Genomic DNA, 122168 nt, shown 5'->3' with positions numbered 1-122168 from the left:
AATGATTTTTTTTTTTTTTAGTTGAACTAAGGTTACTGATGGTACTGTCCAGTCCCTTTCGAAAGCACTCAACACTAGCCCGCATTCAGCAAAGGCTAGTGAGGCACCATGACACGAGTGTTCAGCACACAGACTCCAGAAACTGCCTCTGTTCATATCCAGCAGTGCCACTTCTTAGCTTGTGTGACTTACTTTGCTTACATGTAAAATGGGGCTAGTAGTTGTACCTACTTCATACAGGGCTTTTGGGAGACCTTAAAGTGAGTTAATACGTGTGAAGTGATGGGAACACTCCCTGGCATGTTACATATGCCATATATACATTGGCTATTATCTATTAAGCATGCATTTTGTACTAAGTGAGTGGTTTCTTAGCCTTTGGCCTAGTAGGAAAGAAAGATTTTAATTAATCTCACAAGCAAATGTAAAGTTGTAAAAGTGACATGCCAAAGAGTGACCCAGTCAAGGGGCTCAGGGAAAGTTTACCTGAGAAAGGGAAGAGTTATTCAGGTGGAAAAGGGAGGAACGGCATGTGCAAAGGCCCTGTGATGGGTGATGGGAGGGAGCACAGGGATTATAAGGAACTGCAAGAGGGCCAGTAGCCCCAAAGCACAGAGAACAAGGGATTGAGATAAGATTGGAATGTTGAGTAGCGGAAGGGGCATATGAGACTTTGCATGCCATGCATATGATTTTGTCTGTATTCCAAGAGCAGAGGCCGCTACTCAAAGGTCTTAAGAAGATTGGTGGTTATAATGTGGAGAGGGTTGTAATGTGGAAAGAGGGAAGAGGAGACGCAGGGAGATCAGTGAGCAGGCCATTGCAACATTCTAGGTAAGAGAGGATACGTGGAGAGAGGAGAGAGGTAGAAGTAATAGTGGAAATAGGAATAGGTATCAAAATTAATTGAACCTGGTAATTGATGGGAAGAAGAGGGCGGTGGCACTCATGCCCACTGGATTTCCGGCTTGTACTATGCAATGGAAGGTGATGTGATGCCCTTGCAGTGTTTCCCAAGTAAGAGGAACTGGAGGCCACCTGGTTTGCTAGAATGCACAGGTACACAGGGGCTTCAGCTTGTATTTCTTGAGCTGCGGATGGTGTCTGTGGGTTTCAATATATTATTCTCTGTAACTTTTTGCATATCAAGAATATTCACGTCCAGGGGCGCCTGGGTGGCACAGCGGTTAAGCGTCTGCCTTCGGCTCAGGGCGTGATCCCAGCGTTCTGGGTTCGAGCCCCACATCAGGCTCCTCTGCTATGAGCCTGCTTCTTCCTCTCCCACTCCCCTTGCTGTGTTCCCTCTCTCGCTGGCTGTCTCTATCTCTGTCAAATAAATAAATAAAATATTTTAAAAAAAAGAATATTCACGTCCAATGGACAAATTCTGAAATTAAAGAGGAAAACTGGGTGTCAGGCTTACTCTGCCCCTTCCTGCTGTATGATCTGGAAGAAGTAACGTAACCTTTTGGATCTGTGAAATGGGAGACCGCCCCACCGCTGGGTGATCTGAGCACAAATGGGAGCCGCTCAGTGCAAGCATCTTGTGCTGGGAGACGGTCACCGGTGTCTTTGAAGCATGCGTGTTCGTGTAGGGACGACACCTGCTGGCGTCTCCCCACCCACTCACCCATCCCACAGGGCACATGAGTGAGAAGACCCACTGCCAAGGGAGAAGCAGGCAGGCTGTGACCCGATGCCCTTTCCTCCTGAGCAAAGCTGATGGACCCGAGAGGGGTCAAACCTTGGCCTCCTCAGTGCTGAGGAAGAATGGAGGTGAATACCACATCTGGAGAGCTGAGTGCCCCCCCCATTAGTAACGGGGCAAACTTGATTGCCTTTTTCCTGACTTGCCACACCACACTCCTTCCAAGTAATAAAGAGATCATTTGACGGGCTCCTGAACGGCTTAGTTAAGGTCCAACTTGATTTCAGCTGGGAATCTGCTTGAGGATTCTCCTTCTCCCCCTGCACCGCCCCCCCCCCAGCTTGTGCACGTACACACACTCTCACTCTGTCTAAAATAAATAAATAAGTAACAAAATCTTGAAAAGAAGGAAAGAGATCACTTGCAGAAAAGCAGCTGAGATTTACTGCTCTTTCCTCTGCAGTCCTCAGGGCAGAAATGCCGTCATCATAAAACAATCCTCTTACCTCCCCACAGCCCTTCCCCTTTGCTCACTAGGCTCTAGCCTTCTTGTTCCTTGGACACACCTTGATTTGTGAGTCTCAGGACCTTGGTATTTGCTGCCACTTCCATCCGGGCCACTCTACCCCCAGCTGTTCCTTCCCCTTCCTCTCGTAGTTCAGATGTCACTTCGGAGAGGCGTTCCCGGATGACCCCATCTAAGGTAGTTTGCACAGATGCTCGTTGTGATGGGACCCTGTTTGATGATCATCAGAGCTCCTCGATACCTGAAATGACCTGTTGGCGCTGTCTGTCCCCACCCCCACTAGAATGATGGTCCACAAGAGCAAGGTCTTGTCCGTCTTGTTTGTTGCTTAAAATTGTGCCTCCCGGGGGCGCCTGGGTAGCGCAGTCGTTAACTCAGGGCGTGATCCCAGCGTTCCGGGATCGAGTCCCACATCGGGCTCCTCCGCTGGGAGCCTGCTTCTTCCTCTCCCTCTCCCCTGCTGTGTTCCCTCTCTCGCTGGCTGTCTCTCTGTCACATAAATAAATAAAATCTTTAAAAAAAAAAAAATTGTGCCTCCCGCCATAGTAGGTGCTCAAGTATTTGTAAAGCGGATGAAGCAGTAACTACGCATGTGACACGTCCTGTGACCTATAGCAAGTGACTGTGTGTGAAAGGTGCTTTATAATTTACCTCACCCGCTCTTCCAGTGTTAGCCATACTGGCCCCCATGTGTGCCTTTGGTCCAATCAAACCAGCCATGTCACTGTATCCTGCAGAATCATTGTCCTAGGCCTGTCCCCCACCTGGAATTCCCTCTTTGTCCCTCTCTGTCTTCAAGGCGGTACTCTTGTTAATTAGTTCATCCGACTACATTACTTTTGGGGCTCCCTTCTCCCCGGGCATTCCAAGTACAACATGGGTCTATGATAATGGCCGTAAGAAAAGTATGAGCCAAATGCTGTCATGGAGCTGAAATCTCGGAGGAGGAAGGGACGTGGTTCCTGGCTTAGGTAGGACACTTGGTAGGCAAGGGAGGATTCGAGCTGAACCGTGGAGGATTGGAGAGGATTAAAGATTGCAAGGAAGCCTTCTCCAACTTGATCTCTCTGCTTACTGATAATGTTATCTTGGGAAGGTTTATTTGAGGCTTCTATGTCTCAGTCTCCTCATCTACGAGATGAGGATAAGAGCCTTAGCCAGGGTTGGCGTATGGGTACGAGACCTGTAGAGTCACACCGGCGCTTAGAAGTGTGGCCCCTCCCTTGGTATAATGCTCTGTTGTCACCATATGAAGTTCTTAATAGTTTTTGAACAAGGAGCCCTGCAAAATGTGTTCTGACTGCTTCAAAGGGTTACTGAAAAGTCCTAGGAAGTTAATACATGAACATTTTTCAGAACAGTGAGGGCCTGGCATATATGAGGGTTTAGTAGGTGTTACCTGTCATTATCGGTGTTGGTGTTCTCGGAACTCCCGTAACGGTACAGCTCACAGCGCACCTCAGGTTAGCATTTGAGCAACCCACAAACATTTTTTTTAAGATTTTTATTTATTTGAGAGAGAATGAGAGCGAGAGAGGTCACAGAAGGAGAGGGAGAAGCAGACTCCCCACTGAGCAGGGAGCCCGATGCGGGGCTGGATCCCAGGACCCTGAGATCATGACCCGAGCTGAAGGCAGATGATTAACTGATTGAACCACCTAGGCGCCCTAAAACCATACTTTAAAGATTAAATTTGGGGGGCACCTGAGCGGCTCAGTTGGTTAAGCATCTGACCCTTGATTTTGGCTCAGGTCTTGATCTCAGGGTCGTGAGCCCTGTGTTGGGCTACATGCTGGGTGTGGAGCTTGCTTGGGATTCTCTCCTCCTTCCTCTGCCCCTCCCCACCCACCACCACCCTCCCCCACTCACGCGCACATGTGCGGGTGTGCTCTCTCTCTCTCTAAAAAAAATTAAAGAATAAAAATTATAAAGGTGAAATTTTTCAGTGCTTGAAAAAGCTGAGCACATAGTGAATCCTTAATTATGGATTACTTCCTCTGGAGGGGAAGATGGTATCCTAGGAAGGGGCAGTCACAGAGGGCTTCCTGGAGAAGATAATTCACCCCTACAAGTCGTATGATTGGATGGGAGAAAGGCTTCTGATTATACAGTCTAGCAACAGTCAAGACATTAGGTGGCCCTATTAGAAGAATGCTAAATCAAAGGAATTGATGGGAACTAGTGGCTGATAGATACAGAAGAGAGGAAAGCTGGAAGGTGAGGCCTCGGTCTCCAGCTTGAGGAGAGTGGGTCATGTTAAGAACAAGTTCAGGTACGGAAGCTGAGTTGGTGCCGCAAGGTGGGGTAGAGCGGGGGGGGGGGGGGTCGTGAATCCAGTTTTTAAAACATTTAATTTTTAAGGGCATAAGGAGACATCCGAGGGAAACTAGGCACTCTTGATTGGGACTTTGGGGAAACGCTGGTGCTTCCAGAGTAAGAAGTTAGAAGGTGAACAACAACAACAAAAAAGAAGTCAGAGGTCAACAGATCGGAAACACTCCTTGAGATCCTAAGAGTAAATTATGTCTTGAAGGACGTTGTATAAAGACAAAAGCAAAAGATTTGGGGAATGGAAGTGGGGTTCCAAACTGGTAGGCAGTAAAGTAAGAGGGGGAAGAGAAGGAACACCAGAGGTAGGAAAAGAAATGGGTGACTGTTTATAGTTGTAGGAGTCTGAATAATGTTCCCCCAAGGATGTCCACCTGCTAATCCCCGGCCCCTGAGAATATGTTACTTTATGTGGCAAAAGGGACCCTGCAGAGGTGATTAAATCAAACATTTGAGATGGGGAGATTTTCCTGGGTTATCTGGGCGGACCCAACGTAATCACAACAGTATAAGAGGGAGGCAGGAGGATGAGTCAGGGAAGGTGAAGCGATGACAGTAGAGGCCAGAGTGATGGGCCAGCAGCCAGAGAATGTGGGCAGCCTCGAGAAGCTGCAAGAGGCAAGGAGCAGCTTCTGCCCTACGGCATCTAGAAGAAACATGTGCTTCTTCCAGAATCATGAGAGGATAATTCGTGTAGCTTTAAGGCCCTGCTTACAGTAATGTGTTAGAGCAGCAAAAGGAAACGAATGCAAGAATAACAAATAGAAACAACCCAAGTCTCTACCGATAATAGATGAGTTAGACAAGTCATGATACATTGGTATGGTGACTTCTAATGGTAGTTAGCCATTAAAAATTAAGCTAGAAGATCATCTCATCCCATAGAAAATGTTCCCAATAGATTGCCAAGTACAGACAGCAAGTTATAATATTATAGGTATTAAAAATTCATCAAGCTGTACACTTAAGATGCATGCATTTTATGCACTTGTCTGTAGGTATGATATACATCAATAAGAACGTTTTGCACATTGAATACAGAAGTCCTGTTTTGTTCAAAGAAGAGAAGCATATCCTGTAGATATGTTATATCTGAGAAGTTATATCTGTATATCCCTGAATAGGAAAAAGACTGGGAGTGTATAAACCAAATGTTAATAACGGATGTCTCTGGACGGTAGTACTAGAGATGATTTTTATATTCTTTTTAGATTCTTCTCTGTGTATTCCAGTTTTTCTTCAGTGAACAGATGTTACTTTTTTGATCAGAAAAAAAATCTCGAAAATTAGTTTTTAAAAATCAAGGGAAAGGGGTAGGGAGAAAGTTTTGTTTTGTTTTTGTTTTAGAGAGCATGCGCGCACGCGGGCGGGGTGGGGGGGATGGGGTTAGGGCAGGGGGGAGAGAGAGAGTCCTAAGCAAAGCTCCGCACCCAGCATAGCCCAGTGTGCAGCCCAGCGCCGCACGATCTCACAACCCTGAGATCATGACCTGAGCAGAAATCAAGAGTCGGACGCTTAACCAGCTGAGCCACCCAGGTGTGCCCAGGTGATGATTTTTTTGTATTCTATGCCCCCCACCCCCAAAGCAGAAACAGACTCAGTACTGGGGACATGGAAGGAAGAAGGAGAAGGAGAAAGGCATGAAATATAGAGATAAAAGTTTCGTGAACCTTGAGTCAGGAGGGCCTGTGAGCAAAGTGTGGAAAGTGGAGCAGATTATTTAATCAGCCTTCCCCCTGCCGTGTTTGTGGGCACACCAGACACCCTCAGCCACTTTCTCCTTTCATTTCTTCAGTCCTCCTTTGTTCCCTTCCTTTGTTCTTTTTTTGATTACCAAAGTAATACGTGGTCCTCGCTGGGGAAATTTTGAAACGCATCAAGAGATAAGAAGCAAAAATCACCTGTAATCCCAAATTATATCCACGATGAAATTACTGGCATATTTTTCCATTTCAGTTGGGAACCAAAACATTACTATGTTAACATTTTTCCCCCACCTAAAAATGTACTTCTAGGGTTTTTAAATTGGTTTGACTTTTTATCAGTTTGCATTAAAAAATAGTATAAACTCAATGTATCTGAACTGGCTCTGAATGGGTTTTGACACGGGTAGTGTAATGCAGAGGTGACTGAGGCCTTTTAACTCTGACTTAAGCTGTTAAAATGCCAAGAGAATAAGCGAAAAACTGAAGAGCACGGAAGTATGCCCACCAACCCCAGAGCTCACCGAGGCTTTTCTTCCTGGCCAGGTGTTACAGGGAATCCTGTGTTCTGGGCCCAAACTCTTCTAATCTTCCTGTTCTTCTTTCCTTTATTTGAGTACATGCTCAATCTTGATGATCTGCTTGGTTGTTTGGGGGAAAACCCAGCTCTTCTCTTCCTGTGTGTCTCCTTTATTCTCACACGATTGCCACACACAGACTTCTGACTCCAGATGTGGGTCGCACCCCGCCCCCGCCCCCGGCAGCGCTCTGACACCAGCTGGCTGTCCTACAGTTTCACTCAATTCCGATACTCTACTTGCAGACAGCGTCAGATCCCACGGGGTGAGGGTTCAATCCCATGAGACTGTCCCCACCCCATTTCAGATGCCAGCTGCAAGTGGTAGGTCCCCAGTCCCCCTCGACTTCTCCTTGGCTACGAATCAGAGGTCCCCACAGCCCCCTCCTGGGGTTCAGTTACTTTGCCAGAGCAGCTCACAGAAGTCAGGGAAAGGCATTCATTAGCCAGTTTAGCAAAGGATATGGTCAAGGATACAGGTGAAGCAGTACGTAGGGCGAGGTCACGGAGGGCCCCGAGTGCAGGAGCTTCTGTCCCCGTGGTTCATGGATGTGTTCGCCCACCTGGAAGTTCCCCAGACCCCCTACTATTGGGATGTCTATAGAGGTTTCCTCATGGGTGGTGTGATCATTTCCAGCCCCTCTCCCCTCTAGAGAAGGGAGGCGGGTAGGGCTGAAAACTCTAAGCTGCTTGGGATGGCTTGGTCTTTCTTTTCTCTTTTTTTTAAAGATTTTATTTATTTATTTGACAGAAAGAGACAGCCAGCGAGAGAGGGAACACAGGCAGGGGGAGTGGGAGAGGGAGAAGCAGGCTCCCAGCGGGGGAGCCTGATGTGGGGCTCGATCCCAGAACGCCGGGATCACGCCCTGAGCCAAAGGCAGACGCTTAACGACTGCGCCACCCAGGCGCCCCTGGCTTGGTCTTTCTGATGAGCAGCTTCCATCCAGGAGCCCATCCACAGGCACCTCATTAGAACAAAAGACTCTCCTAGTGCTCCTATCACTTAGGAATTGACAAGGGTTTTAGGAGCTCTGTGCCAAGAACCAGGGGCAGAGACCAATATATATCTTTTTCTATTATCCCGCATTTGTACATTTTGTATGCACACATCTATCTTTTTCCCCTATTGGACCATAACCCGGGGTTTCTCACACTTGGCACTATTGATACTTTGAGCCAAATACTTTGTCGGGGGAGGGGGGGAGGGGAGCTGTCCAGTGCGTTGCAGGATATTTTAGTAGCACGCCTGGCTTCTACCCACTAGATGCCAGTAGCACTCCCTTCTTGAGTCATGACAATCACCAATACCTCCACACCTGGCTTGATGTCCCCTGATGGCAAAAATTGCCCCCCTACCCCCTGCAGTTCAGAAACTCTGCCACAGCTCCCTGCTGCGGTCAGAGGCCGTGTCTTGTAAATTCCTGTACTCCCTAAAATCTCAGCGCTTTTATTGTCCAGACAGCGTCCTCGCCTCATGAAAATAACAGCCAATATTTATAAAGCCCTTACTATTTTTCTTGTCCTAAGCTTTTCACCTACGTTAACTCATTTAATCCTCATGACAACCCTAGGAGAGAAGTACTATTATCACACCCTTTCTACAGTCAAGAGATGAAGGCTCCAAGGAGTGTCTGGGTCGCTCAGTCAGTTAAGTGTTGGACTCTTGATTTCCGCTCAGGTCATGATCTCAGGGTCCTGAAATTGAGCCCCACATCAGGCTCCGAGCTGAGCATGGAGTCTGCTTAGGATTCTCTCTCTCCCTTTCCTTCTGCCCCTCCCCCCACTTGTGCTCTCTCTCTCTCTCAAATAAATCTAAAAAAAAAAAAAAGAAAAACTAAGGCTCCGAGAGGTCACCCAGGGAAGTGACATCTGGAATTTGAACCCTAACCCAGGCAGTCCAGTGAAGATTCTAGGTTCTCAACCATTTTTCTATCTACTGCTTTTATAAACACACAAAACCAACTCATTAAAAAAAAAAAAAAAAGCCGGACGTTATCTGTCTGCCTACAGAATTTGCATAGGCAAACACATGATAAAAATAACATTTCCTGTTCTGACTTTTTCACAAAACATGATACAGCAAAGCATTTTGCCATGTTGCTAAAATCTTCTAAGTTGTTTGAATGGCTGCATCCTAACCAGTCCCTTCTTATGGGCATTTTGGTTGTTCATATTTTATTTGAAATGTCGTGATCAATTTTTTGAAGCATCCTTTACGTGCAATAAAGTGCACCCAGTCCAAGGGTACAGTCTGATACGTTTTGACGAGTGTATAAACCCGTGCTCCCACCAAAACAATCACGATACAGAACGTTTTTTTTTAAGATTTTATTTTTAAGTAATCTGTACACCCCACGTGGGGCTCGAACTCACCACCCTGAGATCGAGAGTCCTGTGCTCGGCTGACGAGCCAGCCAGGCGCCCCAAGATACAGAACATTTTCATCACCTGTGTTCCTCTCCCTGTGGTGTGTCAAAGCTGGCCAGGACCCGAGGAGCCGCTTGGGAGAGCCAAGTTATGTGCATGCCTTCTCAAAACCACGGGATTCGTGACATCACGTAAGTAGCTCAAAACTGGCCGTGGTGGAAGTGTTTCCACCGAAGAAACCCGTCACGTGCCACAAATCAGGGTTTGCTTTTTTCTCTTCTGAGAACCAGTTTGCCAGTGCCACCGCTCCCCTTTGCAGTCAACCTTCCGTCCTGCAGCCATGGTCTTTCTCACATTTTTATTTTGTGGTTTTTTTAGAACTCTATATAAATAAAATCATGCAGCACGTTCTGTCCTGTGGCTGGCTTCTTATCTCAGCATATTTTTGAGATTTGTCAGTGTTGCACGTATCCATAGTTTATTCCTTTCCGTTGTATTCCATTGTACGGATACACATCCCAGCCGGAGCCTGCACTGTGGTCAACACAGCAAGGAACAGGTGACGTAGGGTAAACAGGTTTAGGATTGGCTAGTTGAACAACTTCAGTGGACCCTGGGTCATAGGGACTATCTCTAATTGTCGCTACCTGGCCTTGGAGTGATGAGGGCAGAGGAATAGTGACCCTTGTGGGAGCAAGGTGAGGCAGGTAGTTGAGGTAAGGGCTTTGGATTGGTGGGTTTGTGGATAAAAGGGGCACTGAAGGGGGAAGAGTTTACTATCTCTAAGAATTGGCTAGCCTGAGAGGGGCAGTCTCTCCAGAATCAGCAGGTCCCAAGGTGTCAAAGCATCAGGAAAGACAAAGTTAAAAAAACAAAACAAAACATGATTAATACACCTTTTTTAAAAAATATTTTTTATTTGTTTATTTGACAGAAAGAGACAGCCCGTGAGAGAGGGAACACAAGCAGGGGGAGTGGAAGAGGAAGAAGCAGGCTCCCAGTGGAAAAGCCCGACATGGGGCTCGATCCCAGAATGCTGGGAGACGCTGAAGGCAGATGCCACCGCCACCCAGGTGCCCCATGATTAATACACCTTCTTGAAAGGTTAATCTAGAAAAACTCTGAACTCTGAATGCTTAACATAGCTTAGCCAAAGCATTGCATTGTACTTTGAAAAGCAAGGAATTAGGTAAAGACAACATAATACCCAACAGTGAGACCTCCTAGCCCCCTTGTCGCCTTGGCCCTAAGATTCTCCCCGCCAAGCCAATACCCTACAACCAGTAGATCGGAGGATTTTTCTTTGGGAAAACTGACAAGCCAGGGAGAAAACGCCCACGGATACTGTATTTGTTTCCTGGAGCTGCTATAGAAAATTCCCAAGAACTCGGAGGCTTAAAACAAGAGAAATGTGTTCTTTCACAGTCATGGAGGCAAGAAATTTGAAAGCAAAGTAGCAGCAGAGCCATGTTCCCTCCGGAGGCTTGAGGGAATGTTCCTGTCCTTGTCCCTCCGGCCTCGGTAGCTCCAGCTCTTTCTGAGCTTGTAGGTACGTCTTCACATAACCCTCTCCTCTCCGGGTCTCTTATAGAGACTTGTCATTGGATTTAGGGCCCACCCAGATAATCCAGGATGGTCTTGTCTCAAAATCCTCAACTTATTTACAATTGCAAAAATTGTTTTGCCAAATAAGGTCGTATTGTCAGGTTGTGGGCATTAGAATGTAGACATTTCTTTCTGGGGGCCCCCATTCAAGCCCCTACAGACACCAAGAGCTTTGAGATCAGCTCACTACGGGAATGCTCACCAACTGAGGAGCCCTGTCTCATGAACACAGAACTTTCAGACAATTTTAGTGCCTCCGTCTTAATTAGGAATGGACTGTCAGGGATCATTAGGTAATTGAAGAAACTCTCTAACATGAAAGACAAAAACCGCACAAAGAAACAAGATAAGAGGAAACTGGAGCATACAGTAATGGCACAGAGAACAGAACAAAACAAAATCTAAACTTAAAAAAAAAAAAAGATAGTGGCGCCTGGGTGGATCACTAGGTGAAGTATCTGCCTTTGGCTCAGGTCGTGATCTCTGGGTCCTGGGATTGAGTCCCTCATCAGGCTCCCTGCTCAGCGGGGGAGTCTGCTTCTCCCTCTCCTGCCCTTCCCCCAGCTAGTGCTCTCTCTCCCTCAAATAAATAAATTAAATCTTAAAAAGATAAATATTCTGAGATAAGGAGATGTTGCATCCATGAAACAAGAACAGAAGGTTATTTGAAAAGAACATTAGGGAATAAAACAGATCTAAAAATATGAAAACCAATAACTTCAAAGTGTTGGCAGATAAAATTGAGGAAATAACCTAAAAAAAAAAAAGTCGGGAAATAGGCATGAGGGGTGCCTCGGTGGCTCAATCAAGTTAAGCATACCATTCTTGTTCTCAGCTCAGGTCTTGATCTCAGGGTCGTGGGTTCAAGGCCCAAGTTGGGCTCCACGCTGGGTGTGGAGTCTACTTAAAAGAAAAAAAAAAAAAAGAATGAAAGAAAAAAGAAAATAGGCATGAAAGGATTTTGAAAAGCTAGAGGTAACCCAGGAGGGCTAATATGCAACTCCGAAGAGTTACAGAGAACAATGGAGGGGAAGCATGGAAGGAATAATTCAAGAAATCATTGCAGAACTGAATGGCCTAGATCTCCAGAATGAGAGGCCCACCGAGTGCCCAACATAATGGATGAAAAAGAAATGATGACATTTCAGATCGGTGAGTAAATAGAGGAAGGTCACCAAAACCTCCCAGAGATAAAAACCAGGTCACGTTCAAAGGCACACCCATCACAATGGCGGCGTGCTTCCCCTCAGCCGTGCTGCAAGACAGCGGAGGGCACTTCCACATTATTTATGAGCTGTACTTTTACAAATTAGTCACATTCTGAATTCAGGAAAGTAAGCACATTTTCAGACATGTGGAATCTTAAAAACTTTGCTTCCTACCCATGGACGCTTTCTCAGGTAACGTCTTGGAGGATACGGTACACCAGAATGAGAGAGAAAACACTCAAGAAACAGGAAGACATGTGATCCTGGAAACCGAATATTCAACACAGGTGAGACATGAAGAGAATCCCCAAGACGATGAAGAGACATCCCAGGGTGACAGATGGCTTGGTAGCAGGCCTAGAGAGTAATCAATTAAGATTGGGACAGGAGGACAGAAGGCCCTGGAAAGGATGTCTCCAAGAAACCAGATGAAACGAACAGAAGAAAAATTTATACTTTAGTGATGGTGGAGGATGAATTCCTTACAGGGCCACGGAACACCGAGCAAATAAAAATGAATTTGTTTTTATTAATCATTAACTCCGGGGAAGTTAAAAACAAACAAACAAACAAACAAACCTGAGAAAGAAAGCTTAATCATAGTAGACCAAATAGCTTGGCTGTGAATAATGTTTATGGCAGCATAGTTGTGGAAACTATATGGATATCCACCAACGCCAGCGCATGGGCTCTCCTCCTTGGGGACTGCCTGCCAGCCCGCAGGAGCTCTCTTTGTCCCAGGTATCCCGGGGTTTCTTTTGGTTAAATAGGAATTGAGTTCGTTAAATCCAATTAGCAAATGAATACATTCACAAATTCAATTGTTGAATCAAAATGGCTATCAGGAAATTGGGTCTAAGCAAAAGGCTGTGGGGACAAAAGTATATACACACTTTTTTTTTTTTTTAACTAAACACTTAGAAAGATTGTCTGAAGCTTTAAATGTATGTGCTGCTAACTCATTTGAGAACTGGCGTTTTTTTTTTAAGTAACCTCTCTGCCCAGCGTGGGGCTTGAACTCACCACCTCCCCCCATCCAGCGTCTTCTGCTCTACCCACCGAGCCAGCCAGGCACCCCTAATGACTGACCTTTTGATTCATTCAAACAACACATCACTGTTTATACCCAACGTTCATCCAGTTATAGGAAAGGGGTGTGGGTGAATTTGCATTCAGCATATGTCAGACTGACCCGAACCCATTATATTGCAGTGTTTTTCTAGTTCTGTTTTTATTTGTCCACTAGACTGTGAGCGATTGGAGGGCAGCCTCTTGTACTTTCCTCTGTAAGGTTCTGGCGCCTGACGCAGACCTTGGCCTGCTCGCTCTCTCTTTTAAAGCTGAGGTTTCCTGGGTCGCCACAGAAAGCACAGTTTGGGACGGGGACCGTTCATATGCAGAATGCTCAATTCCTCACCCAGCGCTGTCCACGTGGGTCTGCCCCGCGCTGAGGTCGGTGTTTTATTTTTTTATTTTTTATTTTTTAAAGATTTTATTTATTTATTCGATAGAGATAGAGACAGCCAGCGAGAGAGGGAACACAAGCAGGGGGAGTGGGAGAGGAAGAAGCAGGCTCACAGTGGAGGAGCCTGATGTGGGGCTCGATCCCAGAACGCCGGGATCACGCCCTGAGCCGAAGGCAGATGCTCAACCGCTGTGCCACCCAGGCGCCCCTGAGGTCGGTGTTTTAATGACCATCTCTTCCGCCCTCCCAGTTTGCCAAAAAGCATCTGAGTTCCAGCGAGTGCCTTGCTCAAGGTCATAGAAGTCAGCGTTGAAGCCTCTAGTGGAACCGGGGTCTCCTGACACCCAGGGATGCACGTGAAGCATTAATTAATTAATTAATTAACTAATTAAAATAGATTGATTTTTATTTTTTGTTGTTTTATGTCATTTTTTTTTAATGGTGATTGACACACCAGGCTGCATTAGTTTCTGGTGTAACAAGTCTAGTGATCCCACACGTCTATCTGTTAGGCTGTGCTGGCCACGAGGGCGGCTAGCATGTGGCCCCACACCATGCTACTACGGTGCCGCTGACCGTGTTCCCCGTGCTGTGCCTTGCAGTCCGTGGGTGACTTACTGCCTACCGGGCAGCCTGTATCTCCCACTCCCCTTCACCCATTTTGCCCATCGCTCCAGTGATGCATTTTTCCCCCATATATTACTTATCTGAGAGGTGGGGGAAGGGCAAGGGAAAGAGAGAATCCCAAGCAGACTCCGCCCCCAGCACGGAGCCCCACGGGGGACTCAACCTCACGACCCTGAGATCATGACCTGAGCTGAGATCTCGAGTCAGAGGCTAGCCCACTGAGCCACCCGGGCGCCCTCCAGTGAGGCGCTTTTAAAAATTTAATCGTGGTTAAAAAAATGACCATCTTAGCCATTTTCAAGAATGGTAGTGTTAAATATATCCACACGGTCGTGCAACAGCTCTTCAGAACTTTTTTTCCCCCTCAGAACTTTTTAGTCTTGCCATACTGAAACTCCATGTGGGCTAAGCAACAACTCCCCTTGTTCTGCTTGCCCAGCCCTTGGCAACTGCCATTCCACTTTCTGTGCCTAGATTCCTGCTGTAAATGGAATCATAGTGTGTGTGTGTGTGTGTGTGTGTGTGTGTGTGTGTGTGTGTGTGTGTATTTTTGGTGTGATTGGCCTATTGCAGTCGGCATAATGTCCTCAAGGCTCATCTGTGTTGTAGCCTGTATCAGAATTTCCTTCCTTGTTAAAGCTGAATAATATTCCATTGCTATGTCTACACCCCATTTTGTTTATCTACTCACCCACCAGACAGACACTTGGGCTGCTTTCCGGGTTTGGCTGTTGTGAATAATGCTGCCCTGAATGAGCGTGGGTGTGCACATGTCTCTTTCAATTCTTTCGGGTATATACCCAAAAGTGGGATTCCAGTAATGCATATTAATTACTTGGTTAATTAATTAATTATCCCATGTTGAGTTATTTTTACTAGGGCAAGTGTGTATACATCCTGTAACTTACTTCCCTTGCCAGTGTGACTGACCGGTGAGGTGTCTTCCTCTCCGTGGACATGGGCCGCCCCCCAGGGCCTAGTCACAGTGTGCCACCACAGGTGGGGCAAATCCCCTTCCTTCTGGGCGGGGGCAGGGGGGGTGCACAACCGCAGGGTTGGGACCACCGAGCGGCTTTCCTCCTGCAGCCGCTTGAGCTCCCGCTCCCAGCTTTCCCCCCACTTCTCTCTCTCTCTCTCTCTCTCTCTCTCTCTCTCTCTCTCTCTCGGCAAAGTAGTCAGGATACCTGGCCTCCTCGGACGGAGGGCTGCCAGTCCCCTAAGCACCGCTCAGAAACCTTGTGACACTCGTCTCCCTCGTAGGAGGTCCCTCCTGGAGACTCCGGGAAGATGTGTGGCTGAGGATGTCGACTGTGCCAGAATTCTTCCTCCGCCTCCCTCAGCAGTTCTGTGGCCTTCACTACATCCTTTCCATTCTTCTGTTCTTCACCCTGGACTCGCATCAAACAAGCGAAGCCCCGGTGTTTGTCCCTGTGGACGCAATCTGACTCCAGGGGGCGGCACAGAGCTCGCCGGTAAAGCCGCAGCACCTTATGCGGGCGGGTTAGGTAGGGACCTGGGTGCAGAACACCATGACCGCCTGCCTCCGCCAGTAGCCGCAGGGACTCCCAGTAAATGCATTTAAAAAAAATTCTCCACCCAGGGACATCCGGGTGGCTCAGTCGGTTAAGCGTCTGCCTTGGTTGGGCTCAGGTCAGAATCCCAGAGTCGGGGGATCGGGTCCCACATGGCACTCCTTGCTCGGCTGGGAGCCTGCTTCTCCCTCTGCCTGCTGTTCCCCCTGCTTGTGTTCTCTCTCTCTCTCTCTGACATAATAAATAAATAAAATATTTTTAAAAATTCTCCACCCAAAAATGATTTGAGGACACTGCCTACTGCCTTCCTAAGTATCACCAAAAAAAAAAAAAAGTTCTGAATCATGAATGAATGAATAAATGAATGAACGAACAGAGGAGCCAGAATGGAAAGGGGAGCCAATAGAGTGACCTACCATAAGTTTGATGGAATAAAGCTTTTCATCCTTACCCTGTGGAAGTAGCTGCAAATAATTAACCTAAGAGCCGTCAGAGCTGGACTGGAGTGGCCAAAGCTTGTTGCCTACACATTCCCAAAGTTATATTGAAACAGAGTAAGCTCTTCACATATGAAAGGGTCACAAAGGAGGGATATGATACTCATAATACTAGGTCCATATGGGTGTGGGTGCACAAACTCAGATATTCTGGGCCTGTCACTCCACCTCCCTGAAGGATGGAGGCAGACTGGGGACTGTGGTATAATAAGCTGGTCATAAGTCAATACTGAGCCCTGGACAACTTCCAGATCTTCTGATTATTCAAGATAAGATGGAAATCTCGATTTTTATCTAAAATGTTGTGATATTTATTTATTTTTAAAGATTTTATTTATTTGAGAGAGAGAGAGAGCATGGGGGGGAGGAGCAAAGGGAGAGGGAGCAGACTCCCCGCTGAGCAGGAAGCCCGATGTGGGGCTCGATCCCAGGACCCCAAGATCAGGACCTGAGCCGAAGGCAGACGCCCAACCTACTGAGCCACCCAGGCGCTCCAAATGTTGTGGTTTTTAAAAACTGGCATTTACATTTTCAAAAAGGTTTAAAAAGCATTATGTCGGTCAAAGAGAAAATACAAGTTTGCAGCCTCGTGTGTGTAGCACGGTAGAGCACGTATGGTAGTCAGTGACCTCCAGGGAAGAATTGCGTCTGGTTTGTTGAACCAGAGCTGGGAAGGGGGTTGTGGTGATGGGGCCGCAATCACCTGCAGAGCCTCTACCCTCCCTGGGGTAACTGGGGTAATAGTTAATATGTTGCCCTTCTGTACCTGGATAATAGTATGTTTCAGGCAGAGAAGAAATGGCCCCAAATGAACCATGAAGTCCCCCATCGTAGTGTATCAGTGCTGGTCACATCGGGGAGGTGAACCCCAGGTTTTGCATCCATCCCGAGGTTTTGGGGTGCCTATGTCGCAGAAGCATCGTAGGAATCAAACGTCACAGATTTGGAAAGGTGTTGCAATTTTCCCTAAATGTAACGCAGGTGCCAAGTGGGATCATCGTTTTGCCATGAACAGCTCAGAGGAGTGTCATGTTTTTGAACGGGGGGAGTGTCTACAAAAGCTGATTTAAGGAGATGCCGGGCCCAGGTTCTGACTGGAAGAAATCAAGAGGGCGGGGTGTCTGAGTGGTTCTGCTCTGGTGGGTTTGAGGAGGCCGAGTGCTGATCTGTTCTGGAAGTGGCGCTGGGGAGTTGGAATGGGGTTGGGAAATATACATGGCCATAAATGGTGCGACCCTGCTCCAAACCACCGAGCTCATCCCTGGGCTTCAGGAACCTCATGCTGGAAATTTCGACCGAAATAAACTTCTGACCTTTCCATCAGTTCGCTTGGGTAAGTCAGGGTTTTATGGACTATTTCATATTCCCACTTAGACGGGGATTTGAACCATTACTTCTATTACTTAAGAAAGCGGCACAGCATATTATGACAACTAATGATATCATACCAGTTTTCCTATAGCGCTATAGACCTTTCACCTGTATTCTTCTCATTTTGTTCCCTGGTGCCTCTAGGAGGATTATTATTCTCAGTGCACAGATGCAGAAACTCATGGTTTCCTACTGTCCTTTACTTAACCTCTCACCCTTAACCTTTACCTACCTTTCTTTTTTTTTTTTTTTTTTAAGTAATCTCTATGGCCAACGTGGGGCTCAAACTCATGACTCCGAGATTAAGAGCCACACATTTCACGGGCAGAGCCAGCCAGGCGCCCCAATGTGGAATCTTTAATGTGGCCTGAGTCCCTCCCTAGTCTGGCCCCAGCCTGCCTCTCCAGATTTCTCTTCCACGACTTTTCCCAAGAATTCTCTTTGTTCCAGCTATTCTGGATTTCCTCTGGTTCTTTAAATAGGTCAGGTTCTTTTCGGCCACAGGCCCATTGCACATGCTATTTCTTCTGCCTAGAACATCTTTCCCTCTCCTCTTTGCCTGGCTGGCGACTGCTCATCTTCCAGGCCTCCGTTCAACATCATTTTTCATGGGAGCCTTTCCTGACTATCCAGGTGACGTCGGATTCCCTAGTAATGGCGTCTTATACCACCCGGCCCTTCCTATTCCAAGGACTCATCACACTTGGAAGTACTCCTTCAGTATTTCTTTTTCTTTTGAGCAGGGAGCCCGATGCGAGGCTCGATCTCAGGACCCTGGGATCATGGCCTGAGCTGAAGGCAGATGCTTAACTGGCTGAGCTACCCAGGCGGCCCTCATTCCCTATTTCTTGTTCTTCTAGATGGTAAGCTCTATGAGGCAGAGACCAAATCTGCCTTATTAGATTCTGTAGCCTCAGTGCCTAGTACAATATTCTTTTGTCCTGAAAGCTTTTGTAACCACTGCCCGATGTCTGGATTCCACAGCCATGGGAATAATGCATCAAAATCATGCCTCGATTACTGCCCTTCAGCCCAGTTCCGTCAGGCTTTTCTGACAGGCTTCTTCTTGACTATTTCACTAATGTTTCAGGGTCTTTCATCAATCCTTTGACTGGTGATCAAAACGCACACCTCCCTTGGGGCGCCTGGCGTGGTTCAGTTGGTTGAGCGTCTGGCTCTCGATCTCAGCTCAGGTCTTGATCCCAGCATCATGGGTTCAAGCCCCACGTTGGGCTGCGTGCTGGGTGTGGAGCCTACTTAAAAAAAAAAAAAAAAAAAAAAAAAAAAAGCACACCTCCCACATCACACAGCAGGTTGTGAGGTTAGAACACAGTGCCACTGTATCATTTGACAATTACTAGAAAAGGGTGGTGCTGGGACGCCTGAGTGGCTCAGTTTGTTGGGCGTCTGCCTTCCACTCAGGTCGTGAATCCGCTGTCCTGGGATCGAGTCCCGCATTGGGCTCCTTGCTCAGCGGGGAGCCTGCTTCTTCCTCTCCCCCTGCTTGTGCTCACTCTCTATTTCTCTCTCTCTCTCTCTGACAAATAAATAAACAAGATCTTGAAGAAAGGAAGGGCTGGCGCTGTTCTCACCTCTTGTGTTGTTTCCGTGCTGCTCGCCTACCAAGGGGAACCTCTGTGCACCACCGTATTGGGGGTGGTGCGGTGTGGATCACGGGTGACAGGGGCATTTGAAGGTGCCGGACTATTCCTCTCTCAGGTGTCACCTCGGTTTGGCGCACACGTGGGTCATTTACAGATGGACGGCACCTGCGTTTGTCGGAAGCGGCGAGGCATAGGCGCCCCGCGGGCGGAAGCGAGGCCGTTGCTCGCGCTCACGCGGCAGGTGCTCGGCAGGCAAGCCGGGCCGGCGGGAGAACCTCGCGGCCTCGGCGCAACAAGCGCAGCGCGCTGACGTCCCCACGCTTGCCATCTGTGAGAAGGGGCACTTCTCCTTCTCCTCGCCGCCCCGCAGGCCCGCTGCATCCGTCCTCAGCAAAGCCTCCGTGAAATCCATCGCCGGGGAGCCTCCTGCGTCCAGGTCGTGGTGAGAACCCCTCCAAATCCGTCACCGAACACCCAGGCGGCGGCGCGTAGGGCTGCAGGCGTTAGTCCCAGAGGGAGTGCCGTTCACACCGCCAGGGCGGGAAGAACACCGAGCGAACTCAGACACGAACCACTTACGCTAACTGAGCCAGGAGCCCCGAGCCGCGCTCCGCACATGCGCGCTCCGCGAACCGGGCAGTTCACGTCACGCAGCCGGGCTGGAAACACGCGGGACTCAGCGAATGTAAACGAGGAAGAAACGCTTCTCGAGGGTCGCATTTGCCGACGGCCTATTTGTTCTCCAGTCATCTTGTCAGGACTGAGAGCATGACTTCAGGGGTCGCAGGTCGGAGCCCAGCACACGTAGCTTCCTACGGCAAAGACTGAAAACGGGCGGCATCTGTTGCAAAGGGGAACAAGCCAAAGGGGCACAACCCATCTTCATGACCAAAAAATAATTAAATGCATAGAGTGTAAAAACATAGCTGGAGGGCTATTTCCCAAACTCATCTGTAATCAGGATTGTCTTCGGGAGGCAGGTTTATAAGAGATAGTCACTTTTTTCCCTTCAAAATTTAAGAAATGAGTATTACATTTTTTTTTAATTTTTAAATTTTCACTTTTTATTTTTTCAAAAGATTTATTTATTTATTTATTTATTTATTTATTTATTTATTTATTTATTTATTTGACAGAGGGAGACAGCCAGCGAGAGAGGGAACACAAGCAGGGGGAGTGGGAGAGGGAGAAGCAGGCTCCTAGCGGAGGAGCCTGATGTGGGGCTTGATCCCAGAGCCGAAGACAGACGTTAACGACTGTGCCACCCAGGTGCCCTTAATTTTTAAATTTTTAAAAAGTTTTTTTTTTATTCATTTGAGAGAGAAAACAAGTGGGGGGGGAGGGGCAGAGGGAGAGGGAGAAGCAGACTCCCTGCTGAGCAGAGAGGCCCGACACAGGGTTCGATCCCAGAACCCTGGGATCATGACCTGAGCTGAAGGCAGGCTCTTGACCAACTGAGCCACCCAGGCGCCCCTGTATTACATTTGTAAACAGATTACAATTTTAAGTGGTCAGGGGTTAGTGATACAATGTTCTTAGACGGAGAGCAATGTTACAATGAGGCTGGTAAAGAACACATATTATGTAACTATTTTCTACTATAAACAAAAAATACACTTGCATACACTTGATGTGGAACAGGGTGGTCCAACAAACTTTCTTCAATGATGGAATATGATGTGTACCTGGTGTTACCCAATACAGTGGCCACTAGCCATATGTGGCTAACGAACACTTGAAATGGGGAAATTAATTTTTAATTTATTTGAATTTAAACTTAAATAGCTACATATGGTTAGAGGCTACTGTACTTAGACACACAGCTCTAGAACCTTCCATTTGCTGGGAAGAAGAGTGTCAGCAGGGGCAGGGAGAGCAGACCAGATCTGGTAGCCATGTTGTCTCACATAAGTCATGTACTGTTTTGTTGTCTATACAGAGCTCTTCTGTATATTCTATTACTGTTCGAGGAAGGAAGTGAGAAACCCTGAATGGCCAAAGTAATCCTGAGAAAGAACAGCAAAGCTGGAGGTACCATACTCCTTGATTTCAAACTATATTACAAAGCTATGATAATTAAAATAATATGGTATTGGCATAAAAACAGACACATAGATCAATGAAACAAAATAGAGAGCCGAGAAATAAACCCATTTATATGTGGTCAATTAATTTATGACAAAGGAGTTAAGATTATACAACAGGGAAAGGAGGTTCAATAAACCGTGTTGGGAAAATGGTAAGCCACATGCAAAAGAATGAAACTTGACCACTATCTTTCACCATACACCAAAATTAACTCAAAGTGGATTAAAGACTTGAATATAACACCTGAAACCAGGGGCGCCTGGGTGGCGCAGTCGTTAAGCGTCTGCCTTTGGCTCAGGGCGTGATCCCAGAGCTCTGGGATCGAGCCCCACGTCAGGCTCCTCTGCTGAGAGCCTGCTTCTTCCTCTCTCACTCCCCCTGCTTGTGTTCCCTCTCTCCCTGCTGTCTCTCTCTCTGTCAAATAAATAAATAAAATCTTAAAAAAAAAATAACACCTGAAACCATAAAACTCCTAGAAGAAAACATAGTTGGCATAGGTCCTGACAATGTTTTTTTAACCTGACACCAAAAGCAAAAGCAACAAAAGCAAAAATAAGTTAAGTGGGACTACATCGTATTAAAAGCTTCTGTATAGCAAAGGAAAACAACAAAACAAAAAGGCAAACTTTACTGAATGGGAGAAAACATTTGCAAATCATGTATTGATAAGGGGCTAATATCCAAAATATATAGAGAACTCATACAACTCAATAGCAAAAAACACCCCACAAATAATCCAATTAAAAATGGACATAAGATCTGAATAGACATTTTTTCAAAGATATGAAGACCGACAGGCACATGAAACGATGTTCATCATTAACCATCAGTGAAACACATATCAAAACCACAATGAGCTTTCATTTTACACCTGTCAGATTGGCTAGTATCAAAAAGACAAGAAACAACAAGTGTTGGCGAGGATGTGGAGAAAACTGAGCCCTTGTGTGCTGTTGGTGAGATTGTAGACTGGCAGCCACTATGGAAAACAGCATGGAGGTTCTTCAAAAAATTAGAAATAAAACTACCATATGATCTAGCAATTCCTCTTTTGGGTATTTATCTGAAGAAAATGAAAATACTAACTCAAGATATATGCACCCCCATGTTCATTGCAGCATTATTTACAATAACCAAGATATGGAAACAGCCTGTGTCCATCAATGGCTGGATGAATAAAGAAATTGTAGCATACACACACACACACACACACACACACACACACACACACACTAGAATATTACTCAGCCATAAAAAAGAATGAAATCTTGCCATGGATGGACCTCAAGGGCACTATGCTAAGTGAAATACATCAGACTGAGAAAGACAAATACTGAGTGATTTCTCTTAACTGTGAAATCTTAAAAAAATAACAACAAAAAACCCAAGCTCATTGATATAGAGAACAAATTGGCGGTTGCTGGAAACCCCAAAGGGTGGAGAAGGGTGTAGAAAAAAAGAAAAAGAACCAAGTGAGAGAAGGTACTTCTTTACACTCTTCAAGGCTGCGGCATTGACTTCATCCTACCACGCCCTTTTACGTTCCCCTGACTTTCAAGTGCTCTATTCCTAGAAGAGGGAACTGACCTATTAAGAAACAATTGGGGGGTGCCTGGGTGGCACAGCGGTTAAGCGTCTGCCTTCGGCTCAGGGCGTGGTCCCGGCGTGATGGGATCGAGCCCCACATCAGGCTCCTCTGCTATGAGCCTGCTTCTTCCTCTCCCACTCCCCTTACTTGTGTTCCCTCTCTCGCTGGCTGTCTCTATCTCTGTCGAATAAATAAATAAAATCTTAAAAAAAAAAAAAAAAAGAAACAACAATTGGGGCACCCGGGTGGCTCAGTCGGTTAAGCATCCAACTCTTTGTTTCGACTCAGGCCCTGATCTCAGGGTCCTGAGATTGAACGTGCATCAGGCTCTGCACTCAGCATGGAGTCTGCTTGAGAAATTCTCTCCCTCTCCCTCTCCCTCTGCCCCTCCCACTCGTGCTTTCTCTAAAATCAGTCTTACGGGGCGCCTGGGTGGCTCAGCTGGTTAAGCGTCTGCCTTCGGCTGAGGTCCTGGGATGGATCCCCAGGGAGCCTGCTTCTCCCTCTCCCTCTCTCAAATCAATAAATAAAATCTTTAAAAAAAAATCTTGAAAAAGAAAGCAACAATCATCTCATCCATCCTCATTCATGTCAACTATTTTAAATGTTTTATACTTTTTCTTATAAACTGTTTCTCCATCTCCCCTTCATTATCTTGCATTCTGTGTTCTTGAGACTTCTATTAAATCATTAGCCATTCAATATTTAGTTTTCTTCTTCTCCTTAACTTCTTAGACTTCTAAATAGTAGAGATAACACTGATAATATCCATAAGATTAGTATATATAATGCAAAGTATATGATCAGATGATAGAGTGGGGTGAAATTGCAGTATAATGTAACACACCTGCACAATTTGTCAAATTAATGATAAAGGTTAAAGTTGGTTGGGGGCGGAGGGGGAGGCAGGTGACTCAGAGGACTCTGCTGGTACGGCCAAACTATGGCAAGATTTAATTTTTTTTCTTTTCTCAAGATTTATTTTTTCTTCCTGGTAGTCATCTTAATTGGTATACAGCATGTCTGCCGTCAGCTGCCAGCCACTTCCCTGGGAAAGCATCGATGAATAGCAAGCTGTTTCTCCTCTGTTGCTAATTCTAGCCCAGTGTCGGAACCAGAAGGTCAATGGTGAAAGCTACAGCTGCCGGATGCCAGCAACAGAGGGGCAACCAGACCTTTTTACAAAGTGCCACTAACAGCCCAGTCGATTCTCCTTCCTCTGACCCTGCCATTGATCACACTTGCCGTCGCATGTACGAGTGGACCAACCAATCCTCTGATTTGGTTTCTGAGGGAAAGCAGTTGTTTGGCCTCATGTTTTATTAATGTGGGGGTCTCCCATCTCTTGTGCTTGTGTTTGAAACCAAACACCTTGACCAGTCTGCGTCTACTGGGGGCGGTACAAGAAGGTACGGTCCACCTTGGGTGAGTTTTTGTATTATCACAAAAGAGAAGACAGTCTTATGAAAAATTAAACGACAACAATGCTGAGAGCCTAAAACCATGTAGTAAGAGCCTGAAACTTAATGTAGTAAGAGGAGATTCACTTCTCACCAAGTAAGTTCTTATTCAGTCAAAAACGATGCTGTAAGTAGAGATTCGGTGCTGTAAATAGACGATCAAAAGCTTGTTTTTTTATTTTCTGCCTTGCTAAGAAAAATAATCACTTACCCTACACATGTGGCTCCAAGTCTTTCTGATAACATTCTAGGACCTGTTTGGGTAATAGAACTGAAAGAACTCTTTTAAAGCTACAGAACTCCTCTCATACCCTCTAACTTGCATACTACAGAGATACTTTCTTTACAAAAAATTTCAAGGGAGTTCCTTGCATCCTGAAACCCATCCTTAAAAACTGGAAGTTTAAGAATTCACCCACCACCATGTACTATTCCAAAAAGCTTTACTGCTTCCCATTAATTAAAAATAATAGTATCAACCCATTCATCCCCCTCCCTTTTTTTTTTGCAAATACTTTTTTTTTTAAAGTAAGCTCTACGAGGAGCTTGAGACCCTGAGATCAAGAGTCACATGCTCTACTGACTGAATCAGACAGGTGCCCCACATTTCTCTTCTTTTCCAACTTTCTGATTTCTACTAAGTCTTAGGGTTAAAAGAAAATCATTCAATATACTTAAAAGTGTTGCTTGGATCCAGTCTGACTGCATGATCTTCTAACTGTGGAGACGTGACAATTAGTAAGAAGAGCATGGGTTTTAGAGGCCAGTGAGCTCGGGCTGACCACGGATTCTAAATTATTCGTTGTAGAACTACTTTATTTTTTTGAGCCTGCTTCTCACCAGTAAAATGAGTATATTACCCGATAGGGAGCTACTTAGAAGACAAACAATAAAGTAAAACATCTGACACTGAAAAGGCTGAATTAAGACCTTCAGAGACTCAAATCATCAGGACTCCAGTGCCAGAGTCAGTCAAGATATTAGTAGAAAACAGAGAACACACTTGAACCTCGGTAACTTGAAGAAGCTTTAATAAACAGACTGTTTACAAAGACATGGGCAAAGTTCAAGGGAACCAACAAGGAATAATGGAGTAATCCAGAGCTAGTAAGGGAATAGTTCTTTCTATCCCTAGATTTGAAGGGGCAAAGTGAAGGAGCTAGAAGCTTGAAAGGGCTGCTTAATAGGAGCCATGGTCTTTGGTAGAGGGACACAGACAAGCCCTGTGACCTGGGGATGAGGAAGCCTGGGAAATAAGGTGTCACTAATTGGATCAACACAGCCTAATGTCAGAGGGCAAAGGAGCCTGTTAATGCAGTCCATATGGGCCAACCCCTCCTGGTGCACAGAACAGGACGGAGAGCAGCTCTGGAGGGGACACAGAAGATCTCCTGCACCACTTCTGTCCCAGCAAAATTCAAACTACTAAACTGTTAAACACAAAACTTGCATGTATGCTGAAACTGAAATACCTTCTCTTTAGAACTTCTAATTATAAACTTCTGAGTGTTTTTTTTTTTTTTTTAATTTTAAATAGGCTCCACCCCCAACACGGGGCTTCAACTCACGACCTCGAGATCAAGAGTCACACGATATACTGACTGAGCCAGCCAGGTGCCCTTGCGTTCTTTAATAAAGCAGATTTCTTTTCTCAGACTTTCTGGTGTCCCTGCCTTGCTGGTGCCTTAACACATGCCTGGATGGCCTCCAACGCAGCCGTCAGTGTGGCCCCTGGACAGGAAAGCCTCAATAAATGGAAACTGGTAAGTCTCAAGTTAACTCCCAAATGCTAACTCGAATGATCTCTGAGATTTCTGAGCATCCAGAACGAATTTAGAAGGAATCTTGGGATTTTTCTGTTTAGGTATTATTCATTAAGGAATTCAGAAACTGGGGCGCCTGGGTGGCTCAGTCAGTTAAGCATCTGCCTTCAGCTCAGGTCATGATCTCAGGGTCCTGGGATCGAGCCCCGCATCGGGCTCCCTGCTCAGTGGGAAGCCTGCTACTCCCTCTCCCACTCCCCCTGCCTGTGCTCTCTCCCTCTGTCAAATAAATAAATAAAATGTTTAAAAAAAAAAAAAAGGAATTCAGAAACTGGATTTTCTTAGACTCAAAAAATCCTATGGTCGTAAAACTTCTTATAATCCTAATGAATGACAGGAAAATTTATAGTTTCTTGTGAAAGAGAATAAAAGAAATCAGGACATCAATTTCACATTGACATTTTTATTAACGCCAACTGTTTTTTAATTATTATTTTTTTAAAACAATAGCACAAAAATGTTTCAAGGAAGCAGTCTCACAATCTGATGACCTTCTGAAATACAGTTAAGCCACACCAAATATGAAATTCCTGTTAATAACACAAAACAAATATTTTTAAAAAGGAAAAATAAAAAGAAGAGGAAAAAGAAAGAAAAGGAAGAAAGGTAGGGGCAGAGGAAAGCAATGAGGTGTAGAGTTAAAACTCACTGGATCGGGTAGGTGAGGCTTGTTAGTAGGATACACTGTTAAAGCAAAGAGTGGCACACACAGGCTTACGGTCTTTGCTGTTCTACCCAGTCACCACTAATACACGGCCCCCGCAGTGGCGGCCACTGACTTCTTCCATGTCCACGGGGAACTGGGAGAAGCCAGTGCTGATACTGTCACGAAGAGGTTTAACTGTTGGCCTGTCGGACAACTACGACCATTTTGTTGTTTGTTTTTTTTTAAGAGAGTAACTCCTTCAGGACGGCCTGGCTGAAAACCCTTCCATTTCTATGTCTCACCTATATGCATCTCAGGGCTCTTAAAAGTTATCTTAAAAAAGAAAGAAAAAATAATGTATATCAGTTTCTCTTATTTAATGTGGCTATAAACGATGTTTCCTTATTATTTCTTTATCTCTAAGAAGGACACCGGGGGTGGGGGCTAGGGGCGGAAGTAAGAGGAAGAAAAAACCCAGACCAGGATAGATTTGGGTTTTTTTAACCTTTTTTTTTTCTTTTGGCCAGGGGGGGGGGGTCACACGGAAGGGATGGCATGGAGGAAAATTATGATCCTTGGTTCAGATTGAGTTATGCAGGAAAATATATCCTCCTGATCAGTCCCCATGCCAAAAAAAAAAAAAAAAAACCAAACCAAAAAAAAAAAAAAACAAAAAAAAAAACCAAACCAAAACAAAACACCCCAACAAACCCAAAAAACCAAAAAACACTTGGAATTATGCACAGATCTATGTTATACCAGCTATCAGCCTTTCACGTTTAACCATTCCCAGCAATGGACACTACCCTTGGCTTGTAGGCTGCTTGCAGAACCCACTTCACAAAAAATCTTCTTCACCCAGAAGCCTCTAGTTTTCTTTTGGTAGGTTATAAAAACAGAACATCTGTCATTAACAGGAGAGTGTTAAATACTTTTAACCACTTGACAAGGCTTCAGGAAGTTTCACAGTTTCGTTATGCTCTATTTTATTACTATCATATTTACATTTTTATTTTTTATTTTTATTTTTATTTTTTTGCTGAATTGCTGATTTTCCTTTTTCAATAGAATTTAATTCTGGAGTGTGAGCAGGAACCAGTTAACTACATTCATTGTCCAACCCCCACTGGTTTGAAAGAAGACTCCAAATTCTCGGCATGTGAATCAGCTGTTCGGTAGCCCCACCTTATCCCCCCCCCCCCCCCCCGCAGCCAAGCAGCAGAACGGCAGTGCGCTCAGGGCTCACGCGGTAGGTGGGGAGGCCTTTCGCTGAAGGAGGTACTGGTGAATGCTCTCAGCATCTCGCTTTAGCCAAGCAGCATTCAGCAGGATATTTTCACAACACTGCTGGATGGTGCGCTCAGCTGAAGGAGCCGGATGACTCTCGAAGAAAGCCTGGTATCAACACAGAATGTAGGATCATTACTAGTGATAGTAAGAAGGTAATAATATCCCAGGTCATGAAAAAATACCCACTGTTCTGTAAAGGATTCAAAAGCTTCAATCATGAAAATTTACCACTGCCACTCCCAGGCTAAGAGAAAACAAGCAGCTCCTTGAACTTACATGTAGGAATTCTTCTCCAAATATATGCTTAAAATCGAATCGCAAGTTAATAAAGAGAACCTATGGCCTTTCTTTCAGATTCATCATCTAGTGGTTAGTGTACGCTTTGGAATTAGGCTTGGGACTCAAATCTAGGCTTGGTCATGTATTAGCCTATGACTTTTAGTTAAATTAACTCTTCTGTTTTCTCATTTATGAGAAAATATTTACTCCAGAAGATTAAAGAGAAATCCATATAAACTTTTAACATAATAGTTGGCAGGCAGAGTCCTTAAGGACTCAAAACACATTTGGCTGCTTCTAATACAGATTAATTTGAGAAGGATGATAAAACCACAACGTTTCGATTACTGCTCCACAGACTCACATTTTTCATGCAACAAGACTATTTCTGAGTTTATTATAATTTATCACAAAGCTTATTGACTAAAGATGCAATAAACTATTTTTTTTTAAAGATTGTATTTATTTATTCGACAGGATAGAGACAGCCAGCTAGAGAGGGAACACAAGCAGGGGGAGTGGGAGAGGAAGAAGCAGGCCCACAGCAGAGGAGCCCGATGTGGGGCTCGATCCCACAACGCCGGGATCACGCCCTGAGCCGAAGGCAGACGCTTAACCGCTGAGCCACCCAGGCGCCCCTGCAATAAACTATTTTCTAATGAAGTATACCAAGTTTCACAGAAAACAAAGCAACTCTTGGAGCACCTGGGTGGCTCAGTCGATTAAGCATTCGACTCTTGATTTCAGCTCAGGTCACAATTTCAGGGTCCTGAGATCAAGCCCCTCATCAGGCTGCAGGCTCGGTGGGGAGTCTGCTTGAGATTCTCTCTCCCCCTCTGCCCCTCCCCCACTCTCTCTCACTCTCACTCACTCTGTCTCTCTCTGAAATAAATAAGATCTTTTTAAAAAATGAAAACAAAGCACCTCTTAAGTACCAACCAGCAAAAGGATGGGGGTCTTTACTTTGAACTAGTCATCACAGGTGTAAAAGAGAGAATGACTAATTCAACAGATTAAGTCTAGAACTTTTAGAAATCAATAACCTTATTTTGTTTACATAGATGACAATGGCTCCTGCTCCAAAGCTCCTTAGGGCCTGAGTAAGATACAGGACTTCCCCTCATTCCATCTCAACAAATACCACTACCATTTACATATAAGAAACCTGGGAATTATCCTCAACTCTTCCTTCTTCCTCTGCCAGGTTCACAACACAGAGAAGCCACTCAGTAAATGTTTGTTGAACTAAAGATTAACAAAATCAAGCCCCCTGAATTTCATTCCTCCATCTCTCCCAAGCTACTTTATCAGCCTTGCTTGGAGAGTTAGCGTCCCAACATCTTCTCTTCCCCATTCCATATTATTCTCCACACTGCAGCCAGACGGAAGCTTTTATCAAACAAATCACATCAACTCACTCTGTTTAGAAGCAATTCAAGGGCTTTCCATTCTTGGGAAAATCTTCATACAGCCTACGAGGTCCTCCAGTCTGGCCTCTACCGATCTTACCAGCCTCAGCTCCACCACTCGCCGCCCCTCCCCTCCAAACCCAGCACGTGTACTTCTCCTTCGGGACACTTACACCCTTTACGACAAGGGACGGTCTGCACAATATACAACGTAAACTAATGAAGGCACAGATCAAGTCTTCCACTGTTTCCTCAAGACCTGAAATCTTAAACTCTTATTCCTAACAATGGTTTGTGGAATGAATGAAACAACACTATACCTCTCAGAACTTCCAAATTTACACCTCATGACTCCACTGCTTTCAAGAAGATGAAGGTGGAAATGACATTTCGAAAGTACTTCACAATTAAGTGCAATGGAAGGCTTCAAGTTAAGATTTTCCTAATCAGTGCAGATTCCTCCTCAAATGCTGAACTTGACCACTTAACTGATTATTATGCTCTGTAAAGGCTAAGAGGAGAGTCCCTACATAGCCATCTTGTCTCCCTGTGCATATGACAGACCTATGAAGGTTATTAGAAAGGAAAAAAAGAACCATTATCAAGGACCTACTACTCCATTCCAGTCCCACTATGTTTCTCTAAATAATAGTCTTATTCCATTTTATGGAGGATGAGATATAGAGAGCTCATGGGGGTTAAAAACTTGCTTGAAGTCACATAGCTCAACAGGGCAGGGCATGGATTTCTACTCAGATTGACTGATTCCAAGTTCCACATTCTTTCAACCATATTTCAGTGCCCTCAAAGATGATTCCAACCCCAAATTCTTCAAAGCATTAAAGACACAACCCAAGTTGTCTTTTTCTAAGCAAAAACGAGGATAAATACAGCATTATCCCAACACTGTATGATCACAATTTGGCTCATTAGTGTTTTTACTTACTAGCTTGAAAAGTAAAAAGTAAACAGCACTTTGCTTACCTTCACCTCTCCAGCCATTTTATCAACTGCAAATCCCTCAACTGATAGCTGAAAAAACAACAGTTTAAACAGTAAATGCAACTAAAAGAGGCTAGGAACAAAATTCCATTTATCCTATAAATGAATCATTCTATTCTCTCCCAACTGCAGAATATTCTAGAGGGTGCAGGATGTGTGATGGACAAGCCCTTTAATAAAGCTAGTAACTATTAAAGGAACTCTTTCTTCTTTTTTTAAGAAACTCTTATTAAAGCACAAAGACCATAGTCTATAGGCCTAGTGAACCATGGATGTCTCCAAATAACACCCATCATTAACAAGGTACTCAAAATAAAAATCTTCACATACCTTTATTAGTCTGGATATTAAGAATCCTCCCTGGTATCGATTATAAAGTTCTTCCCAGTTGTCTTTTATAAACTTCCAAGCAGCCTTCCTTCCATGCTTGCTGCCTCCAGCCACCCCACCAATTACTGATACAGTGTCCTGTGGACGTACCTCTTCCTAAAAATAGAAAGAGAACTAAAAATCTACGCTTTTGATTTTTAGTTGGTACTCGAGTAATCACACTGAAGACCCTCACTCCATGTTTTAGGAATAACTGGCACCAGAAGCTTCCAGCAAAGAGGAGAATGTTTAACCTAAAGAGGAGCCAAACTGAGAATGAGGCACTGAGACGGGTAGGAACAGGGTGCTCAACAGGTATTTGCTCGGGTTCCTACACGGTAAAGAAAGGAAGAGACAGAAGGTAGGTACAGGGATAAGTAGGCTTTCCAGTTTATTTCTGCTTCCAACTACTCTGATTCTCACCAGCAGAGGGAGATGTACAGGTCAGTAGCAAAAGCCCACTCCATTTCCCCCAGACTAAGAGGAAGCCTTAGTTCAGGGGTAAAGCAGATCAAGACGATACTGAGTCAGAGAATCCCGCCACAGATCAGTGGGTTACAGCTCCCTCTACATGCAGTTTTCGTTGGAACTTACTGAAAGTGCAAACGTGAGGACTTTCTGAATCAATTCAGGTGAAAGAGTAGCCCCAAGGACCCTTTCAATTCGGTTTTTCTCTTCCTGCATATCTGCTTGTTTGTGAAGCTACAGTGAAAAACAAAGACAGAGATAGTTAACCTTCCCCTAGAAGTTATGCATATGCTTGTGTGAGCCTCTCCCCCAAACGAGTCTCGCTGGCTGAGATTGCAGGGCACGAAGTTAACAAACGATGATACTTTTCAAGATGTTCAGGCACTACATTTATCACATGCCATCATGGTAAGTCACTAGTGTAAGTGTGTACTGTGTGAATGGCTTGTCATCAGTTCTGAGGGGTATGATGTCTGACTAACGTTCTATGTTAGATGAACAAACCAATCATCGCTAATACCATTGAAGGTCATCAGTTTAATTTCTAATAGTAAAAAATAAATGCTAACATTAATTCATGAGTCTCTGATCACTGGGATTCTGTATTATCACATTTTTCTTTTTTTTTTTTTTTAAGGTTCTATTTATTTATTTGACAGAGATAGAGAGAGCCAGCGAGAGAGGGAACACAAGCAGGGGGAGTGGGAGAGGAAGAAGCAGGCTCATAGCGGAGAAGCCTGATATGGGGCTCGATCCCATTACGCCGGGATCACACCCTGAGCTGAAGGCAGACGCTTAACCGCTGTGCCACCCAGGCGCCCCTCACATTTTTCAACTGAAAAATCAGCACATGCTGAATGCAGAAAATCAGGAAAAGAGAGAAGTATAAAGAGAAAATTAAATTATTGGGGTGCCTGGGTGGCTCAATCAGTCGGGCTCTCTGCTCAGTGGGAAGTCCGCTTCTCCCTCTCCCTCTGCCCCTCGCCCCCACTCATGTTCTTTCTCTCTCTCAAATAAATGAATAAAATCTTAAGGGAAAAGAAAGAGAAAAAATTAAGTTATTATGGTATGTACATTTTCAAATTGGAAATAAGATCATCTTATACCTGTTTTTTTGTGACCTTTGAAAAATTTTTAAATTACAGGTAAGTTTTATTGTCTTTATACTTTTGTAGTCTCTAAATCTTCCATAGTGAATATACCAAGTCTTTTTTTAATCGTCAGAAGCAAAACATTATTATACATTTAAAAAGTGAGAATTACATGCTTCATTCCCCCTTCTGATTACCCCCCCTTTCTTTATCCCTTTCTTTCCCTACCGATCTTTCTAGTTCTTATGTTCCATAGATGAGAGAAACCATATGATAATTTTCTTTCTCTGCTTGACTTATTTCACTTAGCAGTATCTCCTCCAGTGCCGTCCATGTTGCAGCAAATGTTGAGAAATCGTTCTTTTTGATAGCTGAGTAATATTCCATTGTATATATGGACCACAACTTCTTAATCCAGTCATCTGTTGAAGGGCATCTCAGCTCCTTCCATGATTTAGCTATTGTGGACAATGCTGCTATGAACATTGGGGTGCATATGGCCCTTCTCTTCACTACATCTGTATCTTTGGGGTAAATACCCAGTAGTGCAATGGCTGGATCATAGGGTAGCTCAATTTTTAACTTCTTAAGGGACCTCCACACTGTTTTCCAGAGTGGTTGTACCAACTTGCATTCCCACCAACAACGTAGGAGGGATCCCCTTTCTCCACATCCTCTCCAGCAATTGTTGTTTCTTGCCTTGTCAATTTTTGCCATTTTAACTGGCGTAAGGTGGTATCTTAGTGTGGTTTTGATTTGAATTTCCCTGATGGCTAATGATTTTGAACATTTTTTCATGTATCTGTTAGCCATTTGTATGTCATCATTGGAAAAGTGTCTGTTCATATCTTCTGCCCATTTTACGATTTGTTTATTTGTTTCTTGCGTATTGAGTCTGAGAAGTTCTTTGTAGATCTTGGAGACTATGGACTCTGAGAAACAAACTGAGGGCTTCAGAGGGGAAGGGTTGGGGGAATGGGATAGGCTGGTGATGGGTAGTAAGGAGGGCACGTACTGCATGGTGCACTGGGTGTTATACGCAACTAAAGAATCATCGAACTTTACATCAAAAACCACGGATGTACTGTATGGTGACTAACATAATAAAAAAATACTAAAAAAAAAGTGAGAATTACAAAGTTATATGAGATACCTCTCCAAGTCAACTTAATCTATAGTCTCTGTTGATCTTCTCTCCCACTGAAGATTCTACACTGACCAGAGTCTGCAGACCCCAGCACAGGTCCCAGTTTCCTCTTCCTTTCCTTTGGACCCTTTTGAGCAGCAGTGGGGTAAAATAAATAGGAAGTCAGGAGACCTGGGTTCTAGTCCCAATTTTGCCTCTAACTAGCTGTGTGATTTTGACTAAGTCCTTAACCTCTCCGGATCTCAGTTTCCCCATCTGTAAAATAAGCGGGGTGGAAAGATAATTTCTAAGGTCCTTTTCAGCTCAAATACCCAAGGTCTGAACGCTGGCTTTCAGGAAGCATTGTTTTCCCCAAGGAGAACCTGTTACACTAGTCCACTGGATGGCACCATAACACCACATTCTAAATACACTTTGGACTAAAAGTTTTTTTTTTTTTAATCCTGCCTCATTATTCCCAAATTACCAACAGAAAACAATCTTCCTCATCTCCCATCAACTGGTTCCTTGAAGAAACCTAATTTGGCCTTCATAAGAGCTCTCCCTATAGTAAAGCAGAATTACATTCAGCTCCCTTGCGTTAAAAGATGCAAACACTTATTAACTATACATACTAGTACTAGTGTATGCCAGGACATGAAAATGTCAAGGTTACCTGTCATGAGAATTCCAGAACCCCTATTTTGTTCTATACTTTTATGGAAAAGACAAAACCCACAAATACCTGATTTCATATGCAAAGAAATACATGATTTATAATGCACAGGTTCACAGAATATTAAGAATAAGAAAGGACCTCAATGTCATTTAATTGAAGGGTAAACCCAAAGTATAATTTTGTATTATTAGAAAGGAAACTCTTGTACAAGATCAGTAGTTAAAGTGGCACATTTTGAGTTTTTTTTTTTTTTTTAAATATTTTATTTATTTATTCGACAGAGATAGAGACAGCCAGCGAGAGAGGGAACACAAGCAGGAGGAGTGGGAGAGGAAGAAGCAGGCTCCCAGCGGAGGAGCCTGATGTGGGGCTCGATCCCAGATCGCCGGGATCACGCCCTGAGCCGAAGGCAGACGCTTAACTGCTATGCCACCCAGGCGCCCCACATTTTGAGTTTCTTAATTAAAGTATAAACTTTTTCAACATATTCTAATCATTTAAACAGGATTTGTTGAAAACTAATACTAGAAATTAGATTTGCAACGCTGATCCACTTGAGATCAGAAAAGTGATCTTAATCCACTAAAGATGGAAGTAATAAAGCACATCCCACTCCTGTTCTGTTTGTTCCCCCCTAAGTGAGGGTCTTTAAATGAATGGGCTTTATAGGTCTGACAGGTAACTTGGGTATTTAGGCACATTCTGCACATTTTATTTGATGCTAATAGATTCAGCTCCCTCCATCTCTGATGCAACTAGAATAGTCAAGTTGTTTCTTAGATTGATAACTACAAGGACAGGGACTGGAGACAGCACTTGTTTCACAGTATTAGTATCAGAGTTTAATTATACGCCAACCACCCTGGGAAAACTACAGGCAGGTCAATTAATTTCCTGTCCATTCATAAAAGGTACTGGCATAGCTCAAACCCTGGAGACACCTGATCATCTATCCCTTAAGCCCAGACACAAACCTCTTCTTTAAAATGGGAAGTACCCTAGTAAATTTACACTGAAGGGAAAAATTTTAAGAACTTGACATGTTAATAATCAAAACGAACATTTCAATTTTTAGATTTAAGTTGCATAAACTTATGAATAAAAAAAAGTGAAGAAATCAGATGACTTTGGGGATTGTATTGGTAGTATACACCAACAGACATTATATATTTCTTCCATGGTTTATTTTCTTTTTGAGAGAAAAAAGAGACATGTGTGCACGTGCATGTGGCGGGGGGGGGGGTGGTGCTGAGGGAGAGTGAGAATCCCTGCTGAGTGCAGAGCCCAACGTGGAGCTCCATCTAATGACCTAAGATCACGACGTGAGCTGAAATCAAGGGTCGACCCACCCAGGTGCTCCTCCCATAGTTTCTTAGTATTTGCCTGTCTCCAATATGCGTATCTGCATATATTTCTTTTGCGAGCAGACTTTTAACCACCTAAAGCTCATAATCTCTGTGTCAACCCAAGTTCAACAGCAGAAAATGGGAGCCCTTTCCAAATTTACTCACCTTTAGCATAATGTCTAAGGTGGTGCCATCACCATGCTTCAAAACAGTCAGATAGACCTACAAGAGAGTACAGGGACAAAACAGCAGGCATCTTTGATTAAACACACCTTGTTCCAAATAGTCCAATGTTAGAAAAGACATAAAGCGAGTGAAAAAACTTATAAATCGCTGTGTGTGGATGCTACATACAAATTGTGGCAAAGAGCTTAGAGGCCACGACTGAAAACCAGCTAGGCAGACAGCACGTAGTAAGGGCAGCGCACACTGGCTGTCTCAGGGAAATGTGCACTGCCGATGACCTTTCAGCACCAGAGTGTGGTCTGAGGAACTTTAAACAAAGGAGAAGCTGGCTAAAACCCACCTAAATGGCACCTATCAAATCAGAGTCAGGCATGATTTGTGGGTCAGTACTTAGGTCATTTTTGGTCACCATTACATACACTCCACACTCTGCACAGAATGATGCGGTCATTTAGAAATCAAGGTTATTTATCGTGAAAACCTACAGGACTCCTCAGATCAGCGGAGAGAATCTGCTTCCCTTCTACGTGGTCCTTAAACCGACGACGGGCTTCTTCTAACGTTGCCTTATGTCCTGCTTTTCCTAGTTTGCCCAGAACCAAGCCCCTCAGGAGTGCATCTAGATGACCTGATTAAGAAGGAAGAGAGACACGAAACTGCTTAAAAATCCTGTTTTCACAAATATGCCCCCTGGCTATCTTGTAATTGTGTTATACTTTGTCTACCAGCTTGAACAAACACAATCAATTACCTTAGTACTCGAGCGAACACCTGATTTACATTATTCACATCGTAAGAGTAAAATGAAGTGCTAAACAGACCAAATAGCAAATGAATTTGCCCACTTTGTCTACAAATGCCAAAGATGTGAATTTATTAAATGTTCACTCCACCTAGGTAATTACACTGCTAAGGATTGTATGTGAAAGGAACAGGCTTAGATCATGCAGATTTGACCCAAGATTCAGAGAAAGGTCAATAAACTGAAATCTTACATTTAAAAAGATCAACCTCCAATGGATCTATTCACTCCAAAGATGTGCAAATACGCAATAAGCACAGAAAGAGATGTTCAACATCGGTCATTAGGGAAATGCAAATCAAAACCACAGTGAGCTGCCACCCTACACCCACAAGCATGACTGAAAAAGACAGTAACAAGCACTGTCAAGGACGTGGAGAAATTAGAACCCTCATACATTGCTGGTGGGAGTGTAAAATGTTGAGGCCACTTTGAAAAACAACCTGGCGATTAGGAAGTTAACCTGGCGATTAGAGGTTAAACACAGAGTTACCATATGATCCAGCAATGCCACTCTTAGGTATACACCCAAGAGAAATGAACGTTATGTCCACACAAAAACTTGTGTATACATGTTCACAGCAGTATTCACAACTGTTTTCAAGTAGAAACCATCCAAACACCCATCAAGTGATGAATATACAAAATGCGGTACGCCCACACAACAGAATGTTCTTCAGCTGTCAAAGGAGTGCAGTACTGATGTGCAAGGCAACATGGATGTACCCTGGAAACATTCTGCTAAGTGAAAAACGCGGGACACGAAAGGCTACATGGGGTACGAGTCCACTGATACGAAATGCCCCGAGTAGGCAAATCCATAGAGACAGAGAGCAGATTAGTGGTTGCCAGGGACGGGGGTGGTCAGCGAATGGGGAGTGACTGCCAAAGGATATGGAGTTTCTTTTAAGGCTAAAGAAATTGTTCTGGAATTAGATAGTGGTGATAATTGTGCGACCTTGGGAACAAGCTAAAAAAGACGGAGCTGTATACTTTAAAAAGGTCCATTTTATGATACACTGGTTATATCTCAAAAACAAAAAAAAAAAGTTAACACCAGCAATGATGGATTGCAATACCAAAATGGACAGGTAAGTCATGGTATAGTCAGACAATGAATACTACTAAGCAATAAAAAGGAATGAACACACTGGGTGTATCTTAAGCATTATACTGAGCAAGAGAAGCCAGATATAAGAGCAGAATATATATTAGGATTCTAATTAGATAAAGTTCTAGAAGAGGTAATGTTAATCTAGGGTCAAAGAAGGCAGAACAGTGTTTGCCTGCAGGGGACGGGCAGGGGGCAGCTGAGTGGCAGGGACTGACCGAGAAGGGGCCCCGAGGCAACCTCCTTCGCTGTATCAAATGTCGCTGAACTGTAACAATTAATTTGTAAACCTTGCTACATTTAAATCATAACTTGGCAAAAAGTAAGTTTAAGAAAACCACAGGAGATCAACAGATAACACGAGAGGACGTTAGTGCAGAACCAATTTATAATTCCGGCTCTGGTACTGACTTGCTATGTGGTGCAAGGCAACATTTTGTTATTTTGCTGTTTGACTCTTCCATCTATAAAACTAGGAAGCTGAAGACACTCTCCCTATTTCAGAAAGCTGGGTTTGAGCCCAAGAAGTATTACATATTACCACCATGAAAAAGAAGGACGGCATCCACCGATGTGCCTGTATCTGTCTCCACATACCCTCTCTCCTGTCTTGTTTCTGGGATCTGTGCTCCTATCGCCAACTCCTCCACTGGTCCCCGACTCCTCTCCATCACTCAGCCCTCGCTCCGGCAATTACTCCCCTCTTTCACATCCCGAATTTTTCTATTACCACTCCACCATTGTCATTGGCACAAAAGCATGTTATAAAATCTCCCACTTTATTAAAAAAAAATGCCTCCACTGACCCATCTCTCTCCAGACTACCTTTTTTTTTTTTTTTTTTTAAAGTAAAACTCCTTTAAAAAGTTGTCTGAATGTACTGTCTCCTTTTCCCCCACTCCCAGTCCGGAGAACCCAAAACTGGTCTCCAGCGCGCCACAAAATGTGCCAATGTAATGATCGATTCTCCTTTGTCTTGCCTGACTCAGAGCAGCATTTGTCATGGTGGGTCGCTCTCCTTCTGGTTGCTTCTTAACACATCTGGGACACCTCATCCCTCCTGACTGGCCAGCCAGTCTCCCCAGCCGATTTCTCCTCTTCCATCCAATCTCCAAATCCTAGCCTCGCCTACGACCGAGTCCTCAGACCTTTTTTCTTTCCACCTACATTCAGGCCGCACGTGATCTCATCTAGTCTCATGGCTATAAATACCATCTGCACACTGACTGGATTTATTCAGCCCAGACCTCTAGGCACGATACTCTCCACCAGGCTGTCTAAAAGGACCTCACATTTCCTGTGTCCCAAACCCAACTCCAGATTGCCTCTGCCCCAGGCTGCTTCTATGGCAGTCTTCCCCATTCCTGGAGATGGCAACTTCGCTCCTCCGGTCTTCAGGCCAGAATGTGGGGGCTCCTCTTACTCCACGCAGCCAATCCACCACCAAACAGGTTCACTTCTACCTTCAAAACACCCACAGAATTTACCACCTCCGAGTGCGAGCTGCAACCAGCGCCTTGCGCGGACTACTGAAACAGCTTAGTAATTTGTCTCCCGGCTCCTTTCCCTGGCCCCCCGACTCCAGTCTGGTTTTCACACAGCTGAGTACATCCAGTCATGTTCTGCTTCAACTCTCAACGCTGCCACTTTCCGTACCACTAACTGTGAAAGTCCAAAATGCTGTACTAGCTCCCACAGGTCCTACAGGAGCTGAGCTGCTTCCCACCCGGTCTCCCTCACGTACTCCGTCCTGACTGTTACTACAACAGGCCGAGCACGCTCTGCCGCAGGCCTTCTGCACCGGCTGCTCCCTGTCCGGACCATTTCCCTCTCGATAGCCTCTCAGCTCCCCGTCATACCACCTCATCACTGGCGACGACTGCGCTGACAACTCTCGATGAGCTACCGGCCCCTTCCTCTCTGTCTACCTCACCTAACTGCATTTTTCTTCATGATACCCGCTGCTACCTAAAATATCATATATTTAATGGTGTGCTGTGTCTCCCATGAGAACGTTAAGCCGCACAGGGCAATGCTTTCTTCACCGCTGTACCACCAGCTCCCAGAATAGTACCTGGTATTTACTAGGTGCATAAATATTTGTTGAATCAATGAAGGGAAAACACAGAGCGCTAGGTAATTGTTACTGCTGTTCTTATTGCAAAAGACCCCCTCCCAGATCAAGACTGCTCGGGAGGAAATACCACCTTTAGTTATTTGCAGATGGTAGAAAGTAATTATATATATAGCCTTCAGATCACCATGCCCAACATTTACAGTACAGCAAAAAGAGTAAACATACGATTACAGAAATAATCAGAGGAGAGAACACATGGAGAAAGTAAGTAACTTCCTTAATTCAGGTCCTGTCGCTCAGTATCTTTACAAGTTGTACATATAAGGTGCCTAGTATTTAGGGTAATAATCAATAAATTAACCCAAAATTCCCTTTAGCTTTTCTTGACTATAGATGGGCCTTTGGAACTCTGTAAAAGATTTCTATTTCCACCATTTGCTTTGCTTACAAATCATATTTAGCAGTGAATACACATATTCACCACTGTTTTTATGTTGTGATCCATGTAATTTCACCAGTAAACTTAAAAGCCCTAAGATTTAATTTCTGGCGAGCTGAATACACAGTAACATCCAGCAGGTAACAGAGATGCTACCGATACCGTTAACCACAGCTGCGTACAAAAGGATCAATTTCTCATTCAGTACATCCATTACCTTCTCCAGGTTTGGGGTCCCAGCCCAGTCTCTCCCCTATAGGTGAAAAGACATCTTTCACAAACTCCTGGATTTCCTCATAGAAGTCTGTGTGGGACAAGAGAGTTGAGAGAATCCCCAGGTTACAGCTCAGGTCGCTCCATACAGTATAATTGGGCTCATTCACAAAAGCCTCCATGACTTTTAGAACCTCTACAGTGCTAATGATTCCAGCTCGAGCCTGGGATAGGAAAAAACATAAATTAATCTAGTTTTCAAACAAAAACGAAAGCAAAAAAATACAAGCATGCATTTTCAGCATTATCTACTGCTAGTTAGTCGTATCTCTGGTTTAAAGCAAACGAGACTATATAAAATTCAGGAGATTATTAGAATAAAAATCCTATCATGACAACATTCCTTATTTACTTTTTTGCTATTTATAAAAGAGCCATGTAAAAAAGCACACTTTGGTGACAGGCGGTTGCTACACTTGTGGTGAGCACAGCATAACGTATGGACTTGTGGAATCAGTATGTTGTACACCTGAAACTAACATAACATGGTGTGTCAACCATGCCTCAATGGGAAAGAAAGAAAGAAAGAAAGGAAGAAAAAAGCAAACAAGAAAGAAAACTGTTAACTTCCTATTTCTACCCAGTGTCTGGAGCCTTGGCTTTGTTTTTACTTTAAAAATTCTCATACTTTCAGAAAAGATGCAAAAATAGTTAGGGCTTTGGTTTTTGACAGAGGCTCTTTCAAAACTGGACCTGCAAACTGTGTCAACTTCAGCCTGTCCTTTACTCATTTCTAAAGGAAGGCAAACTGGAAGGCACTACAAATTCAGAGTCCTTTCAGAATTAACTAACAGAGCTAGGAAAAAGAACTTCTGTTACAGCAGCCAACTGCACAAACACACCACTCTCCTGGGACAGGTCTCTCTCAGCAATGAGATCAGCAGATGTGAGGTTTTGTGCATCAATGCTAATCTGTGTTTATACAAAGGAGGAATCCAAAACCCGTTACTGCAGAGGGGAGGGAAAATTTCAAGTCCAATTGAAAGGAACACTAGGAGGAATCTGACAATTTTATCACAGACATCTGGAAATTATCTAACCTATGTCGGAGTCATAAAGATACTACTACTAATTGCTGATTTAAACCCTTTCTGGAACAAAGCCAAATATAATATAATTCTAAAGCTAATGGGCTATTATTATTTGAGTAGCAATGGAATGTTAAAAAATTCTAGATGTTTCCAGCAAAGTACAATCACTATTTTAGAAAATATAAATCACTCTGAATTAATTATTTAAAAAAAACACATCAGTAGAGAAATTTCTTCAAGGCTCATACCTATTCCTACTGAAAAGAATTTCTGCCTTACAAAGGATAGTTTTAGTTGTAAAACCTGGCTTAGGAGTAGTGAGATGGGAGTTGCTTCTGGTAAATTAGATAGGTTCAATCTTGTCCTGTTAATTAATAATTAGTCATTTGCTCTAGTCCCAAAAGGTGTTCAACCTTCAGGAAGAACCATATTCTTCTAATTATGTTTCAGTCGGACACTCCAGGAAAAACAAAATCCTTTAATCAACAAAATCCATCATACTACTTGAGAGAGGCTCACCAAGGAGAAGAGGTCATTCTGTAATCCAAGTCGATCCACAGGGGGCAGAGAAAGGTCACGAATGCCTGGTAATAAACTTTCCAGCATGGCTGAGCTGTACTGAGTCCGATAAAATCCAACTGTTCCCAGGTTTAACTGAAAAGACACCCAATAGGCATTATTAATTAAACAGTTGCCTTTTTTTTTTTTTTTTTAAAGCAATCGAGCCCCACGTTGGGCTCCAAACTGAGGCTGATGGTAGGGAGAGAGGGAGTCACATGGGCCAGTTTCTATCTGCTCACAGTGGACAGTTTTAAGTTTACAGGAAATATTTACTATATGTAAGAGCGCGTGGACAGTGGAATCTCTGAGGAGGACTAAGCCTTTACATTCATCTATTCAGCTAGAGTCTCAACAGACTAACAATGCTCGGGTCCTAGATTTTAAAGAATTTCGTGGACTTACAAAGGCAATTTCACGTGATTTGTGGAGTGAGGTAATCATGGACTGTCATTACCTCTACAGGCTATTTACCAACGGGCAAAAATAGTTTCGGTAATATTTATATACAAAATGCCTTAAAGGTAAAATAATAGCATAAGATACAAGTATTTTACTATTTATATGCAACTATTTTTTAAGAATCACCTTACAATAATATAACTGCTGTTTTATTGATTCCCTTTACCTTTTACTGCAGGAATAATACCTTTATTTACTCAATTACAAACACTGCGTACATATGTTTTTCTTTTATAAGAAAAATTTCATATAGCTACATAATCTTCCAGATGTAATTTCAAATGGTAATACAGTATTCCACTAAGTACATTTTATAAATGTGTATTAAAGCAAAGGGGGCAATGGTTCTTTTTAGAAAAGCACAGAAGTCTGAGACATCGTATAATTCCTATTAGGAAACTACAACTGGGAAAAAAGTGTAGTAGATACTTTCATCGTGAGTGGTACAGAGTACAGGATAATGAAAAATCACCTGAACCAACTGTTATTTTTTGTGAATTGGTTTTCCAACACCAGTTATAGGAATTTCACATTTCAGTGACACACACTTATTATTATATGTCTGATAGCACTTGATTATAGCTGTACATTTACAATGACAACACATCATTGAAGTTAACATCTCATTACAATGACAGAGCAGTTTGAAGTTGCAAGACTGCAAATCTTTTGGTTAATGTGACTTTACACATAATCTACTATTTTTTTCCCCTTTGATCCTATCCTTTAATATCTGCTTATCTATCACTTCCTTAACTGACATAATGGAAGATATCTAGACCATATTATTTGAAAATTGGTGCTATATTTCACACAGGAAAATTTAGTAATGCTTTTGCCTTTGCAAGTCCTAGTCTAAACTAGAGCAGAATTTAGAGCTAGGCATAATGTGCATAAAGGGAGTGAGAGAAATCAATTAATTTAGGCCAGATAAAAAAGGCCAGGCCATTTCTAGACTCACCTTTACCCACTGGTCTGGTTTGACATTTTTCAAAACCACGTTCATCTCTGGCTTGTCCATCAGAATTTTCAGTTTGGCATGGTTGGGATCTTCGCTAGTAGAGATTGTGATAGGAACCATCCACTGGGGACAGTCTTCTCCTTAAGCAAGAGAAGAACAAATAGGAAACTTGAAAAATAATTTGTCACTGGAAGAAACAGAGGGTAAGGTGGAAAGAGAGGACAGGTGTCCTGCAGATGAGCCTGAGTCTAACTGTTAAGTCAACAGCTCATTTTCAATGGCGAATAAATTCTTCCATAACCTGAATAATACTAGTACAAAGGAAGAGAGGATTTATTAACAAAATTACAATAGCCTAAAAAAAGAGAACAGCTTATTCAGTTGTAGTATCACAAATATAGTGATTTTAATTTGTCATTTTCCCTTTACAGAGCAATAGAGACAGTAATGATTTTACTGTTGAAAGAAACTTCAAGTAGGTGAAAGCTCTCATGTAGCATTTAAAAACATTCTCAGGTGCAGTCCTCAACAGGTATATATACTGCTGAAACGCTGAAGGGTTGATTTTATTTCTACGATAGACATGATACTCCCTGGAGGTGATGGATTCCATCACTAAAAAGTTATAGCTAAAAGTCAAAACTTTTGTAAGGCAGATAACATACTGTCTTTTAGGTATCAGATAGCAAAACAGACTTTGAATTAAGACATCAAACAGAAGAGAGAGTCATTGCCCAATGCACTAATGTAACTATTAATAAGTTATATAGCTTTATGCTATTAGGCTAAACCACAAATTAGAATTTTCCCCTAATGTTGGGATAGTTCAGGTTTTAATACTGCCTATATTGGTCACAGAGTATTTGAAAAAACTGCAAAACCTGTCAGTCCTACCATGCAGACTGGTATGAGGCAGCAAACAGAAACTGTAACATTTTGGGATTTATTTTGGATAATAAACCTGTCATCTGACTTGTCAGACAGTTATTTAAAGAGTAATTCTAAATGCTAAGGAAGGTTAAAGATGGAAGGCTGTACCTCTAACCCTAGTAGAGTGTACCATGTTTTAGAGGGTTTTTGCAAAGCATGAAAAGGTATTGGTGATTCTAATATACATCTCCCCTTATTAAGAATTATTGTTTTGGGGTGCCTGTGTGGCTCGGTAGGTGAAGCGTCTGCCTTTGCTCGGGTCATGATCCTGGAATCCCGGGTTCGAGTCCCACATCAGGTTTCCTGATCAGCGGAGAGCCCACTTCTCCCTCTGCCCCTCACCCTGCTCGTGCTCTCTCTCTCTCTCAAATAAATAAATAAAATCTTAAAAAAAAAAGAATTATCGTTTTAAAGGAGGTGAGAAAGGTGCAGAGAAACACTTTTAATTTCCTGAGCAAAAGAATCAATGACCTGTAGAAATATTTGAAAACCAGAGTTGAGTGGTGGTTAAAAGTATAAACTCATGGAATCCAACTATTTTGTTTGAATTCCTATTCTTTATCTCATTAGATAGGTGACCTTGGGCAACTTAACTAACCCAGCTACGCCTTAGCTCCCTCATTTGTAAAAAAGAAATGATACTATCTACCTAATGGGGTTGTTGAGATTGCAAAATAAGGATCAGTTATACTGCTTAGCATGGTAACTGGCACATAATAATGCTAAATAATCACTGGGCTTTATTTATTTACTTGTTTACTTACTTAGGATGCCCAAGAATTAAAGAAAAAAAAATTTGCTACCCACACAAATGTGCACCAAGGCTTCTTTAAGGAATGAAGGCTAGAGACAATACTGCTTGGGTATTCCTACCCCAATTCATCCCTTATAGCTTCCAATAAGACACAGAGACATGGAATTTAAAAAATCAAAGAAGTCAAAACACTATAAATATCTCATGAATCTCCTTTTTTGATTTCCTGATTTCATTTGTATTTTATTACTGTTTGCTTGTTTTTATTTAATTCTGTTAAAAATATTTAAAAATGGATAATTATTTCCTATGAATTGGAACACTACTCATATGGTAACCAAATTCATTTATCAGCTCCCACTTATAGCCACTTGCTCACCAACGTATGGTCCACTGGCACAGAACTTCCTTTGGGACAACCTCAATAATCTGTCATCTTCTACCTAAAGAAGGAAAACAAAAGCTAATAGCATTGACACTTTTTTTTTTTTGCAGGGGGCAACACTTCTGTGACAAAGTAGAAGGTGAAACCAGTACAGCCAGATGTCTCATGAGAACCCAAGTGCAACCGTGACGAAGAAGATACTACAGAATGGGAGGAAAGGCACCACTTCTCATTGAGGCCTCAAAATAACAATACTTTACATAAAAGGCCATGTTCTATGTAACGAAGGGATATATATGCAGAGAAGAATTTTAAAGTATTTCCATTTTCACAAGGAGACATAACAATAAATAATACTATGCAAGCTGTTTTAATCTTTATAGAGGGAGGTTATGTCTTCAGACTCTTCCACTTCTAAAAAGTGGCAGCCTTAGATTAGCATGTTAGGGATTCACGTTTTTAGAGTGACCAATAAACATGAAAAGGACCAATAAACATGAAAGAGGCACACACCTTGCTTCAAAGGCTGAGCTTTGCAATGAAACACAAAAAAAGTGGTGGGGGGAAAACAGCCAGAAGAAACAAAGGCAAGTACATATTTAAAAAAATACTTCAATAGTATGCATCACTTGTTTTACTTATCATTTGTGAATAGGTGCTGGGACATTTTAAATAATGTGAGATACAACAGATTTAGCACCACCCACATCAAATGTAAAATTAGGCCATGACCTTTACGGATAAACTGACTACACAAGACAGAACTGAAAAGCAATGACCACTTTGATGCCACAAAGAACTTGCTAATGAACTTAAACGCTGCATCACTGATTAAATTGTGTCGGAGAGATTTCCTAAAAAAAGTTGAAAGGTGACCTTTAAATTGATTCAGAAATAAAGCAAAAAATGTTTACATTCAGGGAATATAAAGTGAGAAATAAATCCTAACCAAGGTATTATATGCTGTAGTGCTCTCCTATTTTTAAAGGAATTAAGAGTCATAAATAGGCTTATTTTTATTATACTGTAAAATGGAGGATGAGTTTGGCTGTGTTTGTGGACAAAAAACAACAAAGCAAAGAAAGTAAGACCTTGAAAGTAGCTTGATGGAAAAGTTAATTTAGTCTCTAACACTGAGAGGAAGTCAGGTATTAGTATTTTGATACCTTAAAAGTGTGTTCTGCTTGAAGAAAAAAATATGGCCTAAGAGTCTGCTTTACATGTAATCACTACATAGCTTAATAGCTTTGAAGTGTTGATAGTTTTTGAGGGAATGAAATCCCCGGGGGGTGAAAAGAACAATCATCTTTGTAGCATGTCATTATTCTTAAAACAGATAAAATGAAAACTACTTGTTAGTCAATATGGTATGTGAATGTCAAGTTTGATCAGGCATCTCGTATTAACAGATTAGTCCAAAGTGGAGGAAGAAGAGTAGAAACAAACAAGTGGTCATAATGGCGTAATAGTAGGTCACTAAACTTCTAGGTATCTTTTCCCACCAATGGGACATGATTGATTGCATTCCCTAAACTGCCTTTTCAAATGCTCAATCTGAGAGGTCTTCAAATGCGTATACTTTATTATAAAATATAATCATGTTTAAGGGTAAGATGTGGCTCCACAAGGCTACCCTGCAAGCACTGTTAACACATCATGTGAACTGGGTGCATTCTGAGAGTAAGGGCTAGTTTAAGTGTCACCTAGAATTCTTACAGTACAAAAAACCAAATTTACTAACTTAAGAATGCTACATTGAGAAAATCTTTGCAAAACATATTTAGTTTTATCGACAGTGAAGAACCACAAGAGCAGACATATACAAAGAGCTATGAATCTTCCTCCCTAAAAATGAACATTAATTAATTCTCTGTGCAGATCAAAAAACCATGGCAAAGAAATATAAGAGAACAAGTTCACAATTTCATATAATTAAACTAAGTTAAGATTAACTTTCTGGTAGGCATTGAAGGTTGATGTATAACTTAGTCCTGTTGGGGGGACAGCTCATTTTGAAGTACACCTCTCTGAATTCGGGTAACAGTTCAACTAATAATAGTGCAATTCTAATCAAAATCACACTGCCACCCAAACAACATTAATACTAATTTTAGGAACACCTGGCTGACTCAGTAGGTAGAGCATATAACTCTTGGTCTCAGGGTTGTGGGTTCAAGCCCCATGTTGAGTGGAGACATTACTTAAGAATAAAATCTTAAAAAAAAAACCCAACTAATTTTAAAGAATATTATAAATCGGTATAGAATTTTAACAAATACTATTTCTGCCTCTATTGAAGTGATCACATGGTTCTTCACCTATATTGTTAATGCAGTGATTATGAATCAATATACTGATTGTTTTTTTTTAACTGTTAAACCAACTTTGCATTCCTGGAATAAACCTCACTTGTTCATTTCAGAATTATATCGAGGGGCGCCTGGCTGGCTCAGTCAGAAGAGCAAGCAACTCTTGATCTCAGGGTCATGAGTTCAAGCCCTACATGGGGTACAGAGATTACTTAAATAAATAAATAAATAATAAACTTAAAAAATATATATATCAACAAGTTTATAGAGTTTTCCTTGGGGACAGTAAAAGTTTTCTGCTGTAAGTATATATGATTTAGTGATGTGGGGGGCAAACCATTTAGTATAGAGATAAAAAATCACTGAGAAAACAATGTAAGGGCTGATTTAAATGTTACCTAGAATACTTAAAGTACAGAAAAGCACATTTGTAACACTGACTGAATTTCATTTAATACAGTAGCAGGGGAATTGGGGCACTTTTTATAGGGTTACCTGCTCTGCTTCCACGTAAATGAGGGGGAATCCCATTTGCTTGGTCCAGGTATTCATCACCGCTGCTATAGGTTTACCACTGGCATTTTCTAAACTTTCCCAGAGATCCTCTAGAAGATAAAAACAATGAAAATCTATAATGTTTACATTTTTGTTTTCCTAAACAAACCAGGTATTTTATGTAACTCCTGACACTACGTAGCTAACCAATTCTTTGGTTCTTTTAGGTTCAGGAGATAAGCAGGGAGTCAAATTAATGTCCCCTCGCCCCCCCGTTAAATAAACTCTGTTACAAAAACTGGTGTTACAGTCTAAGTTGTCCTTAATTGTTCCAATTTACTAAAAAATCACAAATTACAGGGGTGCCTGGGTGGCTCAGTCAGTGGAGCATGCGACTCTTGATCTCGGGGTCGTGAGGTCGAGCCCCAAGTTGGGCCTAGAGTTAACTTAAAAAAAAAAGTCACAAATTATAATAAAAGATAAACAGGTGAGTTCAAATAAGAAGAAACAGAAACAAACAAATAGAAACATCTTCAAGATCACCCCTAAACAATCGTCCACAAACTTAAAACCATTATACCCATTCAATTAACAGAGGTTAAAAAATAATGCTTTGAGGTTGAAGTAAAACTCACACGGTCAAACAACACTGGTGGGTGAGTAAACAAAAGAGCACTACTATGTGATACACACTAGAATGGGGACATGAACAGAGAAAAGCCCTTCAAGAAAAATAAAGGCTTCACAAGAGTTGGCTTTTGGTCTGCATCTTGAAGAGAGTCGTTCAGTAGGCTGACAAAGGGAAAAGGGCAATCCAGGTAGACTGAATAAATGGTCTATGTACAAAGAAGAACGTTTAAGAAAAGACAGAAAATATCAGTAACAGCAGACGTTCAATAAGCTGAAGACAGAGGCCCGGGTGTGGGAGCACTAGGCAATGAGGCTGGGACAGCGGGACAGCAGGCCAGGGCTGAGCCGCTAAGACTCTGGACGGCTCTACTGCGCAGGGCAGTGAAGTATCTTGAGTGTTTTTATTCAGTAGGCGATGCAGTCAGGGATTTGCTTTAGAAAGATAACCCTGGCTAGACTCAGAGTGAGAGAGAAAACCGGAGAGAGTGGGGCAAGCAAGAAGTACTAAGCTGGGAGGCAACTGCAGAGTTCAGGAGAGAGATCGTGAAGGCATGAATTAAGGCAAGGGGAGCAAGGAGAGACAGAGGATCAAAACCATGGGTGGTGACTACACTGTGTTTGAACTGCCAATTGTCTTTCATAACATAAAGCAAACCAAGAAAAGGTATGTGGTAGGCATCACTGTTCAAAGGGTGGCCTATAAACGCGTGGCACTGGCTTCACCTGGGAGCTTGTGAGGCAGGTCCTCAGGTCCCACCCCAGACCTAGTGATTTAGAAACATTTTCACAGACCCTGGGTCACTGCATGTACATTACAGTGTAAGAACTATAAGGTTCTTTCCTGCATGCTAGAGACTCAGAAAACTTGCAGGAGCACATTTTTCTGTGGCTCTGCTTTAAGGAACAGAATGCCTCTCTCTCTTTTATAAACTAAATGGAGGGGGCTGGAAGGGAGAGTGTCAGGGTCACATCATGTCCTGAACAGAGAGGCAGATATACTGTACTTTTAATTCACAGGTCACAAACCTCAGGAAAAGCCCAGGGCCAGGCCTCTTTGAACTTCTGTCATTCTATTAGATACCAGTGACATTACACAAATTTTAGACTATTTCTGTTCACTGAAGAACTCAAAACTCCAACTCTGGCTCTTTTTCACCTTCAGTCAACTCTTACACCTTCATTCTTTCTTCTGACTCCCGTACACAATACATTATAGACCACTATACACTAAAAATCTTAAAACTTCACCGAACACACTGAACTAGTTCCGCAAGTTCCCTAAAAAAATGATTAATTTGCAGCAATTTTAATGGCCAATGGTCAATTTAGGGCAATAAAACCAATGAGTCACCAAAAAGAACACGTTCTGGTAAGGAAAACCCAACCCCTCGGACTCTGGAGCGGCAGGACCCTGAGCTGCGGAGAGCAGAGCGCCGGAGGGGACGAGAAGGATAACAGGTTCTGATTCATGCTGATCGTGACTTAACACATGGCACCAAATAGGTCAACTTTATTTCCTATCACATGGAAGGTTAAGCATTTAGAAAAAAAGTAAATGTCCCGCTCTGGATAGAGTGCCAACACCTTCTCTTCACTGCTATCTCAAGCTATTAAAGATTACCTGTGGCAGCATTCTTCTGTTGGAACTTGGTTAAATACATGTTCATTCCTTTCTTAAAGTCCTGAGAAAATACAATTTTTAAAATCCAGGAGATTAAGACCTTGGAATTTATAGTGTATTTGCATATTAGTACTCAAAAGCTAATTTACTCAAATTAGTTGAGTGTCGGACTTACTGAAAAACATCTATCCCTCTAATGTCTACTGTCTTTTATTTAAGAATGCATACTCTTTACCTTCTACGTTTGTTTTTAAGTTTTATACCAGCCTCCCACACGTCCCCCAAACACATTTACACATCGTTCATCTCAGAAACCACAAGAGTCAATATAAAAAGAAAAGTAGATAAGCCAGATCAGGGTAATAACCTTCTGGAGTCTAGAAAAATTTCTTAGGAACTTAATCTAAATAAAAGTAGACACCTTTTTTTCCCCATGCAAAACACTATGACTTCATTCACCATAAAAGGATGGAAGACTTTTTTAAATCGCTTTTTTACCTTATCCCCAATGTAGTCATGGAGCATTCGGATGACAGATGCACCTTTGCTATACGATATAGCATCAAATATCTCATCAACTTCAGCAGGATGGCCCACACTGACCTGGCAGACAGTGTGATTCAGTTATGACAGGTAGCAGACAGCCTGTAATACTGAATTACATAAAAAGCTCTCTAGGAAAACCCTCCTAACTCGTAAGATACTTTTCTGCCTTTAGCTCATTCATAAATGCATAATGATGATCCTTAAAACGAGTGTGGTGACTGACACTAATAAAATGGAATAGATAACACGACCCCCATCATCTCTGCGGGTCTTGGCTCAGCTTGGCTGGGAGGCAAGTCACCATGGATCTTTTTACTGAGGAATTGGGAGAGGGAGGAAGGGAGAGATGAGAAACATTTGATTTCTTGCAACTAACTGCAATGGCTTACAATTACATAGGACCCTGGTTAAATATGTCAAAGCAGACCGTAAGTCTAGTTCTTTGGAGGCAAGATTTGTTCATATAAACTAGCCAAAATAAGGACAGGCTAAGTCAAGAGAAATAAAATATATATAAAAACAGACAATGACAACAATAAAAGAATATATTCAGAATTTTCTTTGAAACAAACAACGGAATCATAATGTTCTCTTGTGCATACTGCCCAACAGGCATGGTTGTCCCATATTATTCAATAAAAATGTATTTAGTGAATGCTTACGGGTATATAGCACTTGCCTCTACAAAGATAAAATTCTTATACTGCCTACCTTAAAAACAAACATAATTAGTACTTAGTCCTGTGAGATTTTGAAGACTGAAAATCTGAGCTATAAAAACAAGTGAATTGCCCGTGCAATTTTCTTTTCAGGCTCCTAATATCTCTATAACAAATTTCTTATTTCATTAGCAATGAGAGCAAAGGCCAATGGTTGAAACGTGTGGCTCACTTCAATGGGATGGCTGTTATCTAAAGCATCAAGTTCCTGGGCACGGGTGTAATCAGCAGATACAAACTGAGTCCAGATATCATACTCTGGAAAGCAGTGGTCTACACACAAATATTCAATCCATGACGCAAAGCCTTCATTTAACCAAAGATGAGTCCACCATTCCTAAAAACAAAAGAAAGAAAGGTGTAAAGAAAACAAAATATTTATCATTCCACTAATTTGAAAAACTCACATGTCCCTTTCACTATACTCTACAACTGACAACTTAATATGCCAAAATTCAGTGAAAACCATTCAGTAAATAACTCACATCTCTAAACAAAAAAGATGCTTAAAAGAGGTGCTAAGAAAGGCCAACTGCTGATGTTGGCATTAGGCCTGAGGGACATTTCAAAACATAGCTAAGTAACTTTTTATTACCAAAGCTAGAAAAGATGGAAGGAAAAAGGGAGGGAGGGAGGGAGGAGAGAAAGCCCTTATATGGAAAAGGGGAAGAGAGCAGATAAATGTAGACAAGAGCCTATATTGTTAGGTAAAATTTAGTTTAATAAACCAGAAAGCCACCAGGACCAAACAAGGAAAACTGGAAAGGATTTCCATAATGACTGATTGATGAGTTAAACTTTCTTGATAAACAAAAAAGCAGTACTGTTTGTAAAGATTAGGTAAAATTAACCAAAGTATCATGGCAGTAAGTAGTTTAGTAATGAACAGTGTTTAAGTATTTATGGAATACCAAATTCTCACCGGCTAGTAAGAATTAATAGAATGGACAAAGAATATAAATGAGTCACAGATAAAACCAACTTTTTAAAAAAATCAACTTTTTAGAAAGAGACTTTAAGTTTCATTAAAGTTGATTAAATCTCGTACAAAAAGAAAGCAATATAAGAACCCAAGATAGATGCTAAAGGACTAATGCGATGGTGAGAAGCAAAAAGGCATTTAAAATTCTGAAAAGATCAAATATTCTCAATATTAAGTGATGAAAGGCTATCTAAGTGTTTTGTGCACTTACTTAACTAGTAGCTTCCACAAAGATAAGCTGGTACAGAGCTAGCTATTCACCAACCTATCATGAACCCTTAAATTTCAGTTAAAGAAACAGCTGACTTAAACTCCCCTACTACACTTGATCTTAGCCAAAAGGCCGAGAAGCGATCAAACTCCCCTACTAAAATCTATTGCTGGTAGTTTAAAAATCATAAAAAAATGAAGACTGCTCAAAGCTAACACAAAATTGTTTGGTAGCAACAAACTTGCTACATTAGGAGTAGAGAATATTCCATACATATTTGAATACAGGTACCAGCATACTTAATTGCACATGAAATTTTATTTCAAACTTTTTTTCACCTCTAAGTAAAATTTTAAACACCCAAAGCGAAAGGAAATGGTTTAATTTCAAGGGTTGGCTTTCTTTAAAAACTGTCTCAGGCATGTAATAGTTGCTACATGTCGTAACTTTCTTGCTTCTTCCCGTGACATATGGACTCAACTAACAACCAAGTCAGGTTCTGCTCCTTGGCAGCCTAAAATGCTATCAGGGAATTTGGTGGGCTCCAGAATCTCCAGTTCTTTCTTTGCAGAGGTACTTCGGGTTCACTCACTGAACTCCGTACTCCCAAGCTCTAACACAGCTAGCCGACATGGATAGTACTTATTTGGAGCAAGACGGAAAGGTCAAGACTTAAGAAGAGAGATCATTCACTACAAACGCTGCAAAGTTCACTGCAAATGTAATAAACAATAATTTCAATGGGACAGCTGGAAATTTTAATATATTTTATAGTTATTCTCTAGTTTCATTTCTATCAAATTTCAACTTAACATTTTAGGCAATGAGAAAATTGACTCCCACAGACATTTCAACCTAATCGATCGCGTTGTTATTCATCAGATTCCTTTTCACCTACTGAACTACATCATAAATACAGTCAAGAAACTATATAGCAGCCTGGAATCTCTGTACCTAACAGGTATCGCTTTCTCTCACCCAAATTGTTATCGTGACTTTGCCACTTGCAGGCAAATTCTACAACAGTTTAGGACGTATTTTGTGTTGAATCAAGACTGTCCACATGCTCTTGATTGACTCGGAGATTCTGATACTCTTCAAAGTGGACCTTCTAAAATAAAGATCTTCTATCATTCATTTATTTTTTAGCACTACGTTCCAGTCAAACCTGAAATACTATGTAGCCAAAATAATGTGCAGCAGGATGAAGATAAATGTATTGGAGCACTTAAAAATATTAAATACCATAGTAACAAGATTTCCAAACCATTGATGGGCGAGTTCATGTCCCACAACCAGAGCAACCCACTGGCGTGATGAAGAACAGGAGTTTTTTGGATCAATAAGCAATGCAGTCTCCCTGTGTTAAAAAAAACTTTTTTTAAACAATGTTAAGTACTGCAATAAAAGCAAGCATGCACAAACGGGGGAGGGAGATTCAAACAGTAAATAAGATGGTCAAATTAGGCTTTAGAGATGTCGAGAAAACATTTCCTCTGAGTGTACAGAATAGAAAAAGTTCCGGGAAGATTAAAGACTCTTCCAACAGAATTCATATAACAGAAGATCAAAGGTGTGACACAAGTTTAACCACCAGTTTGTAAATAGGACAGCGGCCTAAAAGTTTTAAAAAACTTTGTCTAAGGGATTAGGGATGATTGTGCTAGACAGAGAGAGTAGAGACAGTCCTTCCATTAAAAGAAGGGGAGTGGCAAGTGCGGGGAAGTTGCATTCCACAGTCCCAAAAAGAACACTGAGCAGCCTGTCCAAAACTTAACTCATCAAAGAAGGCGGGGCAAAACCTTGTTTACAGACCCTGCTTTAAAAATTATACAACCCACATGTTTGTATTGTGGTGACAGATATGTAAAAACTTGGCTAGAAAACATTAAAGCAGAGATGGTTCTTCAAGCTGGAAAAATAACTATGAAACTCCTGGGAGGAAGAGAAGGCACCAAAATGAGAAACTCAGCCAAAAATAGATCTAAAAATGTTACTAATGCCAGATGCTCACTTTAAAATCTTACAATCTCAGATAGTAGCACCAGAGGGTGTTCATCTGCATTCCTGAAATGTGCACACAAGTGGGGGAGGTAGGAAAATTTACAGCAGATCATAAAGCAGAAGCTACTCAACTGTGATTAGGAGTGAAGCTCTTTTGAAATCAGTGATTGAAAAGATAAGGCAGGGTAATGCATCATTAACATACCTATAAGTAACAAGGCCCCAGTTCTCCATGGCACCTTCATAAAATAAATATAAACATTTATTGATATATGTACATACTTCTTCCTCAAAATCACAAAATCCAAAAAAAGTTATTACAATTCAGCAATAAAATGAAATTTACTTTACCAGCTGCAAAGTCTGCAATAGCAATGAGATCAATTTTAGGTAGAGGATAAGGAACATTGAAGTAGTCCTTATAAAAAGGCAGGGTTTTAGCAGCAACCTATAAAAGTATAAACAAAAGAACCACCTGATAAATATTTTATTGTGATTCATATAGAAATCCACAAAGGAATCCTGTTGTAAGCCAAAGCATCTCAAGTTACTAGGAACCAACCCCGGGGAACCCTACCTCCAAAAGTCTTTGGCTTTTGTTAATGTTGGCCAAACTTTAATCCATTTATAATACAGTGGTATGAAAAATATATTACATCTTTTCCCACCCACTCTGTGGATAAATAAATTCCACTGTAATATTCTCTTAATCATTATCTTGTAAAATGCTAATGTACACCAAGGTTGGTAGTTTCAAAATTCTATTAAAAATAAAACCAAAGTACACAACAAATTTCAGACTAAATTATAAATAATTGTACTAATAATTGATCAGAAATGTAAATTCCCCAACCTGGAGTTATGGACTGTTGGAACAATCCTCTTCAAGTACATTTACCTCTAACGCAAATTTTCCTTGCTCTGCTTTGCCAACAGGGGTGTAAACACGGACACACACACCATCTTTTGACCTTGTTTCTACAAAGTCATATTCACCCACAACAAATGCCACCAGATATGTAGACATGACAGGTGTGCGGGCAAACTTCACTTCCACTACATTTTCATCATCAGGATATGGTTTCCGATCAATTACATTCTTTAAAAAAAGAGAGAGAGAAAATTTAAACAGATTTACATTAAATACCTTAAAGCAAATACTAGCCAAAAACTGTGCTGCCTCTCCTTCCCCCTTCCCTCACTGCTTACTTATCTATCCCAGCTCATCCACTGCTTTTATGCCATCAGAATCTTTCCTATTAAAAGGAAACACTACGAAGTTAGGGGCTAAAGTGTTAAAACTACCAAGGATCTACAAGAGAAAAGAAGCAACTTTTCTTGAATACCTATTATATTCCAGGCACTGGGATGTTTTAAGTAAGACCTCAATACTTTTCAAGTGAAATAAGGATAGAAGGCAATAATTATAACAAAGGGTAATGGTGAAATCTACATTTCAAAAGGTACAGATATCTAAATTTAGAGCATTCTTTATACCAAGGCTGGCTCTAAGCAAATTTGTGGAGGAATCTCCACTTTACCGATTTCCTAATTTTTTTTTTGTTTTACCCCCCCCCCCTTTTTTTTTCCTATTCAGGATCTCCACTTCCTCAAGATCTCTCTATTCTTTCTTCCAAGGAAGACTTATTCAAGAACAGACCTGATAAATTCATTCATACTAAACTGTAAAATAACATTTCAATTTAATATATTAGCCTCCTTTTTGGGAATATTTGAGAAGAGAATGGCATTCTCTCTATGGAATTCTCTCCACCATAAAGGAGGCAAAGGCCAGTTATCTGCAGGTACAGTAGGCTTTTCCAAGTTCCCCAGATTCATATTACAGGCTATCGGGTACTCTGTCTTAAACAAAATATTTCAAGTAGTAAATGCTTACTCTCTTTATGGAAGAGATAACGACATCAGTGAAGAGAGCATATTCTAAGAATACAATCAACCAGAAACCTAAACACACTTCATGATAGGGCTGTATCTTTTGATATCTAATAAGAAAGTCAGATTTTTTTTTTAGGCAATATTTATTAAACTCATCACTTTTTTAGTTTTCCAAATTAAAGTTTATAAGAAATTTCTTCCACAAGGAAGGAAACTCCAAATAAGGCAATTTAAAAAAAGAGGGCTTATTGGAAATAAGGAAAACGAATGTCTGTGCTTCTGTGATGCATCAAGCACTGTGCTAGGTGGTTTCTTGCGATTGCATCTAACCAGCAAACCAAATATTCTCAAAGCTTGTTCAGATTTTACATATACTTACAAACACATACATACCATGTTTGATAAAGCTACTCTGTCTTTAGGAACAACCAATGAGATATCAAAAGTTGCTTTGATGGCAGGCTCATCCCAGCAAGGAAAAGCCCTCCGGGCATCAGTAGCCTTAAGAAAAGAATATGAAATATAAATATTACTGAATTAACCTAACCAACTATTTCATGAAGTAACCGTCATCATCTTCTTTCTTTCTATCATCCATTCCTTCACTTGTTTACATATTAACTTTCTACTATGGGCCAGGCAACACCCTAGGCAGTGACTACAGAGAAAACATGGGGCTTACTACCCCTGCCACATCAACAATGCAAAAACAAACAGAAACAAGCAATAATCCAGGAATTAGGTCTGCTACAGATCTTTTTTCTTTTTAAGACTTTATTTATTTATTTGACAGAGATAGAGAGAGCCAGCGAGAGAGGGAACACAAGCAGGGGGAGTGGGAGAGGAAGAAGCAGGCTCATAGCAGAGGAGCCCGATGTGGGGCTCGATCCCATAACGCCAGGATCATGCCCCGAGCCGAAGGCAGACGCTCAACCACTGCGCCATCCAGGCGCCCCAGGTCTGCTACAGATCTTAACAATATATAGTATTAGAATAATTTAGAATAATATATATATTTTTAAAGATTTTTATTTATTAGACAGAGAGCGAGAGAGAGAGAGCACAAGCAGGAGGAGGAGCGGAGGGAGAGGGAGAAGCAGACTCTCCACTGAGCAGGGAGCCAGATGCAGGGCTCAATCCCAGGACCCTGGGATCATGACCTAAGCCTAAGGCAGATGCTTAACGGACTGAGCCACCCATACATACGTAACAGAATTTCAATACCTGAATTGCTTCTATACTATGTTCCTTTTTTAATTAAAATTATCTTCTTAGTATTTAATTTCTGCGGCTTTTCCTAGGACATAGTAATGCTGTTTTGTGTGTGTGTGTGTGTGTGTGTGTGTGTGCGTGTGTATCCAATTCTCCAGCCCAATCTCTAATTCTCTCCTTCTATAATGGAGATAACTGGCTGAATATAAAATAAAAATTCCAAAATCATTAATATAATTATGGCCAAAGGCCTCTAGCCTGAAATAATCATGCAAATAATGGAACAGAACTTTGTCGGAATATCGACTTTAAGATCATAACATTTTCGAGAAGAATACCATACCTCAAACTGTGTGACAGCAGCATAGCGCACCTCTCCAGAAGGGGTAGTATATTTACTTCTATAGAAACCTTTCATTTTGTCATTCAGCTCTCCAACAAAATCTATCTTTAAGGTTCCTGTACCTGTGATTGAAGATAAATGAAAACCACTTTAATACAGATATTAAGTACAAGTTATCAAAAATATATCCTTAAGACACTAACTTAGTTGACTATTTACAACGTTCAAATCATTCTTTCCTTTCTCAAACACTTCTGGCAATGGAGAGAATATAGTATGTACTAAAGTAAATGGCAAAGTAATCCTAAAGTAAACCGAAACATCATATTTAGGGTGACTGCTTAGAACGTAATCTTTAACTTTATTAACTTAATCTCTAATCACCAATACATAAAGATAAAAAGAGGAAAGGAAAGGAACATATATTATTAAATGTATGACATGCTACTGTGCATGGTGCTTTAAAAATATTTAGAAACTTGGAAGTAGGTATAGTCTCCATTTTTCGGATGAGGAAACTGAGGCTGAAAAGTTAAATAACTTGCTTGAGGTCACATGATTAGTAAGTAGCAAGAACGAGATAAAAAAATTTAGGCCTGTTTAATCCAAAATTCATGTTCTCTGCCACTCATATAAACTGGTCCATTTAGAGGACTTCATACCAATTACTCTATCATTAAGACAAAACCCTATCTGTTCAGTCCAAATGGAACACTGATTCCATACTTTTCAAAGGAACTATATAGGGAAGATCAATGATTTGGCTGGCAAACGGGCATAAAAAAACTCTTACAGTCACCTCAATCATTTGAAATGATAATATTAAAGAAACACATTTACTCAATAATTACTAAATGCAAATAAAAATGCAACCTGAATATACATTCTATTGTTGTATGAGGGCAAAACCAAAATGGGAGTTTTGTGAGTATATATACCTTCTTTCATAACAGAAAAAAATTATAACTATTAATCATCTACTAAATTCAGATGCATGACAAAACAATAATCCCATACTACATTTTACAAATTAAATCCCCCCAAAACACCAGCCAGAAAAATGTTGACTTTTAACTGATCCTTTTAAAGTGCCTATTTATAACAGGATCTAGAGCATGGGAATCTAACAAATCAAAGACATAGTATGACTATAAAGTAATTCGGCAATCATTCCAAAACTTTTATATACTGTTTTAAACTATCATTTTGGAATGCCATAGAGCAATGACATTAACATTGTTCAAAATGTTAACTCTCTCTCTTTCTGACATATCCTTTTGGATGTTCTCAGTCAGATCTTCACCTTCCAAAACTGAATTGACTTTTTTGAAAAGGGCCAAAAGTCACGAAGAGTCCAAGTCTACAGAAAAAGTGAATAGACAAACTGCAAATTGTTTCTAGACAAAATGCTGTTGTCTATTAAGTATGCCAATTAAGTAATTAAACTGATTTTCATATGTGCTTCAAACTGGTTCTGAAAGTAATTTCAAGAGAAAATTTCAGACCTCTGTAGCGAAGTCATCATCACTAAAGAAAGTGCCATATTCTTTTTTTTTTTTAAATGTGCCTTATGTAGGGCCTGAACTCAGAACCCTGAGATCAAGAGTTGCATGCTCTACTGACTGAGCCAGCCAGGCACCAAAAGGGCCATATTAATGTAATCATGACGGGGGAAAAACAAAACAAAAAAACTGAAGCTCATTTGAATAAGTGTTTGTGAATCTTATTTTTTTAAAATCAGACATTCTGTTTGAAGGGGACAATGAATACTTTCTTAAAGAGAATGACAGATTCCTGGAACAGTAAATAAGAATATAGTAAAAGAATGTGAAAATGATTGATACTAAAGAATTTAACTAGAATATAAAATTTCTCCCTATTTTCGTTAGGAATTCACTAATCCTTAAAAAAGCAGATATATTCACATTAATAAAGTTTACAAGGAGTATCTAGTAGATTGTAAAAAACCCACTACCTTTAAAGAGAAGTGTCTGATGGAATTTTATGTTGCAATTCCATAAATGCAACTGGCCAGTCTGTTTTCACTAAGGCAACTAACATCTTAAGATTTCTTTTACACAACTCACATTCCATGGGGAATCTACTTTTGCCTTTTCCTATTTGGAATAAAATGATTTAAAACTCATAACTAAATAAGAAAGGCTGCTTACACTTTTACTCGGTTTTAAATCTCCAAGGCCATCAAACCATAACAAGATACTGATTGATAGTGGCCACTTCCAAAAAAGTGACATACTAAACAAAATACAAAGTATTGGAAAAGGTTATTACCTGAAATTCAAACAAAACACAAGTTAAAGTTTAAAAAAAATCATTAATATAGTTAACTAGTGTTATATTATACAATACTAATTACAAAATATTTACTATTAATATAGTAGAATTATAGGGCAAAAACAGGAGAAAAAAGATTTAGTAAATGTCAACTTATCAAATTTACACCATACTGAAGAACTGATTGCCAGACTGTCTAATTTTACACCTGTTTGCCCACTTAATTTACATTGCCTCCTCACATTAGACACCTTATTTCAATATCCATTATATGCAATATTTATCTGCTTGGGATGATAAACCTTTAAAACATACAATAAGCTCATTTATAAATTAAAACAACTGGAAAATTGCAACTTCTACCAAAAACTTTCTTTCTTTAAAGCTTAGGAGAGTATAATTGCTGTAAAACCTGAAGCAGATCTTGAAATACTTCAATAAAAATTTAATGAGCCTACTAAATGCTAAAAAAAGTAAAGACAGATTAATTTGTATAAAAAAGGAGTAAAGGTCTCTGCCTTTGTGTCACCATTTCCTGTGATCCGGTTTTTCACTCTTAGAAATGTCAATATCACCTAGCGTTTCTCCAAATGAACACCACTCTGTAGGATCCTTAACAGATGATTCTGAAGTTGTTGTCAGCTTACAATGATCATGGTAATTTAACCACTATTCTAGAATGTGCCAACTTCAGAAAAGAAAATCTTTTGCTTAGCTATGAAATAGCTGGCATGACTGTTAAGTCTGGTGAGCCTAACACAAAGGTTACTAATGTCTTTTCAATATATGCTCCATATTTATTCCCTTACAAGGTAGAACACTTGTACAACCTACTGAAACTTGAAAAAATAAGGACGCCATTTTTAAAGCAAAGAATGACTGGGTAATTGTGCTCCAGAGAATCTTGGGAAAATGTGAAAGCCAATAATTTTCAAACAGTCATTTATAGATGTTCAATAATCAATATTAGTCTTATCTCAAATAGGATAATTTCTTTTTTAAAGAAAGACTTTATTTATTTATTTGAGAGACAGTGAATGAGTGAGCATCAGAAAGAGGAGGAGCAGGGGGAGAGAGACAAGCAGACTCCGTGCTGAGCATGGAGACCAATTCAGGGCTCCATTTCACGACCCCAGGATCATGACCTGAGCTGAAATCAAGAGCCCAAACGACTCAGCCACCCAGGTGCCCCTCAAATAAGATAACTTCTAATTCTAATATTTATATCAGTTATTTATTTATACTGCTATATTAACTAAAAACCTCCAAAACTCTGTTGAATTATAGTATACAAAAAGTCATAACCTTCTCTGACCTGTCCCTGCTTTTATTAGAAATGACTTCACGATTTACAATGTCTGCTGTAAATAGTCCTTATCAAGAAGGACAAAGCTCTTATATACTGATAACTGACCCATTTTTAAAAAAGATTTATTTACTTATTTTAGAGAGATTGAGAGAGAGTGGGGGGGGGGAGGGATATAGGGAGAGAATCGCAAGCAGACTCCCCACTGAGCACGGAGCCCAAGGTGGGGCTTGACCCCACAACCTAGAGATCATGGCCTGAGTGGAAACCAAGAGTAAGATGCTCAACCAACCGAGCCACTCAGGTGCCCCTGATCTCTTTTATTTACACACACACACACACACACACACACACACACACACGGGGGAAAGAAGGGTGCAAAATATGATACATGGCATGCTAGTTCCTGTGTTCTTAAACAGTATATGCAGAAATGCTTACAATACCATTGAATAGTTTTAAAAGGATACATAGAAAATTGGTTGCTTCTGAGAAGAGCTGAGAGAGGAAGAAAGGGCTAGGATGGCAAACACATTTCCACTATGTATCATTTGTATTTTATTTATTTATTTATTTATTTTTAAAGATTTTATTTATCTATTCGACAGAGATAGAGACAGCCAGCGAGAGAGGGAACACAAGCAGGGGGAGTGGGAGAGGAAGAAGCAGGCTCATAGCGGAGGAGCCTGATGTGGGGCTCGATCCCATAACGCCGGGATCACGCCCTGAGCCGAAGGCAGACGCTCAACCGCTATGCCACCCAGGCGCCCCATCATTTGTATTTTAAACCATGTGTTATATTTTTATAATATTTAATAAAAAAATAAAAAGCACAATATGGTGGTTAGAAGTATAGACTTTTGGATTAAACTGCTTGGGTTTGAAATCCAGGCTCTGCCACCTAATACCTATTGACCTTGGGCAAGTTATTTAATTAGACCATCTTTGTGCCTTAGTTTATCTATAAAGTACAGGGAGCAGAAACTATCTCAAAAAGGATTAAATAAATTAGTATTTGTGATGCACATAAAAGAGTACCTAGCACAAATTAAGCATTCAACAGAAACACGCATGTATTATACCTGCACACATATATACATACACATGTACACATGTATACATATAACACACATGCACCTTCTAGGAGTTTCTATTTATTCTTACCTGCTCAATTCTAGCAAATACATCCTAACTTCTTTTGATAAATCTAGTATCTTGAAATTTTTGACTTAATAAATAATGTTGTCATATTTCCTAATGCTGAACAATTGAATCTATTATCTTCACGCACAAACACTAGGTTTATGTATCTTCTGGGATGATTTTAAAAACCTGTTTTAAGATATTTTTGCTTCTTGGGGCGCCTGGGTGGCAGAGCGGTTAAGCGTCTGCCTTCAGCTCAGGGCGTGATCCCGGCGTTTCTATCAAAGTAATAGTTCATACTTTAAAACTCATAAAGTAATATAGGCTTATATATAAGCTGCAGGCCCCTGCCCAAAGCTACCTTACTCCCTACAATGCCCCCAGTAGCAACTCTGTGATTTCTAAATACCTTGCTTATATAGCTATTTCTTCATTTTTCAATTTCACACATTATTTTCTTCTTACTATAGAAAGTGAAGTTTAGCCAAACGACATCTCCCCCTCCTACATCTTTTACAAAGAAGTAAATTTTCTGTGACCTTGCGAATCTGAAAATATCCTTATTTTACCTCCTCTTTAAATTCACAATTTCGCTAAGCATAGAATTCTAGGCTGAAAATCACATAAACTCAGAATTTTGAAGGAATGGCTTCATTAGAGTCTAGTTTCCATTGTTCCTGATGGTTAGTCTACTGCTATTCCTTTTTTTAAAATTCATTCAAGTATTGTTGATAGACAGTGGTACATTAGTTTCAGGTGTACAACATAGTGATTTGACAACTCTATACCCTTTCTATGCTCAACATAAGTGCAGATACCACCTGTTACAACACTATTACAATACCACTGTGTTCCTTATGCTGTACTTCTAATCCCTGGTTTACTCACTCCATAACTGGAAGCCTGTATCTCCCACTCCCTTTCACCCATTTTCCCCACCCCCCACCCGCCAGCCTACTCTCTTGCTATTCTGATCCCTGAACTTTGAAGGCAACCTGCTAGCTTCCCCTCCTTCCTCCCAACCCCCTGCCCTTGAGAAAAAAACTCTTTGAGAGCCTCACTTTATCCATCCATCCATCCATCCATCCATCCATCCATCCATTCATTCATCCAAGAGCAAGTCTGAGAAGAGATAGGGGCAGAGGGAGGAGAGAGAGAATCCCAAGCAGACTTCACACTGAGTGTGGAGCCCGACACTGGGCTCAATCCCACAACCCTGAGATCATGACCCGAGATGAAATTAAGAGTCAGATGCTTAACCAACTGAGCCACCCAGGCGCCTCTCGAGAGCCTCACTTTTATCCCTGAAAGTTCTAAAATTTGCTTTGGTATGGGATTTTTTACATTTATTGAGTTAGTTCCTCTCAGTGGTGTGTACCTTTTCTTTTTTTACTTTCTTAACTTTCTTTTCTTTCTCTCTTTTTTTTTTTAGTGGTGCACCTTTTCAAACTAAAGGTTCCAATCACCTCAGTTCAAAGAAATGTTCTTTTGTATCTTTAATAATTTTCTCTTCTCATTTTCTCTGTCCTTTCTTTTACTAGATGGATGTTGTCTGCTAGATTGGTCCTCAAATTTTCCTACGATGTGTAAGATTCCTCTTTTTCATCTTCCAAAACTCCTATTAGGTTTTTTTATTTCTATTGTATTGTAATAGAAATTCATTAAATAGAATTTATATCTACTGTAAAGCAAAAGTTTTCTTGCTCTAATTCTTTCTGTTTGATAACGTTCTGTCCTATTCTTGTTTTTTTTTTTTTTTTTTTGAGAGACAGAGAGCACACAAGTGGTGGGGGGAGGGACAAAGGGTGAGGGAGAGAATCTTAAGTGTGGAGCCCATGTTGGGCTCCATCTCATGACCCTGAGATCATGACCTGAGCAGAAATCAAGAGTTGGACGCTAACTGACTGAGCCACCAAGGCTCCCCTGTCCTGTTCTTGTTTAATGAATGTGATATTAACAGTATTTCTAAGAATATTAATTTGTTTTGTGGGTTTTTTTTTTTTGAGACTTTCTTTTCATTTGTCTTTGCTTTAAACAAGTTCCTATATTTCTATTATTGTTTGGCTTTTTTACTCTATCTTTCATGGTAGAAGTTTACTCAAATCTCTGGTAATTGCCCTAGTGACTCTGGGCTTGGCCATGCAATTTACTTTGGCCAATGAAATGTGAATGGACATCAAGTCTACCACCATCCATGCAGAAGCCTTAAATGTATCTTTGTGATTTGTCTCTGTCCCCATCCCTGAGCTTCTGCTCTCTGCCATGGGAGAGAACAGCACGCTATGGACAGTAGCTGCTCACTACAGCTCCTGGAATGAGAAGACTTGTGAGCTAAGCAGAGCTCTTAAGCAAAGGTGGAGATATGGCCGCTGGAGTCCTCAGGGCCAGGTGTGAGCAGGAAATATTTGTTGTAAGCCACGGAGATTTTTGATCCCACTTGTGGATTAAATGTATGGGTATACTTATATACACACAAAATATTTCTGGAAGGGTTCACAAGACAATGGAAGTGGAAGGGGTCAGAAAAACAGAAATCTAAATTGTTATATTCTTTGGTATCTTTAATACATGTTCATGGAAAAACATTTATTTTTATAATAATTTCATACAAGAAATCCTACAAGAAATCCTAGTTCAAAGAAGGCAAAATGAAAGAGAACTGAAATAAAAGATAAAACTCCAATTTAAAATTTTTCTAAAACTATTATATTAAGATATAAATAAGCATAAGGTATATTCAATTATGTCAAAAACCAGACATATCGTTTTATTTATATCAATTTAGAGATATGACTCATCACCCTGTATATGTAATTTTGTATTCTGCTTTTCAATTTTACATTATAATAAGCACTTCACAGTGTTAAGAATTCATAAAGCTCACTTTTAATTGCTATATATATATATTCCACCATACTGATGTCATAATTACTCCCTTAGTGTTGGACAAATACATCCATTCTAATTTTTTACTACCTTAAGTAATGTCTCAATAGACATTTCTAGGCATAAAGCATTTTCTGCATTTATGATTTTTCTTTAGGATATATTCCTATTACCAAAATTGCTGGGTCAAAAGACATGAATATGTTTAGGCTTTTGATACATACTGCCAGACTGCCTTCCAAACACATTGCATGGATTTACACTCCTACCAGTAATATCAAAGTAGTCACTGAGAACTTTTTAACTTTAGCTTACAACACAGGCAAAAACTGGTATATCAGTAACTGCTGTTCTCACATTTCTCATTACTAGGAAGCCAAATATCTTTTCACGTGTTTTAGTCATTTGCATTTCCTTTCATACAAATTACCTGTTACTTTTTTTTCAACTACTTATTTTAATTCCAGTTAGTTAACGCACAGTGTTATATTAGTTTCAGGTGTACAATACAGTGATTCAACACTTCGATACATCACCCTGTGTTCATCATGACAAGTGCACTCCACTTGTTGCTTTTCAACTGATCATTAATCAAAGTCTTAGTGCTTTAACAATTGATTTGTATACAATTTCTTATTCTACATTAAGCCAGAAAGTCTTCATTTTCCTTTGTGCTTTTATACCTAATAACAGAATCTGGATTATTATCATTATTATTATTTTTTTAAGTAGGCACCACACACAGTGTGGAGCCCAGGACTGGGCTTGAAAACTCACGACCCTGAGATCAAGACCTGAGCTGAGATCAAGAGTGGACACAAAAAACTGAGCCAACCCAGGCGCCCCTACCTAATAAAAGTATTACATCAACAAATCTTTCCTTCCATGCCCTCACTATACTTTTATACATCAAAATCAACTGTGGGGCATTCATCTCAATGTGGACTCAATTACTGGAAGATGGAGCTGGGTAACTATATTTTAAAAAGCTGAGACTGAAAAGGTGAAAAACAATGCATTATGTTCTAGGGTAGAATGATCATTAGTTTTGGTCTTCTTTTTTCCTGGTGGCCTAAAAGCTGCAATGAACCTCTTTCAAAAGCTCTGTCTTAAAATGGCATACAACAAATTTCGGAAGAAATAAGATGTCACTATTCATCATGGGATTTTACAAAAGCCATGACTCTTACCTGTTTGGAGAGTACTAGGAAAAGACAAGGTGACTTTTTCATCTTCATTCTGATAGTTAAATCCTGTAGCATGTATTTCTGGAATGGAAATTAAAAAAACATTACTTCACAAATCTGACTGGACTAAGACAAAATCCAGACTGCAGCAATTAAAATTTTTAAGAGCAAAATCTCTACTAAAACTAAATATTCTTTTTTTTTTTTTTAAGATTTTATTTATTTGACAGAGAGAGGGAGAGAGCACAAGCAGGGGGAGCAGCAGATGGAGACAGAGAAGCACGATCTCCGCTGAGCAGGGAACCTGATGTGGGGCTCCATCCCAGGACCTGATCTGAAGGCAGATGCTTAACCGACTGAGCCACCCAGGCGCCCTCCCCCCCACCTGCTTTTTAAGTAAGCTCCAAGCCAAAAGTGGGGCTTGAACTCAAGACCCTGAGATCAAGAGTCACACGTTCTACCAACTAAGCCAGCTAGGTGCCCCTAAAACTGAATATTCTTAATTTAATAAATTAAGTTTCTATTAACAAAAGTGTCATTTCAAACTAACCCATTTTAGTTCACATCCTAAGTTAAATATGCTCCTGAAACACAATTATACATCCTGTATTAATTCACAAAACCTTTTTCCCCCCACAAAACTTTTACGATACAAGGGAAATAGGGCTACTATAAATGTGAAAAGGTTTTCTGCCAGATTTCCAGATGTAATTCATTCCCATCTTTGTGTGACTAAGATACTGTTTTCTATGCTGCAGTTTTACTCATGAACATTTGAAAGATTGAGCAAATTGCCAAAATTTCAGTGTTAAAGATATATCAATGAAAGTTCTGTCCCCCAACCAAACACAGGTAACAATTCCAACTAAAATACAGGTTATACTTACTTCCAATTAAATTCTTCGTTGTTACATTTTACAGAAATAAAGGTGAAAACAGATGTGTGGATTAAATTAGGCTTTTATTTACTCTCCAGCAGGAGTGAGAAGACATTGCTTATCTGATATTTCAGAATGCTCAGCTGACACTTTAGGGAAAGAGCCAGCCTTAATAAGTGCAAGAATAGAAGCTCAACATCCTTAACCATCGGGGAAATGCAAATCAAACCACAATGAGACACCACTTCATACCCACTAGGACGACTATAATCAAAAAGACAGATAATGTTAAGCGTAAGGGAGGATGTAAAGAAATTGGAACCCTCATACATGGCTGGTAGGAATGTTGAACTGTGCAGCCACTTAGGAAAACAGCCTGGGAAGTTCCTCAAATGATTATTAAATAGACTTACCAGAGGACCCAGAAATCCCACTCCCACTCCTGGTGGGGATATATAAATATATCCAAGAGAAATAAAAATGTATGTCCACACAAAAATGTATACACCAATGTTCGTAGGAGCATTCATAACAGCCAAAAAGTGGAAACAACCCAAATGTCCATCAAATGATGAAGAGATAAAATGTGGTATACAATGGAATACTGTCTGACAACAAAAAGAAATAAAGCGTTGATATATACCACGATAGGGATAAACCTTGAAAATATTATATTAAGTGAAAGAAACCAGACACAAAAGGCCACGTATTTATAAGAAACGTTCAGAATAGGCAAATCTATAGAGACAAAAAGTAGACCAGTGGTTGCCTAGGGCTGGCAGTTCAAGGAGAAAGGTACTTTCTTTATGGGGTAATGCAAATGTTTAAAACGGATTCTGGTGATGGCTACACAACTCTGAATATACTAGACACCACTGAATAATACACTTTATTTTTTTTTAAGATTTATTTTAGAGAGAGAGACAAAGAGCACATGTGTGCGGGCGTGTACAACAGTGGGAGAGGGAGAGAATCTCAAGCAGACTCTGTGGGCTAAGCAGAAAGCCCAACTTGGGGCTCGATCTCATGACCCTGAGATCATAACCTGAGCTGAAATCACAAAGAGTTGGACGCTAACCAACTGAGCCATCCAGGTGCCCTTAATTGTACGCTTTTTAAAAAAGATTTTATTTATTTGAGAGAGAGTGAGTGTGTGTGAGCATGAGTGGGGGGAGGGGCAGAGGGGAAGCAGACTCCCTGCTGAGTAGGGAGCCCAACACAAGGATTGATTCTAGGACCCTGAGATCACGACCTGAGCGAAAGGCAGACACTTAACCAACTGAGCCACCCAGATGCCCCCTGAATTGTACACTTTAAATGAATGAATTGTATGGTATGTGAATTGTATCTCAATGAAACTGTTATTAAAAGAGAAAGGTAGCTTTATTCGTCATGGACTTAAATTTGATATGGGTAACAGTGATTCAGATTTAATAACATTCTATGAGCCAGGCAAGATGTCCACAATTCATTTCTTTTTATGAATCATCCTAAGATTGAATTTTAATGTTTCTAATACCATTATGGTTCAAACATCTTTATAAAGCTAAATCTTTACAAAACCAATAAGAAACTATAATTTCAGATTTTAAGAGAACTTTAATCAATTATTCCTCATTTTACAGATGAAGAAATGAGATATATAAAGTTAATGATTTGCCTAAGTTCACATAGCTGGACTAGATTTCAGTTCCCTTCCTATTCCAAAATTCTTTCTACTACCATAAACTAGCTCCTATAAATTTGAAAAGAAACTCACAACTTGGCATATATACAATACTGATGAAATCACTACTGAAACAATGACTTTTGATGGCAAGAACTCAAGATTTGCTCCGACTTGATTCCCACATATAGAATCATACTTAAGCCTACAGGGAAGCCAAGAATCACCTTAATGCTTAAGAATGTACTTTTCTGACAAAGATATAAAATAGCATTACGGCCTATAATCAAAGACCATCTCCATAAAGGATTAGTAAAACTAACTTGTTTTATAAATGCACAAAAAGGCTTCAAATTGGTAATGAAGATTAAAAAAAACAAAAGAATAGCAGTTTTAAAAAAAATTTTTTTAAAGATTTTATTTATTTGAGAGAGAGAGAGAAAGCACAGAGGCAGAGTGAGAGAGAGAGAAGCAGACTCCCTGCTGAGCAGAGAGCCCAGTGCAGGGCCCAATCCCAGGACCCTAAGATCATGACTTGAACCGAAGGCAGATGCTTAACCAACTGAACAACACAGGCGCCCCAACTTTTTTTTAATTTTATTTTTTTTAAGTAGGCTCCATGCCCAATGTAGGGCTTGAACTAAGGACCCTGAGATCCAGAGTCACATGTGGGGTGCCTGGTGGGCTCAGTCTGTTAAGTGCCTAATTTTCAATTTTGGCTCAGGTTATGATCTCGGGGTTGTGAGATTGAGCCCTGCCTCAAGCCCTGCATCAGATTCCATGTTCAGCACATACTCTACCTGGGATTCTCTCTCCCTCTCCCCCTGCTTGTGCACACATGCACGCTCTCTCTCTGTAAATAAATAAAATCTTAAAAAAAAAAAAAAGTCACATGCTCCACCAACTGAGTGAGCCAGGTGCCCCAAGAATAGCAGTTTTTAAATTGAAACAAGTATTGTATTGCTAGATTCCATTCTAGCACATGCTTCCAAATATGCATATCAACTCTATTACATGTATAAAAAAAAAAAGAGTAAAATTTCCTCTAAAATTCTCCTTTAGAAATGAGGGTAGTAATCAAATATTTGAATTTTTTTTAAAATTTATTTATTTGAGAGAGAGCATGTGTGTGCACCTGAGCAGGGAGAGGGACAAAGGGGGAGGAAAAGGATCAAGCAGATTCTGGGCTGAGCACAGAGCCCGACTTGGAGCTTGATCCCATGACCAGGAGATCACGACCTGAGCCAAAACCAAGTGTCAGACACTTAATTGACTGAGCCCCCTAGGGTGCTCCATAATCGTATATCTGAATTTCTTTAAAAAGTCTCTTGTACTATGGGACACTCTTCCAATTACTTTATATTGAACAACATACTACTTGACAAACATACATTGGACTTTAAAATAACCTTGGTCAACTGTAGCTTTGGATATTCTGTAAATGGCACCACTATTCATCCAGTGGCTCGAACCAGAAATACGGAATCATCCTAACTGCTTCCCTCCATGACTGTCTCTCATAACACATTCCAAATAAGCAAATTCAGTAGCCTGTTATCTTTACCTCCAGATCTTTCCATGTCCCATCACTACAATCCCAGTCCAACGTACCATTACTTCTCTCCTAGACCACTATCGTAGCCTCTTAACTAGTCTACTTCCGCACTTGCTGCTTTATAATTTATTCTTCGCACAGCAGCCACGGTAATCAGTGAGATCAAAGCCTTTCACGGAGTCCCAAAATATTCAGAATGAAAAGCCAGGTCTGCTTGAGGTTGGTAAATATTTCTTAGGACCAAAAAAGCACAAACCATAAAAGAAAAAAAAAAAAAAACACCTGATAGATCAGAGTTCATTAATATTTAAAACTTGTGATTATCAAAAGACACTAAAAATGAATAGGCAAACCACAGACCAAGAGAAAATATTTTACAGAGAATATACCTAAGAACTTCTACATCTCTCTGATAAAAAGAATTCTATTAAATAAAGCATATTAGAATAAAAACAATCCTATTAAAATATGGGCAGAATACTCAAACAATTTCACAAAGGAAAAATGGCCAAAAACCAAACAAAAAAATGCCCAACATCATTTGTCATCAGGCAAATGCAAATTAAAACCACAATGACATAATACCACATACCCACAAGAATGGGTACATCTAAAAGGCATGAAAACAAAAATGTTATCGAGGATAGAGAATCTACAACTGGTATTTTGCTGCCAGTGCCTTTGTTGTTCCTCAAATTCTGCTGCAATTCTCTAGCCTCATGGTTTCTACAGCTACCTAGAAGGTTCTTTCCTCAAACATCTACATATTTTATGTCAATCGCTTCTTTAGAGATCTGCTTCATCAACTTCAAGAACAATCCTCACTCCACATCCTCTTATTGTGATTTCTGAGCACTTACCACAACTTTACATATTTGTTATTGTCTATCTTTCCAAATCAGATATGTGTGTCTGGAATGCTGATTCTTGGTTTTGTCCTCTACCTCCAATGCTAGAATGGTTTTTGGCACATAACATGCCCAGTCAAGTATTAGCAGAATGAATGAATTACTTCAAAAAGCAATACACTGAGTGACTGTGTCATGGAGATCATCAATACCGCCCATATTAGATATATTAACAAAATACCACCTTTACTAATGTTATATAAATAGGGACTTATGGCTAGGGATAAAATTTTCAGCTACAACACAGTATATAGATTCAAAAAGGGATCTATCTCAAATACTTAAGAAGATACTATTTGCTGTGGAACTATTAGATTATTCAGAGTGGAAAGCCATTTATATACTAAAGATACACATGAAAAGTCTGAATAAATATGCTTCACAGAAGTAGAAAAGAAAAAGCTATACTTCCAAATTAATGTTTAGATTAGTCTAATACTAACATGTCAATATAATGTTTTATAGAACATTTAAGATGCATATATGTAAATTAAGCATTATAAATAGACATTTTACTATATCAAGAAATGATAAAATTAAACTTGACCAAACTTAACCTTGACCAAAAAACCTTTTTTTTTTTTTTTTTTAAATAATGTCTACGTGCAATGTGGGGCTCAAACCCACAAACCCAAGATCAAGAATCACAAGCTTTACCAACTGAGATAGCCAGGCATCTTGACCAAAAAACTTTTTTTTTTTTTTTTAAGATTTTATTTATTTATTTGACAGAGAGATAGCCAGCGAGAGAAGGAACAAAAGCAGGGGGAGTGGGAGAGGAAGAAGCAGGCTCCTAGCGGAGGAGCCTGATGTGCGGCTCGATCCCAGGACCCTGGGATCATGCCCTGAGCCGAAGGCAGACACTTAACGACTGCGCCACCCAGGCGCCCCCGACCAAAAAACTTTTAAAAATATTTTTTATTTTTCGGGTTCCTGGGTGGCTGTCAGTTGAGTGGCTGACTCTTGATCACTGCTCAGGTCATGATCTAGGGTCCTGGAATGGAACCCAGGGCTGGGCTCTGTGCTCAGCTGGGACTAGGCTTGAGGAGTCTCTCTCCTCCTCTCCCCTGCCCCTCCCCCCACACTCTCTCTGTCAAATAAATAAGTAAATCTTTTAAAAATATTATTTTTATTTTTATTTATTTTTAAAAACTATTTTTTAGGGATGCCTGCATGGTTCAGTCAGTTAAGTGTGTGCCTCCAGCTCAGGTCATGAACCCAGGTCCCCGGGATCGAGCCCCGCACTTGGCTCCCTGCTCAGCAGAAAGCCTACTTCTCCCTCTCCCTGTCTACCACTCCCCCTTGCTTGTGCCTTGTCTCTGTCAAATGAATAAATAAATTTTTAAAAAATTAATTAATTAATTTTAGGGAGGGGCACCTGGGTGGCTCAGTTGGTTAGGCGTCTGCCCTCAGCTCAGGTCATGATAGCAGAGTCCCAGGATGGAGCCCTGCATCAGGCTCCCTGGTCAGCAGGGAGTCTGCTTCTCCTTCTGCCCCTCCCCGCAACATGCGGGCTCATGCTCACTTGCTCTCTCTCTCTCTCTCAAATAAACAAATGAAATCTTTAAAACGCACACATATATACACATTTTTTTTTAATTTTTTATTTTATTTATGTGACAGAGAGACAGCCAGCGAGAGAGGGAACACAGCAGGGAGTGGGAGAGGAAGAAGCAGGCTCCCAGCAGAGGAGCCCGATGTGGGGCTCGATCCCGGAACGCTGGGATCACGCCCTGAGCCGAAGGCAGACGCCTCAACGACTGCGCTACCCAGGCGCCCCCACATTTTTTTTTTTTAAGGGAATGCGTGGATAGCTCAGTTGGTCAAGTATCTGTCTTGGGCTCAGGTCATGATCCCAGGGACCTGGAATCAAATCCCACATCAGGCTCCTTGCTCAACGAGGAGCCTGCCTCTCTGCTCCTTCCCCTGCCTGTGCCCTCTCTCCCTCTCTCTCTGACAAACAAATAAAATCTTTAAAAAATATATGAGAGAACAGGAGAGAATATATGGTTATTCAACAATCTGAGCCTGTTTCCACAGCTATAAAATTAAAATCATTACCTACTTCTTAGTCATTTGAAGATTATACAACATTCTCTATGTAAAATGTTTAGCACAGTGTGTGGTCATGATCATTATAAAATAATACTCTTTTCTAGATAATGTATCTAACACAATTCTGTATTAATTCAACTGCAACTAATTCATTATATATGTATAAATAAGGACTCTTGCTGAAATTACTTATAGAGTGCTACACATAAAAAAAATATTTTAAATATAATTGGCATTTTCAAATCTATGGATATAAATACACATTTCTGGGTATAAGCATCCATGTGTTTGTTAGCAGTATACCAAACAGAAGCAAAATTTGAATGTAACCAAAGTATGTATAAATTTGTGACAAGAAAAATCTTTTACTCAAAACTACTGCAAACAGATTCATTTTGATAATAAAAATTTACTCATGACAAAACAGACCTACAAATTTCATAACAAGATAGACCTATAACTGAGTTTTAAATGTCTTGTTTTTAAAAAGTAATTAGGATATAATTTTGACTATAAGTTAAAAAAGTTATGTCCTATGTATACGCATGTTATCATTTGTGAGCACACACACATACACTCTACATGTGTACATACATAAACATGCATGTCTGTGAATGCATAAAACATCTGAGGAAGGATACATATGAAACTGGTAACTTTCTCTCTTTTATGGAGCTAAGAAAGGAGGCTTAGTTTGTATTGTATACCACTGACACCCTTTGAATTTGACATTGTGTAAATATTAAGTATGAAAACTTTTTAAATGTTAAGAAATCTTTTTAAAGGTACTTCTTTTGAGATCCTGGTCACATTGTTATGGCAAGCCTATTTATCAAATAAATCGAATGAATATGTATTCCAATTCTGGGTTTTCCAAGTATGGTTTACAGACAAGGAGGCACTCTTGCCTAGGTCTCTAAGATTTGGACTAGCCATAATTTAAAAAACATACTCTTCCTTAGAGAACACAGAAGGTGAAGTGGCTCATCTTATTTGTAAAATTGGCCAGTCTTTCCACAGAAAGGTGACAGTCCTTGATGTGCAAAATGTTCTAACTATAACAAAAAGAAAGCAAGCACTCTTAATCATTGTGTCATTTAGGCCCTGCCCAAATTTCAGAACCTCTCTTACATGCATTCTTCCAGACTACAGTTTGTTTTCTGTTCAACATTTGTGCAAGCATGCTATTTGGTCCAGTAGATTTCTTTTAAATTACCCCACTCCCTTCCACAAAGAACGCCAGGGTCCTCAGGCAACAAATGCTTCAGCTTCCACAGCCCCTTCGGGCATCTGCCTTACTTACTCATTGTCATTATGCCTCTCTCTGCTGACCTTTCACAGCTTGTCACTTTTTATGTTAAGTGTGGTTCTTCCCTTCTGCCATCACAGGCCTCAAGAGGCATATAATACCTTTTCTTTCTTTCTTTCTTTCTTTCTTTCTTTCTTTTTCTTTCTTTTCTTCTCTTTTCTTTTCTTTTCTTTTTTGCTTGTTATAGCACAACTTACATATTGCAAATTGAAAAAAAAAATGAGTATCATTGATAGCACCTTAACATAAATTGCCTTTGAATGGGAGCTTTCTTTCTAGTACTTTGAGGTCTACAAGATATATCTAGAAAATTTACCACTGTGGAAAATGAAGACTGCTTGAATCAAATTTTAAGGCTGTGGTTCTTCCTTTTGATTAACTGCTGTAATGTTGTCCTTCCAGCAGCCGAGGGAGTTTCATGCTTTCTTTAGACATCAGGTGCCGAAGCTCTTGCAGGACTCCTTCGATGCTATATGAACTCTGCTATTTTGCTAGTACTGATACAGCTCTTCAGTCCCCCTCTCCATTAGAACTCTCAACTCCATTCACATTAATTTTTTGTTACAAATCTTACAAATGGGGGTGCTTCTGGGTATTCAGATCCATATTTTATTTAAAGGCTGTATATTCAGTTTTCATAAACTGTCTGAGCCCATGATGGCCGCCAACTTACGTAGCTGATATCTTTTCTGTAATAAGCACATACCTCCATGAAGGAGCTTCTGTTACGAAAGCCAATCTGTATTATCAATGATTAACACAATCGGTAATTATAAGGTAACTCCTGCTTTCCTTAATAAAATCTAGCTCTGATTTTCCTAAGTGAAAATTTGCTAAATATGTTTGTATATGTTAACAATCCTAACATTTCTATTCAACTTTATTCAATCAGTACTATGCTACATATAGCAATAAGTGTAAAATATAAAGAATAAATAAAACAGTATTTCCTTCCTGTGAACCACAGGTCTCCTGTAGGTCTCACTGATTTTCTGATCTCCTGCATTCACAACATGAGCATAAAACACTATTTACATATTGAAGTATCTCATATTTTTCTCCATTTTAAATAATATTAGTAGTCATAAAAATCAAACCTATTTTAATTTAACACCCAAAAGACAAATAATCTAATTCTATAACAGGCAGAAGACATGAATAGACATTTCTCCAAAGAAGACATACAGATGGCCAACAGACACATGAAAAGATGCTTAGTATCACTCATGATCAGGGAAATACAAATCAAAAGTACAATGAGACATCACCCAAAACCAGTCAGAATGGCTAAAACACAAGAAATAGGTGTTGGTGAGGATGTGGAGAAAAAGGAACCCTCGTGTACTGTTGGTAGGAAAGCAAAGTGGTACAGCCACAGCTGAAAACAGTATGGAGGTTCCTCAAAAAGTTAAAAATAGAATTACCATATGATCCAGGAATTGCACTACTGGGTATCTACCCCAAAATACAAAAATACTAACTTAAAGGGATATATACACCCCTATGTTTATTGCAGCATTATTACAATAGCCAGATTATGGAAGTAATCCAAGAGTTCATTGATAGATGAATGGACAAAGAAAGTATTATTCAGCCATAAAAAAAGAATGAAATCTTGTCATTTGCAGCAACATGGATGGTGCTAGAGAGTATAATGTTAAGCGAAGTAGTCAGTCAGAGAAAGACAAATACCATATGATTTCACTCATATGTGGAATTTAAGAAACAAAATAAATGAGCAGAGGAAAAAAAGAGAGAGAAACCAAGAAACTGACTCTTAACTACAGAAAACAAAGTGATGGTTACCAGAAGGGAAGTGGGTGGGGGGTTGGGTGAAATAGGTGATGGGGACTGAAGAATACACTTATCATGATGAACACTGAGTAATGTACAGAACTGTTGAATCACTATATTGTACACCTGAAACTTAGAGAACACTGTATGTTAACTATACTGGAATTAAATTTAAAAACTTAATAAAAAAATCAAGTCTATTTTTAATGTAGTACTAACCTCATAGAAAGTTGACCAAAATCTTAGTCAACAGATACTAGAAGTATCATTACTATTACATGAACTACCAAATGGAGCACTATACAGGAGTGGGGAAAGGATAATGTTCTAATAAGTGGTACTAGGACGGCAGAATTTCCTTTGGGGGGTAAAAACCAAGCTGGACCTGGAGTCACACCGTACCTAAGGAGTAGTTTATGAAAGTCAAAACAAAGTTTCTCAAAGACAATATGGATGATATCTTCATGATGTTGGAACACAAAAAGTTGTGGGTTTTTTTAGATTTTTAAAAATTATTTATTTATTTTGTCAGAGAAAGAGAGGGAGCATAAGCAGGGGGTGTGGCAGGCAGAGGGAGAGGCAGGCTCCCCGCTGAGCAAGGAACCTGATGTGGGACTCAATCCCAGGACCCTGGGATCTTGACCTAAGCTGAAGGCAGACACTTAACTGACTGAGCCACCCAGGTGTCCCTAGAAAAAGTTTTTTTTAAGACGCAAAAAGCAGGGGCACCTGGGTGGCTCAGTCAATTAAGCATCTGCCTTTGGCTCGGGCCATGATCCTGGGGTCCTGGGATCGAGCCCTGCATCGGGCTCCCTGCTCCATGGGGAGCCTGCTTCCCCCTCTCCCTCTGCCACTCTGCTTGTGTGCTCTCTTGCTCACTCTCTCAAATAAATAAATAAAAACTTAAAAAAAACTGAGATGATATGGTACTGAATAGGGTGTTTAACAAGCTTGTGGATATTGGTACAGGCTCTAAAAGTACAATCTGACAATATCAATCAAAATTACAAATATACACACCTTGTGACCCAACAATTTAATTTCCAGGAATTTATCCCAAATACCTTCTCATATGCAAAATGATGCAAGATATATACTACTCACTGCAGCAGAGAATTCCATTTAAATATCCATCAGCAGTGGACCCGTTTAATGAATTATGATAAATTAATTGCATGGAATACGAATTAACCATAAAAAAATGAGGAGGCTCTATATGTGCTATTTATAACAAGCTCCAAAAAAGCAAAGTACAGTTTTTCTTCAAATGCTACATTCTTCCTCCCTCCATTTAACTTTTTTTTTTTTTTTTTCTGAGAGAGAGAGACAGAGGGAGAGAGAATCTTAAGCAGTCTCAACGCCCAGCGAGAGAGTCTTGAGCAGACTCTGCTGAGCACGGAGCCCAACACGGGCTCAATCTCACAACCCTGAGATAGTGACCTGAGCCGAAATCAAGAGTACAACACTTAACCGACTGAGCCACCCAGGCACCCCACTCCATTTAACTTTTTAATGTTAGCCCTCTATATGTGCCTTCTCTTTCTCTATCAAAAAAGTCATCCTATATTAATATTTGAGCATGTTAATTGTGCACTGAAAGGTATACCATTAGTTAGGCCATGAAACACTTTTTTTCCTCTTTATGTTTAAACGTTATGAAATTTAATCGCAGGAAAGGAAGTACAGAGAAATACAAGATAGTATATTCAGAAGGCAACATTTTTAAAGAGACTGAAATAGAAAAAAAGTTACATAGTCATCAAAGTTGTTATAGCTTACATCATCTACACAAGCTTCTAGTGGATTTTGCTTTGGTATTATATTGAGATACAAATATGCAATCCTCTAAAAATTCTAATAACACGAGTTCCAGTTGAACTGTACTTCAAAAGTTCCTTTGTAAATGGTCCATTTGGAGACCTGTTTTCCAAAGAAGACCTACAGATGGCCAACAGACACATGAAAAGATGCTCAACATCGCTCATCATCAGGGAAACAAAAATCAAAACCACAATAAGATATCACCTCATACCTCATGGCTAAAATTAAAAACAAAAGGCACAACAGGTGTTGACAAGGATGTGGAGAAAGGGGAACCCTCTTACACTGTCGGTGGGAATGCAAACTGGTGCAGCCACACTGGAAAACAGTATGGAGGTTCCTCAAAAAGTTAAAAATAGAACTACCCTACCACCCAGCAACTGCACTACTAGGTATATACTCAAAGGATGTAAAAATACTAATTTGAAGGGACACATGCACCCTGATGTTTATAGCAGCATTATCAACAATAGCCAAATTATAGAAAGAGCCCACATGTCCATTGCCTGATGAATGGATAAAGAAGATGTGGTGTGTATACACACACATATATACACAAACACATATACACAATGGAGTATTACTCAGCCATAAAAAGAATGAAATCTTGCTATTTGCAAGGATGTGGGTGGAGCTAGAAAGTATTATGCTAAGTGACATAAGTCAATCAGAGAAAAACAAATACTCGTATGTGGAATTTAATAGACAAATGAACATGGGGGGAAGAGAGGAAAACCAAGAAACAAACTTTTTTTTTTTTTTTAAGATTTTATTTATTTGACAGAGAGAGAGTGTATGCACAAGCAAGGGGAGCAGGAGAGGAAGAAGCAGGCTCCCCCACTGAGCAGGGAGCCAGACGCGAGGCTGGATCCCAGGACCATGGGATAATGACCTGAGCCAAAGGCAGATGCTTAACTGACTGAGCCACCCAGGCGCCCCTATACTCTTATCTATAGAGAACAAACCACTGATTATCAGAGGGGAGTTGGGTGGGGGTATGGGTTAAATAGGTGCTGGGGATTAAGGAGGGCACTGTTCTGATGAGCACTGGGTGTTGTATGTAAGTGCTGAATCACTAAGTTCTACACCTGAGACTGTTACACTATATGTTAACCAACTGGAATTTAAATAAAAACTTTAAAAAAAAGGAAAAAAAGGTCTATTTGGAACTCAGAATGTCATTTCTTCCAAGCCACATCTGTATTGTAACAGGCAACCTAGCCCACATAACTCTAGATAACCCACATATGCCTGTATAGTTCAATACTGAATCAAATATGTGGTTCAGTTTTATTTTGTTTCATTTATTCAGATGGCAGCCTACCTACCATAGTTTCTGTGGTTTTAGATAGCAGTTCTTGGTGCAACGAAAAAGAATTCAAAGTTCACCAAAGGCTTGCAATAGCCACCTGCTACCTGGAACATAATTTGTTTCTTCACAAAAACGAAAACTGTTCTGCAATGGTAAAGAAAATACACCATTCTGGAGGAATTACAGGGTAGCCTACAGAGAACTTGGAACTGAGGGCTCAGAGAGTTTGAGGGGAGGACTGCTATTTAAGAAATAATAGCCTAGAGCTGACTTTGTAAGGGTAACAATGGAAGGACGGTGATGGTGGAATAAAATAGCCAGTTTACTAAAAGAAAATAATTGTCAATCTAGAATTTTATGACAACGAAAAATAATCTTCAAAAATGAATGTTATGGGGCACCTGGCTGGCTCAGTTGGTAAAGCATGAGACTCTTGATTTTGGGGTCATGAGTTCAAGTGCCATGTTGGGGAGTAGACCATACTTAAAAAAAAATTTTTTTTTAAATGGATGATATAACACTGGTATGCACATCTGTCAAAACTCATTGAAACACAAGATGGACACCAAAAACTAATACATATTACTGTATGTGAATTATACGTCAATAAAGTAGGAATTTAAAGCAAAGGCTACAAAATAAGGTAAGGCAAAAATATGCTCTAAGAAACAAAAACAGAGACTTTGCCGTCAAAAGACTCATACTAAACAGTACAAAGGGTATTCTTCAAACAAAAAGAGAATGATTCTAGAAGGATTGCTGTAATGAAGAACAAAAATATCAAATATTTGGGTAAAGCTAAATAAACATTATACTATATAACACAATAATGTCTTATGACTTAAAAAAAAGGGGCACCTGGGTGGCTCAGTCGGTTAAGCATCTGCCTTCAGCTCAGATCATGATCCCAGGGTCCTGGGATAGAGCCCTGTATCGGGCTCCCTGCTCAGCAGGGAGTCTGCTTCTCCTTCTCTCTCTGCCCTTCTCCCACTCATGCCCCCCCTCAAATAAATGAAATCTTTAAAAAAAAATAAAGTAAAATAAAAAATAAAAATAAAGAATATATAAAAGAAAATTAAACTATGCCACAATGATAGCATGTAAATCAGATGGAGGTACATGAAGATTATGTGCTCCTAAGATCTTTGTAGTATACAGGAGAATGGTAAAATGATTAACACTGGATTTTCTGAAGTCAGAGATGGTTGTTGTAATTCCTGGGGTACTGACATATGCCCAAACAACAACAAAAAATTGCTTAAAGCACTGCTAATTAAGGGGTGCCTGGGTGGCTCAGTCAGTTAAGCATCAGATTCTTGATTTTGGCTCAGGTCATGATCTTAGGGCTGTGAGATTGAGCCCCGCATCAGGCTCTGCACTGGGCATTAAGCCTGCTTAAGATTCTCTCCCTCATCCTCCACCCCACCCTTCCTCCCCTTCTCTAAAAAAAAAAATAAATAAAAATAAAACAAAACCATGGGGCGCCTGGGTGGCACAGTGGTTAAGTGTCTGCCTTCGGCTCAGGGCGTGATCCCGGCGTGATGGGATCGAGCCCCACATCAGGCTCCTCCGCTATGAGCCTGCTTCTTCCTCTCCCACTCTCCCTGCTTGTGTTCCCTCTCTCGCTGGCTGTGTCTATCTCTGTCGAATAAATAAATAAAGTCTTTAAAAATAAATAAATAAATAAATAAAACAAAACCTTTATAATTAAAAGAATATGAAAAAGCACATAAGATATGGTAGATTTAAAGACAAATAACAGCAATTACATTAAATGTAAATGGATCAGATGCTTTACTTAGAAGACAAAGATTTTCAGATTAGAACTAAAAGTAAAAAGAGTACAATGAGCTGTTTACATGAGATATGCCTAAAACATAATAATTCAGAGGTTAAAGGTAAAGAATGTGAAAAGATGTGACATGCAAACACTAACCAATAATTCATAAAAACAGGAAAAAATCAGTAAAAATGAAGATTTAAACAGAATGAACAAATTTGATTTAGTAAGACATATATAAAACATTACATCCAAAAAAGCACTCTCTTTTCAAGCACACACAAGCATTTTAAAAATGACCGAATCCTGGGCCATAATGCAAAAGCAAGTCTTAAATTCCAAAGGACTGAAATCATATAGGTATACTCATCGGTTTTCTTTACAAATTGAAGATTTGTGGCAACCCTGTGTCAAACAAATCTATTGGCACCATTTTTCCCCAAAGGCATTTGCTCACTTCATGTTTCTGTGTCACATTGTGATAATTCCCAAAATATTTCCAACTTTTTCATTATCATTATATTTGTTACAGTGATCTCTGATGCTACTATGGTAATTGTTTTGGGGTACCATTAACTGTGCCCATATAAGACCACAAACTTAATAAATGTTGTGTATATTCTGAATGCAGACGTGATGGAAATAGCAAAGAACCAGAAGTGGATCCTGAGGATATGACTGAACCACTATAATCTCATGATGAAATGTGAACAGTTGAGGAGTTGCTTCTTATGGGTAAGCAAAGAAAGTGGTTTCTTAAGATGGAATCTACTCTTGGTGAAGATACTTTGAAGACTGTTGAAATAACAACAAAGATTAGAATATTACATAAACTTCACTGATAAAGCAACAGGATTTGATAGGACTGACTCCAATTTTGAAAGAAGTTCTACTGCGGGTAAAATGCTATCAAACAGTTATCACGAGCTACAAAGAAAGCATCCATGAATGGAAGAGTCAACCAATGCAGCAAACTTCATCGTTCTCTTATTTTAAGAAAATACAACAGCTGGAACGCCTGGGTGGCTCAGTCGGTTAAGGGTCCAACTCTTGATTTTGGCTCATGTCATGATTTCAGGGTCGTGAGATTAGGCCCCACATCACGCTTTGTGCTCTGTGTGGAGTCTGCTTGAGATTCTCTCTCCCCCTGCCCCTCCCCTGCTTGCATTTTCACCCTCTCTCTAAATAAAATAAAATCTTTAAACTAGAAAAGCTCCAGGTAAATCTAAATATTCCCTAGATCAGAAATCAGAAAATATTTTGAACTGAATGATAAAGATATATCAAAAAATGTGGAAGCAGATCAGTGGTTGACTGGAAATGGGAGAGAACAGGAAGGATGGATCCCAAAGGGCCACAAGGAAACACTGTGGGGGTGATGGATATATTCATTATCTTGGTTGTATTCATAGGTCAAAAAGTATCAAATCATACATTTTAATATATACAGTTTATTACATGTTAAATATTATATAAACCCTTATAAAGCTATATAAAAGAAAAAAGAAAAAAAGAAGAGGAGGCAGAGGAGCTGCAGCAGCAGCAGTCACAGCTGCTGCTTGGAGACTTTTTCCCCAAAACAAACCAGAAAGAGTGTGGGGTGACCTAAAAGTGGTTTATTTTTTGGAGGAAAATTTATAGCTTTAAATGAATATACTAGGGGCACCTGGGTGGCTCAGTCAGTTAAGCTTCTGCCTTCGGCTCTGGTCATGATCTCAGGATCCTGGGATTGAGCCCCGCATCGGACTCCCTTCTCAGCGGGGAATCTGCTTCTCCCTCTGACTTGGCCCTCTCCCCGCTTGTGCTATCTCTCTCGTCCTCTCTCAAATAAATTAAAAAATTTTTTTAATTAAAAAAAAGAATATACTATAAAAGCAATTAATAAGCCAAGTATTCATCTCAAAAAGTTTAAAAATAACTGCAAAACAAACTCAAAGAAAGTAGAAGGCACTAATATTAAGAGCAGAAGTTAAGGAAATAGAAAATAAACATTCAACTGAGAACTTAAGATCGAAAGTTGGTTCTTTGAAAAGACCAATAAAATTGATAAAGATTTGGGGATTGAGGGGGAAAAAAGAGAAGGCACAAGTAAATAAAATATAGTTGATCCTGAACAACACAGGTTTGAACCATACAGGTTGATTTCTACACGGATTTTTTTTTTTTATAAATACAGTACAGTATTCTAAATGTATTTTCTCTTTCTTATGGTTTTCTTTTTTAATTTATTTTTAACTTTTTAACTTTTATTTTAATTCCAGTATAGTTAACACACAGCATTCTATTAGTTTTAGATGTACAATATAATGATTCAGCAATTCCATACATTTCTCAGTGCTCATCCAGGTAAGTGTACTCTTAATCCCCTTCACCTATTTCATCCACCCCCCTACCCACCTGCCCTCTGGTAACCATCTGTTTGTTCTCTAGAGTTAAGAGTCTGTTTCTTGGTTGTCTTTTCCCCCCCTTTTTCTGTTTGTTTCTTTAGTTCTACGTAAGAGTAAAATCATATGGCATTTGTCTTTCTCTGACTGACTGACTTTGCTTAGCATTTACTCTTTAGCTCCATGCGTGTTGCAAATGGCAACAATTCATTTTTTTTTTTTATGGCTGAGTAACTTTCCACTGTAGATAAATACCACATCTTCTCTAACCACTCATCTATCAATGGACACTTTTGCTGCTTCCACAATTTGGCTATTGTAAATAATGCTGCAATAAACATAGGGGTGCATATATCCTTCTGAATTAGTGTTTTCATATTCTTTAGGTAAATACCCAGTAGTGGAATTACTGGATCATATGATAATTCTATTTTTAATTTTTAAAAAAGATTTATTTATTTATTTTAGAGAGAGCACACAAGCAGAGGGAAGGGCAGAGGGGGAAGGAGAGGAAGAGAATCTCAAGCAGGCTTCCTGGTGAGTGCTCATGAGCTGAGCCAAAACCAAGAGCCCATTGCTTAACTGAGCCACCCAGGTGCCCCTCTATTTTTAATTTTTTAAAAAGATTTGTTTCTATTTTTAATTTTTTGAGGAACTTCCATACCGTTTTTCACAGTGGCTGCACCACACTGCATTCCCACCTTATGGTTTTCTTAATAAATTTCCTTTTCTCTAGATTTCTTTATTGTAGGAGTATAGTATGTAATACGTATAACATACGAAGTATGTGTTAATCAACTCTTTATGTCATCGGTAAGGCTTCCAGTCAACAGTATGCTACTAGTAGTTAAGTTTTGGGGGAGTCGAGTTATATGCAGACTTTCAACTGCACAGGGGGTCAGTGCCCCTAACCCCTGCATTGTTCAAGGGTCAACTACATATAAATGTAATAAGTTCATAAAGTTATTACTTATGTATATAGAAGTAAAATATATAGAAGTAAAAATAAATAAGTAAAATGATATTTTGTTATAAGAGATGTGATAGCTAAGATCCTTTGTAATGCTAATACGTCAAAACTATTTACAGCAGAGTTTTCCCAGTGTTCTCTGGCAGCTCCAAATATGAATTGCAGGTCTACCAAGATGCTGATTTCCTTGGCCCTTGGGCCAGATAGCACTTGAACAATGAGATACTTCTGTCACCTTCCTCATGTGAGCCTCTTCTTTCCAGTGTACCAAGAAAACATAATCATTTTCTATGAATGTCTTGGGAAGAAAGTTAAGAAGCACTGATTTGGAGAACAACTCCACCAGTTTTGCATTTAAGAACAGCACATATATTATCAAAAAGACAAAAGATAATAAACAGGTGGTGGCGAGGATGTGGAGAAAAGAGAACCCTTGTATAAAGCTGGTAGGAATGTAATTGTTAAAGCCATTATGGAAAACAGTTATGAAGGTTCTTCAAAAAATTAAAAATAGAGCTATCTTATGATCCAGAATCCCATTTCTAGATATATACACAAAGGACACGAAATGAGTAACTCTGATGTTCATTACAGCATTACTCAAAATAGCCAAGATATGGAAACAACCATAAATATCTGCTGCTGGATGAGTGGATAGGAAAATGGGGGGGGGGGGTTTGCAAGCATGTGTATATACACAATGGAATACTATTCAGCCTTAAAAAAGGAAATCCTGCCATTTGTGACAACACAGATGAACCTGGAAGACATTATGCTAAGTGAAATAGGCCAGACACAGAAAGACAAGTACTATACAATTATCACTTGTATGTGGAACCTAAAATAATCAAAGTAAATAACCATTCACAGAATGGTGGCTGCCAAGAGCTAGGAGGATGGGGAAATGGGGAGACATTAGTCGAAGTGTATAAAGTTTCAGTTATGCAAGATCTTTTGGAGATCTGATATATAGCAATGTGACTACAGTTAACAATACTGTATTGTATATTTGAAATTTGCTAAGAAGGTAAATCTTAAGTGTTCTCACCACAAAAAAAAAAAAAAACTGAAAAAGAAATGAAGAAAATTAACTATGTGAGGTGATAGATATGTTAATTAGCTTGTTATGATTATTTCACAATGTATATGTATAGTAAAACATCAAATTGTTTATCTTAAATATATATAATTTTTATTTGTTAATTATACCTCACTAAAACTGGGGGAAGAAACCTGGCATAATACAGTATTATGATACATTATGGAATCCCTTCTTCTTTTCCATTTAATCTAAAAATAACACGATTTACAATTTTTATGCTCTTCATTTTCTTAATTTAAAACACTGCACAGAATCTTTACAATTAGGAAATACCTTGATGTATTCCTCAAAGGGAATAAAACACAAATTAAAGTTAATGACAAAATAATCCCAAATATAATGTAATTTTGTTTGTTACCCATAAAAGTCAATAGGATAAGCATATGAAGAAATTCAGGCCTAACAAATATGACAGACTTACTCCATCTCTTTAGATATTACTTTATTTTACTAAATGAATATTTATGGAACCCCTACTCTACATCAGATACCATCAAAGACCACAGGAGAAAAAGAATGAATCATGGCTCTTGGTTCTTAAGGAACTTAGATTCTAGTAAGAAGTGCAGATACAAACAAGTAATTATAACATGGTGTGGTTAAATTAATAACAAGCAATAGACTATGGTGATCAGCATATGGACCCTAGAAGTCAAACTACCTGGATCTGCATCAGTTACCAGTCTTGCGACCTATACTAAGTTACACAACCTCTCTGTACCTAAGGTTGCTGTCTATACGAATATGTAATGCACTTAAGTTCCTGGCAGTGAATTCTTCATTATTTTTATCATTACTACTAAACATTATCATTATTATAAAAAATGATACACAGGATTGGGCCTCTAAGCTGGTTAAGTTAGGGAACCTAACTTAGGAAGACCAGTGTATCTTCTATAATCAAATGATAAGTCATCTAAATGTGTGAAAACAGTCACTAAAGCAATCCATACCACCTTAAAGCTGTTTAATGTTTAAAAACTTACTAAATACAGGGGTGCCTGGGTGGCTCAGTCGGTTAAGCATCAGACTTTCGATTTTAGCTCAGTTCATGATCTCAGGGTCCTGTGACTTAGCCCCAAGTCGGGCTCCATGCTCAGTGAGGAGTCCTCTCTAGGATTCTCTCTCTACCTCTGCCCCTCCCCTCCCACACTCTTTCATTCTCTCTCAAGGAAATAAATCTTTAAAAAAATTTACTAAATACAAATAAGATAAATTTTAAACCATTATATACTCATATACTTTCTATTTGTACATAACCTTATGGAAACGTGACTATTCCTTATCAGAACCTTTTGTTATCATTCAAATCCAACTAAAGTGAAAGTGAAAGAATGCAAGTATGTACAATTATAAACTTCATGTTTTTTTTATCTCTGACTTGTGCTAAAAACGAATAAAAGGGTTGACTAACAGTATCATTTGTTCCTTCTAAGGCAAGGATATATTCAATCTGATGTCAGTTTGAACTAATTATATTTACAAATTACTTATTTTAAAATACATACATTTTGCATAGAAAGCATCACAGTTTCATAGATAAACTTAGAAATCCCACTAATATCAGGAATTAGAAATTTAAGATTTTAATCTTATAAACTGCATCAAAAGTAAGAGTATTGTTAAATTTTTAACACATATCAAATTATCTGTTATAGATATGATTCTCAAATACCCTTCCTAAAAAGTTGCATCATTTTACATGCCCAAACAAGAGTATGAGACTCTGCTTTCCATGAACCTTTTATTAATAGGGTTGAATATCTTTTCACATACTTATTGGCCTTTTGCTTTTTTTGTAACAACTGTATATTTGCAATATACATATATATATATTTTAAAGATTTTATTTATTTATTTGACAGAGACAGAGACAGCCAGCGAGAGAGGGAACACAAGCAGGGGGAGTGGGAGAGGAAGAAGCAGGCTCATAGCAGAGGAGCCTGATGTGGGGCTCGATCCCACAGCGCCAGGATCACGCCCTGAGCCAAAGGCAGACGCTTAACCGCTGTGCCACCCAGGCGCCCCTGCGATATTTTTGACCAACTTTATGTTGCTTTTGAACATACATTTTATATATTGTAGATATACAATAAAATGTTCAAATAAAAACAATGTATTTTTCATTTCTTAGAACAGAAAGATTGATAATATTTAGTGTAATGGTAGTACAGATTGATAACACTCAGTACAAATGGCTATATAAGGATGTAAATAGTCGCATACTTTTTTTTTTTTTTTTGAGGGAGAGAGAGCACACAGCACATGTGGGGGGAAGGGGCAGAAGGAGAGGGAGAGAATCTTTTTTTTTTTTTTAAAGATTTTATTTATTTATTCGACAGAGATAGAGACAGCTAGCGAGAGAGGGAACACAAGCAGGGGGAGTGGGAGAGGAAGAAGCAGGCTCATAGCGGAAGAGCCTGATGTGGGGCTCGATCCCAGAACGCCAGGATCACGCCCTGAGCTGAAGGCAGACGCTTAACCGCTGTGCCACCCAGGCACCCCGAGAGGGAGAGAATCTTAAGCAGGCTTCACAGCCAAGGCAGAGCACAACACAGGGCTCAATCTGGCGACCCTGATCATGACCTGAGCCAAAATCAAGAGCTGAATGTTTTACAGACTGAGCCACCCAGGTTTCCCATGAACAGTCTCACACTCTTGATGGGCATGTACAATGATGCAACTTTTTAGCAAGGATATTTGATAATAATATCTACAACAGATAATTTAATATGTTAAAAATTTAAAACAGTTCTCTTATTTTTGATGCAATTTATTTGGTGCACAAAAGATGTCCTTTGCACGACTGCTCACAACAGTCAAAAAAGGGAAGGATAAGGTGCATTAAGAAATGGCTTTAGGGGAGTGCCTGGCTAGCTCAGTGGAAGAGCATGCAACTCTTGGTCTCAGGGTCATGAGTATGAGCCCCAAGTTGGGGGTAGAGATTACTAAAAAAATAAACGTAAATGTTTGAAAGAAAGGAAGAAGGGAGGGAGGGAGGGAGGGCGGGCTTTAGGTGTGCCTGGCTAGTTCAGTCAGGACAGCATGTGACTCCTGATCTTGGGGTCATGAGTTCAAGACCCACCCTGGGCACAGAGCCTACTTAAGAAAAAAAGAAAAAAGAAAAGAAATGGCTTCATAAAATGACAAATTTATACTAGGTCTTTATGAGACATATCTGTACATAGTCTAAAAAGTGAATATCACATTAGGTTAAAGAAGCAAATTGCAAAACACAGTATATCACAATCTCACTTCTGCAATTAAATGGAAAAATTTGCATGTATGAAAGAATTCATATCAGATTACTGACAGAGGCTACTTCTGGGTCTGGAGGGGTAGATGGTACAATGACGGCAGGGAAAAAGAGCACTTTTTTTTTTTTTTAAGATTTTATTTATTTATTTGACAGAGATAGAAACAGCCAGCGAGAGAGGGAACACAAGCAGGGGGAGTGGGAGAGGAAGAAGCAGGCTCCCAGCAGAGGAGCTCGACGTGGGACTTGATCCCAGGACTCCGGGATCACGCCCTGGGCCGAAGGCAGATGCTTAACAACTAAGCCACCCAGGCGCCCCAAAAAGAGACTTCTTATCTTATAGTCTATATTGTTTGATTTTATGACAACAAACATGTATTTCTTTTGTAATAAAAAAAAATAAGCAAAACAATATATACCTGTCATTGTTTTATAATTCTTTACATTTTAAAAAGCATTCCTGTAAAATGTTTACAAAAGCATTTTAAGCTTTAATAACAATCTTACCTCCATACCTACAAATAGCTGAATGAAATACCATCTTCTACTACAGATCTGGTAATGAATTATGTTTCACCTTTTTTTTTTTTAAAGCAAGCTCTATGCCCAACATGGGACTTGAACTCACGACCCCAAGATCCAGAGTTGCATGCTCAATGGACTGAGCCAGCCAGGCCCCAATTATGTTTCACATTTTTATTTTTATTTATTTATTTTTTAAAAGAATGGTTTTATTTTTTTTTTAAGATGTTAGTTATTTATTTGACAGAGTGAGAGAGAGAGAGCACGTGCACAGGCAGGGGAGCAGCAGGCAGAGGGAGAGGGAGAAGCAGGCTTCCCACTGAGCAAGAAGCCCCACATGGGGCTTGATCCCAGGACCCTGGGATCATGCCCTGAGCCAAAGGCAGATGCTTAACTGACTGAGCCACCCAGGCGGCCCATGTTTCACTTTTTTTTTTTTTTTAAAGATTTTATTTATTTATTTAACAGAGATAGAGACAGCCAGTGAGAGAGGGAACACAAGCAGGGGAGTGGGAGAGGGAGAAGCAGGCTCCCAGTGGAGGAGCCTGATGCGGGGCTCGATCCCATAACGCCGGGATCACACCCTGAGCTGAAGGCAGACGCTTAACCGCTGTGCCACCCAGGCGCCCCCCATGTTTCACATTTTTAATCTAGACTTCTGCTTCTGGCTATGACAGCTTAGGTGGTATCAGAACAATTATAAAAACCCGATAAAAAATTTTTTAAGTGTTTGAATGGGAATCACAAAAAGATCAGCTCTGTATTCATGGGTTCTTTATTCCCTTGCTGCATTTTCTGACTTCTAAGCAGAACACAGAGGCCAATGAAGAAAGAAGAGTCATAAAGCTTGTGGTAGTCTTATGGGGCTGAAGACACAAAAACTAGAATTCAGGACTACCAAAGCTGCCAGGATTCAAATGGCCAACATCCCAGAAAAATGGAATAACAGATAAAGTCTAAGATTCTCCATTCAATTTTCCTTCAACACATTTGCTGACTCCTATATTTCAGCAGTTTTATGATGGGAGGGAATTAAATACTGGATTTCAGGGCCCAGAAGGGAAGGGAAAACCTTAGTAAACACCCTTGACCAGACTACAAACCACGAATAAGAACAACTTGGAAAAAACAAACAGATTCAACTGGATCAAGATGATCTCACTTAGTGAAAGAACGAAAACTTTCTCCTTCAGATCAGGAATAAAACAGGAGGACTGTTTTTTGCCACTTCTAATCACACAGTACTAGAGGTTCTAGTCAGAGTAATTAGGCAAGAAAGAAAAATAAAAAGCATTCAAATTGGAAAGGAAGAAATAAATTATCTCTGTTCACAGACAAAATGATCTTATATGTAGGAAAACCTCAAGGTTCTAAAAAAAAAACTGTTAGAATAAATGAATTCAGCAAAGTTGTAGGACACAGAATCAACATGCAGAAATTAGCTGCATTTCTATACACTAACAATGAACAATTTCAAAAGGAAATTAACAAAACCATCCCATTTGCAATAATATCAAAAATAATATAACATACCCAGGAACAAATTTAATCAAGGAAGTGAAAGACCTGAATGCTGAAAACTAAAAAATGTTGCTGAAAAAAGTTGAAGAAGATAGAAACAAATGGAAAGACATCCCTTGTTTATGGATTACAAGTCAATATTAAGGTGTGCATAATATCCATGGGGCGCTTGGCTGGCTTAGTTGGTAGAACATGTAACTCGATCTCAGGGCTGTGGGTTTGAGCCCCATGTTGGGTGTAGAGATTACTTAAAAATTTTTTTAAAACTTGGGGCTCCTGGGTGACTCAGTCAGTTGAGCATCCAACTCTTGGTTTCAGCTCAGGTCATGATCTCATGGGTTGTGAGACTGAGCTCCGAGTCAAGCTCCATGCCCAGCAAGGAGTCTGCTTAAGATTCTCTCCCTTTGCTCCTTGCCCCACTCATGCCCCCCCCCCATAAATTTAAAAAATCTTTTAAAAAGTTTAAAAACTTGAAAAAATTGTTCATAATATCCAAAGTAATCTATAGATTCGGGACAATCCCTCTCAAAAGCCCAACAATGTTTTTTGCAGAAATTGAAAAGTCCACTAAAAGTTCATATAGAATCTTAAAAGTCCCTTTAGAGCCAAACCAATCTTGAAAAAAGAACAAAGTTGGAAGTTTCACATTTCCTGATTACAAAGATACAATAACCAAAAAAAGTGTGGTACTGGCATAAAGCAAGAGATACAGATGAATGGAATAAAATGGAGAACCCGGAAATAAACTCTTGCATATATGGTCAAATGATTTTCAACAAGGGTGCCAATAAGATCATTCAACAGGGAACGGGCAATCTTTAAAAAAGAGACAGTGCTGGGAAAGCTGGATATCCACATGCAAAAGAATAAAGCTGAACCTGTTGAATTACTATATTGTACACCTGAAACTAATATAACACTGTAAGGTTCCCTTCCCCCACTTTTTTTTTTTAATCTCTATACCCAACATGGGGCTCGAACTCACAACCCTGAGATCAAGAGTTGCATGCTCTTTGGACTGAGCCAGCCAGGCATCCCTATAACACTGTATGTTAACTATCCTGGAATTAAACTTAAAAACTTAATTTAAAAAAATGAACTCAAAATGGATCAAAGACCTAATTATGAGAACTAACACTACAAAACTCTTAGAAGAAAATACAAAAGTTTTATGAAATTGGATGTGGCAATGATTCCTTGGATATTACATCAAAAGCACAGGCAACAAAAGAAAAAAATGGACAAACTGAACTTCATCAAAATAAAAAACTTGTGGGGCGCCTGGGTGGCACAGTGGTTAAGCGCCTGCCTTCAGCTCAGGGCGTGATCCTGGCGTTGCGGGATCGAGCCCCACATCAGGCTCTTCCGCTATGAGCCTGCTTCTTCCTCTCCCACTCCCCCTTGCTTGTGTTCCCTCTCTCGCTGGCTGTCTCTATCTTTGTCGAATAAATAAATAAAATCTTTTTAAAAAAATAAAAAATAAAAATAAAAAATAAAAAACTTGTACATTAAGACACAATCAACAGAGTAAAAAGGCAACCTACAGAAGAAGAAAATATCTGCATAATATATCTGATAAGGGGTTAATATCCAGAATATATTAAGAACTCCCACACTCAACAATAAAAAAGTAAAAAACCCAATTAAAATATGGGCAATGGGGCACCTGGGTGGTTCAGTCGGTTAAGCGTCTGACTCTTAATTTCGGCCAGGTCATGATTTCAGGGTCCTGGGATCAAGCCCCACACTGAGCTCCGTGCTCAAGAGGGAGTCTGTTTCTCTCCCTCTCTCTCTCTCCCCCTGCCCCTGCACATGTGCACATGCTCTGTCTCTCTCTAAAATAAATAAATAAATCTTCTGAAAAAATGGACAAAGAACTTAGACATTTCTCCTAAGATATACAAATGGCCAATAAGCCCATGAAAAAAAATCACTAATCATTAGAGAAATACAAATCAAAACCACAATGAGATACCACTTCATACCAATTAGGATGGCTATTATCAAAAAAAGAAAATAACAAGTTATAGCAAAGATGTGGAGAAACTGGAACCCTTCTGTACAATCAGTGGGAACGTAAAATGGTGCAGGTGCCACAGAAAATGGTACGGTGATTCTTCAGAAAATTAAAAATAAAATTACCATATCATCCAGCCATTCCATTTCGGATATATATCCAAACGAACTGAAATAGTCTCAAGGAGATATTTGTATACCCACGTTGATAGCAGCATTATTCACAACAGTTAGAAGGTGGAAGCAACCGGGAGTGCCTGGGTGGTGCAGCCGGTTAAGTGTGCAACTCTCGGTTTCGGTTCAGCTGCGATCTCAGGGTCGTAAGATTGAGCCCCGTGTGGGGCTCCGTGCTCAGCTGAGTCTGCTTGAGATTCTCTCCCTCTCCCTCTCCCCCTCCCTACCCGTGCTCTCTCTCTAAAATAAATAAATAAATCTTTAAACGAAAAAAGGTGGAAGCAACCCAAGTGTTCACTGACATATAAATGGATAAACAAAATGCAATCTATTACATACAATGGAATATTATCCAGCCTTAAGAGAGAAATTCTGAAACATGTTACGACATGGATGATCTTGAACTTATGCTAAATGAAACAAGTAAAATATAAAATGGCAAATACTGTAGGATTCCACTTAAGTGAGATACCCAGAATAGTCAAATTCATAGAAACAAAAAGTAGAATGGAGGTTACCAGGGGCAGAGGGATGGGAAGAATTAGTTATTTTTAATGGGAACAGAGTTTTGGTTTTGCGAGATAAAAAGAGTTCTGGAGATGATGGTGGTGATGGATGCTCAATAATGTGGATGTGTACCAGTGAACCGTACAATTATAAATGGTTAAGATGGTAAATTATACGTTACGTGCATTTTACCACAATTTAAAAAAAATTGACCTGGCTGTATTCTATCTGTCCTCTCCCCCTAAAAAAGCAGAAAATTAATTCTTCTCTAGAATGAGCTAAAGTAGAAACTCCTACAATCTGACAGAAATTAAGAAAGATCTGAGTAAGTGGAAAAATATATATTCTTCATGAATGAGAGGGTTCAATATTGCTCTCCCCAATGGATTCAACGCAATACCTATAACAATACCCATAGCTTTTACTGTAAGACTTGACAAAAATTCATATGAAAAATTAAATTAAGATTGAATTAAAATTCATATGAAAATTTTCATATGAAAATTAAAGGGACCTAGAATAGCCAAAATCATTTTTAAAAAGAACAAAGATAGAGGACCTATATTACCTAATTTCAAGACTTAAAATGGAACAGAACAGAGAGTACAGAAATTCAAAAGGGAAAGAGTAATCTTTTTAACACATGTGCTAGAAAAAGTGAACAGCTGTATACCAGTAAATAAAGTATTAAGAAACAGAACCTCTATCTTTATATCTCATACCATATACCAAATTTAACTCAAAATGGATCAAAGGTCTAACTGTAAAAATTTAAATTATAAAACTTCTAGAAGAAAACACAGAAAATAACCTTAATGTTCTTAAATTTTATAACATCTTAAACAGGTCACAAAAAAATATGACTAGGGACACCTGGGTGGCTCAGTAGGTTAAGTGTCTGCCTTTGGCTCAGGTCATGATCCCAGACTCCTGGGACCCAGTCCCTCATCCAGCTCCTTGCTCAGCGGGGAGCCTGCTTCTCCCTCTGCCTGTCATTCCCCCTGCTTGTACTCTTTTGCTCTCTCTCTCTGACAAATAAATAAAATCTTCAAAAGATATATATAACTATAAAAGAAGAATTCAATCAAACAGAATTCATCAAGGTGCCTGGCTGGCTCAGTCAGTAGAACATACGACTTTTGATCTCAGGGTTGTGAGTTTGAACCCCACATTCAGAGTAGAATTTGCATACATACATACAGACATGCATAAATTGGAATTCACTGACATTAAAAACTAATACTCATAAAAAAACACTGCAACAAAAATGAAAAGGCAGGGACACCTGGGTGGTTCAGTCATTTAAGCATCTGCCTTTGGCTTGGGTCATGATCACAGGGTCCTGGGATTGAGTCCCGCATTGGGCTCCTTGCTCAGTGGGGAGCCTGCTTCTCCCTCTGCCTGCTCTGCCTGCCGCTCTCCCTACTTGTGCTCACTCTCCCTCTCTCTGACAAATAATAAAATCTTTAAAAACAAAAAATTAAAAAAAAAAAAAAGAAAAGCCACAAAACTGGGAAAGCATATTTGCAAAACATTTGTCCAACAAAGGCTTGTATTTGGAATACATACAGAACTCTTAAAATTCAATAATACACATAAACAAACCCCCAGACAAATGGCAAAGGTCTGAATAGATAGTTCAACAAGGAAGATATAAGGATGATAAATAAGGGCATGAAAAGATGTTTGACATCATTAGCTATTAGGGAAATGTAAATTAAAACCATAACAAGATACCACTACATAATCACTTGAATAGTTAAAATTAAAAAGTGTTAGCACTTAAAAATAACAAGGATGTGGAGCAACTGGAACACAGTTAATGAGAATATAAAATGATACAACCACTTTGGAAAACTGACAGTTTGTTTAAAAATTCTCCATTTACCATATGATGCAGCCATCGTATTCCCAGGATCTACCCAAAGAAATGAACGCATACACCCACAAAAAGGCATAAATTGCTTGTGTATTTTTAAAACACAACCTTTTAGGGGCGCCTGGGTGGCACAGCGGTTGGGCGTCTGCCTTCGGCTCAGGGCGTGATCCCGGCGTACCGGGATCGAGTCCCACATCAGGCTCCTCTGCTATGAGCCTGCTTCTTCCTCTCCCACTCCCCCTGCTGTGTTCCCTCTCTCACTGGCTGTCTCTCTGTCACATAAATAAATAAAATCTTTAAAAAAAATAAAAAATAAAAAAAAAATAAAATAAAACACAACCTTTTATATTGGAAATAAAAATAAAATCACCAGAAGAATTTCTGGTCTTGCATATAATAAGCTCAGAAGTTGCTACTTCAACCTACCAACAAGTAAAAAGCTAAACAAACTGAAAAATCAACAACTCTTCTTAGATCTGTCAGAGAGGTGAGGTCACGGGATAAACCACTGCCAAAAGGATTGGTGACTGGCAGACACAAAGAATCACAACTTACTTGGGCAAAAACCCATAGGTTTTTGCTTCCTACCCTGGGGTAAGTAGACCTGTGCTGTAACTGGTGAAGTCCAGGAGGAGCAGTGTGGACAAGTCAGAGAGTTAAAAAATTCCAGGAGAACCTGGTCAGAAGGGGGACTCCCCGCCGACAAACTCTTGTGAGTTTTACCTCTGGGAGTTACCAGGTCTTAACAGTGAATATCAGAGAAAAATCCCTTCATGCTTCTGGCAGGAGGAGAGGAAAAGGAGCTATTCTGAAATATGCTAGGGCATTCTGTTCTTAATAAACTTTGCCTTCAAGAGAAACTATTTTACCAGAGCTTAACCTGCTGGTTTTTATCAGAGCCTAACCTACTTGGGGTAAGGGAAAGAACAAACTCCAGCCCCACCAGCCATCCTGTCCCACCAGTGGGGGAGAAAACCTGAAAGTACTAGTGAAGTTCACAGACCAGGGACACTGAAAGACTGAGACCTAGTCATAGAATTATATAATAATTTCCCTACCCCTTCACGTTACCATAGCGTTATTAAAGGCCTATTTTAGGGGCATCTGGGTGGCTCAGTTAAGTGTCTGCCTTCGGCTCAGGGCGTGATCCCAGAGTGCTGGGATCGAGCCCCACATCAGGCTCCTCTGCTGGAAGCCTGCTTCTTCCCCTCCCACTCCCCCTGCTTGTGCTCCCTCTCTCGCTGTTGTCTCTCTCTGTCAAATAAATAAATAAAATCTTTAAAATAAAATAAAGGCCTATTTTATTGTAGTTCCTTCTCCCAGCACCTCATGCCTGCCTCTCAAAAAATCCTGGATAGCATACTAAAAGGCAGAAAATGCAATTTGAAGACACTAAACAAGCATCAAATCCAGAGTCAGTTACGGCAGGAATGTTGGAATTCTCAGACTAGATTTTTTTAGAACTATGATTAATATGCTAAGAGCTTTAACGAAAAAAGCAGACACATCAAGGATGGATCGATAATGTAAGTAGAGAGATAGAGATTCTAAAAAAGAATTTTAAAAATGATAGAAATCAAAAGCATAGTAACAGAAATAAAGAATGCCTTCATGGGCTGAGGAAACAATCTCTGAGCTTGTAGACATGACAAAAGAAATCTCCAAAACTGAAAAAAGAAAGAAAGAAAGAAAGAAAAAAACTGGGGGAAAAAAAAAAAACTCAGAATAAAATATCCAAGAACTGTGGGAAAACCACAAAAAGTGTAACATATACATGATGGGAATACCAGAAGGACAAGAAAAAGAAAGGAACAGAAGCAATATTTGGAGCAATGATGGCTGAGAAGTCCCCAAATTAATGTCAGACACCAAACCACAGATGCACAAAGCTCACAGAAGACCAAGCAGGATAAATGCCAAAACCCCTAAACCTAGGCATATCATATTCAAACGTTAGAAAATCAAATATAAAGAAAAAGTCCTGAAAGAAGCCAGAGGTGAAAAAACACTTTATCTATTGAAGAGCAAGATAAGAATTACATTCAACTTCTCAGAAACCATGCTAGCAAGAAGACAATGGAATGAAAAATTTAAAGGGCTGAGAAAGAAAAACTAACTAGAATTCTGTATCCTTCAAAATGATCTTTCAAAAGTGAAAGAGAATGTTCCTCTCATTCCTTCTGTGAACCTAAACTGCTCTGAAAAAAGTAAGTCTTTTTAAAAAAGTAGGGGGAGGGGCGCCTGAGTGGCTCAGTTTTTAAGTGTCCAACTCCTGGTTTCAGCTCAGGTCATGAGCTCAGGGTCATGAGATGGAGCTCCGCATGGGGCTCCGTGCTCAATGTGGAATCTGCTTAAGATTCTTTCCCCTCCTTCCCCCTCTGCTCCTCCCCTGCTCACGTTCTCTCTCTCTCAAAAAAATAAATAAAATCTTAAAAAAAAAAAAGTGGGAAGAAATACTTTTGTCAGACAAACAAAAACTGACGGAATTTGTTGAGTAGACATGCTTTGCAAGATATGTTATAAGAAGTTCTTTAGAGAAAAGGAAAATGATATAGGTCAGAAACTCCAATCTACATAAAGAAAGAGCATCAGAGAATGAATGAATGAAGGTAAAATAAAAATGGTTGTTCACTTTTAATTGATCTAAAAGATAAGTTTGTTCAAAATATTAATAGTAACAATGTATTTGATTATGTTGGCTTCTGTGTATGTGTGTGTTTATGCATAAGTGAAATGAATGACAGCAATGAAACAAGGGATGGCAGGAAGGAACCGGAAATATTTTGTTATTATAAAATACTTGTAATACTTGTGAAGCACTATGGCGTTATCTGAAAGTGAATGGATTAATTATAAATATATATTGCAAACTCTAGGGCAACCACTAAAAAACTTTTCAGATTAAAAGTAAAGGGATAGAAAAAGATACACTGACACTAATCAAAAGAAAGTGGGAGTAGCAGCTGTATTAATTTCAGACAGAGCAGACTTCAAAGCAAGAAAAGTTAAAAGGAACATTACATAATGAGAAGGGGGCAATACTTCAGCAAGGCATAACAATTCTTAATGTCTACCTATCTAACAGTAAAGCATCAAAATACATGAGGCAAAAACTGACAGAATGGCAAGGAGAAACAGATGAATCTACTACTAGAGTTGAAGACCTTAACACCCTTCCATCAGAAATAAACAGATTCAGCAGCAGAAAATCTGTAAGGATATAGTTGAACTCAATAGCATCATCAATCAACTGGATATAATTGACATCTATAGAAGACTTCATCACACAACAGCTTGTGTTACACATTTTACTCAAGCTCATTTGGACCATTTACCAAGACAGACCATATTCTTGGTCACAGACACACTTTAACTAATTTTAAAAAATAGAAATCATAAAATGCCTGCTCTCTGACCACAAAGGAATTAAACTAGAAATCAGTAACAGAAAAATAGCTGGAGGGGCGCCTGGGTGGCACAGCGGTTAAGTGCCTGCCTTCGGCTCAGGGCGTGATCCCGGCGTTGTGGGATCGAGCCCCACATCAGGCTCCTCCGCTATGAGCCTGCTTCTTCCTCTCCCACTCCCCCTGCTTATGTTCCCTCTCTCGCTGGCTGTCTCTATCTCTGTCAAATAAATAAATAAAATCTTAAAAAAAAAAAAAAAAAAGAAAAATAGCTGGAAAAATCCTCAGATATTTGGAAATTAAATAATTATAATACTTCTAAATAACATATAGGTCAAAGAAGAAACCTCAAGAGAAATCTTTAAATATTTTTAACTAAACGAAAATGAAAATACAACTTATCAAAGTTTGTGAAATTCAGGGAGAGCAGTGCTTAGAGGGAAATTTATAGTACTGAAACCATATATTACAAAAGAAGATCTAAAATCAATCATCTAGGGGTACCTGGCTGGGTCAGTCAGTAGAGCTTGAGTTCAAGCCCCACACTGGGCATAGAGCATACTTAAAAAAATAAATAAATAAAAATAAATCAAATAAATCATCTCAGCATCTATCTTAGGAAACTAGAAAAAGAAGAACAAATTAAATCCAAAAGAAGCAGAAGAAAAAAAAATTAGAGCAGGGATGCCTAGGTGGCTCAGTCAGTTAAGAGGCTGCTTTTGGCTCAGGTCATGATCCCAGGGTCCTGGGATTGAGCCCCTTGTCGGGCTCCCTGCTCAGCGGGGAAGTCTGCCTCTCCTCCTCCATCAGCCTCTCCCCCTATTCATGCTCTCTCTCGCTCACTCTCTCTAATAAATAAATAAAATCTTTTTTAAAAAATTAGAGTAGAAATCAATGAAATTTAAAATAGAAAATCAGTAAAGAAAAATCAACAAAACCAAAAGCTGATTCTTAAAAAAAAAAAAAAAAAATCAACAAAATCAATAAGCCTCAAGCCAGGTTAAGAGAAAAAGAGAAAAAACACAAATTACTAAAATCAGAATTGAATGAGGGGGGTGACTGGGTGGTTCAGTCAGTTAAGTGCCTGACTCTTGGTTTCAGCTCAGGTCTTGATCTCAGGGTTATGGAATCAAGCCCCGCATAGGGCTCCATGCTCAGCATGGAGTCTGCTTGGGAGTCTCTCTGCCCCTTCCACCGCCTCTCTCTCTCTAAAATAAATAAATAAATCTTAAAAAAAAAATAAAGAAAAGAGTTGAAAGAGGGAACATCACTACAGATCCCATGGACATTAAAAAAATAATACAGGAGGGGCATCTGGGTGGCTCAGTCAGTTAGGTGACCAATTCTTGATTTCGGCTAAGGTCATGATCTCAGGGTCCTGATCTGAGTCCTGCATTGGGCTCTGTGCTGGGTGTGAAGCCTGCTTAAGATTCTCTCTCTCCCTCTTCTTCTGCCCCTCCCCCCTCTCAAAAAATGAATAAATTAAATTTAAAAATAATACAGGAATATTATAAACAAGTCTCTGCCCACAAATTTAAAAACCTCAATGAAATGGACCAACTTCTTGAAACACACAATCTACTAAAACACACACAAGAAGAAACAGATAATCTGAATAGCTGTATATCTATTAAAAGAAATGGAATCAGGGGCACCTTGGTGGCTCAGCTGGTTGAGTGTCCAACTCCTAGTTTAAGCTCAGGTCATGATCTCAGATTCGTGAGATCAAGCCCTGCGTTGGGCTCCACGCTCAGTGGGGAGTCTGCTTTAGATTCTCTCTCTGGCCCTCCCCTACCCACTCACAAACACACACTCTCTAAAATTAATAAATAAATCTTTAAAAATTAAAAAAAAAGAAATTGACTCAATAATTATCTTCCAAAACAGAAAGCACAGGCCCAGATAGGTTCACTTGTGAATTCTACCAAACATTAAGAAATGATATGCATTCTCTACAGTCTGTTCCAGAGCACAGGAGCAGAAAGAATACTTCCTAACTCATTTTATGAAGCCTGCATTACCCTAATATCAAAACAAAAGACATATAAGAAAACTATAGACCAATATCTCTAAAGAACATAAATGCAAAAATCCTCAACAAAATATTAGCAAATCGAATCCAACAGTATATAAAAAGACTTAAATGCCATGACCAAGTGGGATTTATCCAAGTATGCAAGGCAGTTTCAACATACAAATATCAATCAATATACTCCATCACATCAACAGTCTAAAGAAGAAATATCACACAATCATCAGAAGATGTAGAAAAAGCATTTGACAAAATCCAATACCCATTCATGATAAAATCTCTCAACAAAGCAGGAATAAAGATGAATTTTTTCAACTTGATACAGAACATCTACAAAAACCCTATAGCTGGGGTGCCTGGGTGGCACAGTGGTTAAGCGTCTGCCTTCGGCTCAGGGCGTGATCCTAGCGTTATGGGATCGAGCCCCACATCAGGCTCTTCCGCTATGAGCCTGCTTCTTCCTCTCCCACTCCCCCTGCTTGTGTTCCCTCTCTCGCTGGCTGTCTCTATCTCTGTCGAATGAACAAATAAATAAAATCTTTGGAAAAAAAAAAAAAAACCTACAGCTAACATCATACTCAATGGTGAGAAATTCCAAGCTTTCCAGCTAAGATGAATAACAAAGCCAAGATGTCTCACCACTGCTTTTCAACATTGTACTGAAAAGTCCTAGCTGCTAATGCAGTAAGACCAGAAAACGAAATAAAAGGTATACATATTGGGATGGTAGAAATAAAACTGTCCTTGTTCACAGATGACACGGTCATGTAGAAAATTCAAAAGACTCAGCCAAAAACTCCTGGAACTAATAAGCAATTATAGTAAGGTTGCAGGATACAAGATTAATATACATAAGTCAATCACTTTTCTATGTATCAGTAATGAATAAGTGGTATTTGAAATTAAAAACACTTTATCATTTACATTATCATATTAAAAAATTAAATACTTAGGTATAAATCTAACAAAATATATACAAGATCCATACGAGAAAAACTACAAAACTCATAACAGATACCCAAGAACTAAATAAACGGAGATATTCCATGTTCATGAGTAAGACTCCATGTTGTCAAGATGTCAGTTCCTCCCAACTTGATCTAGAGATCCAATCCCGATCCAAATAAAAATCCCAGAAAGTTATTTTATGGATACTGAAAACCTGATTCTAAAGTTTATATGCAGGGGCACCTGGGTGGCTCAGTTGGTTAAGCAGCTGCCTTCGGCTCAGGTCATGATCCCAGGGTCCTGGGATCGAGCCCTATGTCAGGCTCCCTGCTCAGCAGAGAGCCAGCTTCTCCTTCCCCCTGCTTTTGTACGTGTGCACGCTCTCTTTTGGATAAATAAATAAGTAAAATCTTAGAAAGAAAGAAAGAAAGAAAGAAAGAAAGAAAGAAAGAAAGAAAGAAAGAAAGAAAGAAAGAAAGAAAGAAAGAAAGAAAGAAAGAAAGAAAGAAAGAAAGAAAGAAAGAAAGAAAGAAAGAAACCCACATAAATACAGTCAACTGACTTTTGACATAGGAGAAGATGCAATACAATGGAGCTATCTTTTCAACATATGATGCTGGAACAACTGGACATCCGATATGCAAAAATAACTAATGCAGACATAGACCTCACGTCTTTTACAAAAATTAACTCAAAATGGATTACAGACCTAAATGTAAAATGAAACTCCTGGAAGATAACATAGGAGAAAACCTAGTTGACCTTGAGTATGGGTGATGACTTTCCAGATAAAACACCAAAGGTATAATCCAGGAAAGAAATAAATGATAACCTGGACTTAATAAAAATTTAAAAATTCTGCTCTGAGAAAGGCAATGTCAATAGGATGAGAAGACAAGCCACAGACTGGGAGAAAATATCTGCAAAAGACACATCTGGGGGCACCTGGGTGGCTCAGTAGATTAAGTGTCCGACTCTTGGTTTCAGCTCAGGTCACTATCTTTTGGGTTGTGAGGCTGAGCCCCATGTCAGGCTCTGCACTCAGCAGGGAGCCTCCCTGAAGATTCCCTCTGCCTCTCCCCCTTCTTGCTCTTCCTCTCTCAAATAAATAAATAAATCTTAAAAAAAAAAAAAAGACACATCTGATAAAGGACTGTTATCCAAAGCATACAAGAATTCTTAAAACTCAACAATAAGAAAAAGAACAATTAACATTGTGTCAAAGACCTGAACAGACATCTCACTGAAGATGATATACAGATGACAAGAAAGCACATGAAAGGGTTTCAACATCATGTCATTAGAGACCTGCAAATTAAAACAGTAATGACATACCACTACACACCTATTAAAATGGACAAAATCCAAAACACTAACAAATGCTTGGGAGCGTGCAGAGCAACAAGAACATCACTCATTGCTGGTGGGAATGCAAAATGATACAGTTATTCTGGAAGACAGTTTGGCAGTTTCTTACAAAACTAAACACTTTTTTTTTTTTTTTTAAGTAATCTCTACACCCACCATGGTGCTTGAACTCATGACCCCAAGATCAAGAGTTGGATGCTCTACCTACTGAGCCAGCCAGGCAACCCTAAACATACTCTTATCATAGCATCCAGCAACCATGCTCCTTGGTACGTACCAAAAGGAGCTGAAAACATGGCCTCACAAAAACTTGCACATGGATATTTACAGCACCTTTACTCATAACTGCCAAAACCAGGAAGTAACCAAGGACTCCTTCAGTAGGTAAATGGATAAATAAACTGGTATATACGGACAATGGAATATTATTCAGAGCTAAAAAGAAATGAGCTCTCAAGCAATGGTGAAAAAACATGGAAGAAACTTAAATGCATTATTACTAAGTGAAAGAAGCCAATCTGAAAAGGCAACATACTGCAGTCTGACTCCAACTATAGGACATTCTAGAAAAAGCAACACAGTGGAGACAGTAAAAAGATTAGTCGTTGCCAGGGGTTGGGAAGGAGGGTTGGATAAACACAGGATTTTTAGAGCAGTGAAACAATTATGTGTGATACTGTAATGGTGAATACATACCGTTTTACATTTGTTAAAACCCACAGAATGTATAACACCAAGAGTGAACCCTAATGTAAACTATGGACTTCGAGTGTTAATGAGGTGCTGAGGTAAGTTCATTGACTGCAACAAATGTACCACTCTGGTTCAGGATGTTGATAATGAGGGAAGAGGGGGATGGGTGCGACAAGGAATACATGGGAAATCTCTGTACTTTTCACTCCAAACTGCTCTGAAAAATAAAGTTTATTAGTATGAAAAATAAAATCACCATTTTTAAAAGGATTTTTATTTATTTATTTGACAGAGAGAGAGCACGCACATGCAAGCAGGGGGAGCAGGCAGACGGAGAGCAGGCTGAGCAAGGAGCCTGACGCGGGGCTCGATTCCAAGACCCCGGGATCATGTCCTGAGCCAAAGCAGACGCTTAACCAACTGAGCCACCAGGTGCCCCTAAAATCACCATTTAATTCACAAAACAGAATACCCTGAAAGTTACCAAAGACCTGAGAAAATATTTGGTTCCTCAATATAGCCTGGAATAGTGGTTAGCCTATGCATTAATATGAAGAAGAATCGCACGTAACAGACTTTATGTTCAAAATCCCCAAAGCTCAACATACTCAGGACTCGTAAATAAAGTAGAGACAAAATAAAAACAAGAGCTCAGAAATAAGGCCATCATAGTGCTCAAAAACTCTAAAAGCTACCTAAAAACAGGTATTCTGAATCTTTAAAAAGGATATACACTGGAACACGCATGACAAACTAAAACAATTTGCTGAATATACTTAATAGTAATACGACATTTTATACATCAGTTTCAATTAAGAATCTAGAAGAATCTCATAAGGGGTTTTGCTCTTTTTAATGAGACAGCTATGCTCAAGTCTTATCTTCATGTCCAAGTGATAAAGAATATGCATAACACACAGTTCCCTGGTAGGTTACAAATTCAACAAAAGTCAATGTAGCTCAAAAAAATGTGCTGTTGGCCAGAGAAGTTCTGTAAAATTTGAATACGTTTATGTGAGACATACATTCTTTGGTCTGGCCTCTGTCCCAACATTCTTGCTTTCCTACATCCAGTCCAATTCGCTCAGTAACTTTGGGTGAGGCCCCCTACCCTGTATTGTTATTTGTACAACTAAACTTATACTTTGACTCCTTTCACTTAAAATTTCCTTATGAAATTCTGTATCATATTTGAATACATTTGTATGAGAAATGGATATTTTCTCTCCTCTTTCCATTTTCCAGATTTGAGAGCTAGCACTTAATTAGTCATGCATGTACTCTCAGAACGATAACAAAAACAACTATGGGAAAGAGATGGTGGTTTATTACTGTTATTCCTAATCCGCACTTAACTGCATGACGGAATCTATATCACTGATAGGCTTACAAAGGCCTACGGAAGCTTATGATAAAGGTCTATGATCAAGTGTGAGGCACCACTCCTTTTTCTCAAGTTAACAGTTTTGCTCAAAATTGTTAGTATTTGGCAGTATTTCTGACCAGCCGTCTCAGCCTCTCAATGAACACATGCATGCGTTCATCCGCACACACTGAAAAATGTAACTCTGCTTCAAGAATAACCGTGTTAAGATTTACATGCCTCACGCGGACAAGCCAAGGTGATGCTGGTGGATCCGAAGCTATGTATCAGAACTCCGTATGCAATAGCGAAGATGTTGTTCCTTCCACAGCTAATGCAACAAACACACCTGACACAGTATACACTAAGGGGGAAGTTGGCACAAAACTTTCAAGTGATCGTTCTCCGTGTGGTTATGCCCGAGCCATCTATTCACGACAAATTAAAAGTCTCTTTACCTGTCAGGACCTGAGTCCAGGCACTCCTGTGGAAGCTGGTGACCGCACTAAGCCCTGCACTGTGTAGGAGGTGCACTCCTTGCACTGGGGCTTAGGTGCTACTGATTTCACCAACCCTTGAAGTGCAGAACAGTAAAAAAACAGTGTTCAGCCGTTTTTCTTACCTATTTCTCATTTTTAAAATATTACAAAGATCTCAATTCGGTTTTTAAAATAAGTTATTTCTGTGGAAAAGGCAGTGCCTTAGTTTAAAGAGACACAGGCCACTAGGTCTTTCTGGGTCACTGCATAAACCACAAGATGGCTTTTTTTCCCATCAATTAAAAACTTACACAAAGAAGCAACAATTTTGTGCCTTCGAATGATTTTCTGATTTTTACCTTAAGGTACCAAGATTTAGTGACTACACACATGTAACTCGGTCTTGCAGAAGGCAATAGTAAGTATGAATGGGTACTGTACTAGGTGAGATTAGCTGAGTTAAAAAATGGTACCTTTCCTATTGACTCAATTATTCCCCTGCCAAACCATACCGCCCAGGAAGGAGCTGGCGGTCAAATTCGCAACTACTAATTTCTAAAGAAACAACATGCTGTACTCTTCCATAAGGTAAAAATCAAGAAATGCTACTATGCCCAAGGATAAAATTACACTGTGTGTGTGTCTGGAAGGCCAAATCTGTTTCTGACTAAAACCTTAAAATTCCACATTAATACAATTTCCCATTCTCTTTTACTCTAAAATTAGATAAGCTTACACATTACTCTAGGTTTTTCCCATTGCTGCAGGAGAAATGAGTTGGAAAATATCCCTTAGCTAGTTTTGAAGAAAATATTTCATGTACCTAAAAAAGAGTAATGTTTTCTCTGAATCTCTCCCCAAATCCCCTTCACTTCTATAAGCTTTCATTTCTCTTCCGACCCTGTTAGTCAGAACGCAAACACTGCTATTCTGACTATTATCAGCTTGGCACAACTCAGTTATGCATACTCAAAGCATCTGAGTTCTCTGAATTCTTTCCTGGCATTTTAGTAGAGGGAGATAAAAACAAACCTGAGCTGAAACCGTGCCAACCAGAGGGCACCCATGTATTTTACTATCTCTTCCTATCTATACTCAGCACCATCTTAAAACTCTGTATCAAATTTAAATGTTCTCTACCTACAACAAAGCAAGCTTGTCTTGATATGCTTGGCTAAGGTGCTTATATTTTTCTTCACAGGTAAAGAAATTAAATAACCCCTCTTTCATTTACCAAACATTTTTTTTAATATTGGCACTCCCTCAAAGTCCACTTGAAGGATCTGTTCCTCTAACTTAAAATCACAGCAGTTTGATCTCATTTACAAACAATGGAACCTAAGTACTTCTTGGCAATACTCTGCTCAACTGCTTTTTTTTTTTGTCTTTCTATGGACAAGATAATTTAAGAAAAATTCATGAAATAAATATTGCCCGGCCTTAAAATGTTACTTGTATGCTTCTTTTCAGTGTAAAGGAGAGGAGAAAGAGCAATACAAAATGCAAACTAAAAGGTCAAATTTGTAACTTATTTGATATCAAATGAAAAGATTTTCTTTTCTTTTTTTTTTTTTTTAAAGTAAGCTCTACATGCAACGTGGGGCTTGAATTCACGACCCTGAGATCAAGAGTTGCATACTCTAGGGGCGCCTGGGTGGCACAGCGGTTAAGCGCCTGCCTTCGGCTCAGGGCGTGATCCCGGTGTTCCGGGATCGAGCCCCACATCAGGCTCCTCCGCTATGAGCCTGCTTCTTCCTCTTCCACTCCCCCTGCTTGTGTTCCCTCTCTCGCTGGCTGTCTCTATCTCTGTCAAATAAGTAAAAATAAAAAATCTTTAAAAAAAAAAAAAAAAAGAGTTGCATACTCTACTAGCTGAGCCAGCCGGGCATCCTGATATCAAATGAAAAAATTTTCTCAGAGGAAGTCTCAGAGTAGTGCAGACTAATAAAAAAATCATTTTGTCAAAAGTAAAAAGCACTTCAGTTCCAATATTAATACACTTGCGAGTTCATGCCAAACATGACAACTTTTTAAAATGTAGCTTAGGTGGGAATAAGATTTCAGGCCAAAACTGACTACTCAATTTAATCCTTGTTGTAATTACAATGTCTAAAATAGTTCTCATTTTAAAAGATGCTAATTGAGTTCTCACACATTCTACAGAATGTCTCTTTTTAACATATTCTTACTCTGTAACTAACTTCTAAGCTTCTAACCTCCACATTCCATCCCATAAGGCAAATATTTTTCTCTCAATTATGAGTAAGATTCATAACCCCAATTTTAATCTATTGTTCAAGAGGGAAAAAAAGAAACTTTAAGAAAACCACATACGAACTAACCCGCCTTGATGAACCAATTTTTCATGTTCAAAGCACTTATTTTAAAAATAACTCTTCAGCTTGGGGGTGCCTGGGTGGTGCCATCGATTGGGTGACTGACTCTTGGTTTCAGCTCGGGTTGTGATCTCGGGGTCATGGGATCAAGCCCTGCGTCAGGCTCCACAGTCAGCGCAGAGTCTACTTGGGATTCTCTCTGCCCCTCCCACTCATGCTCTCTCTCTCTCTAAAATAAATAAATAAATCTTTAAAAAAATAACTCTTCAGCTTTATATGCATGGTATTATATTCATTTTACAGTTATGAAAATGTAACCTGCCTAGGGTTACAAAATATGTTAATGTTTGAAGTAGAACTAGAATGTGGCATTTCCTTTATCTCATAGTACAGATTACTAAAATATTTCCCATGAACATCTAAAAATGTTTCCTATTTCTAAAGTAACAAACACTGATATCTTAATCTGAAAATGTATATATCACCACACACACATCATACACACAGCAAATTAAATGGAAAACAGTTCTTACCTTCATCTCCCTCTGGTGCATATGAAGCTGTAATAATGTCAATATCAGCACAATTCATCACAATCTGATTGGTTGCCTGCCTCACCTAAGGGGAAAAGAAAAACCAGCAGTGTCAGAAATAGCCAAGATTAATAACACGTACATCTTCATCTTGGCCTAATGTATGTCACAGGGAATTTTTTTTGAAACCCAGACATCACTAAAACCTAGACTGAGTATTTACACATCAATGGTAAAAATAAATCCGCAGTTTTAAGTAATCCAAGGCAATTCACATTTTCCAAATTGTATTAAAAGCAAAAATAAACACTTAAGTATTTTACAGAATTTAAACATCTGACCAATGAGCTAAATGAAAGCATTTAAAAGTTTTCAAATTAAAAATTAATTAGGAAACATTTCTCATATGTTGCAATTTATTATGTATTTCAACCTACACATCAAACCCATCATAAGACCTTTAAGGATAGAGGAAGAAAAGTGATATCATAAACCATGTCAAAACTTCGTAAGACACTCTTTCAATTTTTTCTCTTACCAAAGTAACATTTTGGATATAACAGACACTAATGACTCACCACCAAAATTAAATAAACTTTTTAAGATTTTGTCTTACTTGCTTCAGATGCCCCAAAATAAAATACAGATATAATGAAAAAAGCCCCATCCTCTCTTCCTCACTACATGGAGAAAACCACTCTCCTAAGGCTAATGTAGCTCTTTCTCATGTATGTATAGTACTTCTGCTACATATATAAAGTTCAGCAAACAATGTTTTTAATTTTATACAAATAGTATCAAAGTGTATATAACCTTTACACCTGGTTTTTTCATTTAACATTGTTTCCAAGATGGGTAAATGCAAACAGATGTAGATCTAATTTTTTAATTTTAACTCCTACAGAGTAGTATTCCATTCTATAAACAACCACAGTTATTCATCCATTTCCTTCCTAAAGGAAGTTAGATTATTTCCACTTTTTTGTTATTTAAAATAGTACCATAGGGGCGCCTGGGTGGCACAGCGGTTAATTGTCTGCCTTCAGCTCAGGGCGTGATCCCGCTGTTACGGGATCGAGTCCCACATCAGGCTCTTCCGCTATGAGCCTGCTTCTTCCTCTCCCACTCCCCCTGCTTGTGTTCCCTCTCTCACTGGCTGTCTCTCTCTGTCGAATAAATAAATAAAATCTTTAAAAAATAAATAAATTAATTAATTAATTAAAATAAAATAGTACCATAATATCTTGTCCATGTTTTCTTATGCACATTTTTCTTTACCGAGAATATCCCAATTATGCTCTAGAGTAATTTCAATTAACACTCCCGTGAGCAAAGAATAATGTTCATCATCCTCTAAAAAACTTAAAAATTTTTGACAATCTGATGGGTATTAAATGGAATTCCACCATTGCTTTAATTAGAATTTTCCTGATTACTGGTAACACTGGTTAAGAATCTTCTCTTTTTAGTTTCTTTCTTTCTTCCTTTTTTTTTTTTTTTTTCCATTGCTTTTTCTCTGCAAATCGTTCATTCATAACCCTTCTCCACTTTTCAAATTTGGTGGTAGACTTGGTTTTATATACTTGTTGCATTTAAACAGAACCTCAAATTCATTTGCAGACCATTCATTTGAATGATCTAAATTTAAAATAACAAAAATACTGGGGCTCCTGGGTGGTTCAGTCGGGTATTGGTTTCGGGTATTGGTTTTGGCTCAGGTCATGATCTCATGACTGTGAGATGGAGTCCTGCCTGCATGGGGCTCCCTGCTCAAGGTGGAGTGGGCTTCAGATCTTTCTCCCTCTCCCTCCCCCTCGGCCCCTTCCAGCTCACACGCAAGTGCTCTTTCTTTCCCTCTCTCTCTCTCTCTCAAATAAATAAATAAATAAAATTTTAAAATAAAATAAAATAAAGTACAGATACCCTAAGTCACAAACAAATGTCTACAGAGGCCAGCCAAACAGGTGAGTAGAGTAGGCCAGGTGAAGGCTATGCATAAAAGAAGGGGAAGTAGCCACTTCTTGGAGCCAATCAATTTATTGCTATACTGAGAAGCAGACTTAGTATTGACAGATCTTCCAATTACAAAAAAAAAAAAAAAAAGCCACAGGGGCTCCTGGCTGGCTCAGTTGGTAATGCACGCAACTCTTGATCTCTGGGTCTGAGTTCGAGACCCATACTGGACAGATCACTTGGAGAAAAAAGAAAAGCCACAAATTTTAGATTTTATGTGCCATCTCCCAAATTGTAACTGATGGCAACTAATAGAAAATTTGCAAAAACACTGTGCAGTCCAAACAAAACCCACATGTAGGTCAATAGTGCCTCGAGATCACTAACAGACCACAGAACTAGGTTAAGGACACATGAGTAATGTAATATCTGTATGAAAAAATGATACCGAAGAGTAATCATTTTATTAATAACCAATAAATAAACAAGATTAATCTCAAACTAAAATTACCTGACCTAAATTACAGATAGTATGTTTATAAGCCTGTAACAGACTGTCAAAATCACTAACACATAACGTGGAATTATTTTGGCTCATTAAAAAAAAATCCTTTTCAGGGACTTGGCTAGGTCAGTTGGTAGAGCGTGAGACTCTTGATTTAGGGGACATGAGTTCAAGCCCCACACTGGGTGTAGAGCTTAGTTAAAAAAAAAAAAAATCTTTTTCATAAATCTCTGTTTCTGAACAAAAATGCCATTTAATGAATTTTTTTTAAAGATTTTATTTATCTATTTGACAGAGAGAGAGCACTTGCACAAGCAGGGGGAGCAGCAGGCAGAGGGAGGGGGAGTAGCAGGCTCCCCATTAAGCAAGAAGCCCAACAGGGCTCGATCCCATCCGCAGGGATCATGACATGAGCCCAAGGCAGATGCTCAGCTGAGGGAACCACCCAGGTGCCCCTAATGAATTAAAAAAAAAATTTAAGTGGTAGGAGCACCTGGCCGGCTCAGTCGGTACAGCGTGCAACTCTTGATCTTGGGGTTGTGAGTTCCAGCCCCATGTTGGGTACAGAGATTACTTAAAAATAAAATCTTTAAATAAATAAACAAACAAACAAATAATTTTGTAAGTGGTAATATTCCTTCATACTGTTTATTTCATTAGGAACATTTCTAAATAGCACTAAAACTCTTCTGTCCCAACCGGCCATTTATAGCACTACATTTGAACAAACAAAAAAGGCCCCTCTGCCTATTTATAAATTCACTTAAAAAAAATTCAGCAACGCAGAGAAATGAAGCACTTAATGAGGCTGGGGTGGGCTGCAGGGAGGTGTCTCCAAAAGGTAAAATGAATAAAAACCTTCCAGGGTTTGAAGTTTATGCCAACAGGATAATAACAGTAGTTTAGTTACACATCTTCATCTTTATCTAGGCAACCGTATTTCCATCCATCAACATCTACAGTGAAGTTAATGGTAACTGCTTCCTCCAGTGTCAAGATACCTGTACAACACTACATATGCCAAATGACATTCGCCTCCCTGCTACTATAACATTCTGAGGGAAAGTGTTTGCATACTTTGGAAAGACACAGTCTACAACATCCATTTACAAGTACATTCTAACTCCTCTTGTGTTTAGGGAAAACCCACCTGTTTATACTACTGAATTAAGCTGCTTGTTGAATAGCTACTAATTTTTTTTTTTTAAGATGCTGCCATTTCTGGAAGGGTAGGAGGGAAGAACCAACGGAACAAAAATACTTATCTTAGTAATAGAATGCTACTCAAATGTTAAAAATCTGACAGTACATTTTGCCTCATATTAGACACGCATTTTAAACAGGACAGAAAGTGCTTGTTTTAGCCCTCAGTGCCTGATTCACAGTAATCAGTTAATAGATATTGTTATTAAGACACACACATAGGGGCGCCTGGGTGGCTCAGTCGGTTAAGTGTCTGCCTTCAGCTTGGGTTGTGGTCCCGCGGTCCTGGGATCAAGACCCGCCATCGGGCTCCCTGCTCCTCGGGAAGCCTGCTTTTCCCTCTGCCTCTGCCTCTCTCTGTCTCTGAATAAATAAATAAAATCTTAAAAAAAAAAAAAAAAAGACATACAGAGACCAAGATTAAATGTGCTGTAATCATAAAGATGTTCCTCTGAATATCATCTAACAGCATTCACCTAACAGTTTATAAAGTGTCTATCAGAATGATATAAAATTTAAAAACTATGTGCTATATTATATAGTACTTTGGATATCAGCATACGTGTACAGATTTAAAATATCTATGGACTTCAGTGCTTCGCTACCACACTGTAACATTGCTCTTTTTGACGTTTTCCCAACAATAGCACTGACCTGATGATTCAGTACATGATTTCTCACATATTAACATCATCATGTTAGTGATGTGTTCCACTACCAAAAATACAGGTAATAATTCAAAGGAATTTCAGCATTAAGATCTGCAAGCTTAAAATAGAAGCAAAATGTTAAAGTTGCATATATACTGGATAACAAGCTCATTTTCAACTTCTCCGTTTGATGCTATTAAAGAATGGAACAACAGTGTCTCCTTTCCTTGTTTCAAACCCAGGGGTAAGTCTTCTTGGAGCCCCATACAGACTGCACTTCAACTGAACCAAACACTAAGCAATGGCTCTACTGAAGGCAGCTTGACCAGTGGTAACAATCTTACAATGGAAGTTTCCTATGAGTTAGGAAGGCAGCAATATGAGATTTTTTTTTTCCTGAATGAGTCTTTATTATAATCACTCAGAAATACATCTTATGGGTACTGTAAGTAAGACCCATGAGGCTTTTCTCTGACTGTCAAAGCCCTCGAATTTTAGTGAAAAGAAATCTCCAGTGTGACAACTCCAAATACCAGTCAGTCTGAAGCCTGAGTCACTTTGCCTTACAAGCAATTTCACCGTTAAAATTTTGTAATAATCATTGCCTTTGTGGACTAGGGCTGTAATTTCTAAAGACAATAAGGAGCAAATAATTAGTAAACACAAACTGAGCCAAGTTTTCTAACAAAAGAGACATTGAAAAGAGCAAGTTGCAGAAAGTCAAACATAGTACCACTAATGTAAAAATTTTAAACATACAGAACATTGCTATTTATTGTTTGTGGCTACTTACATGTGCAGTAAAACTTTAAAACTAGATACAGGAATAATACTCACCTACCTAAAGAGAGAAATTACCTCTGGGAGTGGGGGTGGGAAGAGATAGAAATGGACTTTAGTGGTATCTGTGACATTTTATTACCCAAAAAACATCAGGCACACTCTGAAGCAAATGGGGGGAAAACATTAATATCTGCTAAATCTGTGTGGTGGGTTACTTTTCTGTATTTCTAAATATTTCCTAATTTGAAGTAAATTTTTAAAGTGATTACAAGTAGCCAAATAAACCAGGAGCTATATGCTTAAATGATGTTCAAAACTGAATCTCCAAGATCAAGAGAACTAATCTCAGTTAACAATAAAAGAGCTATCAGAAGGACTCAGTCCTTTGCCACTGACTCACATACAGATTAGAATAAGATCTACTTTATAGTAAGAACAGGCTTGTTTATGTAGCAAAGTTCAGAGAAGTTTCATAGATAATTTACTACTCATGATCACATTTGTCCAGGTTGTATTGGACAATATCAATTATCCAGAACCAGGAAGTTAAAAAAGAAAGAAAGAAAGAAAGAAAGAAAGAAAGAAAGAAAGAAAGAAAGAAAGAAAGGGGCCTGTATAAAAGCCAGAATAGATGATACAAAGTCCATACAATAAAGCTCATTCCCTTCACACAGAAGAGAGTCCATCAAACCCTCATTTAGAAATTTCTTTTTAAGGCCACACAAGCTTTTTATCTGGTTACTTAGACCTCTTCAGATCAAGTTCACTAAGACAGAAGAGGGAATAAATTGCACAATAGGCAGCAACAAGGCATAGTAAGCAGCAAGAAGTAATAACCTAACAGTAAGAAAAACAAACAAAAAAACTCTAAAGAACAGATATGAAACTAATAAATTACAGTGCATAGTTTTAGGTAATCTGTGGTTACAAGTATCAGTGACAGATGTCCAGGATGATGTCCAGTATTTTAAAAAAGAAGAAATGAAATAAGCCTAGATTATAAGGAACTACAGTTTAAAAAAAATAATACATTTTTGGAACATTTCCATCCAAATCAGTAAATATTTTTTAAAGTCTAAGTACCTCAAAGGGTAAGCTTCATTTATCTAGAAAATTCACTGCAAAACTCATTGCCAGATGAATAGTAGATAAAGCTTAACATATGAAAGTTTCTTATATTGAGGTGTTTCCTCATACACATTTCAAGAAACAACAGAAGATCTGAACAAGTTCAATTTCTTATCACCAATCTTTCAAATTTAATTTCTTTCTTTTTTTTTTAAGATTTTATTTATTTATTTGACAGAGAGAGACAGAGAGAGAGAGGGAACACAAGTGGGGGGAGTGGGAGAGGGAGAAGCAGGCTTCCTGCTGAGCAGGGAGCCCAACGAGGGGCTTGATCCCAGGACTCTGGGATCACAACCTGAGCCAAAGCCAGACTTAACAACTGAGCCACCCAGAAGGCGCCCCTCAAATTTAACTTAAGACCATTTAGTGATCTAGCACAATGCTGCACAAGTTATTAATTTTATCACTTTTTTAAGTAATAAACAACCAAAATGACTGCATAGAAAATATGCAAGGGGTGCCTGGGTGGCTCAGTCAGTTAAGCACCAACTCTTGGTTTTGGCTCAGGTCGTCATCTCGGGGTCATGGGATCGACCCCATGTGGGGCTCCACACTCAATGCAGACTCTGCTTTATCTCTCCCTCTCCTCTCCCCCTCCTCCCTTGCCCCCACACACTTACAATACCCCCTTCTCTCTTCAATAAATAAATAAATCTTAAAAAAAAAAAAGAAGAAGAAGAAAATATGCAGAATTTGGGCAGAAAATGCCATAACACAGGGTTGACAATAACATCCATTTAGGTGCCAAGTTTTAGCCTGCCAAACAAACTACTATATCTATAACTCTCCTCTAAGTGCCAATTTAGTCATCACCAACATGAATATTCTGTTGGCAAAGGCCAGGGATTGTCTACTATATCCTGACTTCTGGCCTTAAAGGATGAAGTTAATTTTTTTGGCACAGGTTAAATATTTCCATAAGAGAAAGCCCAATTACTGCATCAACCACAATACACTCATAACAAGGAATTGTAGCCACTCTCATACAAACATCTTATCTGTTTTTTAATGAATTATCCACAAAGCAAGAGAGTCTGAATTCAAAATAGTTAACAAAAATTCATTGCTCTCAAGTATCCTAACGTAAAGGGGGTGCAGGGGAAGGGTGACAATGTCCTATTTCTCTAGGCCCGTGGTAACACTTTTGCAAAACTTGCTGACCTAGACCACACACACTTATGTAAAAGGCAACTACTTTTAAAGTCAATGCACACTGACTAATTTCTTCACCTTCCCCAGGAGTCCACACCCCAGACCAGGTTAAAAATCCACTAAGTTTCTAATATGTAACCTGTACAAATACTCTGGGCTTATCATAAAATTTTGCAGCTAAAGCAACCAAGCAACTTGTATACTTTGTGTAATACGATTCCAACTGTTAGGAAACTGACCCAACACCAGTTATAAATCTAGATTTCTAGAGATATAATCCTGTCCACATTTTTAGATTTCCACAATAAGACACCATCTAATGCCACAATTCAAACTTACTGCTCCAATCCATGGATCTCAAAAACACAAATATATGCTTTTTACTACTGTTAACTTTTCACCAACATTAACTCCTTTACTCTCCCAAAGGTGGCAATCTGCACAATTAAAAAGTCCAATCATTCTTTAATAAAACCTGTTAGAATTCACTTTCATACCATCTTTCATTTGTGTGGCCACCTAGCCCGAAAAGAATTTCTGAAAAGAACTGCTCTGAAAAGCTCCTGTTACTAAAAAAGATTTATTTCCTTATATCAAATTAACAATTCCCTGTTAATATCTAGTATATTACCATGTGCTCCCTCAATGGCCCAAAGCAGCCTTCCACATATTTCTCATTACTTTGGAAAAACAAGGAGAAACCGGGTAAGGAGAAGCATGTCACTACATCTTGTTCTGTCCTAACACTTAAAATCATCACTTCCTAATAATCACTTAAAAATCTTTATTGACAATTTTTTTCCTGAAAATTTTCTCTAAATATATATACCTCTCAAAATTATGAACCGGTGACACTAACTAATGAGGTAAAGAAATAAATGATTTTTTTCCTCTTAGTCTTTTCACATAATGCGAACTCATTCATCATAGGTCCTTCTTCCCGAAGGCTTGCCAAGTCACAAGACACACTACTGTTTACAATTCCTCCCATCTGCCCCCTGCCAATATATATCAAACACTCTAGTCACTTGGCTTAAATAAAGTCTCCCAAATAACCCTCTCAAATCCTAATTTAGACCGAAGATACACTCATTCTGATTCATATTCTTAATGGAAATTTTTAAAATCACTTGACTTTCCAAGGGGTAAGTTTTGCCTTTTGATGCAGCCGGACCCTAGGGCCCTCACGTTTTCACACAAGCACTCCATATATGACAGTACACTTTTTAATTCTACACTTTCAGACATATTTTCAATCTGAGTACTCAGCTTTCAAAGACAACTTCAAACTTTCAATTCATTCCAACACTATACATTTCTTTCATTTCACTGCTATATACACCCTGTTCTTTAAGGTTGAGGCCTACTGGTTTTTCCTCTCTGACTGCAGTAGAAAAAGAAATGAAACAATATATTTACCATCATTCTTTTTAAAAATAACTACTAAATAGTTCCCATTTTTCATCACCGACTTCACATAATACATCATATAACATAGTATGTCACAAATGTCTATTGTTCGGGATCTTTATGGGGCATCAGTACTAATAGTCTCCAAAATCAAATAATACTTCAGATAATGTTGGGGGGGGAGCATGATTCACCAAAAACTGCAATGGAGAGTAATGGAATATTTTCAACAGTGGTATGCTAAAACTAGCAGCTTCTTTCAGAGGAGAGTACTGCTAAGCAACCATCGCTGTAACAATAAATCCACCTGCTTCACAGGCTGCAAAGCTAGGAAGATGGGAGGAAAAGCGGAGATGGGGTCCTCCTTCAGCTTCTCTAGAGGTTAGGAGAGAACAAAGTCACTGCTGCACTGTCACTTGAGGGGAAGGGGAAGGGGGAGGGGGCGGATCATCTTGGAAACCCAGCCCCTGGGCCGGAGCAGGCGGGGAGAACTCAGCAAGGCTGCCTGGGATTAGCATTCTCCTTCTCACCCTCTCCCCCCTTCTAGAATCTCCCCTCCTCGCTAACGCGCGGCGGCCGGAGTCCCAGATGACCGCCCCCTTCCAATGTGTCCTCCGTGGGGCGTAGAGAGAACCAGAGAAAAGAACTGAGTCAGGAGGTTGAGACAGAGCGTGGACTCCGATGACCCCTCTGGCCTCCCCCAACAGCCTCCAGCCTCGCCCAGAACACTACCAAGCCCGGAAGGGCCAGGGGTCGGGGAGGGGACGCCCCGCACAGGTGTGCCCTCCCGGGGGGGGGATCGGGGGGGCCCTCGGGCAGGGCCCGCCTGCTCCCTCGGCGCTCCCCGCAGCGCGGCCCGGGCCCCAGCCCAGCAGGGCAGAGCACATCGGCCCGGGCGCCCCGCGGCCGCTCCAAAGGGGCGCGCCGGTCCCCTAGCCGGCCTCGCCAGCCCCAGGCCCTCAGCGCCCAGGCCCGCCGGCCCGCCCGCCCTCCGGCCGGGCCCCCAGCCCAGCCCGCGGCCTAACTGCTTGCCCCGAAGCTCGCCCTCGGCGCCCAAGGGTCGCCGTACCTGGGCGGCGGCCTCCAGCTTGCCCTCGAAGGTGAAGTCCAGCAAGTCGGGCTTGAGGCAAAGGCTGTAGTTGATGGGGGAGACATCGGCAGGCAGCCGCTCGAAGGGCCTCTTCTCCGGCATCGCGGCGAGGCCCAGGCTGTGGAGGCGGCGGCGGCGGCGAGAGGAGCGGCTGAGGAGGAGAAGGAGGAGGGGAGGAGGCGGAGGGCCGAGGAAGAGCAGGCGGCGAGCGAGGGAGGGGGCGGCGGCTGCCAGCCACATCCACCGAGCGCGGGCGACCGCCTGAGGAGAGCGACCGGGGAGCCTGGGGGAGGGGGCGGGGGAGAGACCCAGCCGGAGCGCTCGGGGCCGGGAGGGAGGCAGTGCGGGCGGGCGGGCGGGCGGGCTGGCTGCCTACGGGGAAGGGGGCGGAGGGGAGGGCAGGGGAGGAGGGCCTGCAGGGAGGGAAGGAGGCGGTGGCGGCGGCAGCTGCGTGCGCGGCCCCGCGGGCCGGGCGCGCCCCCGCCGGTGTGCGCGCGCGCGCCGGGGCAGGGGGCGGAGCGGCGAGGGCGCGGCCGGCTGGGCGAGAGGGTGCGGGGTCGCGGGCGCGTGCTGGGGGCGGGAGGCGTCTCCCTGCGTTGCACCTGTCGGCGCCACTGGGGAGAGCGGACTCGTAGCGAGCCGGAAGGAGCCCAGAAGGATTTGAGAAGCGGAGGGAAGGCGTGTGAGGACCCACTCCCACCCCCAGCTGTACTTGGAAGTTGAAGCCTATGCAATTGGCCGATACAAGTCAGGGTAAAATGTTAAAACATCAATTGGGAGCAAAACCCCAAACTAGATTTTTACCTCCAGATCAGCAGAAAGCACTGACTGGAGGCTCTTTGGCAGTAATTATTCCTATTTTAAGTAGCAACTTCAAGAGATGGTTATGAAAAAATTTGTCAGAAAACCTTTAATAATCCAGGTTATTTAGACCAATGCGATCTGGACCTTGGAGGGAGTGATTTCGGAAGTGAGGAAGATTTTTGTTTCCATAGTTTAATGTTCAAAATAAGGTATGTTTCACCTTTTTCCCGTTTCATCTTTATTTCTGTTTTTTTAAACTAAAAGACCCTTTACCAATTATGGCCTCTTTAACTGTGGTTCAGCTAGTTCTGTAGATATCTCACAAGTTGGGCTGATACATATTTTAACATAAATGTATATTAATTATATATAAATATGTATCAGATGTTTATATTTTTTTAAGTGTCAAGGGCAAGACATTAATCCATAATCCCCACATTCCTTTAAAGAACCTTCTCATGTAGAACCCCTGAATTTCCAAAGCTCAATGCTGAATGATATATTGGACCAGCACTGTATGGTAGAAATACAATCGAGCCAACTAAGTAACTTTAAATTTTCTAGTAAAACATCAAAAAAAAAAGGAAACAAGTGAAATTGACACATCTTATTTAACACAACATATCTAAACTATCATTTCAACATGCAATCAAATAAAAAATAATGAATTTTTTTTTCCATACTGAGGCTCTGAAATGCAGTGTGTATTTTATATTCATCGCACATCTCAATTCTGACTAGCCACATTTCTGGTGCTCAGTTGCCCTGTGAGACCAGGGACCGTTGTCTTGGACACTGGGCCTCCCCTCTAGTCTTCTGAATCTTGCATACCTTTTAGGACATACTGAACAGCTGCAATCCTTTGAAACTAAGATGTGAGGTGAGGCCTTTTGTTACACATCTCTATGACCACTTCTAGGTCATAGAAATAATAATAAGAATAATTTTAATAATATGTTAATTGAATTAATAATTGAATGATAATGTATTGCATGTTTACTAAACACTTTTCATATTTTAATTCATTTAATCCTTTCAACAGCTCTTTTAGGCAGACACCATAATGCCCATTTTACAATGAGAAAACAGGCACACATAGATTCAGTGACTTGCCCAAAATCATACAGCTAATTAATGGCAGTGCTGGCATCAGGACCCAGCAGCTCTCTCCCCCCAAAAATTTCACGGCAGCTTCCCTATTTTTCTAACTCTCCAGTTTCGTTTTATTCTAGTCCATCTGTATCTCAGCTTCTTACGAAGTTATTCTCATTATGCAAGTACCCATAAGGTTCCCTCTTGTCTGTTAAAGCATGTTTGATTTATTACCATTTAAGGCTCTCCATGAACTGTTCTTAGACTTGTTTTTCTTACCCTTTAACATAGATTCTCCAGTCTTAGCAAGCTAACCTGTATGCCATTTGGCCCTTAGAGTTTGCTCATTCCCTCTTC

General features: G+C 40.0%; 1 protein-coding gene and 2 pseudogenes across 1 annotated transcript; all 3 read right to left on the bottom strand.

The window, feature by feature from the left end:
- Positions 1-26404: 26404 nt before the first annotated feature.
- NPEPPS (aminopeptidase puromycin sensitive) lies at positions 26405-120221 on the bottom strand. The gene is made up of 23 exons (XM_045813717.2): positions 119895-120221; positions 110042-110126; positions 67480-67557; positions 58660-58781; positions 57498-57605; positions 56107-56307; positions 55560-55656; positions 55414-55447; positions 54450-54564; positions 52184-52348; positions 51245-51349; positions 50747-50807; positions 48496-48605; positions 45686-45749; positions 43623-43762; positions 42161-42295; positions 40555-40774; positions 36394-36536; positions 35888-35944; positions 31607-31714; positions 30974-31129; positions 30626-30673; positions 26405-28058 (listed from the first exon to the last, which is right to left on the bottom strand). Exons 1-23 carry the CDS (start codon positions 120153-120155, stop codon positions 27906-27908), a joined length of 2766 nt encoding a protein of 921 aa, XP_045669673.1. The 5' UTR covers positions 120156-120221; the 3' UTR covers positions 26405-27905.
- LOC123802888 (U2 spliceosomal RNA) lies at positions 53186-53348 on the bottom strand (annotated as a pseudogene).
- On the bottom strand, positions 75979-78266 carry LOC148107961 (ubiquitin-conjugating enzyme E2 variant 1 pseudogene; annotated as a pseudogene).
- Positions 120222-122168: the final 1947 nt, after the last annotated feature.

The sequence above is a fragment of the Ursus americanus genome, chromosome 23 (genome assembly GCF_024610735.1).
Source record: "Ursus americanus isolate L20-20 chromosome 23, mUrsAme1.1.p, whole genome shotgun sequence".
In the NCBI taxonomy this organism is placed as follows: domain Eukaryota; kingdom Metazoa; phylum Chordata; class Mammalia; order Carnivora; family Ursidae; genus Ursus; species Ursus americanus.
This window is presented reverse-complemented; position numbering and strand designations above follow the sequence as displayed.

What these genes read in the sequence shown, in the direction of transcription:
- NPEPPS (XM_045813717.2), bottom strand. Translation starts at nt 120,155, where the DNA reads ATGTGGCTGGCAGCCGCCGCCCCCTCCCTCGCTCGCCGCCTGCTCTTC. An exon ending in CTGCTGTCACACAGTTTGAG is followed by an intron (nt 57,606 to 58,659) that starts GTATGGTATTCT and finishes TCTTTTCTTAAG; the next exon opens with GCTACTGATGCCCGGAGGGC. An exon ending in TATTGCAGACTTTGCAGCTG is followed by an intron (nt 55,448 to 55,559) that starts GTAAAGTAAATT and finishes TATTTTATGAAG; the next exon opens with GTGCCATGGAGAACTGGGGC.